General features: G+C 31.6%; 7 protein-coding genes and 1 non-coding gene across 14 annotated transcripts; 2 read left to right on the top strand and 6 right to left on the bottom strand.

The window, feature by feature from the left end:
- Nucleotides 1-23,608: 23,608 nt before the first annotated feature.
- On the bottom strand, nt 23,609-28,479 carry LOC114169484 (beta-glucuronosyltransferase GlcAT14A-like). Of its 3 annotated transcripts, none has more exons than XM_028054650.1 (5): nt 27,858-28,479; nt 26,875-27,704; nt 24,989-25,064; nt 24,775-24,890; nt 23,609-24,570 (listed from the first exon to the last, which is right to left on the bottom strand). In XM_028054650.1, the coding sequence occupies exons 2-5, from the start codon at nt 27,470-27,472 to the stop codon at nt 24,062-24,064; spliced, it is 1,299 nt and encodes a 432-aa protein (XP_027910451.1). In that variant the 5' UTR covers nt 27,473-27,704; nt 27,858-28,479; the 3' UTR covers nt 23,609-24,061. The 3 variants fall into 3 exon arrangements, with proteins under 3 accessions (XP_027910451.1, XP_027910452.1, XP_027910450.1); XM_028054651.1 differs by having other exon boundaries at nt 28,053-28,479; XM_028054649.1 differs by having other exon boundaries at nt 26,875-28,479.
- A 4,350-nt stretch (nt 28,480-32,829) lies between these two features.
- TRNAD-GUC lies at nt 32,830-32,901 on the bottom strand. Its single transcript has one exon. It is a non-coding gene; the product is annotated as a tRNA-Asp (tRNA).
- Nucleotides 32,902-55,463: 22,562 nt separating this feature from the next.
- On the top strand, nt 55,464-59,653 carry LOC114169686 (protein ULTRAPETALA 1-like). Its single transcript, XM_028054948.1, has 3 exons — nt 55,464-55,981; nt 57,253-57,577; nt 59,281-59,653. Exons 1-3 carry the CDS (start codon nt 55,771-55,773, stop codon nt 59,453-59,455), a joined length of 711 nt encoding a protein of 236 aa, XP_027910749.1. The 5' UTR covers nt 55,464-55,770; the 3' UTR covers nt 59,456-59,653.
- Nucleotides 59,654-60,878: 1,225 nt separating this feature from the next.
- On the bottom strand, nt 60,879-63,667 carry LOC114170057 (H/ACA ribonucleoprotein complex non-core subunit NAF1-like). The gene is made up of 3 exons (XM_028055535.1): nt 62,990-63,667; nt 62,288-62,365; nt 60,879-62,112 (listed from the first exon to the last, which is right to left on the bottom strand). Exons 1-3 carry the CDS (start codon nt 63,539-63,541, stop codon nt 61,105-61,107), a joined length of 1,638 nt encoding a protein of 545 aa, XP_027911336.1. The 5' UTR covers nt 63,542-63,667; the 3' UTR covers nt 60,879-61,104.
- Nucleotides 63,668-70,350: 6,683 nt separating this feature from the next.
- On the bottom strand, nt 70,351-70,806 carry LOC114170358 (uncharacterized mitochondrial protein AtMg00820-like). The gene has a single exon (XM_028055833.1). It carries the CDS (start codon nt 70,804-70,806, stop codon nt 70,351-70,353), a length of 456 nt encoding a protein of 151 aa, XP_027911634.1.
- Nucleotides 70,807-86,147: 15,341 nt separating this feature from the next.
- On the top strand, nt 86,148-87,107 carry LOC114170357. The gene is made up of 2 exons (XM_028055832.1): nt 86,148-86,628; nt 87,064-87,107. Exons 1-2 carry the CDS (start codon nt 86,148-86,150, stop codon nt 87,105-87,107), a joined length of 525 nt encoding a protein of 174 aa, XP_027911633.1.
- A 7,918-nt stretch (nt 87,108-95,025) lies between these two features.
- On the bottom strand, nt 95,026-102,343 carry LOC114170443 (secretory carrier-associated membrane protein 1-like). The gene is made up of 13 exons (XM_028055918.1): nt 102,077-102,343; nt 100,756-100,812; nt 99,124-99,225; nt 98,966-99,028; nt 98,569-98,602; nt 98,368-98,490; nt 96,923-96,985; nt 96,753-96,846; nt 96,320-96,365; nt 96,164-96,231; nt 95,832-95,880; nt 95,457-95,522; nt 95,026-95,363 (listed from the first exon to the last, which is right to left on the bottom strand). Exons 1-13 carry the CDS (start codon nt 102,134-102,136, stop codon nt 95,277-95,279), a joined length of 912 nt encoding a protein of 303 aa, XP_027911719.1. The 5' UTR covers nt 102,137-102,343; the 3' UTR covers nt 95,026-95,276.
- A 9,139-nt stretch (nt 102,344-111,482) lies between these two features.
- Nucleotides 111,483-118,385, bottom strand: LOC114169511 (protein STRUBBELIG-RECEPTOR FAMILY 3-like). 5 transcript variants are annotated; one of them, XM_028054686.1, is made up of 17 exons: nt 118,239-118,385; nt 117,558-117,815; nt 116,876-117,005; nt 116,703-116,774; nt 116,445-116,510; nt 116,293-116,364; nt 116,143-116,214; nt 115,979-116,050; nt 115,835-115,900; nt 115,610-115,675; nt 114,619-115,040; nt 114,008-114,504; nt 113,118-113,389; nt 112,702-112,840; nt 112,382-112,518; nt 112,140-112,296; nt 111,483-112,033 (listed from the first exon to the last, which is right to left on the bottom strand). In XM_028054686.1, exons 2-17 carry the CDS (start codon nt 117,676-117,678, stop codon nt 111,935-111,937), a joined length of 2,460 nt encoding a protein of 819 aa, XP_027910487.1. In that variant the 5' UTR covers nt 117,679-117,815; nt 118,239-118,385; the 3' UTR covers nt 111,483-111,934. The 5 variants fall into 5 exon arrangements, with proteins under 5 accessions (XP_027910487.1, XP_027910489.1, XP_027910488.1 ...); XM_028054688.1 differs by lacking the exon at nt 118,239-118,385 and adding an exon at nt 118,074-118,194; XM_028054687.1 differs by lacking the exon at nt 118,239-118,385 and adding an exon at nt 117,987-118,191.
- Between the last annotated feature and the right edge of the window lie 25,507 nt (nt 118,386-143,892).

Raw genomic sequence — 143,892 nt, 5'->3', positions numbered from 1 at the left:
AATAATCATATCAATATTTTTTTTTCATATTTAAAACTTTCTCTCTTCTTTTCATAATTGTGAGCAAAATTTACAGGAAATAATTTCTATTTATATTTTTATTTAAAAGTTTGACTACTTTTTACTCATAATTGTAAATCAACTTTAAAAAACAAACTATAAACAACTTTCAGCTTTTAATCTAGGGTGACTTTTAGTTCAGAAATCAGTTTTTCTTTCTTAAATTTTAGTTTTAGGCTAAATTAGTATAAATTTTGTAATCATGTTAACATCTATTTACATCATGTTTATAAACCCGTGCTTACTATAAAAGTTATACTAATGATGGTAATCTAGGTAATCTAGAGCAACAATAATTAAAATTGTGCTTACAACTATAAAACTTATACTAATGATGGTAATCTAGAGCAACAATAATTAAAATTGACAAACATGGATTACCACAATATTTTCGGTAATAATAATACTATTAAAAATGGTAATGTTATGAAAGTGGAAATAATAATCATTATGATAAGCAAAGTATAATAAGTATTATTTTTAAATTATAAGCTAATTTATAAATTATATTTCAAGATAAAAGTATAGAGTAAACTTTAGGTTTAATTCAATTCCTTAGTAATGAAGTCTTACACTCATTTAAATAATTTAAATAAAATGACAATACAGGTAGATGATGAGGATATATTCATTTGTTATGTAAAAAAATAAGGATGAATTAAGTATTTTAACCTACTAGTTCTCATTTATATAATGTAAATAAAAATGACAATACAGGTAGATGATGAGGATCGATTCATTTGTTATGTAAAAAATATAAGGATGAATTAAGTATTTTAACCTACTAGTTTGTAACATCTCTTTTTTTTAATAAACTGTATTATTTATTTTAAATAAAGCAATTAGAAATCTTATATTTTTACTAATGTTTCATATTTTATCTAAATGTAGTTTAAATATTAAAAATATATTTTATCATGATGTAGTTTTTACTTATTGAAAATATAAAAAAAAACAACAAAACTAATAATATATACATATATATATATATATAAATACTAGGTAAAAATATTTAATTAAATAGGTGTGTGTAAAATATATATATATATATATATATATATATATGAATTTTCTAAAAGAGATAAAAATATATATAAAAAAAGTAAAAGTAACGAGGAGTGAGGTTAAGCTTTTATATATTAATCTTAATAAGCTCATGGGTTTTATATTAATCTTTTATTTATTTTGACTCATATATTATTTTATTTACTTTCATTTAACTTATTTTCATTTATTATCCTCTTATATTTATTTTATTTCATCTCCAATTATACACTGATCCTGTTTATTTATTTATTTTATTTAATCTCCAAATATGTATTGATCTTGTTTATTTATTTTATTTAATCTTTAGTTACGCACTAATCTTATTTATTTATTTATTTTATTTTATTTATCTCCAGTTACGCAGTGGTCCTATTTATTTATTTTATTTTATTTATCTCCAGTTACGCACTGTTCCTATTTATTTATTTTATTTTATTTACCTCCAGTTATGTACTGGTCCTATTTATTTATTTTATTTTATTTATCTCCAGTTACGCACTGATCCTATTTATTTATTTATTTTATTTACCTCCAGTTATGCACTGGTCCTATTTATTTATTTTATTTTATTTATCTCCAGTTACGCACTGATCCTATTTATTTATTTTATTTTATTTATCTCTAGTTACACATTGATCCTGTTTATTTATTTTATTTTATCTCCAGTTATGCACTGGTCCCATTTATTTATTTCAATTAATATATCTCCAGTTATGCACGGGTCCCGTTTAATTTATATTTTTGTTATTTTATTTATTTATAATGTTATAATCCTTATCTAATTATTTATTTAAAGTTCTTGTTTTGATTCTTATTTTATCATTATTTTATGATTAAAAAAAATGTGAAGTGAAAGTAAATATTATTTTATTCAGTGAGCTTGAATATAAGAAAATTACATGTACATTTTATTTTATTTTATGTTTTTTGTGTATAGTTTATACAATGACATGATTTGATAGTCATCACATTTTATGACCCTTGAAAATATCCAAGAGTATGTCAGTTGAGTGAGAGTTAAGTTGGTTTCAATAAGTTGAGATTAAACCAGTGTCAAAGTGTTTGTATTTGGGAAGTCACAGTTTGGTACACTGCGGGATGAAAGGCAGGGACCATGGTGGGGTCTAAGGAAGTTTTACCAAGTAGGTGAATATCTGGATAGTTCAGAATAGCGCACTGGACTAGGATATTCATAGGCCAAACTTGGGACTATCCGATACCTGCTCGGCATCGCCAAGGTTAGGTAGTGAGTATATATCTCTTTTGTGAGCCGATGAATGACTAATATTCTCGAGAAAGAAATAATTATGATTGTACCAATATTTTACGAGAAATACTCAACTACCTAATCACTTCCCAAAGTAACTTTTGATGTTCATATTGGATCATCAGAAGTGGAATATGGATCCATATGTCTGGTAAAACAAGATCAAGTTTTGTGGTTGTAGGTCCAAATCTAGGCCCCCGGTGTCTGTATTGTTTGTTGAGTTTATTAAGATTGATATTTAAGGCTTATAAAGACCTCACTCCTTTCATATTTTTCTTTCATATGTACCTGTTGCATGAACAGAAGATGAACCTGCTCAGTGAGAGTTATTCGGGATATTGTTGGTGGATCTTCTGAAGATTAACTCATGGATAATTTCTATTAATATCTTTAGGAGATATTAAAAATATAGATAAATCTTCTATTTTGATGTAAGACTCTTAATATTATACAAATATATATTTTTGTAATATTTCATGAACAATTACAGAGATGTAAACCATATATATGAATATGATGTTATGTTATTATTAATGTTCTCTCAAGGATAATCTTATAAAAAAAAATTAATTCCATATCTTTTTATCAGATAATAATTATTTAGTATAATAGTCGGGGTGTCACATTTAGTGGTATCAGAGCAGTTCCTTCTGTCAAGACCTTGGGTATGGTGTCTTCCATGTTTGTAGTCTCTACTAGTAAGTAGAGGTGCAAGTTGTTTGTTCTTACATTTTTCTTGTAAAAGAGAAATGCAAGATAAGTAGACTAATAAAAGTAAGTAATAACAACAATTAATACTTGTAGTAAGGATAAGTTTTAACAATAGTTAAACAAAAATCTAAAGAAAACTAAGGAAATTGTTCATTCTTTCAGGAAAAGATGGATAACGGACCAAACTTTACCAATGAGTTGTTGAAAAGAATGACAATTGTCCTGGAAAATATGAGCCAAAAACAAAATGTTGAACCCATGGAAAATCAAGGATTAGAAACCTTTCGCAGGAATAATCCACAAAAATTTAAAGGGGGATTTAATCCTGAAGGTGCTCAGTCATGGATAGCAGAAATTGAGAAAATTTTCATCGCAATGACGTGTGCAGATGCAAATAGAGTCACATTTGCTACATTTATGCTCGTTGAAGAAGCTGAAAACTGGTGGAGATTTACAAAACAACAATTGGAGGATGAAGGGAGACAAATTACTTGGGAAGCCTTCAAACAAAAGTTTCTGGAAAAATATTTTCCAAAGGATCTTTGGAGGAGGAAAGAAGTTGAATTCCTTAATCTTCGTCAAGGAATCATGTCTGTAGGAGAATATGCAGCAAAGTTTGACGAGTTGTCAAAGTTTTATCCTTTCTTTCATGATAGAGTTGATGAACGTTCCCGTTGTTCCAAGTTTGAAAGTGGATTGAGACCTGATATTAAACAAGCAGTTGGTTATTTAGAGATTTCTTCCTTTCCCACTCTTGTAAACCGTTGTAGGATTTATGAGGATGATACTAAGGCAAGACAAACTCAATGGAGGCAAGGAGGGACTTTGAGGCACAAAAGAAATGATTTTAATAATAAGAAACCCTACCAACGTCCATCTCATACTTTGTGGAATTCTTCAGGACAAAGACATTCCTCTGCTGCCAATAATTCAGGCATAACCAACCTTATCAAATGTTTCCACTGTGGAGGACCTCATCTGTCAAGAAATTGCACCACAAGGACTATAACTTGCTTCAATTGTGGGAAGTTGGGTCATTATCGTAATGAATGCAAAGAGTTAATTAAGGAGCAAGGAAGTGGGGGAAGCAACAACAAAGGAAATAATCAACTTGGAAGACCAAAGACAACCGGGAGAGTCTTCACGATGAATGGTACTGAAGCTGTTCAATCTGAAGATCTAATCCAAGGTAAATGCATCATAAATGGTCACCTCGTTAATGTACTATCTGATTCAGGTGCTACTCATTCTTTCATATCACATGAATGTGTCAAACATTTAAAGTTACCTGTCTCTTTATTACCATATGATTTAACTGTGTCTACTCCTACCAATGTTCCAATCACGACTTCACTTGCATGTACAAATTGCAATATTTCTATAGGGAATAGAAAATTTTCTTTAAATCTTATATGTCTACCCTTGTCTCATTTGGATATTGTTCTTGGAATGGACTGGTTATCTTCCAACCATGTTCTCCTAAACTGTCACGATAAGACTTTAATTTTTGAATCACACATAGGTGAAGTTTTTGACTCAAAAGAATTAAAAGAGAGTACTACCAACCACAATGAAATCCCAAAAGGATCTCAAGTATACATGATCTTAACTTCTTTAAAAGTCAAGGAAATTCCAGACATTATTAAGTTTCCTGTTGTTTGTGAGTATCTTGATGTTTTCCCTGAGGATGTTCCTGGGTTACCTCCACAAAGAGAAATAGAATTCACTATAGACTTGGTACCAGGATCAAGACCTGTGTCTATAGCCCCTTATAGGATGTCACCTCTAGAGTTAGCAGAGTTGAAAAAACAAATAGAAGAATTGTTGGATAAACAATTCATCAGACCTAGTGTTTCTCCCTGGGGTGCGCCAGTATTGTTAGTTAAGAAAAAGGATGGCGCTATGAGGTTGTGTGTGGATTATCGTCAGCTTAACAAAATCACCATTAAGAACAAATACCCTCTACCAAGGATTGATAATTTGATGGATCAATTGAGAGGTGTTGTGGTATATTCCAAAATTGACTTAAAATCTGGCTATCATCAGATTCGAGTCAAGGCGGAAGATATTCAAAAGACAACTTTTAGGACAAGATACGTTCATTATGAGTACTTAGTAATGCCTTTTGGTGTGACCAATGCTCCTGCCATTTTTATGGATTATATGAACCGTATTTTTCATGAATTTTTGGATAAATTTGTGGTTGTTTTCATTGACGACATTTTAATTTATTCCAAAAATCATGAAGAACATGAGAGGCATTTGAGGATTGTGTTACAAATTCTAAGAGAGAGACAATTGTATGGAAAATGGTCAAAGTGTGAATTCTGGTTGAGAGAAGTTCAATTTTTGGATCATGTGATATCACAAAATGGCATTGCAGTTGACCCCTTAAAGGTTCAAGCGGTATTGCTTTGGGAACAACCAAAGAATATCACAGAAATACGTAGTTTCTTAGGATTAGCAGGCTACTATAGAAAATTCATTGAAGGATTTTCTAAATTAGCATTGCCTTTGACTAAGTTAACACGTAAGGGAAAACCTTTCGAATGGAATGAAGCATGTGAGTTTAGTTTTCAAGAATTGAAGAAAAAATTAACATCTGCACCTGTTTTAATCCTTCCTGACCCTACAAAATTTTTTGAGGTATATTGTGATGCATGTGGACAAGGATTAGGATGTGTGTTGATGCAAGAAAGAAAAGTTGCAGCTTATGCTTCACGGCAACTCAAGCAACATGAGCTTAATTATCCTACACATGATTTGGAATTAGCTGCAGTGGTGTTTGCATTGAAAGTATGGAGACATTACTTGTATGGAGCAAGGTTTGAAGTTTTCAGTGACCATAAAAGTTTAAAATACCTTTTTGATCAGAAAGAACTAAACATGAGACAACGTAGATGGATGGAATTTCTTAAGGATTATAACTTTGAGCTGCAATATCACCCTGGGAAAGCAAATGTTGTTGCTGATGCTTTGAGTCGAAAGTTTATACATGCATCCATGATGATGGTGAAGGAATTGGATTTGATAGAATCATTCAGAGACTTGAACTTAGCTGTAAAACTTAGACCCAATAGCATATGCTTAGGAATGTTAAAAATATCAAGTGAATTCTTAGAAGAAATAAAGAGAGCTCAAGAAAGAGATCAATTTTTGCAAGAAAAGTTGATAGCAAAAGTTGAAGGAAAGGAATCTGAATTCCACAAGGATTCAAATGGAATCATCAAGTTTAGAGATAGAATTTGCATACCTGCAAAAGAAGAGTTGATAATGGAGGAAGCTCATAAGAGTAGCTTAAGTATTCATCCGGGTACTACAAAGATGTATCAAGACTTGAAGAAAATGTTTTGGTGGTCTGGGATGAACAAAGAAGTGGTGGAGTTTGTTGCACGTTGTCTAGTGTGTCAGAAAACAAAAGTTGAACATAGAAAGCCTTATGGGGAACTACAGTCCTTAGATGTCCCAGAATGGAAATGGGAAAGCATATTCATGGATTTTGTGACAGGTTTACCAAAGACTGTGTCAGGTCATGATGCAATTTGGGTCATTGTGGATAGGTTAACAAAATCTGCTCACTTTCTACCTATTAATATTAGATTTTCTTTAGAAAAGTTAACTCATTTGTACATAAAAGAAATTATTAAGCTACATGGAGTACCTTCTAGTATAATTTCTGATAGAGACCCTCGTTTCACATCTAGATTTTGGGATAGCTTACAAAAAGCCTTGGGAACAAAAGTTAGGCTTAGTTCAGCTTATCACCCTCAAACTGATGGACAATCAGAAAGGACTATCCAATCTTTAGAAGACTTGTTGAGAGCCTGTGTTTTAGAACAAACTGAAAGTTGGGAGAAATTTCTACCACTTATAGAGTTCACTTATAACAACAGTTTCCACTCAAGCATAGGAATGGCCCCAAATGAGGCTTTATATGGGAGAAGATGTAGAACCCCGTTGTGTTGGTATGAGAATGGAAATTCCTTAGTTTTGGGTCCAGAGGTAATTCAACAAGCAATTGAGAAGATTAAAATGATCAGGGAAAAGATGAAAACTTCTCAAGATAGGCAGAAAAGTTACTATGACAAACGAAGAAAACCCTTTGAGTTTGAAGAAGGAGATCATGTTTTCTTGAAAGTTACACCTGTAACTGGGTCCTTATCAAATCTAGAAAGTTTCTAAGTTTTCTCAAATCTAGAAAACTTACACCCAAATTCATAGGTCCTTATCAAATTCTTAAAAGAATTGGTTCTATCGCATACCAAATTGCTTTACCTCCAAACCTTTCAAAACTTCACAATGTTTTTCATGTGTCTCAACTTCGTAAATATATTCATGACCCTTTTCATGTGATAGAACCTGATGTAGTACAAATACGAGAAAACCTTACTTATGATGTGCTTCCTGTAAGGATTGGAGATCGAAGGATTAAACAACTTCGGGAAAAGGACATACCTTTGGTAAAGGTATTGTGGAGTCAACAAGATGAAGGTGATGCAACTTGGGAATTAGAAAGTAATATGAGAGAGATGTATCCCCATCTTTTTGCAACCACGTGAATTTCGGGGACGAAATTCCTAAAAGGAAGGGAGAAATGTAACATCCCTTTTTTTTAATAAACTGTATTATTTATTTTAAATAAAGCAATTAGAAATCTTATATTTTTACTAATGTTTCATATTTTATCTAAATGTAGTTTAAACATTAAAAATATATTTTATCATGATGTAGTTTTTACTTATTGAAAATATAAAAAAAAAACAACAAAACTAATAATATATACATATATATATAAATACTAGGTAAAAATATTTAATTAAATAGGTGTGTGTAAAAAAAATATATATATATATGAATTTTCTAAAAGAGATAAAAATATATATAAAAAAAAGTAAAAGGAGAAGAAGGGATAAGAAGATAAGAAGAAAAGAAGAAAAGATAAGAAAAAAAAAGAAAACAAAGGATAAGATGAAGAGATAAACATTATCTCTTCATTAATGTTAGTAATGATGTGTATAGCACATGCTTAGCTTAGCTTATGTATATATATACATATGGAATAATGAAGGTTACGGGAGAAGTGAGAAAAAGTGAGAAAGAAAGAAAGGAGAGAGAAAGAAAAGAGAAAGAGAAAGAGAGAAAAAAAAAGTTTAGAGCAAAGATTCAAAGAGATCCTAGTCCTCTTCAAATATTATTAGTGTGCTCTTCAATCAATAAGGTAAGGGGGAGTGAGGTTAAGCTTTTATATATTAATCTTGATAAGCTCATGGGTTTTATATTAATCTTTTATTTATTTTGACTCATATATTATTCTATTTACTTTCATTTAACTTATTTTCATTTATTATCCTCTTATATTTATTTTATTTCATCTCCAATTATACATTGATCCTGTTTATTTATTTATTTTATTTAATCTCCACATATGTATTGATCATGTTTATTTATTTTATTTAATCTTTAGTTACGCACTAATCTTATTTATTTATTTATTTTATTTTATTTATCTCCAGTTACGCAGTGGTCCTATTTATTTATTTTATTTTATTTATCTCCAGTTACACACTGGTCCTATTTATTTATTTTATTTTATTTACCTCCAGTTATGTACTGGTCCTATTTATTTATTTTATTTTATTTATTTCCAGTTACGCACTGATCCTATTTATTTATTTATTTTATTTACCTCCAGTTATGCACTGGTCCTATTTATTTATTTTATTTTATTTATCTCCAGTTACGCACTGATCCTATTTATTTATTTTATTTTATTTATCTCCAGTTACACACTAATCCTGTTTATTTATTTTATTTTATCTCCAGTTATGCACTGGTCCCATTTATTTATTTCAATTAATATATCTCCAGTTACGCACTGGTCCCGTTTAATTTATATTTTTGTTATTTTATTTATTTATAATGTTATAATCCTTATCTAATTATTTATTTAAAGTTCTTGCTTTTATTCTTATTTTATCATTATTTTATGATTAAAAAAATGTGAAGTGAAAGTAAATATTATTTTATTCAGTGAGCTTGAATATAAGAAAATTACATGTACATTTTATTTTATTTTATGTTTTTTGTGTATAGTTTATACAATGACATGATTTGATAGTCATCACATTTTATGACCCTTGAAAATATCCAAGAGTATGTCAGTTGAGTGAGAGTTAAGTTGGTTTCAATAAATTGAGATTAAACCAGTGTCAAAGTGTTTGTATTTGGGAAGTCACAGTTTGGTACACTGCGGGATGAAAGGCAGGGACCATGGTGGGGTCTAAGGAAGTTTTACCAAGTAGGTGAATATCTGGATAGTTCAGAATAGCGCACTGGACTAGGATATTCATAGGCCAAACTTGGGACTATCCGATACCTGCTCGACATCGCCAAGGTTAGGTAGTGAGTATATATCTCTTTTGTGAGCCGATGAATGACTAATATTCTTGAGAAAGAAATAATTATGATTGTACCAATATTTTACGAGAAATACTCAACTACCTAATCACTTCCCAAAGTAACTTTTGATGTTCATATTGGATCATCAGAAGTGAAATATGGATCCATATGTCTGGTAAAACAAGATCAAGTTTTATGGTTGTAGGTCCAAATCTAGGCCCCCGGTGTCTGTATTGTTTGTTGAGTTTATTAAGATTGATATTTAAGGCTTATAAAGACCTCACTCCTTTCATATTTTTCTTTCATATGTACCTGTTGCATGAACAGAAGATGAACCTGCTCAGTGAGAGTTATTCGGGATATTGTTGGTGGATCTTCTGAAAATTAACTCATGGATAATTTCTATTAATATCTTTAGGAGATATTAAAAATATAGATAAATCTTCTATTTTGATGTAAGACTCTTAATATTATACAAATATATATTTTTGTAATATTTCATGAACAATTACAGAGATGTAAACCATATATATGAATATGATGTTATGTTATTATTAATGTTCTCTCAAAGATAATCTTATAAAAAAAATTAATTCCATATCTTTTTATCAGATAATAATTATTTAGTATAATAGTCGGGGTGTCACATAGTTCGCTTAGATCAGTCTCGCATTCACATTGTCAATGATTGGTGGAGTAGATTAGCCTACGTAGCAATAAAAAGTTCCACTATATTTTAAATCCTTAATTATTTTTTATTTTATTATCCTTCACTTCATATTTCAATTCTTAAGTCTCTTATATACATTTAACATTGGAACTCAAATCTTTAACAAATATAGAAATCATCTCTTACTTGAAAATATAAAAACAATTATCTGTAATTTTAATTGGAAATATGATTTTTTTAGGATAATAAAAATTTTAAATGATCCTATTTTTATTTTAAATTTATCATCTGTGATTATTGAAATGTATACAAATGATAATAGAGAAAATTGTAATTATGAAAAGTGAAAGATGAAAATTCTTTCAAGACCATGCCCAGTGTTATTGAAATGGAAAAATATCAATAATGCTTTTGGAGTCGCGACAAAACTGTGACATCCTATTTAAATAGGGAAAATCTACTAAATTAAAAAATCACAAAGTTATAATAATAGAGAGCAATCAGATGAACAACATACATAAGAACTCAACTATTACAGTCATCCAAGAGTGTACAGGAATGGAAACTTAGGCATACCGCAATGCCATAAACAAAACATAATCCAAAGGTTCAACAATTTTGCAAAAGAGCTACTCCTAGGAAAAGGAAATACAAAGTCACCAAGGCCTTAAGACTACTCTTAAGAGCCATAACCGATCTCCACTAAACAGCACCGCTACCACCACCAGATCTATCTTCAACGTTTCTCCCATCTGCTTCCACCAAAAGGTGATCATCGCAAAAGAGAAAACAAATCAAGAACATACACAAAATGAAAGGGTAAGCTAGTGTAAAAATAACTTTAACATATTACAGCAGGCAAGAACTTAAAACAATCCCAAAAATGCAACACAGAAGGCACAAATCATGTTATAGCAAACAAACAAGACACTGTGACTCAATTATCCGGATAAATATAATAAGATCGGATTCACTGGACGCTTGCACTTGTGGTGGCCTCTACTGCTCTACAGAGCCATTGCCAATGGGTTTCACCCTACCACACACAAGGTTAGCCTTCAAGCATCTAAGGTCATTATCCTGCCAAAGACTAGGGCCTCCCGCTACTCTCACCACTTGGATCAGTTTGCTCTACTTGAGATTCACTGATCCTTTAGAGTTTCAGGATGCGATCCTTACTTGAATCCCTATCTTAATTATATACACTACACACCACCATAAGATCTCCCCACGAGATTCATGGAATTACGCCTATCTCACACCAATTTCATGTTTCTCATACCATAACCACCATTTTTAGATCAGACATCCAATTCTCATTTCACCATACCACTATTCAACAATTCTATGCCATAACTCATACCAAACATACCAATTCCAGTGCATACAGATCAAGCAACCATGCATATTCAAGACACAACCAAACTATGGATAATTCAAGAAAACAGAATCAAATCTGCCCCATTCTCGCTCAGGCTAAAAGCCTTTGCTTAAGCTACAACAACTGTCTCGCTTAAGCTAGGTGTTGTCGCTTGAGCGAGTCCTACAACAGTGGCACTCTGCGAGCTCTCGCTTGGGCGAGACCATCTTGCCTGGGTGAGATCACCACTCGCCCAAAACCAAGGTTCCTCGCCTAAACGAGGACGCGAGCAGAGAACGTTAGGTTTTCCTCGAGGGCTCGCTTAGGCGAGCCACTCTCGCCTGAGCGAGATGACGCGTCGCTCAAAACAAGAGTTGGTCGCCTGAGCGAGATGCTCGAGCAGAACTAGGGCGAGTTCCAGCTACTCTCCCCTAGGCGAGACGAGCTCGCTTGGGCGAATGACAGTACTCACCACTGTTACGCGCATGCAGCAGAAACACAACACAAAAAGCCATCCAAGAATGCAAGCAAGCCAGTTTCATACAATCCAAAATATCATTCAAACATCGAGAAGCATTCAATCAGACCTAAAACATGGAAAAGTGACTTTAAATCATAAGAACCTAGCTTCCCTTACCCAACTTAGGTGCTATCAAATGCAACAGACTTGCAACTAAAAGTACCACAACTCCAAGAACTATAGTAGAGAGCTGAAACATGAAGACTTGGACAAATGGGGTTAGGAGATTGAACCCTAACTTGACCAACGTGCTCAAACAGTGAAAGAACAAGAGAAGAAACTGCCTAGAAGCTCTAAGGCTCAACTCACCTGGAAGTAGCATGGGTTTCGTTAGCTCGGAAATGGACGAACTTGGTGCCCTAGCAGAACACCTTGCAAGAGACTAAAGGGGAAGAGGAAGGAACTGTTTCTGAAAAAGAGACAAGTGACAATGAGAAAGCTGAACAGGATATTGGAGTCCTACAGTTGGGCTGATCTTGGGCCTACGAGAAGGGTCAGGCCCATACACATAAGGCTGAAAATGGGGCTTACAAAAATCATGGTTAATTATTATAGTTTTTGGATAGTATAAACAATATTTTTTTTTTATGTTTCCTTATTCATTAAAGATTTAACTATTAGACATATTTATTTTATTAAGTTATTAATTTTGTGTTTATTAGTTTATTTTAATTTTATTTCAATTGTAAAATCATGGGATGCAACAAAAATGTTAAAAATTAGAACAATGTTATTGTTGCAACATTTTGCGTGTAGTTTTTTTTTTTTCTTAAAATTTTGTTTATACTAGCTAATAAATATGCAGGAAGAACCAATGTGAAGTAAGTCTCTTAATTTGTATTGTCATCCTAATTGTAAATTGATATTATTATTACTCAAAATAAATCTCCAACATACCGGCTTACATAACAAATAATAAGGGTCTGATAAGTCTAAAAAGGACAAACATAACTGGAAATAAACTCTAAATGATTCTAATACTTTAAAATTAATTTAATTCTATAAAATTGATCAGTAAAATAAAATTTACATACTTATATAGTATAAATTATATAATGTAAATTTATTTTATCTTTAATAATATGGGATTGTAACAAAGTATAAATATTTAAAAGTTGTTTTTTAAAAATACATTTTATTTTGTGAATCAAATAATCGCAACGATATTTCTATATTTTTTTCCTAGTTAACAATGAATGCAAACACGTGGGTTGGATGATGGTATTCTGTGTTGTGAATTAAGTCCTCTCAGTTGCGTGAATGACTGTCAGATTAGTTTAGTTGAGTTGTTTGTTGCACACTTGCAACTTGCATTCATAACACAAGTTATGTCAAATTAATATTTACCATATCATTTTCAATATATTTTTCAGATAATATCATTTTGGAATTTTAAATTTGATTGAATTTGGTCCTTTTTATTTATTAATAATAGGGTATAATATAATTGGAGAAAAAAAAATCTTAGAAAATATAACAAATCGACCATAATTTTGTGGGGTTTTATTTGATAAAAAATATATCTTTCCAATTCGACAATACTATATATTATATATGGTAGAAAATTAATACTCGATTTTTATTTTGAATATAAATACCAATATTCAAACTTTTAATTTATAAACCAATCAAAAAACTAATACATTATTTTGAATTATATATTATTTTAACTTTAACTTTTAGTAAAAATTAAAATAAATTTCTCTCGAAACTTTGACCTAATTTAGTCCATTAATTTTCTAAATGTATAGATTTAATCATTTTACCCAACTTTTGTTAAATTTATTTGAAGTTTTAAATACGTTTCTTAGCTAACATTAAAGGAGAAAGAATTATGTTAAATTGTATAAACAACTAAAATGATTTCATAAAACACATCTAAAACATCAAATAAAGTTAACAAAATTTAGTTAAAATGATAAAATTCATGCATTTCTAAAATTAGAAGACTAATTTGGACCAAAATTTTAAAGAGAGACTAATTTTAATTTTCACTAAAAAGTTAAGGAACTAAAAAGATATTTAACCCTTTTATAATTACACGTCAATTAGTTACAGAAGTTTTTGATTGACCAACTCTTACCAGAATTTCACACAATTTATGTATTTTATATTTATTTATTATTTGATATCATTTCCATTTCTGATTTTTCTATTATATAAGGTCTTAAATAAGATTTTTCTTATTGATGAATAAATTAAAAAGCTTAAACTTAACTCACTCTTACTGAAAACAAATAGCATTTTATTGGTGATGCATTTTCATTATCTATAACTAAATAATCAATTTTGAGTTTTAATTTTTGTACTTACTATAATTTTGTTTCATTTAATTTGTTTTATTTGTAGCTCTTTTTTTGTTAAAACAATTGTAAGGCCCATTAAAATTGTTTCATTCTTTTATGCCCTAAAGTAAAGGGCTATCCCTTGTAATTGGGCCTAGGGCTGGCCCAAGTGATATAACCGAACCTCAAGTCTGCCCTAACTCACTTTTCTTGCTCATTCTCAAAAAAACCTTAGAGTCGCAGCCGTCTCTCGCTCCGTTAGGGTTTGGTGTCACCTTGGTCAAGCAAGTTCGAACCAGTGTTTCCCTCTTCACGTAAGTATTTCCCTTAATCGTGCTTGCAATTTCTGTTACTGTTGGTAGCTCATGTCTCTACCGCCTTTCCTTTTTCCAGCTCCTTAAGTCGTCCCTAAGCTAGCATCGGAGCTGCTGTGCTAATTAAGTTTGGTCTAGGAGTCTTCTACTAAACCCTTCCAGGTAAGGGAAGCTAGAACCCTTCTGTTTGTTGGTGTGATTGCAGTTGTTTGTGTTTGTTTCGTGATTGGTTGAGTTGTATGTTGATGTGGATGTATGGGCTAGTTGACATTTTGTTTGGGTATGAGATATGACTGTGGCAGGGAGAAACAGTGACGAGGTTCGACACACTCGCCCAAGCGAGCCTGTCTCGCCTAGGCGAGACTTGTAGGAACAAGTCAGGGCTGTACTCGAGCTCTCGCTCAAGCGAAAGCTCTTGTTTTGAGCTAGGCACCATCTCACTCAAGCGAGAGATGCTCACCCAAGCGAGCATGCGTGAGAGCCTTGGCATGTTGCTCCTATTTTAGCCCAGGCGAGGAACCTCACCTTTGGGCGAGGGGTTGCCTCACTCAGGCAAGAAGGGCTCGCCTAAGCGAGTCATGCGAGAGCCTCCCAGCGTCCCTGTCATGATCTCGCCTAAGCGAGAGTCCACTGCCTAAGCGAGGGCACTCCTCTCGCCTGAGCGAGGGCTCCTGGCTTGAGCGAGATTCACTGCGGGTTGTGCTGTTTTTCTTAGTTTGGCTAAATGAAATGTTTGATTTATGTTGTATTCTATATAATGTATGAGGCTTGCGAAATGAGATGCATGAGATAAACTGTGGTTACAAATTGGATTGTTGTGATTGTGTGATCTTGGCATGAGGAATAAATGAAATGGTTGGTATTAAAGTAGCATGGTATTGGCATGAGATGGAATTCACAACTATGGTTTGAAAATAACTTATGGGTATGGATTTACTCAGAAAATGAAAGAGGTGAAATTATAAAGGGCTGGTATAATATATAAATGTATATGCATGTTAATTACTTTTTGATTTATTGAGTATGATTGGTCCGTGTTAGTGCGTAATTCCTTGGGATCTCTAGGTGAGATCCTCAAGGTCGTGCTTCAGTGGTCGGGACGTAATTCCATGGCCCTTGTTAGTGGGTGTCCATGGTGGTGCCCCATCTATATAACTTGGTAAGGATTCAAGGTAAAGATTGCATCCTGACACTCTAAGGAGTCAGTTAGTCTCACTTAGAGCGGACTAACTCCTGTGGTGAGAGTAGTAGGAGGCCTGAAATTCATTAAGGGCTGACCTTGTGTGTGAGGGAAATTGATTAATTGTAACACTTGTAACACTTGTAACACATAGCTTGGGGGTGAGCAGAGGTATCCACCACAAGTGCAAGCATCCGCTGAATCCGACCAGGTTATATGTATCCGGATGAGTCGAGTCGAGTCGAGTCTTAGTGTATTGTTTTGAAAAGTCATAACATGATTGGATGATATATGTGTATTGGATTGTGAAGGTATATCTGATTGCATGATAAACATATTCTGGGCTCTAGCTTACCCTTATGTTTTGTTGTGTGTTCTGCTGTGTGGTTCTCTCTTTTGCGTTGATCATCAACTTGTTGATGTGAGCAGATGTGAGGAACACCCGGGGTCAACAGGGAGGTGATGGTTCCGCAGCTTAGTCAACTAGTCTTGGGCTTTTCCTTTATGTCTTTTGCTAGGGCTATGGCCCATGTATTATTTGGTTTGTACTGTGTTTCCTGGTTACTTTAGACCTCGTATTTTATCTTGTTCGACATCGTGGTGTGTCCTAGGGTTTCCTTTTTCATAACTCTTGGATATTTTTAAGGAATGAGTTCCTACTCCGCATCTTTACTCTTATTATCATTTTGTGTGACGTGTCATTGAAGTAAGTTATTTATTTAAATGGGACGCTACAACAATTTTCCTTATCTTTCAATTGTTCAACTATGCTAATATTTGAACATTTTTTTCAAATCTCTAACCTATTTTTTATCTTATCATATCCTTAATTATACATTTATTTTTTTTTGTGCAATTTCATTTAATGGTCTACCAAATTATTTCTAAAATACATTTGATCATTTTTTTTGTTTACTTTTATTTTTTGTTTATTTTTATCATATAGAATACTATTTTGATATTTTGATATAATTATTTTTATTTTCTAACTCATTACCATACATATAATTTTATCACTATAATTGTATAAATAAATTTTATTTACTATATATAATAATTTAATCTAATTGTCATGAATTTTTTTATTACCATCCAACATATATTGAAGTTCAAAAAATTAAAGATTTTTTTTAAATATCAATTATTATTAGTTTAATCTTTATTCTTTGTGTCATTTTGATGAAGTGATGTATTATAATTTTTATTAGTGCATAAAAAAGATATTTTTTTATAATTTAAAAACTTGAAGTAAACATGTATATAAAATATTTTCTAATTTGAATATTTCTTTATCTTTTATATATTTTTTAAATATTTTTAAATTTTATCAGTTAGGCATCATTAACATTTACAAATTTAATAAATTTTATTTCTAAATATTTGATATTGAAGAAACAAGAATACCAATATTTTAATATTGAATATTTTGATAATATTATGTTTCCTTTAGTCTAATTTTTTATTATTTTATAAAAATTAAATAATTGATATTGAAATAGTAAGAAAACAGGTACGGTACAGGTATGAGTATATATTCGTTACCCGATGATAGGGATAGGAAAAAAATTTGATACCCATTGAGTTTGGATATGAGTATGGGGATAGATTTTTTTCTCTAGGTATAGGTATGGATAGCGAAACTCGCCCATGCCCCGCCCCATCCTATTGTTATCCCTAATTGGAATATCTTCCAAGGTCAAGCCAAGTCAACTTGGGCAAAGTCGAGCAAAGGGTGTGGAGCAAGGTTGGGTTGAGTTGGCCCGAGGAGAGGTCTAGCCATGTTATCTCGAGACGTAGGTCGAGAAGAATCGATCCAGGCCGAAGTTTGAGTTGAGTCGGCCCCAGCCGAAGTCGAGCCGAGTCAACCTGGACCGAAAGTTAAGTCAAGTCGGCCTTGGCCTATGGTTGAGTTGAGTTTGCCCGAGCTGAAGGTTAAGCAGAGTCAACTCGGGTAAAGGTCGAGCAAAGTCAAGTCGGGTCGGAGGTCGAGTCGAGTCAGTCTGGGTCGAAAGTTATGCTGAGTTGGTTTGGGTTGAAGGTCGAGCTGAGTTGTCTTAAAATAGAAATTAAATTGCTTTATCCAAACAAAAATTTAAAATCTAAAATATTTTAATTATTTCATCCAAATAGACTATTTAAAAAAAAGAAATTAAATTACATTTATGCAGGGGCGGAACAACTTGGTGACAGGGGGAACCATGGCTCCCCCAACTTTTTTTTTTGAATTTTTTTATATATTTTTTAAAATTATATTTATATATTATTTATATTAAGTTTATATTATGAAAAAAATAATAATAAAAGATAAAATAAAAAAATTTAATGGAGACACTGATTTATAAAAGAAATTAGGGTTAGTATTTTATTATTATTTTTTCTTTTTAGGATGGTTTTTCTAAATTAATATAAAGGCTAATTATGATTTTAGGGATTCTTTTATGAAATTGATATGAACCCTAATTATAATTTTTCCCAAGTTATTATAACCCTTAATTAGGAAATTTAGGGATTTTATGTTTTTCGCTGCCTATGGTAATTTTATTTTTTTTTGTTTTGAATTTATACCGTGTTGATTATTTAGTTAAAGTGGTATGAGTTTTGTTATGTTTTGCACTGTGATAATTGTGATTTGTGAACATAATTTTTTTTTTCTAAATAGGTGAAAGGTGATAAATTTATATTAGAAAGATTATGATAAAAAGTAAAAAAATTGATTCCTTTTTTTAAAGAGGAAGGTTTGTGATAAAGATGAAAAAAATGCATTTACGTTAACTAAACTTGAGAAATTTCATGAGAACCAAGAATTCAAGACAATCAAAAATAAATCTCTAAAGTTCTTAGAGTTACATATAATGAATTTAAAAATTCATTAGAACGTGATACGGGAAAAAATTGCCTCAAATTTGACAATACCACTAAATCAAATTGATGAGATACGAAGGGCTTATCTAAAATAATATTCATGGTTTGATACCATGATATAATAGCGAATGATAGTAATATTTTTTTGAGTTCTACTATTATGTGTGCATTATATGTGCTTGTTTCAAATAGAGAAAATAAAGAGAAAAGATGAAGAGCTTTTTTTCTAACTAATATATATATATATATATATATATATATATATATATATATATATAAAATCTAATTTGACATCCTATATTTTTTTGTGCAAGTTCCGCCACTACATTTATGTATATCGATATTGAAATCCTTCTTCTAAACACAACATAAAAAACTATGAATTATTAGTCGGTAAGAGTCTATCTTAGTATCAAGGATAATATGTAATATTAATATTAATCCAACTTAAAAAGTATGTCCACTAAATTTTTTAGAGTTTGAGTGGTAATGGGTTTTAGATATCATGTTAAAAAAGCAACCAAAATTGTAGATAATGGGTAAGAGAAATAAAGAGAGATTGTGAGTACATCACTTTGTTTGTGACTAGCGATGAATGGAATGGAATGAGACTCACTCCATACATAATATTTTTAAAGTCAGATGGAGGACTCTCAATCGTGCCTTCGTGCATGGATGAAGAACATGTCGGAATATGATTCTATCATGGATCATTTTGTGGACCAACTCTAATTTCATATTGTGTTGGTGGATCTACGTGCTCAACACAAGACTTTCGACCATTTTTAAATATATATTTAGCAAAAATAATGATATGATATGGGACAACAAAGTCTCATGAATTGGTTAATGTTATAGATTTTTCTGGTGTACTGGAATTTAATATCGTTTTAAAAAAACAAATCTAAATTTTCTCTTAACTTTGTATAGAGAACAATATAGGTGGATTATCGGATGATACATATTGGTTGTATTTAATTTTTAATATTATTCTTATATAAATTAATTTGAAGATACGCAACGGATCTGAAAATTGATTTAAGAAGTAAAAATGACAATTTATAGATTCAAGAACTAAGCAAATAATATGTTCCTGAGTGGTCTTGCTGTATCCAGTTAAGCTCTTGGGACTCTAGTTGAATACTCTGGTCTTCAGGTCTTCACTTCTAGTGCTTCTTGTCCATAGATGAGAGATGTCTGCAAAAGACACTTCAATGTTTAAGTCAACACAAGTGTTGTTAGAAAATTTTAGGTATATTAATTGCGTAATGAATGCATTGAGTAACGTGTTATATATACTATTTTACTTGTGGACCTCACTAAGATGGGCTTTTGGGCCCAAAATACCTTTATGGTTGACTTTGGGATCCATTAGGGTTGGTAAAATTACCCTATAGCCCTTGCTGTTATAAGGTCTTCGAGAATTCGTACTCGGTACTCGATACTTAGTATTCATGGTATAATGTCGGCTAGGGGACACTGTAGGGTTCCTTAACTTGTTATTGAGGATAGTATTCGGTGTATGGCTTTGGTGAATGAGGCCGGATACAGATGTTGTTGGGTGCTTGGCCTATGGGGGTATGTTATGCCCGGTACTTAGTTATGATGGGTGAGGCCGAGTACTAGTGGGACATAATCTTATCATAATTCTTCAAATATTAATAATCTTATCATAATTCTTCAAATATTAAGACCGATGTTTGAACAATTAAATGATTTAATTAATCAATTAAATTAGTTATACAAATCAAATTAAAATATCACTCGATCTAATTATAAAATCAAAATTTCATAAGAAAATAAGAGAAGAAGATGAAGAGTTGGTACAAAAATTAAGAGAAAAAAAAATGAAAAGACATTCCTAAAATTAGAATTAAATAAATGAATTTTGTATACAAATTTATAGTTTTAATTACATCCATAACTTAATTACAAAAGGTCTAAGTTAAAACAAGCACAATTGAATTTGTATAAGCTCTTTTATAAAACTTTAGAAAATCTATCTCTATTTCGAAAACTCGTAGAAAAGTATAAAGAACTCTAAATCTAGTAAATAATATATCTATTTTAAAGCTTTATAAATTTAGAATTTAATTCAACTAAAATCAATAAAATAATAATGTGTATTGAACAAATTATAGGCATCGAAAAAAAAGTTAGATAAGCTAAAAACATAAAAAATAGCAAATGTATAGAACCCAATTTTTTATTTCTCAACAAAAATAGTTAAAAATAAAGAAAATATATAAAAAATATTTCCACTCTACAATAAAACTATAAATAAATATATCTACAAAAGATATATCATATATCACCAACGTAAGTTATTAAATAATCTAGTAAATTCAGCAACTTGGGAAAGTTAATCAATGCATTAGAAGCTCTTATTATTTCATAAACATGGTGTGTGGATTAACTGAATCTACTTTGTTACCCAAGTTATTCATTGCCACCCCTTTTTTTCCTTTATCATTATTGCCACTCTCTTTTACTTGGTAACTTCTTACATAATTATTATCTGTAAAGATTAAGTATATGATATTATTGCATACTAAAAGTTTTATACTGTTAGTAAGTTAAGTTTGTCATAAATACGATTTTCAAAATAATTATATATCATATATAACAATTTGTGATTGAAGGAGTAGAAAACTTTTAGTATGCCAATTTTCAATTTTTACACTTTGGATTCCAATTAAATTCATAATATATTTCTTTTTAGAGCTTGATGATTGGAGACAAGGATGAATGGGTTTGGAGATCCTCTGCAAACCCAAGAAAAGCACTGTGCTGTAAGACATTATGAGCCAACATAATTCTATGAGTATCAGCCTTTTGATCAAACAGTGTCTTCTCTGCTGTGTTTTCTTTTACACTGCAAATATCCATGCCCCAGTTGGGTTTGTGGTCCAAAATTACCAAGTTGAAGATGTGGCCCATTATAGATTTTATTACAGTACCCTTGTATATAGAAGAAAAATGTTCTCTCTAAAATTGTTTTCTATCCATTTAGATAATTACCCTTAAATATTGATTAGTCTCTCTTCACAATTAAGTCAAAACGTTTCATGCAGAGATTCTTTCGCCAGGGCCATTGTTTATTTGTTGACTGAACCCCACACTTAAAAAACATGTCAATCATTTTTCTAAATGTATACATTGTTCATACTAATGATCATTGTATTCCCTGAATGTCCTACTTTTTTTGTATGGAACATATCAGCAGAATATTTGGTTATTTCAAGTCAAGTTCAGGTGAAGACAAGCACATTGAGGGCAAAAACAGATAGTGGTCCAGCTCAAGTGACTCAGCAAAAGGTGCAGTGTTGTGGTTATTGGAGTGACCACTTTCTGCTGATAATAACTATACTATATCTCATTTGATATTGATGTTATTCATAAAATTGTAAAGCATGTAAATGGGAGGTTGTGACTCCCTTTTTGCAAGTGATATCACTTGTACATCAAAGTGCCATTGAGGTGGCTTGTAATTTGTTCAGTCCAAATGTTATTACATGATTGAGAGTGCAGCGGCCTTGTTGAATTTCATATTTAGTATTCCACCTAATGTGATAGTAATATGATGCTAATAGGAGTTTCATCAATTTTTTTATCAGTTCAGTTGTTAAGGAATTTAGTGTCCTTGTATGAACAGGTTAACTCTTTCCTAAAGAGTCTTGTGATGAACTTAATGTCTCGAGTTCTAACATCATGAATAATCCTATTCCTACAAAGGAGAAGCCCGAATTCACCATACTGCTAAGTGTCAGTCTCTGAAAGAGGAACGTTTGTTAAGAAATTTTGAGAAGTAGTGTCTTTTTACGAACAATTTAACCTTTTCATAATATGATATGACTCTTAACAAATGTAAAAAGAAATCGAATATTTTGGCATGAAAAGGAAGATGAAGGTTCTGCTAGGAGGATACTTCATTGGATGAAATAGTTCCAAGTTACTTGAAGCTAAATCACATTTCTTAAGGAGAGAATTTGATCCCACTGAACTGTTTTTTCCTATCTGGAAAATTTGCAAAGAAGATTGCTTTTTCATGCTTAGGAAAGTTTCATCCACCTAGTGAATTTTTATTTCCTTCCTCATCATCTATTTTTCTGCTATACTAAGAGCATTAAGCTTTGTTTGTTTCCAACACAGAATAATGTTAAATCGTGTTTTCTTGTACATGGACCCTTTCATTTACACTTTTCACCATCAGTAGGACCCACAAAACTATTTTGGTACCTGAATTTTATTGTGTTACCTGTACTGATACTGATACCATGTGAAGAGATGCTAAATGGTAGGTGTTTCTGTATGAAGCATTGTTCTTCCCGAAAAATCACTGCATAACTTTTCTAGGTACTGTTTTTCTATTGTTTAGGTTCAAATTGAATCATGACATTTTCCTTCACTTTTTCAAAATCATGGAAGTAATATACTTTTTAAGACATCTAAATATGTTAATTTATGAGGGTAAAACAACAGTTTTAAGTTTAATGCACATGCATTAAGTTGACAGCAGCAAAAAATTTCAAAAAGAAAAAAAAAAAGTACTTTATCTTAGTCTACATGTATCCAATGGTGGACCATGCTTGATGACTAATTGGCAAAGAATCCACACCAAGGAACTGTAGTGCTTGAGTTTGAACTAAAGGCAAGTCCTTGAGATGCGCTCTTATAGCATACTGATCATGTTCCATAATGAACAGCAGCACAAGGATTAGTGCTTGACGGTAGCCAATGGTGCAGACATTGGTGTTTGCAAATGTGAGAAATTCAACTAAAATAATCTGTATGTTGTTGACTTGTTGGAGCCACACCAGATTGGAGCATACAATTTGTCTCCAGAAACTAATAACAATAATAAAAAATCACTGTTCATAATAACAGATCATTATCACCATTTGTAAAGTTAGAATTATCTTCGACTTAAAGATTCCACATTACTAAGTATATTGCAGTATAAAAAGTGCATACGAGTGGAACATAACAAAACCTCATGAGTTAGCTTTTATAGTGCATTTCTATCTTATCTAAAGATCTTAACACATGCTTACATTAAATTGTACAAAATGTAAGTGATGCTGCTTGAATATTTATCCATAGCAAAATAGATAAGTGCCCGAAAGTCCAATGTGAATTTAATTGCCTTTTTGTAACTCGACAAAGAAGTGTTGTAATTGCATAAATGGTTGGTTGAAACAGCAACCAAAAGCGTGTTTAGGCCGAAACAAGCATCAAAACTGGTAGTGTGAGTGCTTGTTGATTGTGAATATGAACCTATATTGAGCACAAAATTTGGACCTTTTACATCAGATATATATGATCTATAGCAACACTTATGTACACTTGACATCATTCATCCTAATTGGGCTAGGGTACCCCTTTGTCACAAACACTGCTTGCTTAGAGATTCTTTAGATAACAGCCCCTGAAGCAGCTCACTCAGCCTATCAGCACCAGGGCCTGGCCTAAACATTGTACCATTGCCACGAACAGAACAAGGGTCAGCCCCACCTTCTGAGGTTCCAACACACCAAGCCCCAGGTGAAAATCTGTGGGTGCGCCCCAGAAGTTCCTTGTCGATCTTGTCCAGAACTGGATCATCCTTAGCAAATTTTCGTGCAAAAAGTGCCTTGCTTTTAACCATTTTGTCAAAGTCCTTCATGGTTAAGGAGATGGGGTGCTGCTTTGGGGGAGTGTCCCAAGCAATGTAGTGAAGATCATGGCTTATCGCGGTGTGATGGAATTCCTCAGTGTTACAAATGACAGTGTGAAAGTATCCCTCTGGAGAGGACACAAAATTTGTATAGTACATTAGCATAGTCCGTGGAAAGTTATCCCATCCCCATATACAGTACTCCACAAAGGACCGAGTCAGTACAACCCAAGCTGAACCTGCTCACAGGGCATAGAAGTATATAGGAATCCACCATGTTCATTGTTCATCTAATGGAAAAAAGGTTAAGTAATCATGTCATGCTAGCTAGCTAGTTATGTTGCAATCTTAGAACTGCTAAACCTTAAAAGGGCCTCCTATAATTTAAATTTGCAGTAGAAAATAGTTTTCTAAAATGTTATAGATAATAGATAGGGACATACCAGTAAACAGTTTAAAAGACGTGGGAAGGGTTCTTCGTTGAGTGGTCAATGCTAAATCAGATTTCTTTGATAAGTAAAGGGCAGGATCAATAATGATGGGTCTTGCTCTTTGGTTCCTGCATAGAATAAGTAATATAAGTAAATCAGGGGAGAAAAAACATGCAGAATATGGTCTACAGTAATTTTCAGATACATAATAATCAAATTCACTTACAATTTCCAACCAGCAATGCGTGTATGCTCAATGAAATTGAGATTTCTTGACAGATTCGAGAAAACATAAAGCAAATCTGCAAAAGCAGAAAACAAATATCAAATGGGTTCAAGGAGAAAACATCTTGCATGTTTGACTTGACAGATGCACAACTCAATGAAACTAAAACTATAAACAGCATGAAATGATCTATGCGAATCTTGATTTATGCCAAATGATAGAATATCAGACAGAAAGAAGATGCTGAAACCAGAAGACTCACGTTATTGAGTGCAAAATACCATGAAGCAAATTGTTACGCAGTTATGAAGGTACTAGAAACTTTACTTTGCCTTATAGGTCAAAATTAATATTTTGCATCTGAGTCTGACAACCACCCAAAACAGACTTCTATAAATTTATCTTGAATGTTTTACAATTATGTCCAGTTCATACTTCATTTTCCAGCAGCACAATAGTTCTGGTCATGCATAGAAAGAATAAACTATTTATAATATAAACCATGTCCCACATATATTCAGAATTGCAGTTATGAAGTTTGTCTACTGTGAGCAGAGGTAATTAATAATCAATCTTAATTTAAAGGACTAAGACTACAGTACAATTCAAAATTAATTAAACAGAGGATATACCTTTGTTCACTTCATAGAGAAATTCATGAGACAAATATGATTGCATATAAGTTCTGTGGAAAAGAATCAGATCTTTTGAAAAAACAATGGCTATTTATGGGAAAGAAGAACTATCTAACATCTGCTGTGGTAATGAAGATATTGAAAGACCTTGTTTAGCCCCTATGTGCTATAAGTTATAGATTATGAATGTAATCCAGCAGATATCAACTATGGTGACCTTCATAAGAATCCAAACAAATCTCTCAAATCTATGCATAAAATGCATATTGGGGTTGACAGGAGAAGTTCAAGGATGCAATGGTATTGGTGGCAAGGCATATGTCAAATCTTCAATACTAAGACCTCAAACTCTGACATCAAGTGGGATAAAGCTAGGTTGTTGTTTTCTTAAAGAGCTAGGCAAAGCTAATTTATGGAGACTTAATTTGGCATCCTTCACATTTATTAGGGAATAGAGCAACCACCAATCCATATTAGCAATGATTTCGATATCAAAACGGTCTGAATGGTACAATTAGAAATATATAAAATTTACACTACTTGTAGACTGTATTATAAGAGGCACATGAACTAACTAATTTCTGTCTTGCTTCACGAGGATGACTGTCCTTGAATTACTAAAGACAACTATTCTTTAGGCTAGAATGTCTGTGATGGAAGATTATAGCAACATAAAACAATAGAAATACAGAGAGAGAAAAAAAACACGAGGTAGTGAAAATGGCAAATGATTGTTTTTCAGGCCATAATTTACTTGCTAGCCTTTTACTATTTAAACACGTGTAACAAGAAAATGGAAGTGGTAGCTGTGTTTGATAGTATGTAATGTAACTCACTTATTTCAGCCATTAGTTGTTAAACAAACCTAATGATGTTACATAGAGATCCATCCTGAATAATTGGCAATGATCACAAGATTGATAAAGATGAACAAAAGTCGTTCCTGTTGCTAAAACATCACTGCATACTTTAATAATGGTTTCTGTCCACTAAACAATAGTGTAGTGCTCAAGGGAAATAAAGTAACAACGTGTCAAAAAGGAAAGGCAAACTACACATGATGTAGCAGCCTAACTATTACTATCCATTTGCCATACATCACACTGTGAAACCACTGTGAAACAGCATCATGTGTTCAAATCTAGATGAAAGTTTGTAAGGATCAGACGAAAAGGCCATAATTTATGCATGCATTTTGGGAGAAATTTTATGATATAATATGAAGTTGCTAATAAAGGCTCAGTTACTAACCATCCTGTGTCATAAGAGGATAATCTGAAGCACTGAGGTTAATAAACCAGTCCCATTCTGAACTTTCCTTCAATAGAATTGCAATAGCTTGGAGGGTGCAAGCAATCATCGTAGGACCCTTATAAGTTACCAAATTGGATTGAGACATAACACGCACATTCTCCACCTCACGAAAAACTGGATCAGCTTTCACTGCATTCGCCAATTCCAATCTTTCACGGGGCGGTGCCTCAAGATCTAAATGCAAGATGTATTGATTCCTTGGGTGGTACACTGCCTCTAATGTCCTCATCATCCTATGACTATCACCCTTTGTGCCTGATATAAGGTAGGCAAACCTTGGTGCCTCCCTTTTCACCACACTAACATTAGAAGCCCTTTCTATGTCTGATTCAACAAAATATCCATTGGAATTCTCTGATCTCTTGAAAGAAATGATTTCAAACGGTGATTGCTCTCCCCCACTATCAGAACTAAGTGCCCCAAAAATAGCTGTTAGAACCAGACTCATAGATATAATCAAACTTGCAAAAAAAGGGAGAATCCACTTCCTGTCACTAAACATCCTTCCTGAATGAGAACCTGCATTTTTCCTCATACTCTTGCGTGATACCGCTAAACCAGAATCAAACTTTAAAACCCCTTCACTTCAAGGGAAAACCAAGATCTCTACCTGTGTTCAGTTCCTGCAGATGAGTTTAAACACAAATCTCCAAGAACCCCACAAATCTTTGCAAGATAAGAAGAGAATACAATGATTCGGCAGCGGAACCAGAGCCACCTTCTTAACAAGTATATTTAGCATATAAGCACAAAAGCGTCCATGTTTTCTGCAGGATAAAACATGGTTTTCAAACAAAGATGCTTATCTTAATCGGCATCAATCCACACCCAATGCCAAAGATTTTGATTTGGGAGCTATATAAGTAACATGTGATACATGGCAAATTGACAATGGTTCGGTTAGGGGAATTGGGACCCACCTCTAGATAACAGGCTCAGATCTGATTACACCCTCTTCAGAAAGGAACAATGTTTTTTAAGGTGCAAAAGGTGGAGGAAACTTCACAATAAGTCAATGTTAAGTCTCTTTACAAGTAACCTACCTATATTGTAATTGTAACTCACAGAATCAAAACTACACCTCAGATTTCACCTGCAGGGACTTAAATGCAAACCTGTTCTTTCTGCTTTCTTTTACTCCTCTTCTGCAAACTGTTCCCGAGCCAGGATCTCTGTCACCCCAAAATTAAATACCCCAACATAGGACCAATATTGGGAACTGAACAAACTTGAAAGGCAAGTATTGGGTAACTTCAGATTCAAAAGATGTTTAGTTTAAAGAAACTGGTTCAAACTCATAACTCCAGAGGAAGGAGAACAAGAAAAAAAGATTCAATGAAGATTCAAAGTGATGTGTTTGAGTTGAGGGTTATGAGGACTATGCTGTGAGGAACAGGGTTTTCTAGAAAGAGGGGTGAGATTGTGTTGCTGTACTCTTGTTGTTTAGGCCATTTCTTAGTCTGGGTGGCAAAAGAGATTCAGGAGTGGTGACTTTGCTTTCAATGCTTTGTTGGGTGGCAAAATTTTCATTTTTTACGTTATGTTGCGGATTTTAATATTCATGTTTGGTCTTTTGATAATATTAATAATAGTAGTAATAATAACAATAACGCGCTTCTGTTTTCTCTTCGTGTGCTTTACACGTCAGTTTTCTGAAGCAGCTTGAGTTTCTTGTTGTGAGTTGTAACTCCAACATTCAATTTGCTGAACTCCATTTTCAAACTGCATTATTTCTCTTTCAAATCATTATTCTACAGCACTCAGATCCTATTAAATTTTTATTTTTCTTTTCATACAAACACAAATCCTTTTCCCTGATAAACCCAAATTTAGAAAGAAAATCGCAAAATGAATCTTATAACCAAATATTTAGTCAAATAAACTCTTTTAAGAGAAAACAGCAATTAAATAATGAATAGATACCTTTATTGTTTATAAAATTGTGAATTAAAAAAATTAACTTTTATTAATATAAGTAAGGCTTAAATACCTTTTTGTTCTCATTTCCGTAGTGTTTGTTGCAGATGGTCATCATTTTGACAGAATATTTAAAATGGTCCTCATTCTCACCGAATGTTTAAAATGATCCTCATTTTAGCAATTCATGTTTTATTTGATCCTTTTCTGTAACGTCGTTTAAATCATTAACGAAGCATTGTACAGGTGACACGATTTGTATCAGGGTGTGTTACGTGTACTGTACAGGTGGTTAATTAACGTTAATTTTTCAATTTAGGAGAAATTTTGCAATTAGGAAAATTTCTTCATCTTCGTCTTTCTTGAGCTCGAATTTGCATAGGAAGCAGCTAATACTTGTCATTTTATCATTGGATTGCAGTTGCGCTCTTCATTTCAATTTTCCAATTAATCATCATCAACGAGGTAAATGGATTTATGGTTTTCTGGGTTGTGTTTGCTTGTGGGTTAGGGTTTTCGTAATTCTATTTTGGGGTTTATTTGTGTTTCGATTGTTGTGATGTTCTGCATGGTTTCTAAATTACCTAGCTGAGACTGTACCAGATGCCCAAATTGTTGAGAATGCACCAACGGCTGAGAATGCTCCAACTACTGAAACTCAAACAACTCAACCACCAAGGAATGATGTGGAGAGTCAAGCAGCACCACTACCAACACCAGAAGAACTATCTCAGCAGGTTAGGATGAAATTACAGATTAGGAGGAGGTCATGATAGCAGCTACAAACGTCTTAGTTATTTTTTGGAATTTCTAATGTAGAATTCATTATTGATGTACTGCATTTTGACTTTCCTTAAACTTCGTTCAATTTCACTTTTGCCAAACATTGATGTAGTGCATTTTGATGAGGATGAATTAACGTTATGAATTTAACTTCTTCCAGACTTAGATCAATTTAATTTTTCCCAAGCTTAGATCAATATCACTTACTTCAATGCTCAGATTAGTATGTCATTTTGAACATGTTGGGACTAATATCAACATAATCAAACTAATTCATTTCTTCATTTAACAATAGTACAAAATAGATTGGACTTTAAAAGATTACACACGATAACAGTACGAATAATACAATAACAACACAAGTGAACCCTAATACTAATTGCAACCTCTTCTCAGCAACCTTCAATGACTTCTCCAAATCATTAATCTGCCTCATTTTATGTCATGATGATGACATTCTTTTCATCAACACCACCGTTTGAAAAAGTTGCAGCCCACATTATTGGAACCACCACTTTGTAAATCTATAAACCAAAAATTAAAACCAATTTATTATTAACACAAAAATAAAAACAGATTGTACCCAAAATTTTCTACTAATATTCTTTGGAGTTCTTGCCATCCTCAAAGTTGTCATCTCTCCGCAGCTACAACTTGGGGTTAATCCATTTCTCGTTGAACCACCAACAGTGCACGAAGATTGAGACTGTAACATACCTATATAATAGGATTGCAGGAAAAAGAAGATTGCAACAACACCAATTGGGAAAGGAGGAACAAGATTGCCAAAACTCACCAACTGTCCAAACATTCCTTACCAAAACCCTAGCTCACTTATTTATTCCCAAATATCTAATTACCACACCTGTACGATACACGTAACACACCCTAATACAAACCGTGCCACCTGTACAATGCTTCGTTAATGATTTAAACGACATTACAAAAAGGACCAAATAAAACACAAATTGCGAAAATAAGGACCATTTTAAACATCCAGTAAAAATGATGACCATTTTAAACATTCTGTCAAAATGAGGACCATCTACAACAAACATTACGAAAATGAAGACCAAAAAGGTATTTAAGCCTATCAGTAATTAGTAATGGCAAATAAATTTATTTGAATATAAATTATTAAGTTTAATAGTTTAATATTAAACCATTTCAATATAAATTAATATTACTGCTATTTTAAATTTCATTTGAAAAATAAAGGTTAGTACTAATAAAGATTCATATATAAATTTAATTTAGTATAAAATAAATTTAATTAATAAATATAATGTTCCATATAAAATATTGATATGATATGATGTGATAACTTTTAATTTATTTTATATTTTAACACTTTATCTCAAGACAACAATACGAGTTAGCCTAGCTTGTTTAGGTCCGTCCTGTATTTGGTCTACAAAATATTTATCGGGCTAGCCCGTCTTGTATATGAAAAATAATATCAATATCACGCTTGCCTAGGCCTACACAAAGCTCGCTAGCCCACATTTTGGGTACATGATTTAGTTTCCTGTGAACACATTTAGAAGCTTGAATTCAGGATATTTTTTCCTCCACGTACACAGTAACAAACAAGTTTTATCAAACATGTGTGACTTTTGGAGAAGGCGTGAGAAGCAAAAAAGAGAAAAGTGTTAGAAAGTGAACTTTAAGCCTAATTCAACCCCACAAAACCAGTTTGTAAGATAAGGTTTGCACCCCACTTATATACTTTGAAATTGTCTTATCTTTAGTCGATGTGGGACATCTAACACACCCTCCTCACGTCGAGGTATATACATCTCGTGCGTGGGACTAGAAATGAGTGGTCTGATAACGAGTTGAATAATATGTCCAATAAATATCGCTAGGATAGTCTTTTTAACTATGGCTCTGATACCATGTTAAGAAGTAGACTTTAAGCCTAACTCAATCTTACAAAATTGGCTTGTAAGGTGCGGTTTGCACCCCACTTATATAGTATGAAATTGACTTACCTCTAGTCAATTTGAGATATCCAATACACCTTCCTCACGCTGAGGTATATACATCTTAGGAGATTCAATGCGGGTAAGCGCCCCCCTCTAATGCGTGGGACTAGAAATGGGTGGTCTAATAGCAGGTGAAACAGTATGTTCAAGAAGTCTTACTAGGATAGGCTTTTTAACTATGGATCTAATACCATGTTAAGAAGTGGACTTTAAGTCTAACTCAACCCCACAAAATTGGCTTATAACGTGAGGTTTACACCCCACTTATAAAGTATGAATTTGCACCCCATGCATGATTGGAGGTAAATACAAATTAAAATAAGGTTAGGGACACATCACTTAATATATAAATGAAAATAATTCTGAATAGATAATAAATAATAAAATAAAATGATAAAATGATAGATGTTTCATTTCTTTACCTCAGAGATCGTAACAAATGTAAGTAAATGTATGTTTCCTTTCCTTTCTAATTTTGGTTTACTTTGCACTAAATTATCCTTTCTTTCTTTCTATTAACTTTGCCCCTTTTCTTTTTATTGATTCTCCCCCACCCAGTCTTTTTTCACCCTTTCACATTCACCTTACGTTGGTATTTGTTAAGACTTTGACAATTGTACCAAGTCATGCAAGTAATAAAAATGGTAAGTCCAAGTATCGTTTTTCCACGAGAATTGTGTTTGTTTAGTTAACTAGGCGTACTTGCTAATTTAAGCATTGAATGTAAACATAGATTAATTCGAAAGAAGTGAAAACATAGATATTTCTAAACTTGAAAGTGATAAAATAATCAAGGCAAAGACTCATAATCCCTTTGGGGCATGTTTTGAATTTTTATGTAAAAATACTAATCCCTTAGATGTTTAAACACAAAAGACGCAGCTTTGGTCTATGTCTAGAACCAAACCTCTAGGTTGTTCTATCCATGTCTAGGGTTCCAAAACACTTTCAAATGCTTAGAGAACACAAAAACGCATAGATATTAATTCGAAACAAGTGAAAGCATAGATATTTCTAAACTATAAAGTGATAAAATAATCAAGGAAAAGACTCATAATCCCTTCGGGGGCATGTTTTGAATTTTTATGTAAAAATACTGATCCTTTAGATGTTTAAACACAAAAGACACTTTCCCATGCTTAGAGAACACAAAGGACTCATAACCATTTTCTGTTTGTGAATATGTCACAAGTTAACAAAATGGCGCCGTTGCCGGGGATCGAACCCGGGTCACCCGCGTGACAGGCGGGAATACTTACCACTACACTACAACGACATTAGTATGTTAGGTTGTTGTGAAAAAATCAACAATAATATTTGTTGTAAATGGGTTTAGAACGTTCAGTGCTTCCATATTTAACGTGAGATTTTCAAATTTCATTTTTCACACACAAACAACAAAAGTAAATAAGACAAATATCATGTAAAAATACATCATGTCCAAACAAAATAAAATAGAGAAACTCTTTCAAACCTATGAACTTGATTTTTGTCATACTTTATAAAGACTTGAATTAATTTTGTAGTAACAAGTCAGGATACATGAGTTATACCAAGGCCAATAGAGTATCCTAAAAACATCTCATCTTGAGTAAAACTTACTCATTTAAATCTCCAAAGTCATACCTCCAACTACAATAATCAAATATTTATTTATCATAAATTTTATTGTTTTATAATAATAATAATTATTATTATTATATTTATTCGCTATAAATAATAAATGTCTGAATAAATAGGATGAGTGCATAACTGAACATAAATATAAATAAATAGTGTTATGAATTAATGGTCGTATATTGATTTGATACAGTTACTCATATCATTGCTATGATTGATACTCGTATGATTCATTACTTTTTATGTAAATATTTGTATTAACTGTTTGATTTGTATATTTTATGAGTTACATGTTGTATATATAAATAGGGTTATTCCTATCAGTAATAAGACACAGAAAAGTTGTTCCCTATTCTTTCATTATTTGTTCTTCCTTCTCTTATTTCCTCTATTATTAGCTTTATTTTTATAACACGTTATCAACACCTTGCTCCAACCAACTGAATGCTAGTGGAAGCTTTTTTCTCTTTAAAGACAATGCTTTGAATGTCTCAATCCAGGCTCTTTCTTATCTTTTCTTCATTTACAATTTTATCTTATATTCTTATTATTGTATAAGAATGGTTTGACTTTATCAATTTTCATCTTCGTCTTATTATTATTATGATGGATCCTGGATATATCGTGATGAGAAGAATAGTTGAAAACTCATGTGGACATTCACTTAAAAGTAAAAAAAAAAACTTCTTTAGACTAATGAGTTCTCATTTACTATACATTCACAAAGAAAATTTGATATTAAGACCATCACCAAAAAAATTAGAAATGAGTCAATCTCATTTTCATAACGAATACAAAGTGATATTTATGGTCCAATACACACACCATGTTGATGATTTAGATATTTCATGGTTATAATTGATAAATCAACTAGATGGTCATATATTTGTTTATTATCTATTCACAATCAAGTATTTGCAAAGTTATTAGTACGGTTAAGAACTCACTTCCCAAATTATCTGATTAAGAAAACATGTTTTGATAATACTAGTGTAATTACATCTCATGCTTTTCATGAGTATTCTATATCAATTGGAATTGAAGTTAAGCATCCAATAGCACATGTTCATACTCAAAATATACTTGTGGAATCATTACTAAAACGTCTAAAATTGGTTGTAAGACCATTACTTATGAGAGTTAATCTTCCAATGGCTACTTGGGGATATGCGACTTTGCATGTTACATTATTGATTCACATCAAGACAACAAGTTATCACAAATACTCTATTATGTAGTTGGTTTTTGGTAAGTGACCTAATACTCTCATGTAAGAATTTTTGGGTGTGGTGTATATGTTTCAATTTCCCACCAAAAGGGACTATGATGGGTCCTCAGAGACAATTGAGAATATATGTTGGATATGATTCTCCCTTAATAATAAAATATCTTGAACTACCAACTTGAGACTTATTTACAGTTCGACTTTTCAACTGTCACTTTGATGAATAAGTTTTTCCAACATTAGGAGGAGAAAGAAAACAATTGAAAAAAGATATTGGTTGTAATGAATTATCATTGTCTTGTCTTGATCCTCATACAAATGAATGTGAACTAAAAGTTCAAAGGATAATTTATTTACAAAATTAGTCAATCAATTACCTTATGTTTTACTAATATAAAAAGGGTAACTAATACTAGCTACTAATGCTCCAAAGGTAATTGATATTAATTCATAACACGCCTGAAGTGTGGTAATCCTGTTAGTTCCAAAGACATGCTTGAAACGTGGTAGGCCTATTGGTTCCAGAGATAAAAACTTTTTAATGAGAAAGGGATCCAAAATGCAAGATGACCTAATCGAAAATGTTGAAATCCCAGAAGATTCATTTCACACAATTAATCATTCAGTTCTAGAAGAACCTCAAGTACCTGAAATTGTTGAAAATGATGAGATCTCAGTAAATTATGTCATGAATCATATAATATGGAACCAAAATGAAGTCAACATTGATGAAACTTTTACATATAATATAACAATATATGATATGAATGACAATATGAATGACAATGAGGATCAATAACCAATGATCATTGAAAATTGTCGACAAAGAAATGATTGACCAAAATGAAAATATGCAAAGAAGCATAATTAGATTTGTTTGCTAAATGAAAGGTTTTTGGACCTATAGTTCATACACCTGAGGGTGTGAAACCTATTAGGTACATATGTATTTTTGCACAAAAATAAAATAAGAATGATGAAATTGTTAAATACAAAACACGGTTGGTTGCTCAAAGTTTTTCACAAAAACCTAATATTTATTTGTGAAAAGACATATTCAATAGTATTGGATGCAACAACATTGCAATATTTGATTATCCTAGTTGCACAACAAGGTCTGCATTTACATCCAATGGATGATGTTACAACATCTTTGTACGGTTCTCTTGAAAATGATATTTATATGAAAATCCCTAGAGGATTTAATTTGCCTAACAAGATAAATTCTAAAGAGGGTTATTCAATAAAATTGAACAAGTCCTTTTATTGATTAAAGCAATTAGGATGTGTGTGGTATAATCGTCTTGTTGAGTACTTGTTAAAAGAAGGATATAGAAATGATCATATTTGTCATTGTATTTATATGAAAATATTAGAAAATGAATTTGTCATAATTACTGTTTATGTAGATGACATAAACATCATTGGAACTCCTAATGAACTCACAAACGAAATTGATTGTATAATGAAAGAATTTGAGATGAATGATCTTTGAAGGGAAAAGTTTTGTTTGAGATTATAAATTGAGTATTTAAATAAATATGTTTTGATACATCAAGATGCTTATATAATTAAAGTGCTTAAAATGTTCTAAATGGACAAGTCACATCCATTATGTACTCCAATAGTTGTGAGGTTGTTAAAGGATATTCTTAGACCTCAAGAAAATGATGAAGATCTTCTTAGTCCAGAAGTACCATATCTCAGTGTAATTGGAACACTAATGTATATTGCTATTATAATCGACCTGATATTGCATTTGCTATAAATTTGTTAAACAAGATATAGTTCTTCAACTATAAGAAGAAAATGGATTGAAGTAAAACATATGTTTCGTTACCTTAAGGGTACTACGAATATGAGCTTATTTTATCCAAATAATTCAAAATTAGACGTAATGGGTTATGCAAATGCATGTTATTTTACATATTCTCACAATGTTATAATGGTTGATCACAAATAGTATATTTGTTCACATGTGGTAGCATAATACTTTCATGATGGTATGTGAAAAAGACCATAACAACAACATTGTCTAATCATACAGAAATTTTATTATTACATGAGGTAAGTTGTGAATGTGTTTGGTTAAGGTCTATAATTCAACATGTGCAAGAAACTTGTGGCTATCCCCGACAAAGATGGATTCAACAACCATATATGAAGACAATATTGTATTGTTCAATTGAAAGGATGATATAGATATCCAAAAGATTCATTCATGTGAAAATCTAGCAGGTCTATTTATAAAGTATTTTCCAAGAAGAACTTTTGAGCAAATTGATTCACAAGATTGACTTTGTTATCTTAATAATGTAAGTTTACAGGATCGGGAGAAATAGGATATGTAAAGAACAATATTATATAGAATGATGTACTATTTTTCCTTCACTAGAGTTTTATCCCAAAGGATTTTTCCTAATAAGGTTTTAACGAAACACATTCTCTTATCAATGGACACCCAAGAGGGAGTTTTATGAATTAATGGTCATCCATTGATTTGATACCGTTACTCATATGATTGATATGATTGATACTCATAAGATTCAATACTCTTTAGGTAAATATTTGTATTAACCATTTAATTTTGATTTGTATCATTTATGAGTTATATGTTGTATCTATAAATAGGACTCTTTTTATCAGTAACAAGACATGAAGAAAAGTTCTTCCAATTCTATCATTATATGTTCTTCCTTTAATCCTTATATCTATTATTAATTTTATTTTATAACAATCAGGACTAATGCATGATTAAAAATAAATATAATTAAATAAATAAAATTTAAAATAAATATAAATTAGTTAAATAGCACATGTACGTAATAAAAGATAAATATAAATTAGTTAAATAACACATGTATGTAGATAAATATAAATTAAATAAATAAAAATTTGAAGTCATATAAATTAATTAAATATAGAAATAAATATAAATTATAAAATGTTAAAGACACGCAGTTAATATATAAATTAAATAATTATGAATGAATAATAAATAATCAAATAAAAAGTAAAAATGATAAATATCTCTTGTCCGTACCTTAAAAATAATAATAAATATAAATAAATACATGTTTTCCTTCCTTTCTTTATATTAATTCTGCCCTTATTTTAACTAATTCTATCCCACCCACTCTTTTTCACCCTTTTCACATTCATCTGGCATTTATATTTTTCTAATATGATTTTTAATAATGGTTTTCAAAAATAAAAAGTTTAAGTGAGAAATGAGCTTCTTCAAAATCGATTTTCGACTTATTTTTTAATATTCAAACTTCAGATTGAAAAAAAAAAATTCTCATATTAAACCGATTTCTCAACAAGAAAAATAATATATATAAAGGAAAAAGTCACCATTTTTAATTCTTTTGCAATTTGGACTCACTGGAACTTTGTACAAAAATCTGAACAGAATATAAAGGAAAAAGTTTAATTTAGTCAAAACTGTCGGTCGGTTTTTTTTTTTTTTTTGTGTATTTTCTGTATTTTTGCTATTTTGTTGTTTGAAATTTGTCATTTAATTCTAACCTATTTAATGTTTTTAAATATTTGTATTAGAATATTAAACTAGTTCTATCTCCATTTCTTTTATGAATTTTGAAAATTGATGAAAAAAGAAACTAAGATAGTTTATATATATATATATATATATATATATATATATATATATATATATATATATAAAAGATAGTAATTTTATACTTAAAAGATAAAAAACGCTAAAGAAAAAACATTCCAAAACTTTCAATATTAGTTTTCCTTTGTCTTTCTAATTTTTGTCGGTGATTTTTTATTACAAGTTTATTATTTAATTTAATGTTTTTAAGTATTTGTATTAGAATATTAAACTAGTTCTATCTCCATTTCTTTTATGAATTTTGAAAATGAAGAAAAAAGAAACTGAGATAGCATATATATATATATATATATATATATATATATATATAATATATATATATATATATGTATATATATATATGGGCGACTCAACGGATTTGGAAAGTCTAAAACAAACTTAAAAAATGAAGTCTTTTATTTAAAATTTAATTTTTGAACTTTTTTTTTGATGCAAAATATAACTTCCCATTTAATCAATAATCCAAATTAAGGAAACGTCACACGAATAACATAATAGTGCGGTCTTGCAGTATAAACACTACTCCTTACAATATTCAAGGCACACAACGATGTCAAAGCAAAACAAGATACAAAGTTCAACAGTAAAATAATTGAAAATTTAAAGGACAAGCCAATACATGGGCCATAGCCCTATAATAAAGCCCAACACAGTAGCATCCAACCTAGGTGTGCTACGCAGCGAAACCATCACCTCCCTGTTGACCACGGGTGTTCCTCACATCTGCTCACATCAATAAATTGATGATCATCGCAAAAGAGAAAACCACACATACAATACATACAACAAACAACAGAAGGGTAAGCTAGAGTCGATAAATAGTTTTATCATGCAATCATATACACTTTCACAGTCAATTATACATACATCACCCAAACATGTTATGACCTTCCAAACAATACACTAAGACTCGACATGACTCATCCAGATACGTATAATTTAGTCGGATTCAGCGGATGCTTGCACTTGTGGTGGATTCCCTGCTCTACTGAGCTGCTAACCCTCGAGCTAAGTGTTACAATGTCTCAACCCCCACACACAAGGTTAGCCCTTAATGAACTTCGGGCCTTCTACTACTCTCACCACAAGAGTCAGTCCGCTCTATGTGAGACTAACTGACTCCTTAGAGCGTCAGGATGCAACATTACCTTAAATCCTTACTAAATTATAAAGATGGGGCACCACCATGAACTTCCACTAACAGGGGACATGGAATTACGTCCCGACCACTGAAGCACCACCATGAGGTCTCACCTAGAGGCTCATGGAATTACGTCCTGACCACAAACCAATCATATTCAACCAACCAAGTAATATTTATCATACATATAAATCTCATGCCAACCTTTATAATCAATCCTCATTCATATTCCACGTTGAACCCATTCCAACTCATGCTTCCCAATCCATGAATATAGAAGTGAATTTTATACCGACACCATGTCACTTTGATAACCAACCATCCCATTTAAATTACATGCCAAGGTCATACTAAACCTATCATTCATAATCCATGAACCATATCACTCATGCATAATCATTCATCTCATGCTTTTAACATATCAATTCAATTCAAGCAAGTGCCAACTATCCAAGAACAGAGGAGCAACAAAATAGTCAAGCACCCTCGCCCAACTCCTCACTCAGGCCGAAAGGTCTCGCTCAGGCGAGCTCCTTTCGCCTAGGCGAAAGCTCGACTTACAGGAACAGTGACCTTACGCGCATTCTCGCTTAGGCGAGACTCTTCTCGCCGGAGCGAGACGTTCGCTCGCTTAAAAAAGAGTTAGTCGCTTGAGCGATGACTCGCGTAACGTAGCCTGGGCGAGCCTCTGTTAATCTCGCCTAGCCGAGGCAGGCTCGCTTGGGCGAGAAAACCAGTGCTCATCACTGTTCTCTCGTGCAACAGTCACACACGCTCACCCAAGTAGTTCAAACATGCAATCCCAATAGCGCATATTCACACACAGCCCATTCAATCATGAAATAAACGAAATACAGGTAGATTTCATGGAACATATAGAAGGATCTAGCTTCTCTTACCTGGAAAGAGCTAGTACAAGACCAGCGGCGGATTATTATGAGTGTAAGGAGGGGCCTTGGCCCCCCTAAAAATTTTGAATTTTTTTTTACAATAGATATTTTAATTTTTTTTATTATAAATATAAGTTTTGATTTTATTTTGTTATAAATATTAAATCAAATATTTTATTTTTTTTATAAACATAACAATTAATACTAATAAATAATAAAATATAAAATCAAATATAATAAAGAGTAAAGATTAAAAAGATTTATCAAGATATTTCATTATAGATTGTGTTTTTCATAAATTGTTCTCATCTTTTGTGACATCCCATTTTTAATAGATTAAAACTATTAAATATAAAGCATCACAAACATTATAATAATGAGAAGCACTCAGATGAACATAAAACGTAGGAGAGGTAACTGTTATAGTCATCCAGAATTTTTACTGTGAAAACAAAATTGGGCATACCACCATGCCATAACAAAACGTAAAGTAAGTTAACAGTTTGGCAAAAGGGGTTGCCACTAAACAGCTATTACAAAAGGCCCCATGGCCATCAAGACAAGAGAATTTAAGACGCACCGCTGCTATCCCCAGATCCACCTCGCGCACCTCTCTTATCTACTCCCACTAGAAGGTGATCATCGCAAAAAGAGAAACATAACAGAACATACACAAAAATGCAAGGGTAAGCTAGTGCAGTTTAAAACTTATCATGGTATAAAAGAATAAGTACTTAAACAGTCTAAATATGCAACACAGAAGGCATAGAGCATCATGGTATAGCAAACAAACAGGACACTATGACTCAATTATCCGTATACATATACTAAGATCGGATTCACTGGACGCTTGCAGTTGTGGTGGCCTCTACTGCTCTGCAGAGCCATTGCCAATGGGTTTCACCCTACCACACACAAGGTTAGCCTTTAAGCGTCTAAGGCCATTATCCTGCCATAGACTAGGGCCTCCTGCTACTCTCACCACTTGGGCCAGTTTGCTCTACATGAGACTCACTGACCCCTTTAGAGTTTTGGGATGCGGTCCTTACTTGAATCCATATCTTAATATACACACTACACACCACCATAAAGTCTCCCCACGAGACTCATGGAATTACGCCTATCTCACACCAATTTCATGTTTCGTAACTCATAACCACCACTTGTTATCTCAACATAAATTTCTCATGCACATTCTCAACCAACCATACAAATTTCCATATATTACTCATGTTCACATACAGATTTCAATGCATACCACTCATACAGCTCATGCAATCAGACCTAAATCTTGCATGTTCGAGATAATTAGCCACACCCAAGGTAAACACGAATCCAAAAACATAAGACTGCACTATTCTCGCCTGGGCTAGAAGCCCTCGCCTAAGCTACAACGACTGTCTCGCTTAAGCTAGGCCTTCTCGCCTAGGCGAGGCCTGGAACAGTGGCACTCTGCGAGCCCTCGCTTGGGCGAGTCCAGCTCGCCTGGGCGAGATCGTCGTTCGCCCAAAAATATAAAACCCCTCACCTAAACGAGGAGGCAAAGAGAGTACACTGGCTTTCCTCGAGTACTCGCTTGGGCGAGCCATTCTCGCCTGAGCGAGACAACGCGTTGCTCAAAACAAGCTTTGGTCGCTTGAGCGAGATACTAGAGCAGCACCAGGGCGAGCTCTCTGCTATTCTCGCCTGAGCGAGACGAGCTCGTTTAGGCGAGAACACCAGTTCTCCCCCACTATTTTACACATGCAGCACCACAAATAGACAACATCCACCAAATAGTTCATTCACATACAAGCACCTCACTTTTAAACCATCCCATTCACGAAATAATGCACAAATATATGGAAAAGCACTAAAATTTTACAAACAGAAAAGACTAGCTCCCCTTACCTTTTCTAGACACGAGAAAAGAAGCAGCAACCCAAGGAACGCAACCAGGCACAACAGTTCTACGGACTACAATGGTGAGCTGAAACGGAAACCCCAAGACCCAAAACGAGAGTAAGAAATGGAACCTAACCACAACAAAACGCCAACTGGAAGAAGGTGGAAAGAGAAAAAAAAGAAAGGCTATAATAGATCCGGGGTACTTACCAAAGAAGAGCACTAAACCCTAAACCCTAAACCCTAAACGGAGCACAGTCGCTCCAGGATTAGATTTGCGAGTTGGAAACAGTGAGCAAAAGTGGGTTTATTACAGAAACCCTAACAATGACCACGAAACTAAACCTGAGATGGAAAAACTATGAGTTGGAGAACACTTACGTCAGCAGAAACGAGGTCGAGCTAAACTTGAATCTGATTAAACTTCGAAACCCTAACAGAGCACAGTTCTTGGGAGAGAGGAGTAAGGCGGCTGATTTCTGAAAATGAGAAGAGTTGGTAAGGTTAGGGCAGTTTAGGGTCTGGTTTCCCCTTTTGGGCCAACCCTAGACCCAACTGATTTGGGCATCTCCTTTAAATTAGGGTAGAATAAAGGGTCTTTCTTCCTACACCTCCAAGCATTTCTTTTGCACCTCCAAAATTTCTTTAAATTCCCAAAATACCCTTTGACCATTTAAGGAAACTCACAGACATTACACCCCCAAAAATACTTCCGAATGTCGACTTCCGAAAGTCAAAATATATGACTTCCGAAAGTCAAAATATATCACCGGAAGTTGACTTCTGAAAGTCAAAATATATCACCGAAAGTCGACTTATGAAAGTTAAAATATATCACCGGAAGTCGACTTCTGAAAGTCAAAATATATCACCGGAAGTCGACTTTCGAAAATCAAAAATCATTACTAGAAGTTGACTTCCAAAAGTCGACTTCCAGAAATCAAAAAACATTACCGGAAGTTGACTTCCGGAGATAAAAATATTAAGTCAATTTTAAATATTTTTAATTCTTTTTAAATTTATATTTTCTAATTTATATTTTATTTTATTTTTTAAAATACGTATTAAAAATTATAAAACATATAAATTTTAAAAAAAATTACTTTAAAAAAAATAAGTAATAAAAATGCTAAATAAAAAATTGAAAAATAAAATTAAAAAATAATTTAAATTAAAATAATAAAACATAAAATTTAGAAAAAATGAAAAAAATATAAATATATATACTAGAAGTCGATTTTATATATATATATATATATATATATATATATATATATATATATATATATATATATATTTTTTTTTTTTTTTGACTTCCTGAAGTCGACATAATTTTGGGGGTGTGGTGTCTACGGATTTCCTTAAATGGTCAAAGAGTGTTTTGGGAATTTAAAGAAATTTTGGAGGTGTAGAAGAAATTTTGGAGGTGTAGGAAGAAAGACCCTAGAATAAAAATTAGAGAAAATAGTGGGTCTTACACAAAATTATTTATTAAATTGTCATAATTAATTTCATTTAACATTTTTTTCTCAATGGATAATAGGACTAATCCGTTTAATTTTTCTTGAAATATTGTTGATCTTAAATAAGTTTTTATTATTTTTATATTTGAGAAACTCCTTTTGGCTGAAACAATTGACACTAAAATTGTTAACAGTATTCTATAAGTTATATATATGTATTTGGAAAAGAATTTATTCTTTATATATATATATATATATATATATTTAAGAATATTAACTAGTTTATCACTTTCCAAACATATAATTTTCTTAAGATATTTAATTATGAAATTAAATCAAATCCATAAATATCAAACAAATTATTATGTTTTAAAGATTTTTCAAGGTTTAAGCATGTATCTTTCAAAAATGAAATATCTACACTGTAATACACAAGACATTTGTTTTTTTTTTTGTCCATAGCTCCTTTTTATTATGCAATAAAGTTTCAATTCTTCTTTTCTTTTAAATTTTTGAATAGACTGATTCAAATTTTGTAGTTAAAATATTTATATATGAAGTAGAAAATCATAATATATAAAACACTACTAAAGATAAATATATAAAACAAATAAATTAAATCAATAAAACTTGGTTCTGGTTGTCAAGAAAATAAATTTGATAGTAGACTTGTAGTATTTTGGAGTTTTAAGTTTCTTTTTCGTTCTTAAGTTTCAACTTTTTTCACAAACTTTCAAAGTTGTTTATTTTAAAATTAATCATTAGTAAAAAGAATTAAAAAAATATTGTTCTTCTAAACTCGATAATAAGTCTTTTTTTTTCTTAAACTTAAATTATCTTTCTACAGAAAACTTAACTTTGAATTACGTTCAAATTAATCTATTGTTTATCAAAAGACTAAATCATAATCTAATTAATAGTTTTGTAAAAAAAATCAGTTTTTCCTCGATATATATGATAAAAAAAACTCTCGAAACCGTAAATCTAAAAGTACCGAAAAATAAAACTAGGCAAAAGAAACACATTTCTAATTATAATACAAATCCAAAACAAAATAAAAATGACAACAACACAAATAGAACGAAAAAACATACTAACCAAAAATGAAGATGAAAAAATTGGTACACACGGACAACATGAGATTCAAGAGATTTAAGGGATGTAAAGAAAAAGATATAATCCAAATTGATTATAAGAGAATAAAGATAGTTAATCATTCTCTTTATTGTAAACAAAATTATAATTTACTAAAAAAATGTTTTAACTCATTAATTATCAATTTTACTACCAATAAAAATTAACATACGCTAATAACAATTTAATTTCCAAACATAAACTTATAATTAATTTAATAGAGCAATATTACTAATAAAATATTTTTTGAGAAATTTAATAGAGCAATATTAGTAATAAAGTATGGGTATAAATATGAAAAATCACCGAATTTTAATTGGGTATGAGGATGTAAATATCCACCCTATTCTTGTCCTCATATCCGCCATAATATCCGTCTCTATCATATCCTCTTTCTCTTTTAAATTATTAAAATTTAATTAAGTAATCATATATATATATATAAATAAGATAGTAATTTTATAAAACTTTCAATATTAGTTTTTGTCTGTCTTTCTAATTTTTTTCGGTGATTTCTTATTACAAGTTTATTAGATTTTTCTTTTACATTTATTTCATTTAACCGATTGCTTTGCGGATGGGGCTTAATTAAAATTTATTATTATATTGTATTTTATTTTTAAATTGAAAATTAAATTATCTAACTAAAATATGATATTAAAATAAAATTATCTAATTAAAATTTATTAATATATTATAATAATATTATTATTAGACTTAATTAAGTTTCAAGTCTCTTCTAAATATAAATATTTTTGAAAGTCTTTATTACAAAAATTTCATAGTTGTAAAAATATTTATATTTTTCAATTAAATATTTATTATTTTTTTAATTCGGTAATATAATTATTATCTTGTACCATCATCTTGGACGAAAAAAGACATAAATGAAAAGCATGTTTTAAGGAAACACGTAACATTGATTATTGTATAAATAGACTAGTTTTGTCAATTTTCATAAAGGTTTCTCAACTTCAATTTTCCATTGGCTATGAATATAATCAATGTAATAAATATCAACGAGAATCATATTACATTAGTTTTATCAATAATCCATGCAAAAAGTGGATCCAATATTACGAAAAAGCCATCGCATCCCCTATTACGACAGTTATAAAGAAAATGATGAAAATTTTTGACGTAAAAACAACAATTGAAGATATGTGTTCGGTCTAATGTATTTTCAATATTAGTGATCATAAATACTTTTACACCAAACATTAAGAATCATGACATGAATTAAACCTTAATAAATTACATGATAAATATGGTCAAAATAAGACACCAAATGACATCTTAACACATAAAATAGAATAAAAACAGAATATAAAAGAAATGAAATTCAAAAGTTTATACTAATCTGAAGGTTAATGAAATGGTTTATCCAATCGTTAGGTAGAAAACATAGAAATTCTAAGAACATAATGTATTGTTTTGATTTGTATGACTTTTAAAAATATGAGAGATATGAGACATATGAAAGATATATGTGATATGTTATACGGAAGAACATGTTGTATTTTATTGATATATCCTGTATATAGAGCAAAATATATTAGAATACTAAGTATAAAATATTTAGAATATCTCACTCCTACTCTAAAATAATAACTAATTTCTAAAACTGAAATATTTTCTAAAAACTAATTTAAATAAAAGAAGATATGAAGTAATATTCTCAACCTTCCTCCTTGCTTAATATTTGTTTATTTAAATGTTATATCTTCATATTTTATTCTGTTAGAAATATTTTAATATAATTTAAAAAATAAATAATTAAAAATAAAATTTCTACTGTTATTGAAGTTTTTATAGACCTTTAATTTATGGGTTAATGCTTTTAATGGCTAACGGTTATATTCTTATTGCAATTTACTTCTTTGTCTCCTTTATCTACCTATAAATACCACCTAGGTGCATGGGAAAAAACACAACAAATAGAGACAACAAACACTAGAGTTTTTAAAAGTGTTATTCTTTATTCTCTATATTATCTTTAAGACAATGGTGTTCATAAAGTTCGGAGATCCTTCGCTGCACTCGATCGATCTGACGGGTTGTTGTATCTTGGGAGAGAAACGCATATGATAAGAAACACATATGATTGTGAATTGATATATTTGTTTAGCCCTGTGCAGTAGGGGTGTTTTCTCTCTAAGGATAGCGTTATGCGTGCCTCAACCTAGGATATTTCTATTCTTTTCCTTGTTTATTTTTATTTATTATTGTTATTATATTTGTTGATATCTGATTAATATTCATTATTTTATATATTGTCTTAATAATTATTATTATATCATTTTATATTCTTATTATTATTAGTATTATTTGAGTAATCATTTTTCTAACAGATTCTCCATCTTTTGATGCTTGATCTTCTTCTCTTGTTGTGCTTGTAATTTTTTGTTTTTTTCTTTCTTCCATGGCGTCACATCTTTCTTCAATTTGACATTATCCTTTATATTTCTTCTTATATCAGCATCATCTTCTTTTTCTTTGTCAGGTGTGGACTTCATTGTAGTGACATTGGACCTTTTGTGAATATTAGAATGTGAACCTCCGTCTACTTTCTTTACTTGGACATCTACTTTCTTCCAGAGGTATTTATCTTTTGATTTTGATCTTTCTTTCATACTCACTTTATTTGTAGCACATTCCTCCTTCATGAAATCCAACGCAAATCTTTTGTCTTTCGTGTAGACTATGAATACTTATATGTTGTTAGCATTTTTTATCACACAAAACAAACTTTATTTTCAAAGGAGACCTTGTAACCTTTCTCTAACATTTGAGCTACACTTAACAAATTTTGAGTAATCTTAGGAACATATAAGACATCAAAAATTAATTTGATACCTGAATGAATTTTAATTGAAATTGTTCTTGTACCTTTCACAACAAGTTGTTCTCCATTCCCAATTCTTACCTTGGAAATATTTGATTTATTGAGCTCCTTGAAAAGTTCTCTATGAGTCATGTGGTTTGTGCAACCACTATCTATAATCCAATCTTTTGTAGATTCATTGGTTGTGACACATGATGTTGTAAGAAGTAGTTCCTCCTCTGATTTATCCTCCACAATTTGAACATCTTCTTAAGAATTTGGAGATTTGCATACCTTTCCTACATGTCCCAATTGACCGTATTTGTGACCTTTGACGTCTGGCCTCCACCAACACTAGTTGGGTTGATGACCTTTTTTCTTGCAATGGGGACAAGATGGAAAAAATTGTGTGTTGTTATATTTGCTCCTTCTATTTTTCTTAACTATGAGAGCGTTCTCTTCAGTGTAATTTAAATTACCTTCCTAGGAGTCATAATCTATAATTTTGTTGTGGGTGAGTGGCCATGTAAAGCCAGGCCAGGAACCGTAATCTATTGTGATGGGGAAATTATTGTGTAGATGTTGTGAATGTAGTGACTCCTTGGAAAGGAGTACTCTGTTGATGTGATGTTAGGTAATGTATTGAAAGGGATTTTGTATAGAACCTATCATGACTATGCTAGTATTGGACTCACATAGAGGAGTATATCTAGTTGTTAGAGTTGAAAGAGGTTCCTACAATTTGGAACTTCGCTATGGAAAAGTATTGGACCTCACAGATATGAGAAATTTACCATGGTCATACTTAGGATGGATTGTGGATCCTAATATATGAATCTATAATTATAGCTCTTGAGAGGCGGAAGTGAGTTATGACAAGTGTAGTCTTTGAGTTTGCTCAATACACTAGTCTTCCGAAAGTATAATCAAATGTTTATGCGATGCTTGAGCCATAAGGGTTGTGTTGTAATGACTGAGCCATGAGGGTTAAACCATGAGGATTAAGGCATGAGCGTTGTGTTGTGATGTGATGATTAAGGTATGGGAGTAAAGCCATGAGGGTTGTGTTGTATGATAGATATTTGATTACTGATTGAGTTATTGGATTTTGAATTGGTGATGATATTGTCTTATGTAGTATTTCTAAATTTTCACTAACTTATTCTTTTCTTTTGTGGTGTTGTGCAGCCACCTATGATGATCATATATTATATTGAGCAAAAAATCTACAAATGAAAATGATACGTATTAGTGAGGCTGCAACTCTTTAAGGTGGTATAGTGAATAATTTGTATGTACATATTCTTATGTTTGTAGTTCCTCCGAGAAATGTGATGTTTATACTATCCTTTTGAAAAAAATTTAAAAACACTTCTTGGAAGATTGTAAATACATTGTACATATGTAAATATTTGCAAGCTCTTTGTTATTTGTTATAAACAATGTGATGATGTAATTAAGTAGTATATTATGTTTTAATTAGAAACGTTATACTTTCTAAAAATTATTTACAATTAAAATAAAATATTTTTTCTTTTGTATCAAATTTTCACCATAACATTAATTCATTTTCAAATTATTCAAACAAACTATAAATTAAATTAAATTAAAGTATACAAAATGTCATATCAAATATAAACCTTAATATATGTTGTAATAACATATTATTTACATGCATGCTTTTCCGTTCGAGCAAAAGTAATGACCATTCAATGGACAAAAAGTTTATGCTATACAATTGAAAGGTAAAATTATAATTTCATAAACTTTCATATCTTTTCTACTCAACAAACTCACATTCCACTTCTTTTTCACCTCTTCAAATTGATGCCAATATATAAATATAAACATCTTCAATCTACACCTTCCCCTTCTCTACAAATAGTACCTCACTTAATCCAAATACACTATAAAAATATAATTGTTGCAATACATTTTTTAGGCTGAAGTAGGTGTAGAAAAGCAAAGCAACCACAAAACATAATCATTTGAAACATCAACCTAAGATTACATGATCATTCAATTTGTCAAAGGGGAAGACAAGGTCATGGAAATTTGATCCTCATTTTGGCCTTATATACTACCTTCTGTGTGCATGACCATCATATCAAGGCACAATCACACCCCACTACAATCACTTGATGAAGTGAAACTTTTGAATTGCTATAAAAAAACATTGATTTTTTTCACGCAACATAGTACACTTAAATTTATAAACCAAATTCTAACTTGTTTTTTAATTAATTTTTTACATACTCTTCAATTAGTTTCTTCTCAAAGACATAACTCACAATTCGATTTTTGAAATTAAACTGACAAAAATAAAATACTATCTGAATAAATATTTAATACATTATATAATCTATATATACTATTTTGCTGAAAAAAAATCTAAAAAAGAACCCTAGGAAATTGATGGTGATGAGATTTTAGGACCAGCTATTTAGGGTGTCCTTTCGGCAGGAGGTAGTTGCCATAGGTCACGGCCCTTAGGTAGGTACCAACCATACGTGGCGTCTAACAACACTAGTCGTCACATCATACTATTTGTTTTTAACTCATATTCGGCAATTTTTCTTAATGAAATTTTTATATATTCAATTTTGAGTTTAACAAAATAATAGATTAACTATGTTTTTGTGTTGTTTTTTTTTTTCCTATTTGAAACTTAATTCTGTTAAGTTTTTATACCAGAAATTTATGAATGCAGCAAGACATTACTTATCTTTCGACCAAAAAAATATTTAACCAAAAGTAATTTGAATTTATATAACAGTAATTCAGTGGTAACGTGTTTTATTTAGAAAGAGAAAAAAAAAAGTATTCGTGGACGATCTTTCGCTGTCAATGGCTAACGCCGTTGGTAGCAGTAGCTGCATCCATCAGATTAAGTTGTTTGAGATGCAGAAATTTTCATTGGATTCTGTGGGGAGGGTTTAAAAAAGTGTCAACTCAATATACTAGATTGGTTAATGCTGGCGACCTAACAGTTTTTCTTAGGAAAATGTTTTCTTCACGTCTTAAAGGATCACCGTTCAAAAATGTTTTCTTTAATTTCAACAATCATGTCTGCATCATATTTACATCTACTCCTTTCACACTTGGTTTTTTTTTTTTATTACTATATTATCTCTTTTCTCACATTTTTATTTCTTTTATTCTATTTTCTTTCCTTTCTCGAGATGTTAAGTAACAACCTATGCATTGTTACTCATTGTCATGTTCAATTCACTATTAAGGGAACTTTTACATGTTAACATTTTTTGAAGGAAAATATTTAATGTTCACCGTAATCATGGTAGATAGGTGGAGGATGGAAAGATACAAATGGAAAAAAATTAAATCTAAAATATGAGATGAATGATATGATAAAAAAATAATATTTATAAGATTTCCTCATTTAATATTTATAAGATCAAACTAATCAAAATCAAATGAGTAAAATTAGGTACATATCCATGAAAAGTAAAACACGAGGATAAGAAATTTCAGAAAACTAATCTGAAACTAAATTCGAGAGAGGTTGAATGTTTCAGAAAGTCTTCATATAAGAGAAATGTGAAGAAAATTGATGGAGTAGTTATGAGTAAAAGGGATGGAGAAACACTTATATCTTGGAAATCAATTTTTTAACGTTAAGATGAGTATTACAATAATTTGGTCAAAATATGGAAACTATTTTAAATATATTTGTTTAATGATTGAAAGTGTTAAAACTCCTAATCATTGTCAATTATTGTTTAAACACAATTATTGTTTTCCATATATGAAATATACGTAACTGCTTTATTCAATTTATATTTTTTAAGATAAAAAAATAATTTAAAATATATTTTAAAAAATAATCTTCATATTACTTTTTAATTGTACTATTTATAGTAACTTATATTGTTTTTAAAAATTTTCAAATATACGAACACGCATGTTTGTGACGCGTGTTTTCGCTTATAAGAAAAAAAAGAAAAACAGAGAAAATATAAATATGAGAGCCTAGAATCGTTATGTATCCGTAGTTTATGTGACATGTACTTTACAGTATTTGGTAGAAACAAAATACTCTACATCATAAAGAGAGGGAATCATAGTGCATGGGTTAAGTAAAATGTGAGTTGTTTGCAATGTCAGATATGTGTAGAATTCTTTTCATAAATATAATAGTGTCATATTTATGTAACAGTATGAGTAGAGACGAAGTTAAATGATACTTTAACTTTTTTGTTTCTTTTTCTTTCTTTCGCAATCAAACAGGACTATAATTTTATTATTATTATTTTTTTTTAATCAAACTATTTATATTTTCACTTTTTTTTTTCTTTTAATTTTGTACTCACCTCCCAATTTTTTCCTCTTTAATTTTTTTTCTTTTAATTTTGTACTGCAAATCACAAAAGGATAATAGTATTTTAATTTATTTTTTGTATCTACTCTTAACTATCATTCCAACACTCTTCAGTTATTTATTTTAATATTTTTAATAGTATAATGCAATGATCTAAAACATATATTAAAATATCATTATCCGTCACAGAATTAGATGATTAGTCTCACATTTTTTTTGAAAGATTAGTGATGAGTAAAATTAGTGAAGGGGGGTGTGGATTCTTATCTTGGTGTCAAAATAATATATTGTAATTAAGTTGCATATTACAACTAAACAAAGATAAACAATAGTGGAGGTGACTTAAAAAAAAAAAAAAGGTAACTTCTTTTAATTTTTTGTGTTGAATTATCAACTTCAACTTTTCAAAAAACAAAAAAAATAACATTACTTTTTTTTTAAAAAAAAAAACATCATTAAATACGTCCTTATAAGTAACTTATCTTATCACATTATCTTTACTTTATATTTGAATAAACTATACATAATAAATGTACTTTTCTTAATTAACAACAACAATTACTTTAAAAACAATAAATATAATGCCAGAGTTGAAGAAAATCAAGACTATTCCATCCTTTATAATATATGTTAGAAAGTAAAATACCAATAAGCTTATGTAACCAAGATGAAACATTTTGAGTGAATACGAGTTTTTATCAAAGATATATCAACTAAAAATAGAATTAATTGATAATATATAACTAAAATAAACTTTACTTTAACAATCGATCTTAGTCATAAAATATTTTGAAAAGCAGTCTACAAAGTACTAAACATTTAAACTCCAATGGAATCTCTCATGTGAGGTTGCAAAAGTACTCTTAATGGAGCCACTCTCATACACAGTCCTAAGACTGTGTGATCATTAAAGTGGGAAAGTCTACCATCATTATAATCAGTACTTTGTCGTTGAAAAATACACACCACACATAATAATACTTTTCCACTCTCATAACTTATAAAACTCATCTCATCTACCACATTATCTACTACACTTCTTCCAACACTGCTTAATTGGGTTTATGGACTCAACAGCTTCAACAAAAAAACAGCAACAGTTTGGTGCCATCACAAATACCTTCGCCACGATTGCATGCCACAGTGAAACATACCTATTTTACCTTTTCTTTCCCAATATGCTCCATTTTACACACCTGATGAAATTTTTTGTCACAGTAAAAAAAATATACCTTTTGCAATTTCTTTCCTATTATGGACTGTTTCACATCCCATGATAAAAGATGAGACCATGGAATCAATACATATCTTGTGCACTTTGGTAAAATCATGATGGTATTATAGCAGCTTCGAGCACCAACACAAGTTCATGCGCCCCCCCTGCCCTATCTGAGGGCCCCAATCAAGTGGCTAAGTTGTGTAATTCAGAGTAAAAACCAAGTTCCTTTCCAAGATAAAGATGTCCCTTTGTAATCTCAACTTGATCAATCACTTTATGGATGGGGACACAAAACAAACAACAATTATAACACAGTAAAAATGTGGAGATTTTCCTCTACAAACTACACAGAAATAGTCTGTTAAAGTAAGAACTTTGTTAAAGTATATTATGTAAGATCAGGTCACAGAATTACTAGTTCTGATTAATCTGCAATTAATATTTAAACCACAACCCAGTAATTGTGGCGACCTGTGTGGGACTTAACTCAGAGAGTGCAAAATGTGATGATTTTAATGAAGTTGGAAGTACAGATAGATAAACATACAGTAGGAGGAGAACAAAATTGTGTGGTTGAGTTGAGACAAAATATGAAGAGTGAAATAATAACTGCTGGACCAGACATTGATTTCTTAATCAACGGCTTCTCTAATTGCTAAATATTCTCCAGAATCAAATCTATTGAATGGCACACTTTGCCTGCACTTTTAGTTGCAGAACAGACATGTATGAGATTAACTAGTAGAGTGATAGGAGACCAGATCAGCCACCTAGTATTTGCAATTTGTCTGCCTAAGTTGCGGCGTCAAAGTTGTGGTGTTGTTTGTTGCTTCTCTTAGGCTTAGGACGATAATATTAGGATGTCATGGATGAATATGAATTGGTTTTTTTGGCACTTTGGGCATCATCATGTGCATTACTGGACAATGGTGTGCATTTTAGGAAATTAAAGATGGTAACATGCTTCAGTCCTTAAAAATGCAACCGAGAGTTTAGAACCACCTCTGTTGATTAACAGGTTTTAAATCACAGGTTTGTTGCTGTTTTTTATGATACTGAGATGGTGTAGATTGTATTAGTTTCTGTCATGGAAACTCTAAAAATCTTGATCTTGTGGCTAAAATGGCAGACATTTTTTAAAACCTTTCTATCTACTACAATGGTGTAGATTTTCAAGGAATAATAGCACAAAAACTTGTTATTGGACTCCTACAAGAGAGTTTAGGCACATGAAAGCTGCCACACCATTAGCAATAGCAACTAAAACAAATTCAGAGCTTTAAAGTCCTGACAGTTTGCAGCAACTGAGATGCGTGCATATATATATATATATATATATATATATTTATATTTATTTATATTTATATATATATATATATATTAATTCTATAATATTGTAGTGAATAATAAATAAAATTTTTTTTTTTCTGGGGGAGATTTTTCGTGTTGTGCCTGATTAAGGGAAAGGTATATTCCTTTGATAAACTATGAGGGCATTTTGATCGAGTCCTGGTAAAGAGTTGAGAACTTTATTCAGTGTGTCTGTATCAAGTTATCAAATAAAGACTTTACCAATTTTGCTGAATGGATTTTTCACACATTAACTGTGGTGTTGGGATTCAGAAACTCTTCTGCCATATATGGAGATAGATATAAAATCAATTCTCCTCTCATCACCTTATGTTGTTACAAGTTTTAACGTATATATACCATATATTATCACCATGGTAGTTGCGGCTGGAGTAACGTCTGATATAATTGTAGTAATCAAAACAAAATCGAAAAAGTTACCATATATCTTTCGTGTTCAATGCTGTTCAATGCATATGAGTTAATGTAGTCACTGTCTTTGGTATATACGATCACTAAGTAATGTTATTAATTATATAGTTAATTATATAGAATATGACAAAACAACATAATAGAGGATTTAAATTCTGAATAAGGCATGTAATATAATATTATGGAACGTAAAAAAGATCTCCTTGTCACTATAAACGTGTAAATATTATACATAGGATCAAATTAGTCCAAGTAATAATAATATCAGAAGTTTAACATTAGTTTCTCTACTTCATCTCATTGCATTACCTTAAAAGTAAAAACTTTGAACTGAACCCTTTGACTCAGACCCATGATGTGGTAAAATGGCTTGCAGTTATGCAGAAGAGAATCAAATTCTCATTCCATATTGGCTTCATGTTTTTTATCTTTTTTTTTTTTTTTCTAAAAGGGTCTTTCTCTCTAAATTCGTTCCATTATTTAATGCAAAATCATAATATTAACAAACTACCCATAAAGAGTGGTTTCAGTTAAAATAAAAAAATAAAAATAAAAACAGAAACAGACTATCACACGAATATCAAAAACCTAGTCTGGTTTCATGAGAGGATTTCCCTATAAACTTTTGTTTTCTCTCTCTCTCTATCTCTCTTTATATATCAATATCCTCCCTCATCTCATGACATATCATATCATGCATAGCAAGTAGCACCCTAAGCCTTTTAACCCCTTCACCTCACTCACAACATTTGTTTGGCTACGCCAGCTCATTCATTTATTCATTCAACCCCATCACCAACCCCTCACTATCTCTCTCTATTCTTCTCTTTCTCTCTCTCTCTCTTCTCAAACATTTCAACGTTTCAGTGTCAGATCTCAAGGCTTAACGTGGTGTTGGGTCGTCTTCAGCATCGCGTTGCCTTTGGTATTTGATTCTACACCCACATCGTTTTCTGGTAAAAAACAGAGTCTTTTGAGGGAAAAATGGCTAACGGGTTAGAGAGAGAAAGTGGGTCGACGATATTCAGCGAGGAGGAGCTGAGAGAGGTGAGTGGGGTGAAGCGTGTTGGGGACTATGTGGAAGTCACGTGCGGGTGCACGAGCCATAGATATGGTGATGCTGTTGGAAGACTTAGGGTTTTCGTTAATGGGTACCTTGAAATCACTTGTGAATGCACCCCTGGTTGTCAAGAAGGTCTCTTTCTCTCTCCAAAGAAGAGGCTTTTGGTTTTTGTTTAGTTTTGTTTTGTGCGAGTGTTTTTGTGTTTTGCATGTCTGAAGTTTGTGTTGAGATGAGTTTTGTTGACGTTGATGGGTGTCATTATGGGGTTGTTTTGATCTGCTTTGGTGTGTGAGTTTGTGATGATTCCTTCATACAGTTGAACTGTATGTTGATTTGTCTCACTGAACTTATTGGTTTGGTATACTACACGATTGGGCTCGGAGGGTGTTTGTTTTTGTTGTGTGCAATTGTTGAAGATTTTTAAACAACACCTGTCTTTTTGTGTGTTTAGACGTGTCTCTCTTTCTTTATGAAGGAGACCTTTTTGTTGTTTGTATATAATAACGTGGCGTAGCCATTATGTTATATCGTTACTCCATGTTTGTTGAAAGTGATCGAAGTCTGAAATCTGTTTGACAGAGTAGACTGTTTGTGTGATCCTATGATATTATTATTAATCTATAAAAATGTAACGAGTTTTTCTCATGAGTTTGGTTCTTGTCCCTGATGACATATTCTCTTGTGTTAGGAATGAATGTGATTGATTGATATTTGTATCTGGCATGAACCATCCGTTCCACTTGAGTAGTTTTTAATTCTTGAGTAGTTTTTAATTGTTGGGTACTGAGCTGAACGAGAGTACCTTCGGCAGAGACTGAAAATAGAATCTAATTCTTTCAATCACTATGCATATGCTTTGTCTAGTTGTATTTGTTCCATATATCAGATGTCTGCGTTATTTTTGCTTCCACACGAATGTATTGAAGGATTAATAACTTGATGCATGCGCATTAAAGAAAAATGAAAATTATTAACTGTTACTTTGTGAATCTTGTTCGCCTCGCAGCATGGGATATATTAAAGTAATCGTTTCTACAAAATATACATGAAATACCGCCTTAAGAAAATGATTTTCATAGAGTAATGTAAAGCGATGCCAATATGATTTGAACTTGAAAGCACCTACAGATCTACAATTAGTGAAGTGATCACATGATTAGACGTGGATAAGAATTCTGAAAAATTCACTGATAAATAAATATAAGAAAGGATTTTACGGGCCCTCTGGTGAAGTTGAGAGGGGAAAGTACGCTCCAGTAGCCTAGTTCTTGAAAAAGAAAAATCTTTTTTCTGATTTTGATTCTAGACTTTGCTTTCTATTTTAGTATTACATTTTTTTTTTATCTTGGTGTTTCTCTCCCAAATGACCTTTTTTATTTGCATTAACGTTGCTTTATTGATAGCCAAGTTGACTCCTTCTGCATTTGAGAAACACTCTGGAAGAGAGACTGCTAGGAAATGGAAGAATAATGTCTGGGTAATTGTTAATGGTGAGAAGGTTCCACTGTGTAAAACAGTACTGCTCAAATACTACAATCAGGTGTCAAAAGCAGCAAATGGATCCCACAGATCCCAAAATGGCCGTGCTTGTCACCGTGATGAGTTTGTTCGCTGCTCCAGGTGCAATAAAGAGCGTAGGTTTCGTCTGAGAACTAAAGAGGAATGCCGCATTCACCATGATGCTTTGGCAGATGCAAATTGGAAATGTTCTGATCTTCCATATGACAAGTATGTTTTTTTCTCTTATATATGGTGCACTTTTACTGTTGTTGATGGCTTGTTGTTGTAATGTCCATCTAATTCACCTTGCTTTGAACGCTTTCATTGATGCCAATAGCACTGCCTATTGGAAGTGATATGGTCACTTTCCAAGCTGAGCCAATAGCTTTGATCTTTTCTTAATCTTGAGTAAGATTTGAATCTGTAGTAGCCAATAGTTGCTAATTTGCAGAGTGCTATTCAAGCTATAGTGTACAGTCTTGGTGATAGTATCTTGCATGTCACAATCTGGGAGAGCTTAAGCATGCCTGGTTCTAAGGAAAGTTTGGTAGCATCTTTAGTGATGAAATTAAATATTTGAACAATTTTTTCTGATTTTTATGTGTTTGGTTGTATGTGTTCATGTGTTAGTTGAATTACGATTGTACAAACTTAAATTGTGGCATCTGTTGTTGTTACAAGTACATAAGTACCAATATTTCAATTTGGCCAGAAGCTGTGCATTCTGGATTTAATGATTTAAACAGGGATTCAAAAATGGAAGAGGGGCAAAAATATGCTGAAGCTGGCATTTGGCAAGGTCTGATATCAAGGGAATGATGAGTGCAATTGCATTGTACGACAAAAGAGCTTGAAATAGAATGCCTAATGATTAAGTTTTCAAAATTGTGAAGTGATGCGTTTGCAGTAGATTGAATATATTTGTTTAGAAAAAATTCACATTTGGCAATAATTTAATGACTATTTCCTGAGGCAACTTGGGCACAATTTTGTTATAGGAATGTAGTAGAAAAATAGGTCTTAGTCTCGTTAATGACAGTTACGCTTGTATGGGTCTTACTGTTCCCATGATTTCCTTTTCTCCTGAATTTAGAATGGAAACTATTCATAACCGTAGGAGCTTATGGTTTGAGGTAACACTTTTTATTTACATTTTTAATTACAAAAAAGGATGCCTTGTTTCTACTTTGTTTTCTGTTTTCAGATGTTTCTACAAGAAGCAGTGATACATGAAAAAATAAAAACTTTTTCATTATTTCCCATTTGAATTTCTGAAAACAGAAGACAAAGTACAAAGAAGGTGACACTTTTTGTAATCAAAAGTAAAAAACAGAAAAGGAAAACAAAAATTGTTTTCTATCTATCCCAAAAATTATAATATAGTTTTTTAGAAGCGTTTTGCCTACATGTTCATCTTCCATCCACCACTGCTAATGCCTCTTACTGCTTTAGACTATTTTGCCCTCTACGGTTATACATACTGCTGTCTATGCTATTATTATATTTGAAACTAGATAGTTTCTAGAACTTCATTATTGTTAACTTAAATGTATACCATCGCTTTGATCAGCCATTGCACGTTATTTCCAGTTATCAGTCCACTATGTCCATTTTCTCCTTTCACCCCATGTCTGACTGATCACCACCCTTTTATTTAATAATAAAAGATTCTTTGCTTGAGATTTGCAACCAATGACAACGGATAGATTGTTACCCCCACTTTGGAGGCGAAGGACAAACTGGTGGATGGGTATCTTATATTCTTATCCGTTACAAACAGTTATCTGAAAGCATTTTGGTAAAAGTACAGAAGTAGATAAATGGTTTTATTTTATATTTTCTATTTAGACAGTATTGGATTGTTTATGTTATTTGCAGGTTTGTGATTACTGAAATTTTTGGAGCAACTAATAATGGTGATTATTTTTCAGAATTACGTGTGATGATGAAGAGGAAAGAGCAAGTCGTAGAGTTTACAGGGGATGCACTTGTTCACCAACATGCAAAGGTTGCACTTCTTGTGTCTGCTTTGGCTGTGATATCTGCCGCTTTTCAGATTGCAGCTGCCAGACTTGTGCTGACTTTACAAACAATGCCAAAGCTTGACTCTTTCATTCATATTATGCTATTTTCTATTTTCTCACGTGTTAATGTGACCTATTTATGCCTCACGATAAGAACAATACGTTTAATTTAATTTCCTAATTGCTCATTATTACCAGTCTGACTGAGTTCACCATTCCTTGTTCTCACTGTGACTGGATCATAAATTTCAATCTCAGCAATTTATTTTCACTCTTTCTATTTTTCTCTCTCTCTGTCTCCTTATGTTTGTTTATATATATTATCATGAGGGAAAAAAAGATGTTAATAAAAGAGGTGGCAGGGTGGTGATTTGGTTTGCAATGGATAGTGACCTAGCCATAATAATGCAGTACCCGACCAGCTCCGTGTTTTGGACAATTATTGCCTCTAGTCGATGCATTCTTATTTAGTCCTGAATAGTGCCTTTGGAGGGTTGGACATGAGTGTGCTTTCTTTATCTATGAGCCACATGATTTTGTTCAAGTATAAATGATTCCAAAGGAAAGTAAGTGGTTGCTTATTCTGTTTTCTTTTTTTAAAGAATACTTTTATCGTCTTTTTGTTGTCTCAGACGGCCAAGGGAGCGTTTATATCTTTCTGTGTGATCATAAAAATAACCGTTTCGGTTGGTTTTCATTTGTGAGAACGGTTAAGAGGTATTAAATTTTTAAATTAGTCCTACATTGTTAAACTTAAAACTTGAAAGTAGCTTGTATCTTACTAAAAGAGATAACATAAAGAATAAGAGATCTTTTAATGATAATCTATTATGTTTCAAAAAGAAGATAAATGTGAGATAAAAGCTCATTTCAAAATTTTACTTACAGGGAAGTCTTGCACATTATCGAACAATTAAACCATTATGCCTTTTGATTTCCGTAGGTTTGTAACTTTAACTCATTCCAGCTTCCTTGTAAAATGGTTTATGCCTGAAAAAGCTTCCAGGTTTACTGGCATTTTAGATTACAGAAATAAAATGGAGATGGTGTATAAATATTTGCCCTGAGCATAGAAGAGTAGGTTTTAGAAATTATTAAGACCAATTTTAGCATATAAATATTTCCAATTATTCTTCTGATCATTGCCTAGTGCAACACATTTTGTTTTGCCATTTTGGTTTATGTAATTCTTTGCATAGAAAGATTCTTAGCGATATTATATTGTTAACTTGATTGTTGCTAATAAGACATTCTACTTAGTTTAGGAAATCATACAATGAAAAGAAAGTCGTTAAATAAGACAATTATTTTAACTAATTAAAGAGTTTAAAAAAGTATTATTTATTAGTGATGCTAAGGTTCATTTCTCTCTGCACATACTGAAATTGTTTCTAGTTATTATGATAGATTCTTAAATACGGAATTTCTATCAGTGGCAGGAATAAATTGGACTTTCTAGGATGTGGTTAGATAAACATCCATTGGAATGATTCAGCCATTGGAAGTACACAAACAATAAAGAGCAGTCATCTATTCAAATTCATATAACTTTCAACCACAAATAAAATGCGATAATTTTATATTAGAAACTCGACTACTTCAAGAACTTGCCTAATTCATTTCAAAATTCAATAGGCTTACAAGAAATTTACATTTGCAATACATTCCTTGCAAAATAGCCCAACTCAATACATGAGTTCAGTTTACAATAGACCACACAATGAATGAACTTCACTTGGCTGGTCGCCACCCTTTCCTTCCTGCACCATGAAATGTTTTTCTACCACCACGATTACCAGATGGACGTGGATGAAACTGAGGGGGGGCAGCAGAAGAGGATGGAAATCCCTGTTGTGCAGGTGGCTGAAGCTGTGGGAAAGGTGATCCCATCCCAAATGCCATTTGGTTTTGACCAAGAAGCCCTGCTGCATACATGGATTGAGCAAACATATTTTGTTGCATTCCAGGTAGCATAGTTGTTGTAAGAGATCCCTGATTGCCATGTACTTGCTGTTGAAATGGAATTCCTGGCATTGGCATCTGAGGAGGAATTTGAGTGTTTTGTGGGAACCATGATACCCCATTTGCAGGAAAACCATTATGAAGCATAGCATTCTGTGGCTGCTGTGGAAATGTTCCGTTTGTCCAAATTCCATGAGTACCAAAGTTAGGGGGTGCGGCGTTTAAGTGGGGAAATGATGGAACTGTGGCAGTTCCACCCAACAGTGTTTGTCCAATGCCTTGAAAAGGAGGACAATTTCCCTGAGTAACCATTGGTGCAGCAGGTGCAGCAGGCATGGATTGTGCCGCAGGCTCTTTAGGTGAAAATTTCTTTCTGTTTTTCTTCTTGCCATGATTTTGATCATTTACACCTCTTTTTGTAGCTCTTTGCATTCTCCTGTATTCGGCCTCTTTCTCATCATCTGAGAACTCCATTTCATCAGATAACTCTTCATCATTCGCACCAGATGCATCGTACCCTTTCCTATAAAGATCTTTGTTATTAATCACATGCTCAGCAAATTCTGGAACAAACGAGATAAAGGTTCCCCCATTGATTCCTTCAGGAACTTCACTTGCAGAATTGTATCTCACAATATAAAAAGGGTTCTTGACTGGTCCAAAGATTTCATCAATTAAACCTAGTGGCTTCCGACTTTCAGTCAACCAAAGAATAGAACCCTCATTAAGAGGGTCATGCTTCTCCACTCCTTCAACAATGACTTGAGCACCAAGAATCTGAAAAATGAGAAACTTCATTAAGATGATTCCAACACTATTCGGCACCATTCCTATTCTATTCCCATTGCAATTTTAACAACACACACATTTAATTAAGCAACTAAAGAAACTATATTTGAAATCAATAATAGAATGAATATTTTTATTTGAGATAGGGCTATTGTAGACTTACAGAAGTAATGATTCCCACTGGCAACATTTGATGGTGTGGTTCCAAAGCAGCATTGACAGGAGGAACAAGGGGCAGATTCTGCATAAGTTGACAAAACCATTCAAAAGAATACCCAAAAGCACAATAAAATTGCAAATATCAATGATCCGAGTCATCATCAAGTTACTCACACTAGTTCCACTAATTAACTTTCTTCAGCACGTGTGTATTGTATTGATTATCACGACATTTTTCAAATTTCTTGTATTCTAATTCAAAATTCCTCATAAAACTCCTGTGTAAAAGGGTCAAACTTTGTCGTCTTTGGTTTGAGAAAAATGCTTTCTGTTTTCACTTAGTTTCTTAATTTTAGCAGTTTATACAGGTAATATAGAAAACAACTTTATCTTATTTCACATTTTCAATAATTACTGTGTAAACCCCCGGAAAACATGAAGCATTGCAAAAATAGAAAAAATAAATCTCAAACATAACTATCCTTGTGACAAACACTGGAACAAAAATATTCTCCCAGAAAAAAGCAAATTTAAATAAACATCTTACAATGAAATGAAAGGATCCAAACCTACCACACCGCATTTACTATAAACAAAAGTTAACACACAACACTTTACATCCTCACAGTAGACAACATTTTCTTTAAATGTTAATTTCAGGACAGCAATCAAATTAGCAATCTGACTCAAATAAATAAAATAAGACCTGAAGCTCGTTCTTTGACCTGATGGGTCCAACTCCAGCATCACCATCTTCATCATCATGAGCATCATCATCAACCATGCTCCAACTAGCCACCTTTTCTTCATCAGAACTAATCTCGCCTTCTTCAACTTCTACCTCGTTGTCGTCTTCGTCGTCATCATCACTCTCCTCTTCGCTATCACTACTGCTACTACCGTTACTACTACTGATTTCACTACCAGAATCAGAACTTTCAGACCCTGAATTTTCACTTCTGCTTTCGCTCTCACTTCCGCTTTCACTATCACTATCACTTCCGCTGTCATCCTTATCACCGTTCTCCTCAATCGGAAAACAAAGAGAGGAACCCAACAAATTGATCTTCTCCACACCTTCCTCAATAGGAGCAACACAACCCAAAGTCGCAAACTTTTCTGTCTGCGCTTCTTGAGTCTCCACCCCAACTGGATTCGGGTCGATATCCAACCGATTCTCCTGTTGCAAAGCCATTGTTGTGTCGACCTCAATAGGAATCGGGTCCACATTCAACCCGTTTTCGTGTTGGGAGGCCATTGTAATAAACTTTCGGCACGAAATGGAAACCAAAAGCAGGTAGCTTCGAAATCAATGGGAGAATTTGGGATAGTTTAGGTGTGGTCGCTTAAACCCTAGGCGCTAGGGGTTTTTGTATTGTATGCGACCTTTATATGGGAAAGAAACATGAGATGTTATATATAGAATTTTATTTTTCCAATTAAACCTTTTCTTCTGAAAAAAATACACAAACATTTTTAAAACCTTTTTTTTTCTAAATTACATAAAGAGATGATAAAATTATGAAGATAACAGGTTTTTAATTTAAGAGAGAAGTAGTAGAAAAATATAAAAGACATGACTAGGTTTGTTTAAATAAATAAAAACAAAAGTGAAATACGGAGAAGTTTAGTTTATTTCTTTGTTTCTTCTATTATTTCTATTTTCTTTATCAAACACATTCATTTTGTTTTTTTCTTTTCTCTTCTCTGCCACATAAAAGGTAAAGGAATCTTTTTCAATAAAAGAAAAAGTGATTTGGTTATAATCACGTAAATATGGGTATGAAGTTGAAAATTTTATTATGAATAAAAATATATTGAAAAATTAATATTAAATTAGTTTTGAACTGATTTTTGTTTGAATGTTCTTATTGTAAAAGTAACCTAATTGCAAATATTTTTTTAACATAAAAATTACTTAAGTTGCCGGAACTTAATTAAATATAGATAAAAATATTTTTTTTTAAATAAATAAAATTTTTGAATTGTATTTTATAATTATATTTAGTCTAATTTTTTTTTTTAATTTGTTTCAAAAACTTGATAAGATTTCCATGTTGTTCAATTAAGTTCATTTGTTTTTTCAAAAGCATCTTTGATCATAATAAATGATGACGTTAAAATCATAAAACAACAGAGTGGGTAGGACTGTTTATGTGACAAAGTTTTGGCAATATAGACTTTTGATGAAGAATTTTGGATTTTAGTTATAAGTGTAAAAGATTAAAAACGTGAGGGTTCTTCAACGAGGCATGGGGTTGCTGGTTGCAAGTTGGTGATTGGGGTTTGTGAGTACAAATGAGTGGAGTGATGGGGGTTTCTGATCCCCGATACAACAACATTACGCGAGTAGGAAGAAGTGATTTTGTTGATTGTGTGATTGGAGGTTGGTTTCTCGAAGGCCCAAGTGTCAAATGTGAGTTTTATTGTTTGTTGTTGGATTTGGGGTTTGTTCTTGGGGTTTATTTAAGTGGTTATGTATTGTAATATGTGTGTGGATTAATGTTGTTGTTGCTTTTGTATATGTTGGGTAGAACTTGTGGATTGTCGCGTTGTCCGATGAAAAAAAGGCCCATCTTGTGTTTCTTTGTTTGTTGGTTGTGGTAATCCATTAAAAATCGTGTTTCAAAGTTTTGGGGCATGGGTTGTAATATATGTTGTTTTGGTAGAAATGAGTACTAGACAAAGCAATTGTATTTTATTTATATATAGGTTGATATGTCAGATGATTTTTTTTAAGTGGTGGTCCACCATGGGGATTTTGTTAATAATGGGACAATGAAATATAGTAGGGGAAGCAAGTAAATAGTCTTATGATCTAGATGGATAGAGTTATTTTGAGGTATTAAGGATACTTAAGGAAATGAGATATGTTGCAATCAATGAGTTGTGGTATGCTATAAAAGGGACTACTGTGTTGGATAAAAGGTTGTCGTTGTTGTGAGATGAATGTGTTGCAATGCACATGATTAATATTGCCAAGCGATATGGTCATGTCAACTTTTTATGGTACGCACAATATCTGAACCTAAGGTTGTAGACAACGCTGAGTTTGTCATTGAGGGTGAGGATAATGCTCAATTTGATGATATGGGTGAGGAGAATGATGAGTTTGAGGGTGAAAATGAGGGTGAGGACAATATTGAGTTTAAGGGTGAAGGGAAGGTGATGGTCATGCTGAGTTTGATGATGAGGGTGAAGGTGAGGGTGATGAGAATGCTTATAGTGATGGTGATGGTGATGGTGAGGGTGAAGGTGAGGTTAGGAGTTGGATTGAGTCTGAGATGAGGACGTGAGTGATAAGGATGGAGGTGTTGACAATGTTGAAGGTTTAGTAGATGTCAATATTAATTTTGATTTAGATCAGTTATGGAAGGGTAGTGTGGAGGTGGTAGTCCATCATGAAGAAGAAAATGATGTTAGTGGAGCTTGTGGGAATGAGTCCCGAAAAAGCAAGAAAAAAGAACATATGGGAGTTGATGTTGACAAAGGGTTAAGAAATGATTAAGATGTCGAAGTCAACTTTGATGAGAGAGGATGGTCTGGTGGTGAGAGGGAATCAAAAGAGTTGGATAATGGTGAAGAGAGTGATGCAATGGTGGATGACAAACAAAATTATGGGCAGTTTAGCGCCTTTCCAATGCTCAAAAGCATGGTTGAATACAATGGGAAGTTGGAACTTATTTTGCAAATAAGACAAAATATATAGACACCATCAAAACATATGAAGTGCATTGTGAAAGAAGATTGAAGATACAAAACAATAATAAAGAAAAGTTAGAGTCATGTACTTCGGGATAAAGGAAAATGATAGTGGTTTGCTTATTGTGGGCATATGGCTCCAATGCAGACATGGCAATTAGGGAAAATTGATGACAACTATATATGCTCACAAGGTATATTGCCCGCTACACACACACTTTTACCTAAAGTTGCTCATAGGTTTTGTGTTAGCCATATGTACGCAAACTTTAGGAAGAGATTTCCTGGCAAAAATCTAAAGCAGTTGATGTGGAAGGCAACTTCAAGCACATACCCACAGGATGAAACATTCAAACACCTTATGCAAATTCCCTTAAGGTAATTTTCTCTAGACCTTTAACTGTTAGTTTTTATCCACCTTTCTCTTTTACTTTTTAAGAAACTTCTCTACAACTTTCTTTGCTTTTTCTGACACTTTCTTATTTTATATGTAAATTATGTGTTATTGGTGGTAAGATAATGTCAAATGGAAAACTTTATTTCCTAAAGTTTATGTGATGAAAAAATGACAATATATCTAAACTATATCTAAAATTGTGAGAAAGGAGTGACCATTACGGTGCCTAATCTCGTCATTACTAAGTCATGTCTTCAATGCATTGAGCATATTTGAGAGGGTTAAGCAATTACTAGATATAAGGTTTGGTAATTAAAAAAGGTTGAAAAGGAAGATTGGCATTGCAATTGTTTATAATAAGAATAAAGTTGATACTTTGCTATCATGTTTATGTTTTATTTCTCAATAGAATTTCATTAGTTTGAAGATATTATTGTGTTTGATCTCTTATTCAACCATGAAATCGCCATCTTTTACAAAAGGTCCTTAACAGGGAAATAATTGAAAAAAAGGATACATCTTAGTCATCAAATAAAAAAACCAAACACTTCACTCAAACTAACAATTAAGTAGTGGTAGATTAATTTGCTATGAATGTATAAAAGAATTCTCTATGTTCAAAGTATAAAAACAGATCATTAAAAAATGCTTGACTAAGGATTTTAATGGTTTTACATATGCAGTTGTACCAAGATGTTTACTGAAATATATTAAGGAAGAACATTAGAAATATTGTTTGGAGAATATGCTATTAAACCTACTGACAACCTTATCACTGATTAATAATTACTAATTTACCTTATAACTCTTATAAAACTATAGCTTAAATTAAGAAATACCAACATATAGAAACTTGAATTTAGAGGATCACCCAAAACTTATTGAGCATGCCTCAACTGATGTATGTGTGTAGGAAAAGATGAGTACAAGTATAATACAAGGAAAAGGCTATTACTTATGACTCTTAACACTTAAGCTAGATGCATCAAATTGGCAAGTTTATAAAAGTTAAAGAACTTAGTGAATGTATTTTATGTTTTTCGATTATTTTATGTTCTTCAATTAATTAACTTCTACATTATATACCTTGCTTTAATATATATATATATATATATATATATATATATATATATATATTTGGAAAATTTCATAATTTATACGTAAGTCAAAGTTATAATCAAACTTATAGTTATGATAAATATTTTATTTATCTCTTAATTAAAGTTATATGTTAAATGTTATACCTTAACAACCAATATTTTATATGTTGAATGTTGGATGTATCATATCTTTTAGGACTATGATAATTGTTTGTTAAGTATTCATATACTCAAACTTGAAACCATGTACACATCATAGTTAAATAAAATGGTATTTTAAAATAACATAATGAATAACAAATATTACTACAATATAACAGTTGTTGTTGTAATTCTTTTGCTTTCATTTGAGTCTATTACACAGTAAGATCTAAAACATAGGTTCTTTGCAGGTTTTGGTCAAGATCAGGGTTTAGTTCAACACTTATGTGTGAAACACTAGTTAATAACATGAGTGAGGCATTTAACAATTTTATTCTTACATCAAGGAGTAAGCCTATTATAACTATGATGGAAGATATTTGACTATACATGATGCAAAAATGAGCTAAGAATATATTGAAGATAAATACTTATGAAGGTTCAATTAGCCGCAAAATTTACAATAGATTGCAAAAGTAGTCTGAAAATTCAAAGTACTAGGTACCAAGGTACTTGCATTTTCATTTCAACCATTTTATTTTCATGATTAAGAAGTTCTCTCACTATCCCTCTATTTAATATCACAACAAGTCAGCAAACACGGTCTTTGAAGTTAAACACGTGTCAACCATTGGGGAGAAGTTTGTTGACAACATAGACAATCAAGAATGAAGTTGTAGGAAATGGATATTGACTAGGATACCTTGTTGTGACTCATTGACAACTATGAACTTTGTCAACTTGGATGGAGAAGATTACATCCCCCACTAGTTTAGAAGATCGACATATAAGGAAAAATCACTTATCTTGTCATTGGCCAACATCTATGGGATAAAACTGCTTTCCCTAACGTATTTCCTTCAAGTAAAAGGGTATTACCTAGAAAACCAAAGAAGAATATAAGACTTGAACCTTGGGAGATAAAAAGAATCATAAAGAGCTAAGTAAAAGTGGTCTTTAGAAAAAATGTGGATTTGTAAACAATTGGGACACAAAAGAAAATGCTGCCCTTAAAACAACCTTCTCATGCAGGTGAAGCAACAACTTCAATTGCACCTACACAAACTCACTTTAATGAAGCATCCCCTGCACCCCCACCACCACCAACACAAACTACTCAATCTTCTCACATATCCCAACAACCACCACCAACTACGCAGACTTCCCAAGCATCCTATCCACCACAACCAATTCATCCTCCACCTAACTCTTCACAAGTTAGTCCCAACATAAGACATAAATTGCAAAATAGGAGAGGACGTGTGTGGAAACCATGAATTTTGCATTATATATGTTTTGAAGCTGTAGAATTTCTTTCATAATGTGTCATGCAACTTTTTGTTGTTAGGCTTATGTATCTCTTTTTGTTGTTAAGGGACATGTATCTCTGTTGTTGTTAAACATCCAGACCAATGTTTCTCTTTAAATGGATGTCTTATGTAATGTAATTATAAACTACCATTGTGCTTGAAATCTTGCCAAGTATATAAAGCCTTTTAAAGGTATTTTCAATTCCTTGATGTTGTTAGTATGTCTGAATTATTCATGGGTTAAAAAATGTTTATCATAAGTCACACCTGATGCAATTAATAAAATGTGTAATATCGAATGCACTATTTTTTTTAAAGATTGATCAATTTAATTCAATTATGTTTATGACAAGTCACACTTGATGCTTACCAATATGAAATCAATTTTAATATTGTTCACTCCATACAATTTACTTTTTAGTTCTTTAACAAAGTTAATGAATATTAAGTGTCTATTTTAAAGTTCGTATTTGGAAAATATATTAATGGCAAATTTGTATAAACAAGTCAACCTTTCCATTGATTTAATTTCATAATGTTACCATCATAATACAAAACACAATACAGTCATAACTAAACTACATACCATCCTTCAACACCTAAATTACATATCATATTACTTACAACCCATTCTTTTACATCAAATCGTGGAATTTTCATCAACTAAGACACTAGGGTCATGTTAATTACAAAAAAATAAAATAAAATAAACCATTCATATCAACACATTCACCCACTTCTTCAAAACCTTAACATCTTTCTCTATATTATATATCTTCATCCTCTGTCTCAAAATAGTAAAATCCCTTTAGTCACCACCATCTTCAGTGCACCATTTAAAATAATTGCATCCCACCAAATCTTTACTTCCACTCCTTTCTTCAAAACAACCATAACAAAATATAACCTTGTAGTTAGGTCAAATGCTAAAAACAACAACTAAAAAAATGATTAATATAACTTTGTAGTTAGGCAACCCCAAAATTGTTTCCCACCATTCTTTGCAATTTTAATCGTTTTCAACACTGCAAACTCTCCACAATTCAATGGATGTTACACCCAAACCCTTGGACCCATCACTATGAGAGGAAATGTTATGATTTTGCATCCCAATGCATTGCATGAGCAAGATGAAGATGAAAGACACCTAGCCAAAATTGAGATGACCAACATACAAAGAAAACAAAACCTATGGATGGAGAGACAAACTATTCATTTGGAAAAATTTCACATGTCTCAACCCTAAAAAGAAAATATTTGCCATGTAAACTCCCCCATTTGCACTCAACATTTAACAAATGTGCCGCCACGTTTCCATTATAACATACCACCTCACCACTATCTTAACGGTGTTTACTCCAAAATAACGGTGAGGACCATGTAGAAATGCATTGTTAATGTTTACTCGGTGAGTCGGTCATCGATATATGATTTCAAGAGTGAGAATGATACGCATTATTGTATATTTAACAACGGGATTGAATGTCTCCATATAATCAAGGCCATAAGTTTGCTGAAAACCTTTAGCCACTAAGCGTGCTTTCCTACGTTGTAAAGTCCCATCAGTATTGAACTTGTTTTTGAAGACCCATTTGGAGCCAATGATTTTTACATCAGATGGAGGAGAAACAAAAGTCCATATGCCAGCTTTAACCAACGCATCATACTCGAGTTGCATAGCTTTGACAGTAGATGGTTCATTCATATTTAAATCAACAGATATATTGTAGAGCTTGGGGTTAGATATACCAGCCTTAGAGCGAGTTACCATAGGATGGAGATTTATTGGAGAAGGAGTTGATAGATCACGTTGAACAAGAGAAGGGTCATGAGCCGACAAATGAGAAGAATGAGGAGCATCCTCATGAGACATACCACAATCTTCAGGCGACAAAGTTGGAAGGGTGGTGGGTAGAGACTCATGAGATGATGTAATAATAGTAAGGGGTAAATGTGGAGAAGAATAGATTATATCATGGTTAAAATAAGTTATAAAGGGATTTGACGTTGATTTAAAAGGAAAATCATTTTCATTAAAAATAACATGTATAGAAATATAACGTTTACCAGTGGGTGACATGCATATATATCCCTTAAAGTGTGGATTATAACCAAGAAATAAACATAAAGATCACATAGTGAGTTTATTGGAGTTATATGCACGTAACATTGGATAACACGCGCAACCAAATGTTTTAAGAAATTGGTAATATGATGCTTTATTAAAAAGTAATTGATACGAGAAACATTATTAAGCACAACAGTGGGTAAAAGATTTATAATATAAACATCCGTAGTGAAAGCTTCACCCCAATATTGCATAGGTAGGGATGAGGTAGCAAGTAAAGATAAACCTACATCTACTATATGCCTGTGTTTTCTTTCAATGGACCCGTTTTGTTCATGGGTGTAAGCACATGTCAAATGATAGAAAATACCAAAATCACGTAAAGTAGGGGAAAAACATAAGAACTCTTGGCATTGTTAGTTTGAATACATTTGAGTTTATAACCCGTTTGTTTTTCAAAGAAGATTTTAAAAATTTTGAAAATAGATAAAGCTTGAGACTTATGTGTGATAAGGTACAACCATGTATAGCGAGTATAAGCATCTAAAAAGGATATGTAATATCGCTCACCACATGAAGCAGCCAAAGGAGTAGGACCCCAAATATCAATGAAAATTAATTGTAATGGTGCAATATAGACAATAGTAAATGATAAAAATGGCAACTGATGTGATTTAGCAAGAACACACGATTCACAAAAAAAACTTATGAGGTTTACAAGGTATATTGTTGATTTGTAGCACATGTTTAACAACATGTTGTTAAGCATGACCTAACCTAGAGTGCCAAATAGAAAAAAAATAGAATATTGTGAAGAACATTAAGTATTATTTGCAGAGTACAAAACATTCTTATGAAGAGGTGGAAAAACATATAAGCCATCTCTAACAATTCCTTGGAGAACAATCTTGTTGTCCTGAGTTTTCATGTAGCATTTGTCAGCATGGAACTCAAAAAAGACATTGTTGTCTTTTATAAACTTAGACACACTCAAAATATTTTTCACAATGTTAGGCACATGCAAAAGATGGCGTAAATAGATACGTGAATGTGTTTGAGGAACAACAAAGGAAGTAGAGCCTATGTCACAGATATTCATACATGTGTCATTGCCAAGTTTAACAATAACATTTTCTGTGTAAGGATGTTTCTTGGTTAAAAGATAAGAATCATTCGTCATATGATGTGTAGCTCCACTATCAGGATACCATAAAGGGTCCATCATCGTGGAAAGGGTTCCAAGAATAAAGGAGACATTATTATCTGGAGAAAATAATTGAGACGAATTAGAAAGAACAAGAGAGGAAGATTCTTTGTCATACCTGTGCCAACAGTACTTTGCATTATGTCCAGGTTTATCACAAATTTGGCATTGAAGACGTGACTGCAGAAAGGTGTTGGTCAAAGTAGATGATCTGTAAGAGTTTCGAGTAGATCTCCTTGAGTTCTTGGAGATTGACCGAAACTTATTATTATTGTGAGAACTTGTGCCAGATGGGTTGAACGGACTGCGTGAAGTCGTAACGGTGTTTACAGTCGAGCTGTGTTGATCAAGAATGCGAAACTTTTCATAGCGCTCTTCTTGAGCTAAAAGCAATGCCTCAATATCATCCACAATATAAGGATATAATCTTGAAGTGACTGAGGTGATGAAACCATGGTAGTCTTTAGGGAGACCATCAAGAATACATTCAATGTGATTCTCAGACGTAATGGGTGAGCCTATTACAACAAGAGTGTCAACTATCTTCTTGATATCAAGAAGATAGGTTGTGACAGACCTTTCTTTCTTTTGTTGACGTAATTTGATTTTGAGTTTTCTAACCTTGGTCTGAGTTTGGGTTGCATAATGAGTGCAGAGACGAGTCCAGATTTGGGCAGAGGTTCGGAGGCCAACCATTTTGATAAGAAGAGGAGTAGTCATTAACGCAAGAAGCCAAGATACGATCATCAAGTCTTGTTGCTTGTAGAGCGAAAGTTGTGAGTCAGGATCAGAGGTAGTGGTCAAGAAATCTTGGAGATTAAGGCTGTCAAGGGTTGCAAGAACCCATTGCTGCCAAATCAAGAAATTATCTTCATCAAGTTTAAGGGTGATAGGGGTTGTAAGAGTATGAAATTTGATGGAAGAGGATGCAAAAGATGTTGAATCAGTAGATGTCATTTTGCCAAAAAAATTGGTTCTAGATACCAAGAAAGGATTACAGGAGAGAGGGAAGGAGAGATGAAGCAAGAGTTATGTAGAAAGGAGAAAGAATATTATTGTGTATTTGAAAAAGAGAGTTACAAAGTTTATATAAGAGTGTATGCATAACAGTCAGCATAATTGTTTTCACGTAACACACTTTGAGCATATGGAGCATATGGTTAGAGGTGTAGGCGAATGAGTTGCATGAACAATGAAGAGGGGAGGGAAGTGAAGGAGAATGGAATGAAAGAAAGGGAAATTAGGGTGAGACTTCATATCCATTCTTGAAAATTATTTCTTCCGTAAACTCTTTTATCAATGTTTCTTGCTGCATGAAAATGGTGAAACCACAAATATGGTGACATCATAGAAAAAGAAAAGGTCATTATGTAAGTGAACGAAAATTTTGAAGAAAATAAAATATTCAAATAAATAAAGAAAAAGAAAATATATGCAAATGACATATATAAAAAAGTCACACAAGTGAAAAGTTTTAAACGGAAAATTATATAGATAAATACAAAGTTTATTTTCCAATTATTTTGTTACTTGAAAAGTTATTGGACTTTCTGGTCAGGTATCAAGGTGATGGGTAACTCTTGTTTATTTCATTATAATTTGTAATTCTAGAAAGTTAAGAAATAGTTGTATTGATGATGAAAATCTTATGCTCTGAAACTGCTAAAATAAAATTTTATTTTCACGTATGGAGATCTAATTCGACTAAATTTATATAGAGGACAAAACTTTGAAACTTAATATCTTCTAAAACTTTTATGATAGATCATTTGTAAGTAATTAATGTTTCGTTAGCTATATATATATTCAAAATATCTTTTTCTCGGGTTTAACGAGCCACCAATTAAGTTTTATAATTTCATGAACAACCTAATTTCTAATAGGTACTTTACAAAAAAAATATCACTACTTTATTAAAACAAATAAATAAAAATAAACAATATCTTGCCTTCACAATTTATTTGGTAAATTAACAATAAATTATAAATATATTTTATTATTTATTGATCTTGTCCCATATCCAACTTTTCTAAAATTAAAAATAAACTTTTCTCTCTAAGCTTCCTGGGTCTCCACCGATAGGAATAAAATATATATAAGATATAATCAGTGACGGAACTTGACCAAAAATTTTAGGGGCCAAATTATATTTGTCATATATAAAATATTTTTAATTAAAAAAAATTAATTTCTTTTAATTAAAAAAAATTAATTTCTTTACATCATTTTGTTATTCAAAATAAGCATTCATAAAAATAAAATCTAAACAATATAACAATAATATATATATGAAAGAGTAACATAAAGTTTATCATCAACAAAAATATATATAAAAACACAAAAGTTACCTTTATTCAGATGTTCCTTTATACTCTTTCAATGACTTAAAATCTTCAATAATTGAATCAGAGTTGAAGCTAGTTGCAATATCCCTTTCAATATAGATTATTAGTGCTTGCTAAAAATTTAGCCTCCATCTTATTTCTCAACTTGTTCTTGATTATTTTCATTACAGAAAAAAGATCTTTTAGTTGTAGCTATAGAAACTTGAAGAGTCATGATAAGACGAAGTAATCTATCTATCAAGTAGTAAACTTCAGACTTTTTTGTTGTTGCCAAACATGTACATAACTCTTGCATTGTTGATAAATTCTTCAAATTTGAATCTTCGACGAGCATCAATAATGAAATGTTGAAGTTGAAAATTCAAATTAATCTTCTCTTGCTCATTAAAATCCATGGGATAATATTTTTCCACAAGAGTGCAAATTTTATCAATATTAAAAGCTTTATAAGCATCCTTAGGATCCAAAGCAGAGCTTAGAATTAATAACTCCATTGCTTGGTCATTAAATCTACAATTTAACTATTGTAATTGCTTATCAACGGTAACAAAGAATATTTCAACTTTGAAATAATGCTCCACTGTAATATTTCAATTCTTTTACTCTTTGTTATAATTTTTCTAATATAAATTTTTCACCTCTCACCTATTTACAAAAAGATAAAATATGAATACCCAAAATTAAATCTTAAAAGCAAGACTTAATATTTTAAGAAAACTAATAACTTCTAAATGATTAGCTTCCCTTACCTTAGAGTAGATTCATAATCTTGTTCTTCCCTTACACAACTTCAAAGCCTAAAATAGCTCTATCTACACAAAGAAGAGTTTGATCAACAATTAAAGCATGATTTTATGATCTCTAACAGATAGAGATATGCCTAGAGCGTAGAAAAGCCACATACAAGAGGGAAACATATTGCTTAAAAAAAGAGAGGAAAAGATGAACTTACTCAAAAGAAGAAATTGTTCGCTCCAAAATGTTCCTTAACTCTTTAATTTTGTCGTAGTGCAATTTGATTTTGAAAATATTAAAGAATTGATGGTAAAAATTGAGATGAAAATAAAACGAGAAAAAAAGATGAAGGCATGGAAGAGAGAAACCAAATAAAAAGTATAAAAAATTATAATAGAGAAAAAACATGATTTTTAAATTTTAAAAAAGATTTTTCAAACTAAATTAATATATATAAGATAATAATATATAAATAAAGTAATAATATATAAATATATTTTTTAAATATATAGAAAATAAAATAAAATAAAAATTAATTAATATAAATAAAATAAAAAATATTTTTTAAATATATAGAAAATAAAATATAAAAAAATGTTGGGGGAGCCGTGGCTCCCCTCTGTCCCTTCATTCTTCCGCCTCTGGATACAATAATACAATATATTCAAAACATATTCAAGTATGAGTTAGAGTTAAAAATTGGTTTACCAGGAATTAATAAAGGATTCATGGAAGCACGTAGTATGAGGTGTTACTGTTCTCTTTCTTATGGGTATTCTAAAACGTAAGAGTGTTTTACGTTGTTACTCTTAAAATTGACTAATGGGATATCAGTTTTATAACCTTTCAGCAGAGACCAGGGACATCTCAAATAAATATATGATTATTCAAGTCCATCATACACGGTTTACTAAACAATCCTATCCATCACGGATCATTCATCAGAAATCCAAAATTATATATATTACCCATACAATAATAAATTACGTGCAATATAATTAACACTAACAAATAACTTAATTTATTTATTAATACTAATACATAATAATAACAAAATAGAGAATAATAATTTTATATAATAAAATTATATAAAATATAACATCCTCCCACTTGGATAACATTAATAAATAATTACTTATATCAATTGCAACATAAGTACAAATACCAATTAAGAAATATAAACATGAATCACAAAGATAATATTCTTTAGGCATACTTACCATATGCTTAGATTTCTTAAATAATGGATAATATATAAAATAAAATAAACATAATAAATATGTGATCCCAAATGGTTCATAAATTTTATATATAGAGGAGAAAGAGATGTAATGAAACTGACGTCATTGACAAATTTACATCTCATGAAAACCATAATAATAAAAAGTGTAAATCTCAAACTCTCACTAACCCAATACATCAAAAGACTTAACCACACCCATATGAGTTACATGATTTTGAAAAACTCCAGCAGATAAGCCTTTAGTTAGTGGGTCTGCTAACATATTTTTTGTAGCAGTATGCTCAATCTAAGTTTGATAATCCAAAAATTCTCTCTAACAAACATAAATTTTATATCAAAATGCTTTGAGCGAGTAAAACTTCTGTTGTTTTGAGATAAGTGGACGGCAGCAGTGTTGTCACAATATATCACAAATGGCCTAGAAATACTTTCAACAATTTAAAAGCCAAAAATCAAATTTTTAAACCACACAGCTTGACAAATAGCTTCATAACAAGCAACATACTCCTCCTGCCATCATAAAAATAAAGCTAGAAGTAGACTTTTGGTCGTTAGGGCAACCAGCAAAATCAGAATCAGAATAACCAATGACCTGAAGTTGATCGAACTTCTTAAAGGTCAACATATGATCCTTAGTTCCCTGCAAATATCTAAAGACCTCTTTAACAGCTTTCCAATGATTCAAACCTAGATCACTCAAGTATCTCCTTAAAGCATTAACAACAAAAGCAATATCGAGACGAGTACAAACTTGAGGAGCATACATTAAACTACCAACAGCGGAAGCATATGAGATTTTTTTCATTTCAACTCTGTCATTATCATTTTGAGGACACTGAGATTTGGAGAGTTTGTCACCTTTTTGAACAGGTGTTGCACATGAGGATTAATAATGCATATTAAACCTCTTGAGGACTTTATCAACGTATCCTCTTTGAGACAATCCAAGAATGCCACGTGACCTATCATGAGAGATCTGAATGCCCAAAACAACAAAAGCATCACGAAGGTCCTTCATATCAAAGTGGCATCTCTAAAAGAGTGTGATTCCTCCTTTCCGCAACTCCATTTTGCTGAGGAGTACCAGGCATAGTGAGCTTCAATATCCCATTCATAAAGAAATCTAGCGAAAGGTCTAGGATTTCTTCCAGTCTCATCATATATGCCATAATACACTCCACCTCTGTCAAACCTTACACATTTTATTTTCTTTCCTGTTTTTAACTCAATAGCAGCTTTGAAAGACTTAAAAGCATTCAAGGAATTTGATTTTTCATGTAGGAGATCTATCCATCCAAATCGGGAATAATCGTCTATAAACGTGATAAAATACCTATATCCCCCCATGGAAGTCGGTGTGATAGGTCCACATATATCAGTATGAATAAGCTCCAACACATTATCACTTTTGTTTGCTCCTGTATTTCTTACTTTTGCGGTAAGCTTGCCCTTAACGCAATCAACACAAGTATCAAAATCAGAAAAATCCAGATCATGCAGAATACCCTCTTTAATCAACCTCTCAATCCGAGGTCTAGAAATATGTTCAAGACGTCTATGCCACAACATAAAGGAATTTACATCAACTCTACTACGCTTATGTCCAATAACAGAATTAACAGACATGTCATTCAGATTCAGCATGTAAAGTCCATCATATAAAACTCTTGAGCCAACAATAATTGAATTGAAATAAAAAACAAGTTTACCATTGCCAAATTCAAAAGTGTAGCCATATTTATCCAAAATTGAAACTGAAATCAAATTCCTTCTCATAGAAGGTACATAAACAACGTCTTTCAATAGTGAAACATGTCCAGAAGGTAAATTTAAAGAAACTACTCTTATATCTTCAACTGGTGCTCTAGCTCCATCTCCCATGATAATCTTGGACTCGACATCACTTGGTTTTCTCAGACTTGTGAACCCCTATAAAGAATTCACAACATGAATAATGGCACTCGAGTCTAACCACCAAGAGTTAGTAGGAACATTAACAATATTAGATTCAAAACAAGCTAGAGCATATAGGAGTATACCTTCCTTATCAGCATTCTTCTTCTTAAGAATATAATAGTCAGCTATCTTTTGCCCAAATTTCTTACAATAGGCACAATTGCCCTTGAAGTAATTCTTCTTAGGCTCCAAAACCACTGATGTTTTCCCTGTGTTCCCCTTTTCAGGACGAGATTTACTTTTGAATCCCTTTTTCACAGGTTTAGTGTCAGAAGTAGTAGCTTTGAACTGCACATTATGCGACTTGGTCTTTTTAATCAATGCTTCCTCTTGAGAAATAATAGCTATCATTTCATCAATTGTCCATTCCTCCTTCTAAGTGTTGTAAGAAGTCTTCAACATATCAAACTAAGAAGGAAGAGATTTCATAACCTGCCATAATAGTGCACAAGCTTCATCATATGCTCACGAACGCCACTGACACCATCATATTTGGTCTTCTCAAGAAGTGACAGATATTGACCCTTTTGAGCTTTGTCAAAAGTCTTAAACTTCTCACCAACTGATATCATAAAATCCTTAGGATTGTCATTATCCGGAATGCTCTGTCGAATAGTCTCCATGGTGTATCTCATCACCATCAGGCACACCTTGTTTGAGTGTTCCCATTTTTCACTAGAAATTATCTGGACACTAGTGGACTCAAGCGTAAGAGCTGAAGGTTCTACTTCTCTCAAGGAAAAATCCATGTTGGTAATTGCCAAATACAAATCCAAAAATTCTTTCCAGTCCTCAAAATTTATCCTATTTAAAGTTTTGACCGAAGTCAATAGCATAGGCAAAAAAAACTAGTATCAAAATAACAAAGAAACATTTAATACACACTTATTGTGTAAATAAACAAAATAAATGTTTCTGAATACACAACAAAATATGCCTATAATACCAAATTATTTCTCATTCACTATGATCTTGCCTAAGGGTCCCAAATCATAATAAATAAGAAATATAATTAGAATAAAAAATAAAATGCACATCTCATGTCAAAAGAAATCTAATACTGATAGGGTACAAGACAAATAATTGACATAATAAAATTCAAAAAATACATTGTAACAAGAAAAATAAAATACATTAATAATAAAATACCGATAGGATATAATTAATATTAATGTAATATCAAATTAATTAATAAAATAATTAAATTATATCATTACCACAAAATTTCATACAACTGTACCCACGATAGGTAAGCTAACAATTATATAAAATTATATCATGTTTAACAAAAAATATAATAAAATTATATAATGCATGAAATCATAATAATAATAATAATAATATTTTATTTTTATTTTTATTTATTATTATTATTATATATATATATATATATATATATTTCACGTGAAACTTGCATAGTTTATGGCTTCTAACCTACTTCACCACACTTCATCATTGTTTTAAAGATATTATATATAAATAAATTTATTTAAGAAAAATAAAAATAAAATGTGATATGAATGGGCTCGCTCATGTTTTCCGCTTAGTCTTTTTGTGTCCTTTGGGCCCAATAGGTTGAGACACATGTGGAGCCTGCTTCACTTGTCGTCGTCGCTCGTCTTCTCGACTAACAGAATGCAAATGCACCGTGTAAGCCACTGGAAACCACTCAGATCGGAGCAGTAGAACCAGAAGCATTTTGTAAGACCCAAGAAAATTAATTAATTAAATAATTAATTAATTAATAAATGCGGGTAGAGGGCGCCTTTATGGCATTAATTGTTGTTTATTGTGATGTGGAAAAGTACTAGCTCATGTGGTTGAGAGTACTTGGTTTGTGTGAGAGGACTTGGGTTTGAGTCCTAAGTATGCCAATTATGTGTGATTGTTTTGTTATTGATTTTTTTTAGAATATGAATGAGTAGGTGATTGGTATTGTAAACTATTGTTGATTTGTGAGTATCACCAAATGTGGTTTGGTATAGTGGTTGTGCTTTGGCCTTATGAGTGGAAGGTTATGGGTTCAAACCTTAGTGGGCAAAGAATAAGCTTTATTTTTGCTAACTAATAGTTGTGGTATGAATGTGAAGGGGTAAAGAAAAGCCTAGCAGAATGGGACAGCCAACCAGGGCGCGGAAATTTTGGGTGTGCAAGGGCTGAAGCAAGAGGGAGGTTGGACGTTGTCTTGATAATGATTGGTTGATGTTTTGGTATGATTTTAACGAAGTGGGTGCGTGAACAGACACGAAACCCTGCAAGTCTCGCCCAAGCGGGTCCATCTCGCCTAAGCGAGAGTTGCAGAGTTCCATGTAGAGTTCTGATTTGTGGTTCTCGCCTAGGCGACCAAGGAGGGGTTTGAGCGACATGGTCTCTCGCTCAAGCGAGAGGCACTCGCCTAAACGAGTGAGTGAGGAGAACTTGGAGGTTTGAGCGCAATTTCTCGCCCAGACGAGAGGCTTTGGAGTTTTGAGCGACTGACACTCTCGCCTAGGCGAGAGTGGTTCGCCTAAGCGAGTTCTCGAAGTGTGTTCATGTTGGTTTTGTCGTTTTCTCGTCTAGGCGAGGTTTGTTTGTTGTTGGGCGAAAGTGTGACTCACCCAGGCGAGGGGATCTCGCCTAAGCGAGATAACGTGTTGTGGTCACTGTTATAAGCTCGCTCAAGCGAGGTGAGCTAGCCTAAGCGAGGCTAGAGGCTTAGCTTGGGCGGGTGTCCCTGGCTTAAGCGAGTTTATGTGAGTTGCTATGTTTTACATGTGCTTGTGAGTGCGTTTTGGCTGTTTATACCAAGTTTAGATTGTATATGCATGTGGTGTGATGTCTGGGCTTGAAGGACTAAGTCCAATAGGGGTCTGGGATGTGCTCGGTGGTTGGACACATGATGAACATGGAACTGGTTAAGTTCCCGTCGGCTACTATTGGGCGAGGAGTCCTTAGTATGGTGATTGCATGTGTCGGGCGCACGATGGGCAAGGAACTGTGATGTTCCTGTCGGCTACTATTGGGCGAGGAGTCCATAGTATGGTGATTGCGTGCGTGCCAGGGTCCAAGTGTGAGACTTGGATGTTTATACTACAAGTGAGGAGTCTGTACGGCAGGACTATGAGCGGGATAGGCTCATAGGGTTGGACCACAAATGAGTTAGTTTCGTGGGAGCACAGGGAAGTCCCAAGACCTAGTTCATGCATATGACTCATGAAGGACTATGAGGTCATGGTTTGGGTAATTTGGAAATTATGAAGTTAATTATGTTATTTTGGGTTGGGAAATATACTCATAAGCATGTTTATTTCACATACACCTGTTATATTTTAATGTGCATAGCTCACCCTATCTGTGTGTGTGTGGCGATGATCGGATATCTTGTTATCCGGGAGCAGATGATGTGACAGGTGGGCCAGGAGATGCATAGGCTTGGAGCGAGGGCTAGCAGGGGATATTTTGTATACACATATAGTATATGTTGATGTTTTTGTTTTGAGAACCTCATGTAAATTTGGAGGGAGCCACTGTTTTTAATTCCATTTCATTAAATATGGATTCTTGGTTTACGACTTTATATCTATTAAAGTTTTAAATTTCCCGTGTTTTTGGGAAATAATTTATATTAAATGTGGACTTTATTGTAATTCCGTTTTAAATTATTTATTATCAAGTAATATTCCTTAGGGATGTTACAATTGGTATCAGAGCAAAAGTTTTGAAAATATTTTGGGGCTAGCGGGGAGTGAGCTTATCGATGTGCTTGTTGTGATATGTGGTGTGTTCAATGTGAAAATTGTGTGGTTTTGTTTGACTAAACGACTAATTTTTAGCAGTTGTAATGTGGCGTATCTAGGCTATGGCTGCTAACAGGAGGAGGAGGAGTAGTGGCGCTGATGACATCGAGGAGGCGATTCACCGCATGGTGGATGCGATGCAGCCACCCGTAGCAGCGCAGCCTAGGACGGCGATTGCACCAGTTAGGGTGCTGACAATGGAAGATTTCTTGCGCCACAAGCCAGCTGAGTTCACTGGCAAGGCTTCCCCCGATGAAGCGGATGCATGGCTCCGCAAGTGTGAGAAAATCTTCAAAGTGATGAACTGCGAAGATGAACAAAAATTGTTGTTTGCTGCGTATCTGCTGAATGGGGATGCAGAATACTGGTGGGCTGGCATGCAACAACAGATGGAGAACAGTGAGGAGCCAATGACTTGGGCCAACTTTAGAGCCCGTTTCCTGGAGAAGTACTTTCAAGATACGGCGAGATAGGACAGAGAGGCTGAATTCCTAGCACTGCAGCAGGGAGACATGACAGTGCAGGAATATGTGAATAGGTTCGAACACTTGGCGAGGTATTCTTCCCAGAACATTACAGAAGAGTGGAAGTGTCTAAAGTTTGAGCGAGGTCTCAGACTGGAGCTTAAGAGGGTGGTAACCCCTCTGAGAGGGAGGAGATTTCCTATCTTGGTGGAGCAGGCCAAGAGTGCTGAGAGTCTTGAGAAGGGCCATGGCTCTATTGTGAGCCGACATCAGAAGAATGTCGCGGAGGCTAGGCAGATGAAAAAGTTGTACAGCCGGCCACAGGCATCTCAGGGTCCCAGTTGCTATTAGTGTGGCGGATCCCACCTGAAGAGAAATTGTCCACAGCTGGCAGGTGGAGTAGGAGGGTCAGGAGACCGTTGCAAGTGTTTTATATGCGACAAACCTGGACACTTCGCCAACAATTGTCCAGAGAAGAAAAGCCTTAGTACGAAGAAACCAGTCGCATCGCCAGTAGAGCGAGCGAGAGCAGCGGGCAGAGTCTTTGCCCTGACCACCACAGAGGCTACACAGTTGGGTAATCTTATTCTTGAACCTTGTGTATTGTTTGGTAATTTAGTGTTGGTGTTGTTTGATTTCGGGGCAACCCATTCTTTTATTTCTAATGTGTGCGTGGGGAGATTGCAATTGGTGACACGTGATTTGGGATGTGAGTTGCTTGTTTCAACTCCCTCCTCAAGTCAAGTGGCTACCAGTTCAGTCTGCGTTGGGTGTTCTATGGAGGTGGCAAGTCGTAGATTCAAGGTGAACTTGGTGTGCTTGCCTTTGGAGGGACTGGACGTAATTTTGGGGATGGACTGGCTGTCTAACAATCATGTCATAATTGATTATGGACGGCGCAGTTTGGTATTCCCAGAACATGTAGGACTGGAGTTAATCTCGGCTCAAAGGGCGATAAACGAAGTAGAAGTCGGAGCCACCTGCTTTATGATAGTGGCTCATGCCGAAAAGAATAGTACCGTCGAGAAGATCAGTGTGATTCCAGTTGTGGAGGAGTATGCCGACGTATTTCCGGATGAAATACCCAAGTTGCCACCGAGTAGGGATGTGGATTTCTCCATTGATCTCATCCCTGGGGCTGGCCCAATATCCATGGCGCCGTATAGAATTGCACCCGCATAGTTGGCAAAGCTGAAGAAGCAAATAGAAGATTTGCTTGAGAAGAAGTTCATTCGGCCGAGCGCATCACCTTGGGGAGCACCGGTACTGCTAGTAAAGAAAAAGGATGGCAGTTCGAGGTTGTGTGTTGATTGTCGTCAGTTGAATAAGCTGCCGAGGATAGATGATCTGTTGGATCAACTGAGGGGAGCCACAATGTTCTCTAAGATTGACTTGAGGTTTGGATACCATCAGATCATAGTCAAACCGGAGGATGTGCAGAAGACGGCGTTCAGGTCACGATACGGCCATTACGAGTATGTAGTGATGTCGTTCGGGGTGACAAATGCTCATGCTATTTTCATGGACTACATGAACAGAATATTCCGATCGTACCTTGATCAGTTTATTGTCGTGTTTATTGACGACATATTGATATACTCGGAGGATCGGGATGTACATGCAGATCATCTGAGAGTGGTGCTAGGAATTCTCAGAGAGCATAAACTGTATGGGAAGCTGTCAAAGTCTGAGTTTTGATTGGATGAGGTACAGTTCTTGGGCCATGTAATCTCAGCCCAAGTTATATCGGTGGATCCAGCGAAGATTAAAACAGTGGTGAAGTGGGAAAGGCCACAGACGGTTACTGAGGTAAGGAGCTTTTTGGGTCTGGCGGGTTATTACAGGCGGTTTGTGGAGGGGTTCTCTAAGCCGGTGAGTCCTTTAACTCAAATCACTAGGAAGGACTAGCATTTCTCTTGGACAGACGAGTGTGAGGTCTGGTTTGAGGATATGAAGAGGAGGTTGACTACTGCACCCATAATAGCTATTCTTGACACCGCCAAGACGTTTGAGGTATATTATGATGCTTCATACCAGGGTCTGGGTTGTGTGTTGATGCAGGAGAGACGACCCATTGCTTATGCATCTCGTCAGCTGAAGGTGCATGAGAAAAACTATCCTACACATGACTTAGGGTTGGCGGTGGTGGTTTTTGCTCTCAAAACTTGGAGGCAATACTTGTATGGGGCACAGTTTCAGGTATTCAGTGATCACAAGAGCTTGAAATACTTGTTTGATCAGAAGGAATTGAATATGAGGCAGAGACGCTGGATGGAATTCCTGAAGGACTACGATTTTGAGCTATTATACCATCCTGGTAAGGCTAATGTTGTAGCAGATGCTTTGAGCAGGAAGAAATCTCATGTGTCGGCCATGATGATTAAGGAGTTGGAGTTAATCGAGAAGCTGCGAGATATGAATCTAGGATTGGATATGGAGACAGATCACATACGGTGCAGCATGTTGAGGATCACTAATGAATTCTTGGATGAGGTTCGGGTGAGACAGGGTAAGGACCAGGAATTGCAGCATATCATTAGTGAGTTGGGCATAAAGAAGAGGAAAGACTTCAGGATGGGTAGAGATGGCATCCTGCGATTCAGAGAGAGGGTGTGTATACCCAGCAGTCGGGTACTGAGGAAAATGCTCTTGGATGAAGGGCATAAGAGTCGTCTTAGCATACACCCAGGTTTGACTAAGATGTACAAGGACTTGAAGGCGACTTTCTGGTGGACTGGTATGAAAACTGATGTGGCAGACTATGTGGCATCTTGTTTAGTGTGTCAGAAAGCGAAAATAGAGCATCAGAGGTCAGGTGGTACGTTAGAGCCTCTTGAGATTCCTCAGTGGAAATGGGACAGCATTTCCATGGATTTTGTTACTCATCCACCGAGGTTAGTGAGGGGGCATGATTCTATATGGGTAATAGTGGATCAATTGACGAAGTGCGCTCACTTTCTACCTATTAATCAGAAAATGTCCCTAGATAAGCTAGCAGAGTTGTACGTCAGGGAGATAGTCCGATTACATGGTGTGCCTGATAGTATCATATCAGATAGAGATCCGAGGTTTACCTCGAGGTTCTGGCAGTCGTTGCAGAACACTTTGGGTACTCAGTTGAGGATGAGCTCGGCATATCATCCTCAGACGGATGGCCAGTCTGAGAGAACCATACAGTCTCTGGAGGACTTATTGAGAACGTGTGTTTTGGACCACCTCGGGACTTGGAGTGATGTGTTACCACTAGTGGAGTTCACTTATAATAACAGCTACCATTCCAGCATCGGGATGGCACCGTACGAGGCCTTGTATGGCAGGAGGTGTCGAACACCTTTGTGTTGGCAGCAGGATAGGGAAGCTATGGTACTTGGTCCATAGTTCTTACAACAGACCACGGAGAAGGTCAGGGTAATACAGGAACGGATGCGTGCAACTCAGAGTCGGCATAAATCCTACGCAGATAAGAGGAGGAGGCCACTCGAGTTTGAGGCGGGTGACCACGTATTTCTCAGAGTTACACCTACAGCAGGTATTGGGAGAGCATTGAAGTCGAGGAAGTTGACCCCTCCATTCATCGATCCATACCAGATTACGAGGCGAATTGGACTGGTGGCGTATGAGATTGCATTGCCACCTCACTTGGGAAACCTGTATAATGTTTTCCACGTATCACAATTGAGGAAGTACGTGGCGGATCCTACTCATGTGCTGGAGCAGGATGATGTTCAGGTGCGTGAGAACCTGACTCTAGGAGTTGGACCGGTGAGGATTCTAGATTCTCAAGTCAAACAGCTCAGAGGGAAGGAGATTCGGACAGTGAAGGTTCTCTGGGACGAGGCAACCCAAGAGATGACTTGGGAGATGGAAGATCTCATGAGGAAGTCCTATCCTCACCTCTTTACTGGTAAGTTCTATTTTCGAGGACGAAAACTTTTAAAGGTGGGGGAATTGTAAGACTCGGGAAAATTAATTAATTAAATAATTAATTAATTAATAAATGCGGGTAGAGGGCACCTTTATGGCATTAATTGTTGTTTATTGTGATGTGGAAAAGTACTAGCTCATGTGGTTGAGAGTACTTGGTTTGTGTGAGAGGACTTGGGTTCGAGTCCTAAGTATGCCAATTATGTGTGATTGTTTTGTTATTGATTTTTTTTAGAGTATGAATGAGTAGGTGATTGGTATTGTAAACTATTGTTGATTTGTGAGTATCACCAAATGTGGTTTGGTATAGTGGTTGTGCTTTGGCCTTATGAGTGGAAGGTTATGGGTTCAAACCTTAGTGGGCAAAGAATAAGCTTTATTTTTGCTAACTAATAGTTGTGGTATGAATGTGAAGGGGTAAAGAAAAGCCTAGCAGAATGGGGCAGCCAAGGGGGCTGAGAAATTACCAAATAAGTAACATTGAAGAGGGAGGTTGGAAATCAAGGTGTTGTCTTCTCAAGGAGTCCTTAGTATGGTGATTGCATGTGTCGGGGCGCACGATGGGCAAGGAACTGTGATGTTCCCGTCGGCTACTATTGGGCGAGGAGTCCATAGTATGGTTATTACGTGTGTGCTAGGGTCCAAGTGTGAGACTTGGATGTTTATACTACAGGCGAGGAGTCTGTAGGGCAGGACTATGAGCGGGATGGGCTCATAGGGTTGGACCACAAATGAGTTAGTTTCGTGGGAGCACAGAGAAGTCCAAAGACCTAGTTCATGCATATGACTCTTGAAGGACTATGAGGTCATGGTTTGGGTAATTTGGAAATTATGAAGTTAATTATGTTATTTTGGGTTGGGAAATATACTCATAAGCATGTTTATTTCACATACACCTGTTATATTTTAATGTGCATAGCTCACCCTATCTGTGTGTGTGGCGATGATCGGATATCTTATTATCCGGGAGCAGATGATGTGACAGGTGGGTCAGGAGATGCATAGGCTCGGAGCGAGGGCTAGCAGGGGATATTTTGTATACACATATAGTATATGTTGATGTTTTTGTTTTGAGAACCTCATGTAAATTTGGCGGGAGCCACTGTTTTTAATTCCATTTCATGAAATATTGGATTCTTGGTTTACGACTTTATATCTATTAAAGTTTTAAATTTCCCGTGTTTTTGGGAAATAGTTTATATTAAATGTGGACTTTATTGTAATTCCATTTTTAATTATTTATTATCAAGTAATATTCCTTAGGGATGTTACACGTTCAACGAGCAACAAAAAACAGCGTAACGCAGACCACCACCACGCAGATCCAACACTGTGAAAAACCCATCACTGTGTCGCGTGACCATTAACTGATCGATGTCGTCGGCAACAACTATGACTCCCAACTGTCAGCGGGATCGCATCCCATCACCAGAGAACAAAACTGCAAGCCACCGTGAAGTGAACAGGACCACCAATGCAAGCAAACGACCATTGTTCGCGCTGCTGTGAGCCTCCACGATGAAACCATCGCTGCGATTGCTGCAAACTACTCGCCAAAGGGGTGATGAAACCTTGTGAAACCACCATGACTAGGAACCTCCGCGATATCAGCATCGCACTCCATCGCACCAGTGATGGATATCGAACAAACCAAACGCGCCGTAGCTCCCCGCTAGTGACAGGTCGTTCGATTTCCAAGCAAAATGAAGAAAGGTTCAAAAGGTATTTTAGTTAGGGTTAGGATTTCTTTAATTTGGGGTTTCAATAATTTTAATCCCCTATAAAAATTCATTAATTTTCAATATCACCATGGAGCAGCATCTAGAACACGAAAACGAGAAAGAGAATGGGAACAGATAGCAATTAATGTTCGTGACAATCGAGAACAAAACGTAAACATAAATAATCAATTAAAACCCTTCATCAATTTTCTAATTGAAACGAGAATGTTAATATCTCCATATAATATTTCATGCCTCAGTGAATAGTTATGGAAATTAAAATACACTTTCAAAAGAATAATTATATTTTGTATCTTATAAGCTCTGATACCATTTGATGGAATAAAATATATATAAGATACAATAATACAATATATTCAAAACATATTCAAGTATGATTTAAAAATTGTGTACCCAAAATTAATGAAGGATCCATGAAAGCACGTAGTATGAGATGCTATTATTCTCTTTCTGATAGGTATTCTAAAACATAAGAGTGTTTTTCGTTGTTACTCTTAAAACTGACTAACGGGGTATCAGTTTTATAACCTCTCAGTAGAGACCAGGGACCTCTCAAATAAGTATATGATTATTCAAGCCTATCACAGACCGTTTACTACACAATCCAACCTATCACGGATCGTTCATCATAAATCCAAAATTAAATATATTACCCATACAATAATAAATTATGTGCAATATAATTAACTTTAACAAATAACTTAATTTATTAATTAATGCTAATCCATAATAATAACAAAATAGAGAATAATAATTTTATATAATAAAATTATATAAAATATAACATGCACCGGATTTGGATGGATATCCAACTGATTCTCCTATTTCTAAATTATACAAATAGATGATAAATATTACGAAAGTAACATGTTTTAAATTTAAGAGAAAAGTAGCACAAAAATATAAAAGGCATAACTAGGTTAATATAAATAAATGAAAACAAAATTGAAATAAGGAGTAGTTTTAGTTTATTTCTTTGTTTCTTCTATTATTTTTATTTTCTTTATCAAACACACTCATTTTCGTTTTCTCTTTTATCAATTTTCTTTTTTCTTCTACTACATAAAAGGTAAATGAATCTTTTTCAATAAAAAAATAATTTGGTTATCAAATTTAATATTTTAATTATTAATTGAAATAAAAAATTATAATATATTTGATATAAAAAATTTAATATTTTAATTTTCAAATATGAAAACTAAAAACATTACATATTTGTTATCATACAATTACTAAAGTCAACTTAAAATATGACATAATATCTATTCCATAACATGAGAACATAAATATCATATATGATCAACCAAAGTCAAGCTCTTCCATTCGTATAAGTTTGCAACCTCTTCCAACAATATTTTGTTGGCATCCCCATAATACATCTCGTATGGAATGGGTGTGAACAAAGAAAGTCGTAGCACTATCTGAATAAGTTGTCATTGAAATGTTCATGCTTCTTAATAACTCAGAAGTTTGCTCTCTTGTATATTGAGATGAAGGAGTTCTAGGAATTGGGTTGTATCTATCATTTAGAATGGTGTTGTGACGTTCAACAATTGCAACTTGACAGTTAATAATTGCATTCACTCATCTTTAAAGAGCATTTGCTTCCTCCTCAGTCCATTTCGTGAACTCTCGAGGAACCATAGCAGAAGTGACAACTACTCCCTTTTTCCTGTATTCATATGATAATACTTAGGGCAAACAAAGGTTCATGACATGATAGTAATTTAATAGTTGATAAAAATACAAATTTTTATTTAATGAAGGCATTGTAAACATGCTTAATTAAGTACATATAGCTAATTGTTTTGGTAATCAAACCACATCTAATTTACCATATCATCCCTAATATTACAATCAACCCTATAATCACCATCACGGTCCACTTGAGAATTTCCTGTTTCATCTAGATGTTTCCTCAACTCACGATCAACCTCATCGATCGAAGATTCATCATTGTCAAAACCTCATAGGAAATTGTGGAGGATACAACATGCTAAAACTATATTTGTCATTGTCTCACAAGTGTAACGAGGCCTAGTTCCACTTGCTATAATAGAAAATCGTTTCTTCAAAACACTAAATGTACATTTCTCAAAGATGAATGTCAATGATTAAATAGTTCATGAGGATTTTGTAGCCCTCTTCATGCATACTCTTTAAAGTGATATATGAAACCTTTGTATGAAGTCATTATTGATTTTTTTAGAATAAAAGCAACATCCCTAAGATAGTATTTTTCTACAATAGTGATAACATTTAGGTTATCAGTGACCGATAACCTAAACATAATAAAATAAACCATATAAAAAACTAACTTTCGGGTATGACCAAAGGATCATCTCTAAATATTGCATCTTTCAATATTCTTGAATCAGATGTTGTCCCCTCCCATCCGTCCAGCACATAAGTGAATTCATATCAATATCACATGCGGCGAAGACATTTTGAGTTAGCCAGTCCTTCCTACCTCAATACCTGGGAGCCTTAGATCTTGGAACCCTTACTTGAGCATGAGTTCCATCCATGACCCCTAGACAATCCTATTTGAGCCAAATTAAAAGTGTAAATGAAAAGAAAAAAAAAATATTATGGTCACTATTAGCTTGAAATACAGAAAGAATCAACTATTGTTGAGGACACAATCTTGTACTTTTGTCCCTGAAGACTAAATTAAAAACTCTGACTCCAAAGTTAAAATTGCATCCAACATATTATGGAAATGTTTACTAACAGTCGAGCCAAAATGATAAAAGAAAAATGGCACACTACGATTCTTGACATCATGCCCAATGATGTGTAGAAACTTTGCAACTTGTTCATCCAATGTGCATCATACAAATCTTTCACTAACCCAGTTGCCCTTAACCGCTGACATAGGTTAATAAATGCCTCTGGTCCCATCCGAATAATGTCATGGCATCAATTTCTATGTATTAGCTAAGAAATCAACTACTCTTTGCGACGGCCTCTATCTGGGACAAAATCCCTAACACTATTTCTTGAACTAGAATATATATTCAATATATTCAATGCATGCGCAACAATGCATAAAATTGTCAATGCAGTTATCGTTGTGTGCAATTGTAATTGTTCAGGCAAGTGTTCAACTATATTGAAGTCAACACTGACATCATCTACTACATCTTCAGCATCAAAAAATGACACATTTAAGTTCTCTTTCATTTAAATTACCCATATAAACAATATAAGCATCTTACATCAAAATAAATACAAATAAAGATGAACCTAAAAATGTACATGTTTTATACCATATCAAAAGCACAAAAATTTATGATCAAACTAATTCAAAACGTATACAACTATCTTACATAGAATACATATTTAGCATACACAATGAATAACATAGAACTTGTAGAACTTATCACCTATTTGTATAAACGTCTACAGAGGTTGAAAACGAAGTGGATAAAGAAGTCAGATACCACGAACAAATGACAACTACACAACATATCCTTCTAGGATACTACCTACAACCGTAAACAACCACAGCGAGGGTATCACCTAAAATACCAAACAACAACAACATTGGGTTTAAATCACATTCAAATCATAGCAATATCATATATTTTCTTCAAAATGAATATATGTCAAGTTCATCACCTCCACGCCAAGCTCATGGGACCAAATGGCCTTGCCTAACCACGCATCACCATATACTAGCCACAACAATGAACTAGTGCACCATGTCCACAACAACAAACAACCCCAACCTTTTAAATATCACATACAACAACCAACAACCATAACAACTCCAGCACCTCCTTCCAGGAAATCACCTATAATACCAAACACCAACAATCTAGGTTTAAATGACATTGAAATCAGAAGCAATATGAACCATTGCACCACCATATAGCACCCAAAAGAACCAACCACTGCACCACACCCACCAGTTCACGCTGAAGAGACTGAAAACAACAACCACCCCCAACGTCCAACAAGTAGACACATCCTTGAACTCTCTAGTGAAGTCCTTCAACGAGCTCACCACTTCCTGCCACAGAAATGGACTTTCAGAACTTTGGAATAGGTTCCACGAAAACGGAACCAGTTAAAACCACCGGCATGAAGTTTGGAATCAAATCCAACAAAAATGGAACCGATTTCATTTACTTCTTCAAACCACATATTTGATTCCAATATCCATATCAAGTTCCAACGATGTGGTCTTCGATCTTCGTGAGCCTGCATCTCCCTTGACGACCAACAATGGTGGAAAGGTAATGGACGGAAGGAGAGTGGTAGGGAATATCACAAAAATAAGAAGAACATATCTCTTGTTTGTGCTTTAGGAATCTATAGTCCTCGAGCTCCAAATGAGAATGTAGTGTATTGGTTTATTTTAATCAAACAACAGCGTTATTTTAGTAAAATAGCTCAAATCACTCGTAAATCTCATGTTGAAGTGGGATGCCATAATGAGACAGTTCTCCTAAATCGGCATTTTGTCTCACTTTCCATTCAATAGAAAAGAATATTAAAGATTCCTCAAATTAGCACTACCTATTACTTATGAATAATAATTCTTTCCAAAAGAACACAGTCTTAATGTGTTTTCTGTTTTAAAATTTATAAAGCGAGTAGTAAATTTATTTTGTATACAATTTAAAAAAATTATTAAAAGAGATCGCTATTTATATGTAATGAAATATAACATTAATGTTTTTTATTATTGCATATTTTTAACATTGATTTTTTTTTTTAATTTTAGAAACAAAAATAATTAGTCACTGTAATAATCAGTTTATAAAATTATAAATTATTGGTTACTAAAATAGTCACTTTTATAAATAAAAATTATAATATCTTAAATTTACAACAATTGTATTCTTTAAGTGTTTTTTTTTTTAAATTAAAATAATGATCTATAATAAAAAAATCATCTTTAAAATAAATAAATCTATCTATAATAAAATTGTAAAAATAATTTATATATTTTATTATTTTTATTACCATACACATATATTTCCACTAATTAATCTGAATAGTTTATTTTTATTTTTTTACTTTTTAAATATAAGTACGAGTAAAATAGAAATATTGAATATAATCTTTTAAATCTTACTAGAAAAAATATATGTACTATATCACTTTTATCCTATGATAATAAAAAATAAAATTAATTTTTATTATTAAATTTATCAAAAATATAAATGGGGAAGTAAGAATAAAATGAATCGTTTTTATAATTTTAAAAGTGAAAACACATGTGCTATATGTGTATACGTCTGTTTCCTTTTTTTTGATAACAAAAAGTTAAAAAAAATATATATTTTTATTGTTACGGTAAAAATAAATTGAATAACTTTTACAATTTTATTATAGATAATTTTTTTAAAATAATTTTTAAATGTTTTATAAATCTTTAAAGGAGAATGAAATTTGTATATATTTGAAATTTTGGTACATTTTAATTTCAAACTTTAATAGTTAATGAATATAATTTTTTTTATTTTATTATATTAATTTTATTTAACGTGTCGAATACCTTTTATATTAATATTTGAATATTTATATTACTTCATACGTTTTCGTGTTGTTGTCAACAGGAAAATAACATACATATTTAATCCTAACTTTTTATCTATTTTGAAAGAGTAGTTAAATTTAAAAGTTGTTGAAAGTAAAAAAATAAATTATTTAAAAGATAAAATTAGTAAAATAATTATCATAATTTAAAAAAAATACCTAAAGGTAAAACTGAAAACAACGTGTATACCAAAAGAAACTATCTCTTTTATATAATAGCATAAATAAATTAAAAATAGGTAGTTTTTTTTTTTTGGAAATAGTTACTGATTAAGAAATTCAATTCGAAAATTAGAAGGGTAAAATAATAAAATTAACGTTTATAAAAATGAATCTTCTTTTTTATATTAGTTATAGATTATAAAAATATATAAAAGTGAAGGCAAGTATAAAATGAATAATTTTATTATAAGTAGATAAATTTTTTGCAGGTAGTTATTGAATTTTAAAAAACAAGTTTCAAAATTAAAAGGATAACATTTGTATTAATAAATACACGAAAATAGCAATAAATTTCTTGATAACAGTTATAAATTCTAACCTTGTTTCCTTTTTTTATTTTTAAAATATAATTAAAGATAAATAGAAATACTGAATATATATATATATATATATATATATATATATTTAAATATTTTTATATATTCTTTCTCTTTTTATTTTTAAAATATGATTACAGATAAAATAGAAACATAAAATGTGTAGAAGAGAATCTACATATTGTCATAAAAAACATATAATTAAAAAATGTTCACTTTATAGAAAATAAAAAACATTCAAATTCATAAAATAACTACTAATTGATTGTGTTTAAAATCAGAATCCAACACAAGCATGAAAAACCATTTCCATAAAAACAGCTATTCAAAACATCTTATTTTAATTGGGTTATTGTTCACATTACTTTGAAGTGTTGAAACAAGCAAATAAAAAACTAAATGGAAGCAATTATGTTTTTAACAAATGTACGAACCCTAAAAGTCGCAATTTGTTCTTATATCTGTACTGGATGAGCTTTTACATAAGTTGATTCAATTATTGATGGTTTAGTGAAAGCGAACGCAAGAAGAAAGACGCAGGAATAGATCGAGTATTTTGTTAATAAAAATATAAGCAAAGCTGAAATAACTAACATGTAAAGGTACTTATCTCAAACAATGTTTTTCTATATATGCACAACTAACCTTCTTCTATCTTAATGATTTGGTTTGACTCAAAACTAGTCAAAAGCCTAGAAAAACAAATCCAGTATTAAACAAAGCGCGAAAAGTGTGTAATGATATGGTAACTTATGAAATAATCTTTCTGGAAGAAAACATTTGCAGGTGCCATGTTATAGAGCTGCCATCATTGTCCCTCTCGCAGCATCACGTTTCAAAACTTCAGCCTTGCCACTGCCGCGGAAATACATGTATACTTGCTGCAATGCAAATATCAAATCAAACAGTCAAACAAATAATATCTCAAGTAACTTCAACGCAATACCAAGTTGACGTCATAATATGATAAAAACCTGTATAACCCAGATGCTCAGCACCGACTCAAGACAGAAAAATCCGAACCCAATAAAGTAGAATATCTGCAATTCACCACCACAAGTAAACATCATTTCCATTTCCATGTAAATTTGTCATTCTGGTACGGAGACAAACATCTTCATAAACACTTTTAGAATAGAAAATGAATTTCTCCGCAAACTTAAATTAATTTTTGCATGAATAAAATTGTAGAACCTCTACATAATTTTTCTAAATTCTTATTTTAAATTTATGCATAAACTAATTTTAGTTTATTGAGAAGTTCATTTCATCTTTTTCTTCTTATTTTTTTTCCTTGTAAAAATATTTCTGCAAAAGTTTGTCCAAATATGTATACAAATGAAACGTACCCCAACCAATGCATTATCGCCCAAGACGTCAATCGCAGCCAAAATACCCCTGCCCACATCATAAAATGTAACCATTAGTATGAGTAGAAGTGGAATAAGAATAATAAATGTATTTGTCACACTAATGATCCACAACAAGGTCATCAGAATTTATTGATGATTAAGATATAGTATATGGATGAAACACCACACGGGAAATTAATAAGCTCGAGACGCTAAAGTCATCCTTAGCGATTCCCTTGCTTCCAGAAGATCATATCAGTAAAACACTAGTTACAGAAGAAAATCTGTTTGAAAAAATTATCCCGTAGATTGAAAATTAGGACACTAACGTCAGAGATTTTCCTTTGAAGATAATTGGTGGAGCAACTGCAGCGAGAATGCAGAAGCCAATGTGAATCTGTTAGAGGGAAAGGGAAAAAATGAGCGCGTAACGAAATTAGAATAGAACTAGCGAGACTAAAGAAGGAAAACACATAAAGACTTGCCATGTAAATCAAGAAAAACCAGCCAAATTTCAGAGCACTGTCAGTCCTGTAACACAAGATGGCACACAATTATAACAGCAACAAATTGTAACAAAACAAAAAATCACTAATAAACTAACAGAAATTAGAAAATAGAGTGATTTCTGTTCATGATAAGCATTTGCATATCCATAATTTTCATGTGATTTGGAAGATGTTATGCATCAACAGACTCCACCCGCCTCATCCATCCATCTCACCATTTCCCCCACACATTACCTAGGCGCAAACTAGCAATAAAAAATTTATGCTCGTAATTCAGCTATAGTTTAGCTTCATAGATATCTTCTGCCTCCTTTTTATTTTTTCAGTTTAGCCAATAGGCTCAAAAACTTCTTTAACACACATCCCTACTTTAAACTGCAGAAATTGCATAAATATAATCTAACACTACCTCATAGCACGATAAAGAGGGCGATACCACAACACATAGGATCCTGGAACACCAGAAATACAATATATAATCGCAAGAAACCAGATGGTTGGACCTACAAGGAGAGACAAGTTGTAAATTAAGCATGACTAAACAAGATTGATGCATCAATATCCAGTTGCAGTACAAACCTTCTCCTTTGATCCAAGCAGTAGTAACTGCCACAATATTCCATACAAGACACAGAACCAAACCTGCAGATATTACAAAGTTGAAAAAGCTAAGCCTCACGAAGTAAATACATATAGATAATTAAAAATGCAGAAATACAACTGTAAAGCAAAAATAATGGAAGACATTACCATATAATTAATAACAATAGCAAGTCTAAAAATTCAAATAACAATAAAATCAAATCAAAACACCACTAAGTTCAGTTCAAGAGATTAAATAATGACAAAACATACAGCTTAAAATAACAGTTGTCATTGAGATTGCTGGAAAATAGGTGATCAAGTGTCCCAGATGTACAGAGAATAAGCATGAGTAGAATAGAAAAAGAAATAAAGAAAATGGAGAAGGGTGATGCCACTAAACAAAGAAGAAATAGAAGATAGAGAAACAAGATGACCTTGTAGTGGATGGCGGCAGTGTGTTGGCAGCATAGGGTGTCATAGGGGTAGGTTATGTTTCTACTTTTTCATTTGGCAACCCAAACTTTTTCAAATAATAAAAAGAAACTGGGCGGACTAATGCATTGGGTCAGGTGTATAACCCAGAATAAACCAAAGAGAAGAGAAAATCAGGGTTTACACACCCTGAGACAGGTCGTGCTGACCAAAGGCTTCTTTCTATGTAGCACAGGATTGCCATGGCCGCTCTGAACCCAAGATGGGGACTAAGTGCCATCACAGAAAACACAATCCACAGTCATGTTGTGACAGCCTATGAAAAGTCTGCCCATCAAATCTGCCATGGCCATTTTTCAATAACACTGATTCTAATTAAAAAAATTATGAAACCTGTGGAAACCACTTCTAAGAGATTATCTAAAATATCATAGTGATATACATTTCAAGTGAAATGGTGGAGGGACACTTTCGAGGTTTTATAGGTTGAACAGGGGAAGATAGAAGCGTACATCTCCCCACTAAAAGAAAAAGAAAGAAATGAAATGTTAGTGGACATAAACCATATCTTGTACTTTATTTATATATTATTGCAACATTAACCATGAGTTTCCAAAGGGTCTTTAATTTTGTTGTGAATCATTGGAACAAATTATTAACCGAGTTAAAAAAACAACAAATTAACTGAATAAAAAGAAACAAAATATACACAAGACTATAGTATTTTGAGAAGACAAAATCTACTAAAGTAAAACTCCTTTCAAGATGAAATATATATGAATTTTAAACCATACTGATCTCTTGAAATGTCCATCAGTGCGGCAGACAAGGAATGCTTAACAATTTCAATAATTTCTGTGATAAGATAATTCATTTAGAAATTGATGCAATTGATTGCACTAGCTATATGCCAATGCCTATTTTACCTAGAACTGAATTACATGTCATCAAGTGAGTAGCAATATGACTTCACACATTCTAGAAGACAGTTCTGGAATTCAACATACCCAACCATGTCGAAAATGCAATGTATTGGGTCCTTTGAAGATGTATTGGTATTTCCTTTCCAATGTCATGATGAATGATGGGGAAAAAAGGTGGCCAATTTTTCTCCTCTATAACTATTCCAGCTGCAAGTAAAAGAAGAAGTTAAAACACTAAAATAAACACTCCAACTGATTTTAATAAGAATAGATGAACCAAAGTACCTCGTGCTATGGCATCTTCCCTTCGTTTTAGTTCCTACAGAGCATTACAAGAGAATCAATTTCTAGATTACAGCAAAAACTATTATAGCATAATGGCTAAGTCAAATTCATAACAAGGTTAATTAATGTACTGAATAAGATTCTCAACAGAAGGTCGACAAACAAATACTAACACTAAAAATAAGAAAAAATGGCCACTGATAACATAATTGACCTAAGTTGCCCTTCCTATCAATTAAGTCCCTGATGCTAACTTAGAGTCTATAGATTCATCATATATTTTTGCATGTATATAATATAACAAATATAATATTGAATCTGACAAACCAAGTTTTTAACTCAAGTACGTTGTGTACTTGGTCTTAAAGATATCAGATGAGAAAACAAGATGAATCACCTGTTCCCTTCTTTTCAAGTCAGCTTCTCTAGCTTGAAGTTCCTTCTCCTTTGATTTGATGTCCTAAAGTTAGGAAGTGCAAATTAAATCTATAGTCTACAATAACATTGAGGAACATGGTTTTGATATATATTTCAAAATTTTCATAATCACCCTACCTTGGAGCTATCAAGGGGGATGTCAATATTTGCTCCACGATCATAAGGCTCTGGAGGAAGGGGAGAGAGCTTTGAGTTTGCAGCGGGAACACTTCCAGAATTCTGTAAATTTAGAAAAAGAATGTACAAAGTTAATACAAAGACTTTTTTTCCTCTTCCTTTTACATATTATGTTTAAACGGAAACACAGAATTTTTAGAAAATGAGCCTCAAAGAGACCGTAGGAATAAAAAGGACACAAAATAATCCTGCTGACAAATTATCAGAAAAGAACATCATATAATAGTTTTGCATCAATCTACATTAAGTGATCCCCCCAAATGGAAAAGGAAAAGATACAGACAAAATACCAAAAATGAAAACCATAATATAATAGCAGTGTACTACCACAAACTGGTTCCCAAATTTCATAACAAAAAACACCATAACATATTCTATTAGTAAGTCCGCCCAAAATTTAACACTTGATCATTTGGTTGTAGACTTGTATGACCTACTTTGCAATCAAAACAGGGAAAAAGTCTAGGCCAACCAAGAACACTTTAAGATACCTTCCAAGGAAGCCGGGAAAACTTTGCTTCTTAGCCCCTAATGCAAACTTTGTACGGAACAAATTCTTTCCCGTCTCCACCTCAACAAAACCCTCACTCAACTACTACATTAAATAAGCAATGGACTACAGAGAGTGACCTGAGAAGCTGTGTTTTGACTTCTCTGCTACCCAAAATGTATCAGGGGATCCTAACAGAAGAAATAGGGCCATTATGGTTATCCACAAACTCTAGCTATTTCATAGTCCTCATCATAGGCTATAAAAAGATTAGCAAATCTCAATTCAAATCAAGAAATTCCATAGATATCACATCTGCCCTTCCAAGTTAGTAAACCCTGTCCTCAATTCCTACTTCATTGCTGATGACTGAACATGACTCTTCAGCCTCCTGACTATCTTCAAATGCCCCCCATTCAGTGGACTCTTATACCTTACATACTATTGATACACCTATTCCTCACAAAAACGAAAACCCATCCTTAAATCTAGAACCTTCATCCACAAATCATCACTTTCATGCAACAAGGCGAATATCTCCGTGCCCTTTCCCCGAGAAGTTCAACACTAAGATCTCAAAATTTTCACGTCCTAGTTTCCCCACTTTAAATGGAAGAGTCATCTTGACAGACAACTAACCAAATGAGGCTGAATATTTCTTTCCCTCTCCCACACGAAATTAGTTCCTATCATCATACCCCTAAAAAGCTCCATAGAAACAGAGTTGCCATTAGTGTATAACTTTACAACCTATTGCACAGAAGTGTCTTCAAATCCCATTGTTTTAGCCGATAATAACATTCTTTTAAGTGAGAAATCATAAACACTTGAAAACATTGTACATTATGAAAGAGACTTATCACTGAATTCTAGAGTCCATTTCAACTTTTTAGTATTCTACAACATGTAAATCTTCAGTAAGTCAACAGTGACAGTTATCACCCTTGCACTGTTGCACAATTAAAATACAGAGGATACATATCAAAAGTTAACAAACATTGATTCATTTATTTGTTTAAAAAATATTTAATAAAACAGTGTATAAATGCATCAGTCACGTTTACAGGAAAAGGCAAACTTACAGTGGTATAAAATGCACCTCCACCATAACTTGACCCTTTTCCTTTAGCATGTCCATCCTAATACCAATAATAAAAAGGCAAAATGCTTCAGTTCTAAATTAATAATCAAATAAGCAAGACTACAAGAACTCAGTATATGAGGTAGCACTTTTGCAAGTTCAAACCAACAAAAGCAACAATCATGGCATAGTTAGAAGAACATGTTTCATTTAACAATCACTAAACAAATCATCAATAATTCAATAATATAGAAAAAAATTATGAGAATACTTAATAAATACTTAATAACAGCATGTTTCCTCCCAAGAAGACAGAATCAGCCCAAAACGTGAGTTTAGCCTTTCTGGATATCAAGAGATTTACATATCCTTTATCTTGTGCGAGGGAGAACTACTAGTGTAATTGGTAAAATGCTTTTTTTTTTCTTAGTTAGATTCATGACTTTCTCACATTAAGCTGTGAGGGCAAGCCTTGACGCAGCAGTGAAGTTGCCCTTTGTGACTAGTCAATCACGTTTGAACCCGAAAATAGCATTTTTCCAAGGCTAGGGAAAAAAACGGCGTACAATGACTCTTCCACATCTTCCTAAAGCGAAGAGTCTTCAAACCATCAGGGTACGCTAATTTTTTAGCACGAATTTTCCTTTTATACAAATCTAGCTGTTGGCCCGATATACTCGGTTTTTTTCTGACCGAAAAGATATTTAACATCATATGAATACATTTCAAAACTGTTTTTTATTTCGAAAGATAACAGTAAAGTTCAAATAAAAAACAATTGTTAGATTTTTCAACGGAGAAACATCAGCAGGAAGGAAAACGATACAGTTTCACATAAGCAAACATAATTACAAATCAATTACATTATTTAGCCGGCCAAAAATTAATCCCGACAGAACCACTGTTAGCGACGGTTCGATCTCTCAAATCCCCAAACCAAACAAATTCAACAGCATTCCAAAAAAGAATCCACCGTTAAGAAAAAAAATCAAGTCGTTCAGCCTAAGACAGGTCCATCAACCAGATCGTAAAATGGAAACGAAAACCGCTAAAATTAAAACTAAATAAAAATCACGATCCGCATGCTTCGCAAAACTAAGATCTTATCCACTCAACCCTCGCTCTCTCACTGGATATCTCCGCAGTTCAGTTATCAGTAGTAACACATCCGAAAATTTCCGAACGATACATAAGGCGTTCGTTGAATTGAGGAACGATCTGGAGCAACGAAACGGATCTAGGTATAGCGAAGAGCGACTGCGAAGAAAGAATTAGGCAGTGGAAAAGCGAATGAAAGGAGGTTAGGGAAAATGAATACTAACCGCAAAGGGATTAACCTCGACCTCTTCTTCCTCGAAGGGATTGGGATCGTAGCGACTCATGAATCGGAGCGAAAGAGAGAAATGGATGCGATTGTTAGTGCAATGTGCGTGAGAGAGTGAGAGAGTGACAGACAGAGAAGAAAGCCTTGTAATCTACGGCTTCCTCTCTTTCCGATTCTGTTTGTTTCTGACAAACTCCACAAACGAAAAGAAAAATCTGCATGCGTTCTTTTAAAACCATCTTCTTCTTCATCACCTTTTAATTTTTAATTTTTTTTTTTGGTACAAAACTTTACTTTAATATTCTTTTCAGGGAATCCGTTATTTTATTCTTACGAATAGGTATTTTAGAAAACACCTTTGTCTTTTATTTCCTTTTAAAAAATGATTTTAAATATTTTATCAAAAACAAGCTTTTATTAAAAATTGTGGTTATGTGGCATCATTATCATATACGGTAGTGTTTCTTAAACTTTACTTTGTTGTTGGAACATACACGTTGAACTTTAATTTATTTAAATTATACTTTTTTTTTAAATTAATATTTTATACTTTAATTAAGTTTTAAATTTATCTTTTGTACAAATAAATAGACTTCTTTATAATTTTATCTTAAATTAACATTTTTTTCACGTACTTTTTTTTGTTAGTTTAAATTTTATTTTACCTTAAAATTAAGGTAAAATACTAAGAAAAGGAAAAATTAATAGCTTATTCAACTTTAATGTTAATTGGTTATTATCATTTTTCTTGCATTTCATTCTTTCATATAATTAATAAAATATTAATTTAAAAAATTATATGAAAACAAAAAAGTAAGTATCTTTTAATCTTTACTTTCGGAAAAGGGCTTATAAAATTAAATAAAATCACTGAACGATTGAGAATTATATATATATATATATATATATATATATATATATATTTATTGTGTTTAATCTTAATCTATTATAGGATATTATTATAAAAAAAATAAAATTTAAGGATTAATTGGATGGAATTAACAGTTAGGTGTGCATATGTTAAATTTAAGAATTAATTGAGACAAAATTTAAGATATTTATTTATAAAAGTGACACAAGGTTTAAGAATTAATTGGATGAACTAGAGGATTGAATCTGTTTGTTTCGAATTTATACTTGATCTCATGAAAGAAAATATTTTATTGTAAGAATTTGTTTAAACTAATTCGTGTTTTACTCTAAAGAAAAGAAAAAGAAATAGGTATATATCATATGGCGGATCTCAAGTCTTAAAATTTGGAGGGATCAAAATAATATATCTAAAATTTATATATCTCTTAAATAGTTGTTGTAAAACTTCTCTCTTACAATTATAATTATTTAAATTCTAAAAAAGGTTTTCTCTATCCTAAATTAAAATTCATATATCTCCCAAATGGTTAATACTAAACACTTCTCTTACAACTATAATTCTTTGAATTCTAACAAATGTTCTCTTTAATTCAAAAATTGAATTTTTAGTATTATCTTTTAAAGTATGTGAAATATTCAAAATATGTGAAGTAAAATCTATCTTGTTTTCTCTCCCAAAGAGTTAATATGAAACTCCTATCTTACACTATAATTTTTTGAATTCTAGAAAATGTTCCTTCTAATTCAAAATTAAAATTCATATATCTCCCAAGGGGTTAATACTAAACTCCTCTCTTACAAATATAATTATTTGAATTCTAAAAAAGGTTCTCCATAATTCAAAAATTGAATCATTAGTATTATCTTTTTAAAGTATGTGAAGAATTCAAAATGTGTGAAGTAAAATGTATTTTGTTTTCATCTTTATTGTATCTTCTCTTATCATTCCTAAACAATAATCTATTTTTTATTGTTCATCTATATACCTATTAAAAACAATAAAAAAATAATTTATCAAAATTTAATATAAAATTAAGAGATGTAATTATTAAAAGAAAAAAATCTATAATAATCACGTCACAAAACGGTTGTGAAAAAATATATAATACATATAAAAAACTCATAAGATAAAAAAAATACTGAACTAAAATTTCTCTACAAGAGAAAGTTATATTTTTATTATAATATATGAGAAATTAGAATAAAAAAAATAATTTATGTCTATCTAACTTAATTTTTTTTACAAACAAAAAAATCACATACAAAAATAGAAGATAAATATAATATATAATCAAATCATAATAAAAAAAACATACAAAATATTTTTATAAATTTGTTTATTCTTTATTACTTAATTTTATATTTTATTATTTATTAACATTAAATATTATAATTTATAAAAAAATAAAAAAAATTATAATTTAATTTTCATAAATAAAATATATTACATCTTAATTTAAAAAATAATATTTTTTTGGGGGGTCATAGTCCCTGCAGATCAAGATCCGCTTCTGGTATATATAATATAAACTCGACATAATTACATAAAACTATTTTCAAGGTTAAAAAAGATTTAAGAATAATTCAAAAATAAAACAAAAAAAGTATGAGTATTAAAATATACTAATATATTGTTAGTGCAAATAATATTGGACTCGTTAAGGTTGAACATAATTAGTCCTAAAAAATTTATTCACGAATTTTGATTTTTAAAATCAGTTCTAATAGTCTTCATTTAAAATTCATGATTATTTTAGTTTGAATGACTTACATTTTTTGTTATAAAAAGTCATGTTTAATTTAGACATATCTTTATTAATGTTAGGATTTTAAGGGTAAATTGGTTTCATATTAAGAATGAATGAGTATCAAGAAGACTATATAAGAAATAAGATTCACACAGTGTTATTTTAAATTTTAAGATTTTGAATTAAAAGTGTTGTTTATGATTCAATGATACTAAATTTCTAGATTTTTTTTCACTGAAAAATTTAATAAAATAGTACTATGAACATGTATCGAACACAATGAGTGATTGAATCCAGTATTAAGATTTTTTTTTTGTTGAAAAATTTTCTGACAAATGTTTTAAGTAACCTGAGATTGTTAGGATTTAAAGTGAAATTTGATATTACATTAAGTAGAATGAACACGAAGAATACGAAATAGAAAAGAAGAGTGGTAGAATTATTTTGTCTCAATGTATTTTGAAAGTAATTTCTTTACTTTATTATATAAAATATTTATGATTTATTACTATGGAATTTTCATAATAAAAAAAACTTAATTATTAATATATTTTTTATAGTATTTAGCAAATTCACATAATTTATATCTAAATTTAATATTATTACTTTAAGTTAGAATGTGTAATATTTTATAGTTTGGTAAAGTTGTCATTTTTTTTATTATTAATATATTATACTTAAACTTTTTGTATTGACATGTTAGACTTAATTTCATACAAGATATTGTCCCATATAAATTTTATTTATTAGGGTCAAAAGCCAAACCATGAAAGATGTATAATTTGTCAAAAACGGAAATTTTGGGTGCAAAATGTTCTAAAAAAAAGCATTGAAAATGAAATGCATATACTTCACCTGAGATTTGTTTAACTAAGGTTAACTTTTTGGCTTGTATGGTGATGAATTAGCCACTAAAAAATAAAAAATGAAAACTCTTGCATTTCATCAGAAAGTGATGAACACAAATAGTAAGATTTCTCTTTGGGTGCATTAGGACCTGTCAATTCGATTTAACACGATACGTCACGTAGTTCAAATTATTTATCTCAATATTTAATCATCCAACACATTGCAGCAACCATCAGCCAAATTTGCTTTTGATAGTGAAATCTAGGTTAAACTTTAATCAATGTGATGTCCTTCAAATTACTCACTTAAATATAACATCTAATAACTGTTTCTATATAATAATAATAATATCATTAATTATATTTACAAGTGTTTCCGTTCAACCAATTCATTCAAATATTTCAATTTTTTATTATTGTTTTCTTGTTTATTTATTTCATCAAGTGTGATTTTCACATAGACCTCATATATTTTCACCTTTCATATGTGAAAAAAAAGTATTTAAAATAACTAACTTAAATGTGGATTACGACTCTTGATTCAATTTAACCTAGTAAACAAACATTCGAGTTAAATTGGTCTATGAGTAAAAATAGTTTAAATAAAATAAAATATGAATGTTTTAATCATGTTAAAAAAATTATAAACAAAAAAATAAAGTTATTTAAATTGTTAAGGATTTGATTCGTCCTAGTCACATTAGCATAAAAGAGAATGCTACTTATTAATTTTATTTTTAGAGTAAATTTTTCTTTGTTCTTCTTTCTTTCGAGTTGATTGTCTATAAGGTGGTTTATATGTCTAGAAATGTGCATTTGTATATATAATTTGATGAATAGAGATGGGTTATATATATTTCATCATATATATGGTTATGGTTATAGACATGGTTATTGAGAGATTGTGATTTTATATGCTTATATAACATTAGTCTTACACATATAAGACCTTAGGCACCACTTTTACACCAAAATCTTAACGCAATGTTGTTATGGGTCTTTATTCTTATATAGTGTTTAACTTTGTCTTTTCTATCCAATGTGGGACTTTTGACTCACACTTGGACTATTCCCAACATCTTTGTTAATTTATTAATTTAGTATTATAATAATTTATTTTTTTAACGATTAAATTTTTTAATAAACAAGGTTAAGTTTCTTGTATTAAGTCGTGCATTGTTGGAGCTTTATTTAGAATTATAATTTCAACTAAGTTGAGTTAACTTAATTAACTTCATTTTAGTTGAGTTGGAATTGTTTGTAGGAGTGTGAATGAGAATTTGCTAATATTGTTTGTTGTTAAAAAGGAAAAGTATAACATTGAGTTAGAAAATAAAGGCATGCATGATGTATTTATTTTTGTTTGAACTTGAGTTTTGGAGTGATCAATTGGAAATAGAAGTTGTGTATCCATAATGTCATGTAAAACAAGTGTATATGAGAATCAATATTATGTCATTTTGGTTTAGACATTTTCAGTTTGATGACATTGTATGATTGTACATGTATGGGTTGAGATGAATATAGAATATTACTTTTGTTCTGATCTTGATTATGGAAGTAACCATTTTGGAACTAGAGTATCGAATTAGAAATCTTGTATTAGTGTTATTATAATATGCTAAACAAGTATACTATATCTTTGGAATGATGCTCGTTGAATATATGTTAAACAAATTATACTTGGTTAAATATTGATTTTTAGTTTTGGTGGTGCTATGAGTTATTGGTATTTTTTGTAAAAATAAGAGATTTATATTTAAGCTAAATATTTTCATTTAAGCAAGAGATTTTTACTCAAACAAATCTAACATTTTCTCTCATGCTTATTTTCGTTTAAAGAAGATATTCCCGACAACACAAAAATAAGACAAAATAAATCTAATATACTCTTGCTTAAGCTACATTATAACTCAAGTTATAGCTCAAGTTAGAAATCTTACTAATGAATCAAATTCCTTTTTTAATTTGACATTTATATGATGAAATTAAGTTATTTTTAAATTAATAAATGTTATGTATAAGTGTATAACACATTTGTTTGTGTATCATACTCGTCTGAATCTTGGTAACTCAAGCCTATTTATACTTAACACTCATGATCAAAGTGAGCACCACATCGGCTTGATCAAATTCATGTCGGTCAACCAAGATCGACATATGGAAAACATTGACTAAGTCGATTGGCTTAAAATTATGAATAAATAGATTAATCAGCTAAAAACTAATCCAAGTAATTAGTCATGTGGACTAGGCTAACACAATCTATGAGGTAACTATTACGTTCATTAATGACAACATTGATTACCTGCTAACACACTTAGCTAACTTGAGCGTCAAAACTTCTTTTGTAGTTCTACAAGCACAATTCCTATTCGACTATGAGAGGACAAGTACCATTGGAGATGACGAGTACCTTGTGCTTGGAGTTGAAATTTTTACAGATATATTTAGCTATATAAGAACAATTTGTTCCATTGATTGTCATCTAGACTATGATTTTAGATGAGAAGTTGATGAAAAGTTCTTGTAGGTCACAAGATATTAGTGTTTATGAATCGCTTAAGATTACATAGACAAGACATGTTATGTCAAAACATTCCATTACCAACAATTTAATTGTTCCATTTTTTATTTTTTTATATAAATTTCATTCATTATATAAGGCATTAATGTTAAGGGTTTTCAACATATTTGTTCAAAGAAATATCAAAATAAGAGAGGCAAACTGAATTAAAATAATCCAAATGAGATTTTTAAGATTTTAAAAGGAAAAAGTTTTTAAAAAATGTTAAAAGAGAGCTAAGCAAATGCAAGTATATTGATTAAGATTCAAAATGGCAAAAAAACTAGAAGAATAGATTGTAGTAATAGTAAATGGCAGAGAAATAAATGGCCAAAAGAGTAAATGAAAAGAAATTATTAAAGGAGAAAGAAAAGACTGCATACAGAAAAATAAATTTTAGTTAACCCTAATTTTCTCCGTCAATTTGTGGCTCTCTATATATCTCTTCCATACAATTTTCCACCAAATAATAATAAAGGTATAACGTATTTGTCACGTTGCTCTTTTAACGGTTTAATACACTTAACTAAGCTTAATTGTCATGTTAAGTAACAGTTCATTTTCCACGTAGTCTCTCATGTGGGTGTCAACCTATAAATAATTAATTTGAAAAATTCAATATTTACTGTGTTTTGATTAAGAACTTTCTAATTTTCATGTTTAAATACATTGGATTTAAATTGACACAATTTTAAATTATTTAATTTTTTAAAATATTTTGCATAGGTTAATTCAAATTTATCAAATTTTAATTTTTCTCGTTTGTATTAAGTATTTTAGTTACTCCTAAATGCATAAAGTTATTTAAATATCAAGCAATCTCAATTAGTATTAGTTTAGGGTTCAGGATATATGATTATATTTCGTCGTTTCATGGCCTGAATAACGTTATGATACAATAAATCATTAACATTGTTTCTTAAGTATTTTCAATAATGCAAGCAACTTATTTCATTTGATTAAATATCTATAACCAATCCATTTATTCTCATAATTAATTTTCAATAAACTTTAGCCTCTGATCTTCTTCAGTAGACAAAAGCTCTGAAAAACTCTTCTTAGTAGAAAAATAAAAAATAATCACATAATTAGTTTCAACCACTTTTGTTGAAGAATTTGAAGAACAAATGTAGAAGGCTAGATCAATAAAAGATAAAAGTGCAACAAAAGAATATGGAGAAAGCACATCATAGTCAAATCCTTATCATGATAATGAAGATATGTTAGAATGACGGAAACTGCCAATAAGACAATATGGATGAACCAATAAGAAGTGTTAGGCATAAAATGGACAAGAATATAGTAAAGATTATAAAGCAAAAACTCTTAAATTTGTGGGTCACACTGAATAGTAAAGATTTAAAAGCCGAAGTCATACAATTTTGTCGGTCACAACCAAAGATCAAGAAGTTAATTGTAATAGTATATCAAATTTGTGGGTGGAGGCAAGCCTGAACTTGTAAGAAAATTATTTGAAAGATCTTTCTCTCTTTAATAAAAGTTTGAAGTTTGATGTATTCAACAATATTTATTGATTAGCTTTCATCTATCCAAGAATTAAGGTGTCAATGATTCGTGTTTTTAAGAAGTAATTTTAATTTTGATATTTTTAGAGGCCAAACAAGAAGCATTACACACTTAAATGTATCATAGAAGGGAAAATGACTTAGTTTTATATTAGTGATTAACTTTAAAAGTTAATATCTTTAATCATGTTTATGTTACTTAACACATACAAAGTATAGTTAATTCTAGGTTTAATAAAGTTTTAAGTCTTAGATACTTTTAATTTAACCTCTATTATTTTTTTTATTGAGGATTAAAATTTTTTATATTCTTTAACGTGAGAGTAAATTTCACATTGGGTAGAAATAAAAAAAATTTAACGTCAAAGAAAAATATTTATATAGTCATTGTGTTAAGGTGTTGAATTGATGCAGTGTTATTATGTTTCATCAATACTTCTCTTGAAACACAAATCATCTATAATCTATAACAATATATAAAGATGATTCCCTCTTTTGTGTTCACATTTCATAATACCAATTATACCCTTTATAATATAATTATTTATTAAATCTTTTAAAATTAATGGTTACTTTTACCTATTTTTTATAAAACGGTTTTTCTTTTTTCTTTTTTTTATTCATCAATAATTATTCTCTATTCATTTCATTTTATTTTTAATAAATATACATTTATTTTATATATTAACTTAATAATATTATACTGTTATCATCTACTAATATAATATCATTCATATTTCAAAAATATGTACACACAAGCGCGATAACGTATGTGTTTATGCTAGTTATTAATTATTAATTAATATATTAAGAATATAAAGAAGATTCTCTCTTTTGTGTCCACATTTTATAATATCAATTCTATCCTTCACAATATAATTATTTATTAAATTTTTAAAATTAACGGTTAATTTTATCTATTTTCTATAAAATTGTTTATCTTTTTTTTTATTCATCAATAATTAATTTCTCTGTTTATTTCACTTTATTTTTAATAAATATAAATTTACTTTATATATTAACTTAATATCATTACACTATTATCACTTACTAACATACTATTATTCATAAACATTTTTAATACTCAGCCTAAAGAGTATACACTTAACATGAGCCACATATAAAACTTGCCCGATTAGACAAATAACTTTGTATGAGGTGTAATGTTGTGGACCTTTTAAGTAGGATATAGAAGCATTTCATCTAATTTCCTACAAGTACATGGTTTTTCTTTTTCTTCTCTTATTTGTTGATTTGAGTGGCCATGATTTGAATTAATATCCATGCATACCTAATACCCATTTGAGTCTAAGTATTTATAATGATAACTTTGAAAATGACCTATATCAAATCTTAGGTACGAGAAAGAATATGTGTTGACCGAGACGAAAAAACACTCTTGATTAATCCAATTGGCTAATAATTATCCTACATGGAATTCTAGATTCAAATCCCATTGCTTCTGTTGTATAGAAAATGTTAGATCTGTAATTAATATTTTATTTAATGATTAAATCTTATAATATCCAAACTTTAATTAATCAATATTTTATTTCATTTTTAATGTTTTTAAGCCAGAAAAATAATTTCTTATTTTCATGATCTGGAATTTTAAATTATATATCATATCAGCATACTCTAATACCCTAATAGAAAACTACAGAACTTGAAACTTATGACTTATATATAATCCCTGAAAACAAAGATATCCTAACGATATCTAAGAAATAAAATTCAAAGAACTTGAAAACAATTATTTTGCACCTAAAATTAATAAACTGTGATCTTTGAAAGAGAAAATGTAACAATTCATCTATCAATAGATCAAACGGGCACAAGCACAAGCACAACTAAACAATAGATATAATTTTGAAGTGTACAAAGAACAATAAATATCAAGTTACAATGCCTATCTGATTTGGTACAAATGATCAACAATTTTTATTGTGAAGGATGAAAACCTAAAAACCACAATTTGGAAACAATTATGAAATAAATGGGTTAGTTAGCACACCTCTACAATACTAACATGGCAATGGTCTAATCAACTATGAAATTATGAGATACGATGGCTACAGATACAAGTGTTGATCACAACAATTCAATTCTCTTATGTTGATAGGACAAAAACTCCTGCTAGAACTTGGCATTGAATGTTGAATAGGTTAGTAGGAAATAATGAAGCATGGAGACAACTAATTGGGCTCCTCAGACATGAAATTTCTACTAGTTGAAATTCATCAAGTGATTCTCTGCACATTATGATTAATTCACAAACAAATGTCATCACCATTCTCATTTTTCATTTGATTCACCTTGCTGAGACTCCTTCTTTATCATATTTAGTAAGTATAAGACAACCTCGGACATTGCTGGCCTAAATTCTGGCTCGGACTGCATTACATTACATTCAAGGAAAAAAATTAATTCCATAGAATAAAGATGAAATAAATAAGCTAACAATAACTGGAACTTAAACTTCACGTAGATAATCAATCACCTGAAGGCATCTAGAGATAATGTCTGCAAAATTTGACAATGATTTTGCTGGGTAATTTCCATTCAAAGCAGGATCAACCATGTTCGATAAGGCTTCAATATCATGAAGTTGGGGAACTGCCCATCTGGCCAGAAATTGCTCACCCCGGGGACGTGTCCTGTGGAGGATGTTCCAAACAATAACTGAGCAAGAAAGTTAAACATATGACTGAAGTACTTTGATTACGATGTCGTCATTCTAACCTGTCGTGGGACCGACGGCCAGTCAAAAGTTCTAACATGATCACTCCAAAGCTGTACACGTCACTTTGATATGTGTATATTCCAGACTCAAATTCAGGAGCTCCATAGCCATAAGCAGTTAACAGGTTCCCCGAGAGCTAACAATACACAGAATACGAACACACTTATATCATGCAAACGGCATTGACATGCTTATTTAATGACAAGCTATTTAAGAAGAAATCTTCCTTCAGTAGCATGAAGTACATCAACCTAGTAAAATGTTTATCATGTCCCTCGTTGTGTTGAAAAAACTTTTACAATATCAAATGCTATCTTACCTGACTGACTGCTCCTGACGCTATTAATGGAGCTAAACCACAATCAGAGACCCGCACGGATAGATCATCATCAAGTAGAATATTGGCAGACTTCAAATTTCTGTGTACTACAGGTGGCTGACATAACTCATGCAGATATCTTGTTGAAGGACAAGAAAAATATTATATTCAGAACATCAAATTTTGTATCATAAAACATAAGTTTAAAAAATAAGTTCCCACCACACAGCATCCAAATACGTTTTTGCATAAATTATAGAAAATCCTATAGCTCTCTAAAGAGACTGAATATGAGATTTCTAAGTTTGACAAACAATGATTTGGTCAGCTACAAACAAAAACCTTTGAACCTATCATAAGCTAAAATAACAAGCTTGAGCAAATATTTTCTTCACGATAATAGCTACTTGACTTACTCTAAGGCTCTGGCTGCCCCAAGAGCTATTCGAATTCGAGTATTCCATGAGAGTGTTGTTTTGAAGTCATCGTCTGAGTGGAGCGCATCATACAGTGACCCATTACTGCAGTACTCATATATAAGAAGCCTCTGACCATGCTCGGAACAGTATCCAACAAGCTCAACAACATTTGCATGCCTAATTCTGTCAATACTATTAATCAATTCAAGAAATTCCTCATCCTTCTGGTTATCTGAAGCTCTCTTGTCCAGTTTCTTTACAGCAAGAAACTAACAATTTATAAAGGAAGTCAAGTGTCAGATATGCATGCAATGAAGTGATAACACAAAGATTATTTTATTGAGTAAGGAAAACAGATATCAGTAGTTAAAACTATGATTGATCAATATATGCATTTAGCCATTTACCATGTCATCCAAGAAAAAACTTCAAAAAATATTGAATAAACAATCTTATACCGTTGAACGTAGTTCAAGAATCATGGATGTAACAGAAACAAGTAATTGCGTTAGCAAGAGAGGGAGCCGTCAATACATATACCGCAATTGCATCTCCAGGAAGAGTAGTGCTTGTTTAAGATTTTTAAAATAAGAAAGTCTAAGTGTGTAAAATTCACATCACCATGCAAGAACAACCATCAGAAAAGAAACCACAAACAGCATTAATAAAAATTGCATACTACACTATATTTTGACATCAGGCTAGAAATGTTGAAACAAGAACAAACGCGAAGACAATGTCTGTTCAACTACAAAACCATTCGAGAAACTGCTAATGAAAAGGACAAAGTATCAACAAGAGAAACGTAGCATTATTGCAAATTCAAAGGTGATAAAAGTCAAGAAACATATGACATATTCAATGTAATTGATAAGCAACAATGCTACCTTGCCATTAGGAAGCTCAGCTCTATACACATTACCAAGCATGCCTCCTCCTATAAGATTTTCTTGAGAAAAGCTATTTGTATACTGTTGAAGGGATGCAATACCAAAAAACTTTGTAAAAGTAGGAACTGAACTTTTTTTGTGCGTAGTGACATTTGTTGCTCTGCGCGATGTGGCTGGCTCAACAGTCACCTTCTCAGTAGTAGGAGGTGGAGGTGGAGGTGGTGGTGGAGGAGGTGGTGGGGGTGGAGGGGGAGGAGGCATTGAATATACTTCTAGTGTACTAATATCTATCTCATGATCGCCTGGGTTTGGTATTGTTGCCATTCTTTGCACATCCTTCTCTTGCTCACTCCGTGGATTTGTATGTGGATTTGGAATAGCCGAGACTGTCCTGATCTCTGCCTGACGACCTTCTTTTGGCCTTGGATTAGCCCAGACTGTCCTATTCTCTACCTGACGTTCCTCTTTTGGCCTGGGAACATCCCCTACTGGTACTGATTTAATAAATGATAATTGTTTAAAATTAAAAGGTTTGAATTGGATAATCATTCCAATGAGTAATTAAAAGTTAGATAAAAAAAAATGAAGGACTGGATATATTTATTTACCTTTTTCAATTTGACTAGGTGGTTGGACTGAACTCCCATTACCCCTGGGCATTTCCCTTTCAGCCCCATACGCACCAATTTGATGCTTGGACCTTCTGCCATCCCGTTCTCTTCTGCTGCATCTTGGAATAAAGAGAATGAATCCTAGTAACAAAATAATGAACCCCAACACACTACCAATAGATATCCAAACCACCCTTTTTGTGGAATTTTTGGATTTCCCAGTGTGCGATTCATTTGCTGCAGCTGGTCCATCGGCCTGTTTAGTAGGTACACGGCCAGAAGATGGTGGTGACCCAGAGATGGGAGTTCCCGGTGGTGTCCCAGAAATAGGAGTTCCTGGTGGTGCTATTGCTGGGGAGCGAGGTGAAGAAGCCGGAGTTGTTGTTGTACCATTAACATTAAATGGGTTTCCAGCTTGCCTAAATAACAAATATATCACCTTTAAAATCTAAAGCTACAAAATAAATATATATACTTCAAAATCCAAATTCTGAGGGGACCAAAATCAATAAATAATAGAATAAATATCAAGCAAGAAACAAACACCTCACAGTCAAAGAAAAAATAGCAAGCTACAGGATAGCCGGATATGATAAGCCAAAACAAAACGTTAAGTCCTGCTATTGCTAACCCCCAAGTATTACTTTCAGTACAACTTAAACTACTCACATCTTATGTCATTTAAATGATCCAGAATCACAAACAGTATACCCCACTCAAGGTAATGCCCCCATAATAACCAATCTGAGCGCAACACAAGTGCATCTTACTTAATGCACAGTAACTATTACAAATTGGAAATGGTGTGTAACATTGACTCTTGAGACTAATCATAGATAATGTGTTTACTTTTCCTGGCCACTTAACTAGAGAAAAGCTGAACCACCTACTTCCATCTTCATCTTCCCATTTACTAATTCAAGGTATCATCCCATTTAAGCATAAAGAAGCAAAATACATAAAGTTCTTGATTTTTTAAGACTTTCACCTGAAGGCTGGGATGCTTAGCAACTTTGGAGGTATTGGGCCAGCAAACTGGTTGTTCTCAATATTCCTGCTCAAAAAGGGTAGAAAAGCATAAATTTCAGAGAATCAAGTAGTACTAAAATCAGAAAGATAGCATCTAACCCTATACACATTTTAAAAGGAATCAAATCCAAAATTAAAACAACTTTATAAACTAAATAGCAAGAGACATGGTTAAGAGAAGTACAAATCTTTCAGAGGAAGGTCTTGTAAGACATCAAGTGTCCCAGATAATTGATTGTTTTGTAAGCGTCTGCCAACAAGGAAATAGTGAGTTTGCTTGGCACAAAAAATAAGTCATAATTTGATCTTGCTAAGACAAAATACTAACAGGGTGGTCAGAGATGACAAGTTATCCATAGAAGAAGGCAATGCCCCACTCAAATTATTATGAGATAAATCACTGCACAATAGGTAATGCCTCAATCAAATATTTTAATATATAAGGAAGCAAAGAATCTTCATCCAAAAGAGCTAAATTAAATGGGGTCATACAGATTGATCAATTGCGTAAGTGACTGAAAAGCATCTGGTATTTCTCCAGTTAAGAAATTGTTGTTAAGAGACCTGAAAGGAGATAACTCAATATAAATTGAATGAACTTGCATAAAACTTAATATAAAACAGGAGAAGCAACAAACTCACATGTCTGTCAGTCCAGCCAAAGTGGATAAAGAGGTTGGAATACTTCCAGTAAACTGGTTGGCTGAAAGAAAACTGAAAATACAATCCATCACGCCTTTTTGCACAAATTGTTGGTAATAGCTAGTATCAGAGTTGGGTTATTTATTACATACAAGTTTCTCATGGTAACTGGCAAACTGGATGGAATATTTCCTCCAATGTTGTTGTTGCTTAGATCACTACCTCCAAAATACATAGCAAAAAGTAAAGAGGATGCAAAAGAAATTTATATGTACTACAAGAAGAATGACCACAGAAATACATGAGCAGGAAAAAGCAATAGATGCGCAAACATGTACACGTTCATGCATATGTGCATCTACACAGATAAATGAAGAACGAGAGAGAGAGAGAGAGAGAGTTATGTTTACATTACTGAGATTGAAACAAAAGTTGATAGTTTATCTCCCAGTTCTCCTCCCAAATTTGCACCATTTAGAACTCTGTGATATATAAGATGATAAGAAAACTTGTGATTATCTATTTTGTTCAGATTCTAATCAACATATCAACATGAAGCCAGAGTGATAACAATATAACATACATTTTTTGTATGAATGACCCATTACACAGAATGCCTTGCCACCCTTCTCCACATGGATCTCCTCCACTAGCAACCCACCCAGGAAGAACAGGGGATCCCAGTGCAGCATATAAGCTATTAATTGCAGCAACTGATACAATCAGAAAACTTTAGAACTCCTAAAGACTTCAGATATATGACATGACAAATCAAAAATATGTTGAAACAATAATTCATAAATATTCTGTTTGGCTACACGAATCACACTTCACCATTCAGCTCATTTAAAGACGAAAAGACCAATTATTAAACATTAATATTACAATCATCGTGTTCATTATTAAACATAATGCTAATTATTAAACATTAAATTAGGGACATTCAAACATAGCAATTAACTATACACTGAATAGCCACGGGAACACAAAGTGTAATTACTTCAGTTTTAAAGGGGAAGAAGGATATCAACCCCAAAGAATCATCTAAGAACACATGAAATCCAATTTGATCGTCATCATAGCAGAGAAGAAGATAGACTTCAACCACCATTGAAAAACACAATATTCAAAACAAAAAGAAGTCCCAGAAGCCTGCACTATCAACGGTCCACTACACCAGTGTGACCACCGAATCTACAGTCATTCACTAGGGAGACCATGCAAAATGCCAAATCTCAATATACCAAAAGAGTAAGAATCCTTACCATCAGTGGGATCGGTGACAGCACTTGAAGTGTGAATTGTGCAGATCAACAAGAATCCCAACAGAACTTGTCCACAGATCTTTACTCTCTGGCACTCCAAAGCAGATCTCTTCCAATCCATTGATCTCCACCACACCCTTAATCTTCAGCACACTCCTCTCAGTGAACCCAATCACAGAACCATCCTCTTAACTGAAGAAGAACCCGGTCAACTCCTTGAAGCTATTATCACCACTTCAACAAATCCAAAAATCAAACCTACCAAAAAGGTCCACATCCCATCCATTCACGCCGTAAATAAGCAAAACACACCACGAGATCAAAAGAAAAAACAATGCATACTTTGACACGAAGCATTAAACATGAAACAAAAATTAAAACCTGACAAATAAATAAAATAAAATAAAATAGTGAATTAGGCGAACTCACTAGTAAAAAGTAAATAAATGAAGAGCAAAAGAAGGTTGGCAAATGCAGAGAATTTGTTTTTTAGATTGTGCTATAAGAAGTAGTTACAATTGTTGGAGGAGTGGTGAAGAGAAACAAACTTGGCGTGTAAGAGTGATGAAAAGGAAGGGAACGTAAGCACACACAAGGCATTGCATCAAAAAGGGGAATTTGGCGTATAATAATAAACTGATAATTATTGTTAAGTAGTTGAAACTTGCGTAAAACCCTAACCTTTGTAAAAGAAGGAGCTGGGAACAAGGAAAAAGGCAAAGGCAAATTTGGAAAGGTACAATGACGAAGCTAAGAGCTTGGTCTGAAACTCTCTCTCTCTTCTCTGTCTCACTGTTCTGTTTTTCTCACTTCTATAAAACAAAGGAAAAGGTTGTGCTAAAAATGAAGTCAAGTCATATATATCCACTCTGTAAAGTTTTCAGAAAGCCAGAGTTATCTTTCCACGCTCTACGCCTTGGCGCGTGCACTCTCTTTTCTCTCTCTCCATTTTCTGAATAATTAAAATTTAAGATTATTGTAATTTCAATTTTCATTTCTTGCAAAAACCATGGAATATATCAATTCTTTTGAAGAAAAGTAATTTGATTCCAACCTTTTTATCTGCTTTGAAAGACCAGGGTCAGTTGCTTCTTCAAATTAGCATATATTCTCCCAATAAATAAAATAATAAATTATTGTCACAATTATAAATATCTTTTATTATTGTCGTTCCCAAGAGATATAGTTTTTTATTGTAATTTGTGTCTATGAAAGTTTGTTTAAAATATTTAATTCAGTTCTTGAAAACAATTTATTTAATTCAGTGATATATTTAGGATTAAATTTAAAAGCAGTTAATTAAATTAAAACAACCATTTATTACATGTTCAATGAATAATTTAATTTGATATGTGATTTACTTATGCAACGATGAATGTTGTCCAACATTATTTTAGAATAACTTTAAAAAGTATAAAATGGAAAACAAAAACAAAATTCTGTTTCACCTGTTGCAGCTGCACGTGATGTTAGAATTTATCAAGGTTCTTTGGAACATAATTTGCTACCTGTAATTACTTTCTACTTATTTGTTTATGGAAAGTTTACTTTAATTAATAAAATGCTAAAAATGTTAAATTTTACTATAAACAAATTAAAAAGTATGATAGAGTATATTAGTATTATTTTGAATATAGTTTACATTTCCAATCAACTCCTTTAAATAAATCTTTAACATTACTTTAAAATTATGGTTAAATAAGAATATTATGTTTCAAATGTCCACACACATCAGTATTAGGTACACTTAAATGTAATTTTATAATATTTTTATTGTTTTGGTTTAATTTTGTATAATTTGATGTTATAAAGACTCGCGTAAACATAGACGTATCTTTTAAATCATATTATATTTATAAACCATAATATTATAATGTTATTAAATTTATATGTGAAATAAATTTATATTTATTAAAAATAAAGTAAAATAAATAAAAAATATTAAAACATAATTATGGATGAGTAGGATAAAAAAAGAGAAAATATATAATTTTATAGAAAACATGAAAAAAAAGTCTTTAATATTACTCTAAAATTATGGTTAAATAAGAATATTATGTTTCAAACGTCCACACACATTAGTATTAGGTACACTTAAATGTAATTTTAAACTGTAACATTTAACTATAATAATATTTCTATGTAATAAATTTAAAATGTAGTTTGAAAATTAAAAATTTAAAACAAGGTACTATTAAAATAAAGTATACAGTACTGGTATAGAAATAAATGCAATAATAACAACAACCAATGAATGTTTAATAATGCATTGTCTTTGTTCAATGTTAAACTGTGTAAGAGAGCCATTGGTTTCAAAAAGATGACCTCACACGTGCTTTTACATGAATATCCACTTATATAATTGGTTGGATGCTGATTTTAATAATTGTATACAGCATTAAATTAGTTCTTTTCTACTTCTAAAATTGATGCATGATAATATTAATATATTTAAACTTATTTTAAACTTAAAATAAATAAGAAAAAACTTAGATACAAATCAATTTTAAGATATCAATAACTTATTTTATGAATAAGATGTCAAAAAGTTATTTTAGATAACATATTTTTTATTTTTGTTAATGAATTGTATAAAATGATTGGTAATCGAGTAGAACAAATCGTATAAGCAACTGTGCTTTATCTTTCAACACAAAACTCAAAAGGCTTTCAATAACCATCGATTTTCTTGAAACAATGATTGGTTTTGAGAATAGAAAAGAAAGAACAGGGTAGAAAACATGGTGGAAAGGGACAGGGACGAAATTAATCAACATAGTATATGATGATTTTTAAATGATGAGAACGTTATAACCAAATTTATATTAATCATGATCTTATACGAGAATATAAATAATCAAATACAAAATCTATGGACTGTACATTTCATCATCCGCGTGATTTTGCATGTATTTAATGTAAAACAATAACCTAAGCTTGTTCTTAATCAACCTAGTAATGTCATTGTTTAGCAAAAAACAATGTTATGTTTGTTGTCGTTTTCTTGTTTGTTTATTGGAATAAGAGTGTGCATGGCTTCAAAGAGTTGAAGCATGGGAAGAAGGATAAGTACTGAGAGAATTTCCAGGTCATGATTACGTGGGAAGAATAATTTCCACGTCGGAAATGAATAAAAAAAAAGAGAGAAGGAAAAAAAGAAAGAAGAAGGGAAAGTCAATTCCATAGCCATCAAGAACAGAAGTGACTGTTATATGATGAAAAGGAGAGAGAAAAAAAAAAAACTTAAAAGGTTGGCCATCTTTATCTCTTTTATGAGAACCAAGATGTCATTAATCACTAAAAAGAACAGTAAATTGGATTCTATGTGATGGACACTCTTTCGAAAACCCTACTCTCATGGCTTAATTACTTTCGTGTCCACTTTATAAAAAACAAATAAAATAAACTTTGGAGTTAAGGGTGTAAAATGCATAAAATTTAATTTAAAAATTGTAATAATTTAAATAAACTGTATTATATTTTGAGCAAATTCAATTATCATTATAAGAAAATGTTTTATAAACAATTAATTTTAGTGACTATAAATTATTATACCAATTTAGATACCAATTTATAAAATAAAAAAATTATTGGTTAATAAAATAGTCTCTATTATGAATAAAAAATTATAATTGGTCTCTAAATTGGTTTTTAATATTTAGTTACTAAGGTTTTACCTACTAAAGGAAATTGGTCACTAAATATTAGTTAGTATTTGTTACTAAAGGAATTTGTTTATAAATTAATATCTTAAATTGGTCACTATAGTGAGTAACAAATTTTGATCATTAAAATTGGTTGTTAATGAGACATTTTCTTGTAGTGTATGATTTACATTTGAATCGTATAAACCATTGAAATGTATTATATTTAAGAGTAATTTCATTTTAAAAAGTTATATTAAAATAATAATTCAATTTAGTTTTTAAAAATAATTTTTGTTAATGTTAGAAGGTTTGAGAAAATAGTACAGGTAGTATATATATGACAAAATAGAGTAGATTAAGAGATCAATTTATGAAAAAATCAAATAATGTTTACATTTAACTTAGTTGTAAACAAGTTAATTCTATCTTCTTCCTGAGCGGACTCAACTCGAACTTCGTTCTAGACTGACTCGACTCGATCTTTTGCCTGTGCTGAATCATCTCGACATTTAATCCAACCGACCCCGTTCGGGACAACATGTCTCAACCTTTGGCTCATACCAATTCTTCTAAAACTCCAACCTAGTTCGAATCGATTTGATTTTCAGCTTGAGTCGACTTTGTTGAGTCTTTAGTTCGAATTGACCCAACTGAGTTTTCAGTCATGCTTATTGAATTGTTAGCCTAAACCCATTTGGATCGACCTTTGTGAGTAGAGTGAAAAGGAGAGAAATTTTAAACATTTTAGATTTTTTGGTGTATTTGAATTTTTTCTGTTTTATTTATTTTAAATATCTTCCAAATTTTCTTAAATTTCAATTTCTTTCTAACTATTTTATCCAAACAAATCATTTTAATATAAAATTTTTTAATTTTTCAAATAAATAAATTACATTTATAAATTATCTTATCCAAACACACAAAAAGGATTTCAAATATCTCTTCCTAATCTCCTGTAATATCATTATATTATTTTCGTTAATGTTATTCTTTTACTTGTTGTGTGCTAGTTGGTTTGAAATTTATTTAAACAAAAGTACATGAGTGATAATTTGATCTATTCAATCATTGTTGACCGACCATATACAATTAGAGGAAATCAATTTTTATGTTTGTTAAAATCTTGACAAATCATAGATTCTTTGCTACCATTTATCCTTTTGAATGTTCTTTTGAATGTTGCAAATAATATTGTAGATAGACCCTCCGTCAACTTTAGTATAAGTTATTTTTTCAAATTGAATAAAATTTGAAATGAGCATTGACTATCACAATCACTTAATCAACCGTAGAATGTTCACACATGTATGATGCAATATTTTTTTAGCACACTTGACCCTTTTGAGGGTAGTTGTAGAAATTATGTATGTCAATGTAAATATGCATTTACTAAGTGTTTTGTTTAGTAAACAATATATAAATATAGGAAAATGAAAATAAAAAAAAATGAAAATGTGCACAAATATAAATTAAACGTGTTTGGTAAAAAAAAAATTAAGATGAAGATAAATGAAAAGAAATAAGTAAAAACGCTTTGGAAATTTTACTATTGATGTAGTACCACCATTTTAAAACTGTTTTCTTTCTCTCTTGCCGCACAATAAAAACTAATTATATCATTTCTCATCCTTTCAATTTCTTACAAGAAATCAAACAATAAAAAAATTAAAATAAGTAACAAACATGTAATATTTTTTTTAAAAATTCACATTAGCATTAATTGTGAAAAACATATTTTATTAAGAAATTTGTAATTAATACATTAATTTTGTGTAAAGGTAATTTTTGAATATAATAAAGAAAAAGATATATTAATTTACTTAAAAATAATAATTTTAAGATAGTTAAATTCTAAATTCTGTTTGTTTTAAATTTTATCCACAAATTTGATTTCTTTAATTTCGGTCACTAAATTTTATAATTTTAATCCAAAATCAATAATAGAAATGACTAAATTTATTTTAACAAATGTAGTCTCTTAACAAACTCTGCGTGACTTTTCTCGTTACAACGATTAAAGGTATGTGGTTGTGAAAATGACACTGTCGAGTGTTCTTTCACTAAGTGATAACTTAAGATATACATTTTGCATATAATAGTCACATGTGGGCATTTAGTGAAACTCACTGACATAATCACCAAATTGACTATACTTTATCCAACCACAACTCTATAATATGTTTACATATGTGGTAGTTGCTTTTTCACAAAGTGGTCACTTGGTATATAATTTTGAAACATTACCTTTTTGTTGCAGCATAGGAATTCATCCCAAACGAGTATCCCACTAGCAGAATTAAGATTGTACCACCACTATATTCACCAATAAGTATTCACTTGTCCTTGGAAGACAAAGGCAACAATTACACCTATGTGGCAAGTTCTTTTTCATTAAGTGGTTACATGCGATAAACATTTTGAACACAATGGACATCTATGATTTTTTACATCTGTTATTTTAGGCTTTTCATGTTTGTTTAGGTTAGATATAATTGTGGGAGACGTAAATATACGTCAGTTAAAATCTCCAACATAAATTCATGTTTGTTGGTTGAATAACAAACATAAATTTACACATGTTGGTTGAATAATATACGTGAATTTGCGTTAATTGATTGAATAACATGCGTAAAAAAGGTTAAGTGCAATTGTTTCAAAACAATGAACCAACCTAGAAATTCAAAAAAAAAAATGAACGTCACTAACCAACTCAAAACCACTAATTTTGACTCTACACACTGAGTTGTCAAAATAGGATTTTCAAACACTCAAAAGTGCAACATCCACAAAAGATGAAAAAAATGAAAGTACCTTCAACGCATGAGGGTAAGAGGTCTCCCTTGGATATCTCGTCTTTGTGTATGATTATGTTAATGACATCACTAAGGCGATCCCAAAGCATATCAATGTTCAAGTACTTTGCCTAAAACATTACAATCATAATAGGTTAAGAAAGAAGGACTTTATCCAACATAGTGAAAGATCTAATAATTTTCGAGCATTTGAGAAACTAGGAAAACCTCAGAATTGGCTTTGGAATACATGATTTCTTGATTTCTTTGGCCCTTAGAACAACTACAAGGAGGTTCTCCTGACATTCCTTGTTCTTCATTTGTCTATTTTAATAAAACAATAAATTGACTATATATATATATATATATATGTGTGTGTGTGTGTGTGTGTGTGTGTGTGTGCGTGTGTGATTGTGTGTGTGTGTGTGTGTGTATGTATATCACACTTGATGTAACATCTCGTTCGGATATTACAAATTTCAAATAATAAAATAAAAACATAATAAATATACCTCATGTATTTCACTTCATTTCCCAAAAACGCGGGAAATTTAAAACATTTATTACATTCGAAATTATTCCAAAGTCCATAATTATAAACTCGAATAAAATATAAGAGTCGATCACATAGGTGTTTACAAATTTATTTAAAAACCATAAATCATAAAAAATCTGATAAATCTTTCTCAAAGACTAGCCCCGCTCCGGCTCTCGGCCTCACCAGATCCATCTGCAACATCCTCTGCTCCCGTATACCGCGTACACGATCATCACCAAACACAAGCAAATAGGGTGAGCTAACACTTTAAACAACATATACATAAAACATATATACATACAAACACACCAAAGGAATTACATCCTTTGATTCCATATCACATGGCCACCACCATGTCATCCATGGTCTACGTCTTTAGACGAATATCTCAAGATGCCTTACTGCCACACCTACAAGCCACAACTTGTAGAGCACATGCGGGAAACCTGCTACAGACCATACTCTGTAACGCCAAGTGGAGTTCACAATACGAACATAATTCGTACATCCCAAGACTACCAAACTCGTCAGCTTAATACCGAGGATGACAATCTATATAGACTCATCCGTACGAGCCACAACTTGCACACTCACACCAGCAACACTCGCCATCTCGAGTCACAACTCAAGAGTTCCTCGTGTTCATCCATCATCCCAAGCCACAACTCAAAAGATGTCATTCTGAGCCATAACTCAAGGAATGCTACATACTTAACCCCTATCCCGAGCCACAACTCAAGGGATACGTTCCAAGCCACAACTCAAGAAACACCAGCAAGCCGACCTTCGAGATATCGCCAAAACCTTGTAGACTACACCCATCTAAAGCAAGCAAAACACAAGCCCTACCTATGCATTATCGACTGACACTGCTTTTGAGACACCAGGCGAAATTCGCTTCCAGACCGCCTGGCGGGGGACACGTGCTGCTAGGCACCACTCGCCTCGAAGCCCACTGACGTTGCAGACATCGCCTGGCAAGACCACCCTCACTGTCAGGCGCCACACGTTCCAGTAGCCACTATGAGTGTAGCTATCACCTGGCGATCTAGCCTTGCCGCCAAGCACTACACCAGTACAACGAGTGGTACTGGTTGGTCACAGTCCTGTACAATTTTCAACAAACCTCTTCTACCTCAACACTTACCCAGAATTCATAGACTTAGTTGAATATTATCAACATGGCTTCCCATTATCCTATCTGGTCTCATATATAATTAATTAGCTCCATGTGGTCCCATATATGAATTCATTCTTATACTGCCAAGTGCACATTATTGTACTCTTATGTAATCCTTAATCCAGCCTTGGTTTAAAACTCCTCTTTTTAATTCACTACTACAATATACCCATTTTACCACATTGATTCTACTCTTGGTTAAATAGGCACTCCATATCAATCACAAGGTCTACATCCTTTTTCCACAACCAACATTATTCATAATCATAGTTGATAAACTAACTATATTGTATTTACTACTAAACCACTTCTCCTCACACTCCAACCCTTACATTAAATCGTGCCAATATTCATTCCCTTTTCTTTCTTGAGCCATATAAAAAAGATCCAAGTTCTCTCACATAAAGTAATTTCTACTCAACATAAACCCAAACTCAGCGTCTGCCATCACAGCCACGCAATGCAGACTCCATTACGCTGGCACTTGGCGAAAATGCAAGTGCCGCCAAGCGATGCATGAAAGTCGGGGTAAATTCTAGAATTTCATTGCACCTGCGAATGCCCAAAAATCCAAAACACCTACATTGATCATTTACCCAATCTCAGCAATCAATCATGCTACCAATGGTACCTATTCTCCAACCAGAGTCAAATTTACAGATTATCAACACAATTCCAGCATCAGTAATTATTAACACTCAAAATCCCCAATTTGCCAAACCCTAAAAGCTATTCATATAACTTCATCCAATTTAACCTCCAATCACACGTAATTCAACTATATATGACATCTAATTATTTATAAACAGATAGAACTTTCTTTCTCCTCGATCAGAATCATCCTAGAAACCTCAAAACACCAAAATTGAACCAATTTAGCTTGTGTCGCTTGGCGTATGTTCATAACCGCCAGGCCTTTCATCTAGAAACCCAGAAACTGGGTGGCAGATATGCGTCGCCTAGCGGTCAAGATCATGCCGCCAGGCGGTTCCTCTTCAGGAACCTAGAAACAAACATAAAGGGATGAGTCGCTTGGCGACAGTTCATCGCCCGCTAAGCGGTTTCTGAAAAAATTGCAAAAACACAAAGTTCAAGCGAAGTAAGGGAACGATCATGCATATACATGCTATAATTTATACAGTTATGCAAAAAAAAAAATAAAGAGAACGTAGTCCAGCTCCCCTAACCTGGATTTCCTTGCTAAAACTTGAAGGTTCTTGGCTTCTTCCTTGATTAAAAATGGTTGCCTCGTGCTTGTCCACTTTAGCACTCCTTCTCACTTCATTAGCACAGTCCACTCTCTGAATTTTCTCTCCTCACAGTGCTCACTAACAACAACAACAACTCTAATCCTCTCTCTCACAGTGCTCACTAACAACAACCTCTAATCCTCTCTCTTTTTCCTCTTAATTGGCCAATTACCAAGTCTTAATGGTGGTTAGTGGCAAGGAAACGAAAATCACCTTAATGGTGATGGTAATGACTATTCAAGGATCATTAAGAGTTGTTTTCCAACCCTCTTGGCTAGCTAGGGTTCCTCTGCCCTTTCGCATTCATGCCAAAGAAAATTTTGGCAAAAGGAAAGTTTAATTTGGATCTACCAAGGTTCAAATCCAAAACCATGCCAATGTCAAATCAATGCACCACCATTCAACCAATTCATGTTTCGTGATAATTCCTATAATTCTAGGATTATATTATTACTCATTATGATTAAGCATATTATTAAAATAATAATCAATTAAATAACTTATAAATGACATACATAAGACTTAAACTCAAGTCCCCTTACACAAACAAGTACTCTCTACCATTTGAACTAGTATTTTTTCACGTCACAACAATCAACATTTAATGCCATAAAGGCTCCCAATACCTACATTTATTAATTATTTATTTATTTAATTAATTAAATTTAGCAAATCTTACACTTGACATGTTTAATAATTTGCCATGTCACGTTTATGTTATATAATTCTTTAGAATTCCATCGTACAAAAGATGCTTTCTAAGTTTGGAAACATCCAATGTTCTTTTGTTCAAACAATTCACGCAAGGGCAACTCATCCTTAATTTGTTTTCTACATTACGAACATTATGTTGAGGAAACTATATAAATTCTTTCACTCCTATCTTGTAATTGTTGTTGATTAAATGTATTTGAAATGTTTTTGATGATGTCCATAATAGCATGACAATGGTTAACATGACATAGCATGACAATGGTTAACATGACATGTGTATAAAATATTGAATCTGTTAATCTGCTGCCTCGATAGTCGACTAGCCAACTAATGTAGTCGACTATGTGTGTAAAATCCTGAATCTGTTAATCTGTTGCCCCGATAATCGACTAGCCAACTAATGTAGTCGACTAGGCTCGTGCTGACAGCAACTGGTTTTATAAAATGGACTCTGCACCTGCTGTTAAAAAAAAGTTGTGCAATCAAAAGAAAGAAAGAAAAGTGTGGAACAGGTTCTTGGAGCTATCTTGGAAGATCTTCTTGAGAATTTCATCAAGACACATCAAATTTGGCTTGACAAGAAGAAGAAAATTCAGATTTGGAAAAGGTGTACTCAATCTAATCTTTGGGTTGTGTTCTTGTGTTCTAAATATAGTTTGAAACTCTCTGATTTACTATTTTCTGGTTAAGGCAAGTGTGTGTGATAGCCTTGCTGTTTTTGGTTGTTAAAGCAAGTGTGTGTGATAGCCTTGCTGTTGTGTGGTTGTGCAAGTGTGTGGATGCCTTGCATTTGTATTCCTTTATCTTAGAATTTAGATTTATCAAGTGTATTTGTAAATCTTGAAATTCTTGTGATATAATGAATATCTCTAGCTGTGGTTTGCTAGATGAACTGGATGTAGATTCTTAAGAATCGAACCAGTATAAAAATTTTGTGTGCTTTATCTCTTTCTCTCTATATCTTGTCATAGTATAAATGCTCCATACATTAAGCATCAAACCATACTATTTCAATTGATTCAAAAGAAAAGGTTTTTATCAAAACAATTTCAAAAGTGCTAAAACTGGGCAAAATTTGTTAATACCAATTCACCCCCCTCTTGGTTGTGAAATATTGCTGCATCAATTCTAACAGTAATCATCACTTATAAGTGGTGAATTAATCCAACTCTGGTCCATTTCTATGTTCTATAGATACGTGATTGAAATTAGTTTTCTATCCATGCATGCAAAGCTCATTTTTTTATCATAGGTATGACATTATCCTATTCTAGAAGATTCACTTTTATTATAGTTGAATAGTACATAAATTGTAATTGTCATCCTTTATATTTCACAAATTTTTTACAACATGAAATGAAAGTGATGACACAAAATCTCAATAGTCAAATATGTACATGAAGATCAACATAAAGTGTAATAAACCAAAATTAAATAAAATATATGAATTGTAGATTATAATTTAAATATTAATCAATTGATAAAATGTGACTACTCTTCTCAAACTGTCCAACCGGACAATTCAAAATTTAATACAATGATTATCGATACAAACTTCATTAGTTTTCATATAAAGTTTAAATTAACATACGAAGATGTATAAAATTGGATGAGTACTACACAACTCAATGCATTAAATTTCAAACGATAAACTAAGGATCGCTCAATAAACAAGTACAAAAAAAATTAGTATAAAAAAAATAAATAATAATTGTAGAGAGTTAGACACCCTTAGACTCAATACCAAACGTTCAACTAAACAAATATAACAATGTTTGTTAGGGTCAAAAAAATATAGTAGCATAACAAATATAATTTAAATTTAAATTATCCAAGGTCTAACACAAATATAATAATACATTAAAAAAATATATATCTAATAACACATAAGATACAATTTAAATTTAAATCATATCTAATTTGTAGATAATAAACATTAATCAAATTAAAAAAAAATACTTGGAATGGAGAGTGGCATTGTGGGGAGCAAAAGGAATAGAGAAAGTGGCAATGGTGACACAAAGCAATTGTAATGGAGACCCATAGAAACTAAGATGTGACAAACAAGGAGGGAGGATGGTTGTAAACGTGTGTAGACCCAAGACGAGAAACTACGAACAATTATAGTAATGATGTTAGTAAACAATGGTGGCACGACTAGAGCCGATTGTAGTGACAACGATGTCAACAAACGACAATAGTAGCAATGATGTGAGTGAACGATGATGGCAGCAACACAAGCAAACAACGACGATAATGATACGAGTGAACGACAATGGTGGCTACGGTAGCAATGATACAAGTGAATGATAGTGGCAGCAAAGCGAACAACGACAACAATGATGTGAGCAAACGATGACAACGACATTGACGAATGGTGGTAGGATCAACGATAATAGTGACGAAGAATTTAAGAGTTGTGAAGATTTAGTGAAGGAAGGAGAAAAGTCCCGTTTTTTTTTTTTTTATAAAGAAGACATTTATGAGAGTTTTGCATCCAACCATAATCGATTCTCCTCCATTCAACTTTTAATGAAAGTTCAAAGGATGGTCTTCTTTCAAATTTTTAGTTTTAGGTACAACTATAAAACACAATTTTGAATCGTTGGCTCCAAAAAACACCATCATATAATTATATAAATTATAATTATGTCTAATATTTATACTTATATATAAAAAAATATCTCTTAAACTACCCAATTTTTATTTTTATTTATCTTTTATAATATAACTATTAACTATTTCACAGAAATAATTGTTATTTTAAAATATTTTATACAAAAAATATTACAAATTTAATTTTTTATTATTATATTTTCAATTTTTACCATTAATATTCAATTACTTTTTATTATTTTTTATATATATTAACTTAATAAATTTACATGTATTATTTAACTTATAATACAAATATAAATATTTAAATGATATAGATACATAGGCTCTACATTAGTGGATTTTTTTTCTCCGAATGGTGCAATTTGAAACCTTATTTCCCAAACTAGTGCACCTTTTTTTTTTTAAATTCTGAATAGAGGTAAGTCGTGTGAAAATGGGATGACTTCATCGGAAAGAAGTCGTGCCAAAATGGGACGATTTCAGTTAAGAGGAACTGAAGTCGTGCCAAATTAAAGAGACTTTAATATATTTGGTAGAAGTCGTAAGAGATTAAGACAACTTCACTTAAGTTAATTACGAAAATAATCAAAGTCGTGCTTGATCGAAACGACTTCAAGGAAGCAAAGTCTTTCCAAAATGGGACAACTTCATTTACAAAGAAGGTCTTGCCATAATGGCACGACTTCAGTGTATTGGGCTGTAATGCTATGTTGTGTTTGGATTAGGGTGTGGATTTGGAGGAGTGGATTTGCATTGATTTGAGTTGATTTGCAGGTAAAGACAAGGTTGTTTGGATTAAATAAAAGATGATATGATTTAAGTGGATATGAGTGGAAAGTTTATAAAAATTTGTGTATGACGTGATTGATAAAATTTAATAAATTATAATTTTTAATAGAATAAATTGTATGATTACCATCTTACCCTTCAATGTAAATAAAAGAAATGGCATTCAAATAAAATTAAAAATATTATTTAAAATTACAAAAATATAATTTATTCATATTATAATTAATAACTTAAAATAATTATTATTATTCTCAATTATAAGAGAAGTCTCGCAATAATAGCATGACTTCAGTGTGGGATGTAAGAGAAGTCTTGCCATAATGACACGACTTCAGTGTGAATTCGTAGCAAAGTCTTTTCATAATGGCAAGACTTTAGTTGAATGGTATTATTGTAAAAAAGTTATTTGGTTATGATAATATTAAATTGAATAAAGAAGTTAAAATTTTATTATATATAATAAATTATAGAAGAATAAAATAGATATAAAAATGTAAAGAAAAGAAAAAGTGTTTTTAATAACAAATATATGAAATCAAATAATTTTTTGATAATATAACTACAAGAAAATGTCTCATTAGTAACCAATTTTAGTGATTTAAAGTTGTTAGTCACTATAGTGACCAATTTAGATACCAATTTAATAAATTAAAATTTATTGGTTACTAAAATAGTCACTAATATAAATAAAAAATTATAATTGGTCACTAAATTTGTCACTAATTAATTAGAGACCAATTTAGTAACTAAGTTATTTTGGTGACCAAAACTTAGGTAGCTAATTTTTAGTAACTAGTTTCCTTTGGTAGCAAAAACTATGGTAGCTAATTTTAAAAACCAATTTAGTGACCAATTATAATTTTTTATTCATAATAGTAACTATTTTAGTAACCGATAATTTTTTGTACTTTGTAAACTTGTATCTAAATTAGTCATTATAGTAATTAACAACTTTTGGTCACTAAAATTGGATAGTAATAAAACATTTTCTTGTAGTGATATTAAAATAAAAGTGAACAACAAAGTCGATAAACTGAAGTTACGAGAATTTCATAAAATAAAATTTCAATGTCTATTTGGGCAGTTGGTTTTGTTATGACCAATACTTCTTCTGCAAAATGAACATTTCTTTGGTTTATTTTCTTTGTGGATATAGTTGTAGTTCGTCTTCCTGGTTTATTGTATCGCATGTGAGAGTCAGTTAAATTTGGACCAGTTTAAGTAGACCAATAATCTTCATTTTGAACAGGTTGAAATAAGATCTCAAATAAGACCTAGACGACAAAGAAGAAGACCTCCTTGTGGCACAGGCTCTCATAAATAACTTTCACGTCCTATTATAATGAAAAAAATCATCATGAAATTTTTAACTACTTATATGCATTATTATTTAACTAATTAATATCACTAAAAAATATTTAATTTTTCTTCTGCCCAACTGAAGTCGTCCGAATATGATACAACTTCTTCATTACCAATATAATACTGAAGTCTCTCTAATATGACACGACTTTTTCATTAAAAATTTAATACTGAAGTCTTCTCATATTGCACGACTTTGCTTAGACAATTAACTAAAATCGTCTCAATTTGACACGACTTCTTAGCAACAAGGAAGTCTTTCCATACTGACGTATCTTTAGATCATTTAAATTAAAATTATTTTATATTGACACGACTTCTTTATTGCTAAATCGTACCATCTTGGTACAACTTACCCAGAATTTTTAAAATTTCTAAACTTGATAATTACAAAAATAAATTATACCATTATGATAAAGAAAACCACATTAGTGGGAATAAAGACACAGATATAGCATGACGTGATAGTATAATGATAATAGTGACATCAAGATTATAATAATAAAATATAGATTTTAATTTAAGAGTGCTTATTGTAACGGTAATAAAATTAGTCCGCTAAAAAATAATTATTTAGAATGTGTAACCTTTGGATTCCAATCATCATTCCATTATTTTGAACAAGTTGCATTACTTTACGACTCAAAAGAGTTATTGTGTCGATTATTTAATCTATGTTAATTGCTGTACACATTCTTTTTTCTTGTTGTCAAATTTCTTTCCAACAATTTATATTTTTTTATACATGAGTCTTATTTAAACAAATCACACACTTTACCGTAAAGGTGATACGTAAAAGTCACACACTTTGTGAAAAAATAATTATATCTTTATCATTTAACTATTATTAGATTATAAGTTTCACTACATATTTTTTTTTACATATTTATTTATCTTGTATGTTTTAATATTGACAATTTTAACAAAACAATGTTAATAGTGATAAAAGTATGCAATCAATTTTAAACTTGCCTCCAAATTAGGTATAAAGTAAAGGTGTTAAATGACACGATGACCATAAAATTGATGGCATGGAAAAATTGAATTGAATTGAATAACACAAAAGTTGACTAAATTGGACTCCAAAATTGAATTTGAATCTGTATAAGTAGATGCTAACTGATGACAACATGAATGGAGTTTGCAAATGTTTGATGGATTAATTTAATTTTTCTATTTTATTATGTTGTTTATTAATTTATTGCTTACTTTTTAACTTGAATTATTTTAATAAGTTATGAACCTAATACTTTATTAGTTGATGATAAGTCTCTCCATGTTAAACATGAAACTCATTTATCTCCACTAAAATTATTAAATAGTACCAATATTAATATTAGGATAATGATATTTTGACTCCCTTAATTTGACTTTCATCTTATACTTCCTGATGTGATTTAGCATTAGAATTGATTATTTCAAAGGAATAGATACTGGTACATTAATCAATGTTCCACACTAAATCACATCAAATAATACAAAATGAGAGTCAAAATATAATTTTCCTTAATATTATTAGATAACAAATGATAATACATGTTTTTCCATATATATAAAAAGTCAGTTTGAGGATAAAGCAAGTAAAGCATTTACTTTAGGACTCAAGTAAAAGAAGCTCTCAAAAAAATTATTACTAATATTTTTCTATTAAATTAATTATAAAATTATGTTTAAGAAAAAAATCTCAATTTTTTTTACTAATATAACCCTATTAAATTAATTATAAACTTATGTTGAAGAAAAGAAGAAGGCCTCAAAAAATATATTTCATTACTAATATAGCTCTATCAAAGTAATTGTAAGTTTATGTTTGAGAATAAAATTCAATTAAATTATTATTGGTATTAAAAATGTTAATTAAAGAGTTAAAAACTTTATTTAGTGAGTTATAATTTTGTTTAAGAAAAAGAAAAGATTATTTATCTTTGTTCTCTTATAGAAAGATAATTCAAAGTTAGGTTTTTTTGAAGAAACATAATTCAAGTTTAGAAAAAAAACTTACTATCAAGTTTAGAAGAACCTAAGTTTGGTTAAAAACGTATTAGACGCAGAAAGAAACAATTGGATTAAAACGTGAGAATAAAATTGTAAAATCTTTTCAAGAATCATTTAGAAATGATTACTTTTTATATATTGTAGATAAAGTAATTACCACACTTCAAAGTAAATTTGAACAATTTAAAATATATAAGGATATTTTTGTTTTTTATTTAGTGTTAAAAAATTAAAGTCACTAGATTGTACATTTTTTAAAGAAAAATGTTGAAACCTTAAAATCTTTAAAATATGATAATTTGTTGGATATTGATGAATTTAATTTATTTTTAGAATTAGATTTCTTAAGAAAAATTATAGGTTTAAAAAATGATAAATCATTTGACATTCTTAATTATATAAAAAGAATGAATTCTTTTCCAAATGCACGTATAAATTATAAAATAATATTAACAATTAATTTAGTCGAAAGGATTATATAAATGGATTAGTCATATTATCTTATTTAAATTGCGTATATTATCTTATTTAAATTGCGTTTAATTCGATTCCTAAGAAATTTATTAAATGTACCAATATATATATATATATAATTGTATAGAAAGAAGTGAGAATTAAATAAATATTTTTAATGTACCCAGTTGTGTAGAAATAGTAGTGTATTATTCTAAAAGTATAGAAAAAATATATTTTAAAATTAATTTGTTTTTATAAGAAAGTTAAGATCTATGACCAATTCAATCCTATATTGGATTAACTTAATTAATTCTAAAAGAAATTTTTTTTGGACTGAGTGATAAACCTATCCCATTTGCACCCTACATTGTATAGTAAATATATGATGAATGAAAATGATGCAAATAATAATAGTTATGTTGATAATGTTACATTACATTATTGAAGAGCCATCACAAAACAAAGATTGAACATGAGGTGGGGTTTGTGGTTCAATAGAGGAATCAAATATGGAACCTAACAAAGACAAAAATTGCTGACAAAGAAGAAAATTATATAATCTTATATAGTCCAAACAAAACGGTATCAAAGTGTTTAACATTTAAAGAATTATTCTAAATCATTTCACCACATTTACTTTTAAATATTCAATTATTTCAATAATTGATTGTATGTACAATAAATCACCGCTAGAACTAATTTATATTTAAATAATTTGATGATAAATAAATTTAAATTGATTTACGAAAAATGTATGGAGCCATTGGAAAACAATTAACAGGAAAAATTGTCAAGAAATTCTTTTTTCATAGATATATGAAAATAACTTATTTTTGAAGATTTTTTTTATTCGCACATTTTACCTAGTACTGAACACATTAACTATTTTTCCAAGCACTTTTTTTTTTCTCAAAAAATAAATCTAAAACCTAATTGTTGCATATCAAGAATACTAAATATGTTTTATGATTTCATGACATTCAAATGTTTTGTTTTATTTTCTTATAAAACTCATACCAAATATAAATAGGTACTATGCCATTTTAGTCAAACTGCACACCAAAAATTTATTATTATATGAAAAATCCTTGTTTCATAAAAAAGAATATGACGGCCATTTTGGAGGCTTCCTAATATTGTTTTAATAAAAGTTTCATATGTATATATGGTGGCTAAAATTTGTAAAACTATGATTAAAGTACACAAATGGAAAATGTTAAAAAAATTCCGTAGTTCATCAATAATTTGTAAGATATGATAAAATATCTTGAAAATAATGTTTTTTTTTTTCTTTGAGAAGCTAGTATTGATGCCAAATTACCACAAACATTGGCCAAATTAATATATGAAAATATCATTAACTGGTTGAATATAACCATTTTTTGTTTGTTTCCATTTTTAAATAATTCATCATGTTAAATTAATATAAGTGGTTAAATATTAGAAGTCTCACATCGACTAAAGATAAAGTAATTTCATAATATATATAACTGAGGTGCAAATCTCACCTTACAAGTCAGTTTTGTAGGGTTGAGTTAGGCTTTAAACCTACTTCTAACATGGTATTAGAGTCATTGTTTAAAAAAAAAAAACTATTCTGGTGAAATTTCTTGAATATTTTGTTTCACCTCCTATTGGACCGTTAACGAACCATTCGTTCATTTCTAGTCTCACACACTTTTATAAAAATATTAAAATTATAATTGATTTATAAGTAAAAAAATTTGCACTACAAATGTTTTATCTATTTTCTATAAATTAATAAGACAAAATAAAGTTGAATGAGATACATGTTGCAAAAAATGGTAAAAAGAAACTCTTCTTTTAGCACTATAAGTAAAAATAATAAGATGGGTCAGGTCCAAACCTAAGAGCATTTCCTTCATGCACCCCAATAATTTCTCACTGCACACCCTTAATTTCAAAATGATCATTTTCTTCTTTGTAAAAATTGCTCTCTCTATTACTTGTTCTACAAATCTCAACTTTTATGAAATTTCCAGTATAGAATTCCCAGAAAATGTAACTATATTCTAAAACAATATTTTCAAAATATAACTTTTGGAATAAACTTTCAGATCATATATAATAATACTATTTGAAACAAATTTTCTACAATAAACTTTCTAGAGCATATATGTTTTCAAATGAGTTTTTTTTTTTTTCAAAATTGAACTCTTTTTCTTTTTCTTCTCCCTCTAGTGAGAACCGAGTGGTAGCAGCTATGGTTCAGCGACAGAATATAATTTAATATTTTTGGTTGGTAAGAGAAGCAGTCAGTAACAATGGAGGTGCAGCGAGAAAAAACCATTATAAGGTATTTCAAAGATAATCCATTTTGTAGAATGGTCCATGGGCTTTAACCCACGATGTCAAATAATAAAAACAAAAGTTTTTTCGAGAAGGTTTGAAACAGAGTTGTCGTGAACTTTGAACAATATTTGAAATACAGAATAAATAATCGAACCAGTAAAGGTTAATAATGAATAATATACCAATATCATGTCTAAATCGATATTCTTTTATTGAATTGGAATAAAGGTATGCTGGACAATTTTTTTTTTATATATAAACATCTACAACAAACAACAATGTATATTAGTTTTTTTATCTGCTTTTTACACATTTCCTTTATTTTTTAATCTTTATATTTGTTAATCAACATTTTAATTTTCATATCTTATTATTTTTATTGTCATAAAAAGTATGGACATATATACAGCTGTATTTCCACTAATTTATAGGAAAGAAGAATAATAAAACTAAACTAAACAATTCTTTTATAAGTTAAAATTAAGTTATAAGTATTTAAAAAAATTAAATAAACTACATAATATAAATTTTATAAATTAACTTATGCATAACCAATTTTTAGTTTTTTTATAAGTTAATTTTAGCTTAAGGTAAAATAAATTTATTTTTTACATTTTTTTTATTAAAAGTACTTTAAAAAATCCAAATAAAGTTAAATTATACAATAGAATCTTAGTTTGTGTTTTCTTTGGATGAATTTGAAAAAGTGGACTTAATTAAATTTCAAGGGAAAGAGAGATGAATGTAAGGTATTTTTTTGGGTTAAAGAAAATATGTTGAGAAATAAAGAAAAAATGAGATGAATGTTTATGTAAGTTAGTGATTAATGTAATGAGTTTAATAGATTTAAAAAGAAATATTTTAATTAAAAAAATTAAATGATTACCATTGGTCATACAAGTAATTTAAAATAAAATGTAATTAGTGTAATGAGATTTAAATTATTATTTTAAATAAAAAAATTGATGAAATTATTTTGAAATAAAATGGAATTAGTAGAAATAAAATTAAAATAAATTGTGGATGATTAATTTAAGGGTTAAATATGTTTTTGGTCCCTCATTTTTTAGTGAAAATTAAATTAGTTCCTCTCTAAAACTTTAGTCCCCTAATTTTAAAACTGTGTGAATTTAGTTCTTTCTACCAAATTTTGTTAAGTTTATTTAACGTTTCAAATGCATTTTATGATAGCATTTGAATTGTTTAAAATACATTTTTCTTCAATGTGATCTAAGAAACAATCATAAAACGCATTTGAAATGTAAAATAAACTTAACAAAATTTGGTTATAAGGACTAAATTCACGCAGTTATAAAGTTGGAAGACTAAATTAGACCAAAGTTTTTTAGAGAGACTAATTTCAATTTTCACTAAAACTTAAGGGACCAAAAACGTATTTAACCCTTAATTTAAATACAATTAAGTAATAATTTCTACATTATTATTATTATTATTATTATTATTATTATTATTATTATTATTATTATTATTATCTTATTCATCTTCTTGGGTAGAGGAATTGCAATACAAATCTTTAGTAGCTTCTTCTTCTTTAACACGGTTTGTAACATAGATCTTCAACACCAATTAGGTATGACGAAAAATTCGTACTTGCATATATTTGTAGGTAAAATTTGTGATAGATATTAAATGAAAATCCTTAATAGATATTCAGAGATAATGGGTATGGGTATTTAATTACCCATTTGATGAGATGAGTGTGAGTATCATGTTATCTGACTCGTAAATAATCGCTCAAAATTTTTTCTTTTTTAATATATTTTTTATAATAACTATTAGTGATTTTTATTTTAGTATTTTTTTTTTAAATCAAGGGTCAATTATTAAATAATTATTTAAAAATTGACATATATATTTTAATATTTTATGCAGGCTTAGAATTGAAGTTATTTTTAAAAAGATTAATTTTTAAATTTATATTTTGGTAAAACTCATTCAAATTTGTATTGCATTAATATTTTAGTTAATAAGTTAATTTGAGTTGTACTTTAATATATATATATATATATATATATATATAAGTATTTATGGGTATTTTTTCACGGATACTCAACAAATAACGAGTTAATAAAGGGGTTGTTGTTTTTTGAACGAGGCCGATAACGAATAAACACTACTCGTATCTGACTTGATCTGTTATTATCGCAAACACCAAACCACATCAATAGGAACAACAACAAGCCACACCACTAGGTACCCAAAACTACACTTCCACCACTATCACCAGACCAACACCATTACCAACACATCATCACCACCACGAGAGTCTCACCTAGACAACCTCTTTAATAACACCTCCATCACAACATTAGAACACTCATCGCGAGACCACAATAACATCATAAAACAATCTCCAACACCAAACACCACACAAGCCACTACCAAACTATCAACAACCACACAATGATTATCGAGCACCACCTATAACATAATAATTCGAAAATCACAAATGAAACACAAAAAAACTAAATGGAAAATTGATTCTCATCACAATAGAATCGATTCTCGGTGCAACTATACTCTTCAAAATAACACAAAAATTGATTTCTAGGAATTGATTCTCTGGGTCTAGAATTGATTCCCTTGTGTGTCTGTGCCATGAATCCTTTCCCTTACCACACTCTCGGTCCATTCTTACAACACCAACACAAGTTTGATTCCAACCACAATCCTCGCCATCCTTCATGCAACACACCAATTTTGTGTAACTCAAATTCAAAACTTTAGAAACCAAGAACTAACATTTTCAAATGTACAATGTTACTCGACTTTTGCAACATATATACACAACCCAACCACTCATTCACAAGTCGTTAATGATGAATTCAAATCTTCATCTACTATAACAATGGTTTATGCATGCACATGAATCTCTATTGTTGAGCCTTATGAATTTGTTCAATAAGAAATCTCTACATGCATGCCATGCATAGTAAAAAAAAACACATAATAAAAAGAATAAAAGCATATAACTAAATCTATAATTTCTTCTACGATAATGTATTTTTATCGACTCTTCTATTCACTTGGACAAGAACCCTCTTATCCTATAACCTCTCAATTTTACGGTTCCGTCGGTAAAAACAAACATTTGCCACACTCACTTTCCCTCTTAGGGGAAAATAAACACAACTTTCATTTTTTCTAATAAGATAAACAGTTTCTTCTACGGAGAAAAACAAATTCATATTTGAACTTACTGAATTTGTAATTCAAACACACACACTCAGAAATTAGAATGCAAGTGTTATTTTGTAAGGATATGTGGAAGTTTGTTATTAAAGGACAAAGAAAGGAACAAATAGGGGATAAGTGATTGGAGTGTAGCATTGGTGTTATTGTATAAGATGTTTTTGTATTTTGTAGGGTTTTGTTTGGATGTGGACAACTCACAGGAAAATTAAACAACTACGCCCTGTTGGACACTGTTAGGGAAAAATGAATGAAAACAAACAAACTTCAACATCATTTCTCTACCTTCCGTTCACCACCATATAGGGCAGAGAAGGTATTAAAGAATTGTTTTTAGTATCATCACAAAACACAAAAGTATCCTATATATATATATATATATATATATATATATATATATATATATATATATATATATATATATATATATATCATAAGGGTCATTTTCTTACTTTGAAATAATTAGAAGTTAAATATAAAAGAAAAAAAAAACACCTTATTATACCCAAACAACTATTTTAATATGTTTGAAATAAATTATATATACTTTGAAATAACATTGAATGGCAGTATACACTATATTCAGATATAATATACTTTATGAACTATTTATCACAAAGGCATGGTGCCCATCCCTTTCAGCAAAAATAAGCATAAACTATTAATCACAAAATTAAAATACAATTTACATATTAATAAATATTTTTTTTAATATGTTTATAAGTGGAGGTATTTATTTATTACAATTTTCTTTTATGTAACGTAAACATTTATTTTATATATTAATACTAGGCATTGTATAATACATAGTACATTCAAACGCTTGTGAAAATACTGCTTCAGTGTATTATTAAGGTGATCTTCCTTTTAATCAATCATCCCCATGTTTTAACATTCACTTTTTGCTAAATCTTTCTCTACAAAATACACTCTTGTTTTGCTTCTTTAAAAATGAAAACTGGTTGGAAAGAATATGGATAAATAAATAAAAATATATATAAAATCAAACTATCAATAATTTTTTATTATTAATATTATTCATAACTTTATTTTAGTCATTTAGGTCTAAAAACTTTAAACAAAAAATATTAACAGTATCATAATTATCATATTTATTCCACTAATGATTAAGAAGTTTGTATTTATTAATAGCAAATATCATTAAAAGTATTTTTTAATATTCATTAAAAAAAATCATTTCATTTGAAGGCAATCACAAGCTTGGATTTGTTTACATGTCTACTCTTGTTTTCTCTTTGTCACATTTTTCATACTATTTATTTTTTCTTAAATAATACATTTTTTTAAAAATATTTTTCTAATGGACCAATTGACAACTAATTCTCCAAATGAACCTATTTATTGTACATGTTGGGAATTCGGTCTCGGAGAACTAAATCCATGTTCAATTTGCATCTCTGACCGGAAAAAAAGGTCCTCTAGAATTTGATAATACATGAATTTTGAGTGAGTTTTTGACTTTTTAACAAAAAAAAAGTAAGAAAACATAAAATGGAATTAATTTCAGAGAAAAATAAATTAAAATAATTAATTATACATTTGTACACTATTTTGAGATAGTATACCACCAATATAAATAGATAAAACTATATATCACTGGGATTGATAAAACGAATTATTTAAATGAATGGAAACAATAATTGTATAAAGGGTCTTGCAAATCGATGTTCTTAACATTAATTAAGAATAATTGAGGTATTAGTTAAATATAACTAATGTTATTTTATTGATGAGTATTGTTAACCCGTGTCCTAAGTACATGGGTTTAAAATAATTAATATGTATTTACAAAAGTTCAAAGTGAAATGTGACATTAAATAAATTTTAACTTTAATCATTAATATAATTTTACTTTATTGGATTATGCTAACCAGTGTCATAAGAACATTGTTTAAAATGTAATTAATGAACATTAAATTCTATAAAAGTTCATAAATAATTGTAATATCAAATGAATTATGACCTTAACAATTAGGAGTAAGTAGAAATATTCAAAATTGTCCAAACCCGTAAAACCCAAAAAATAATAAATAAGGATTCAGTTTGATGCATTTTCATTCGATTTAAATGAGTAATATTAATTAAATGTGGATATATATGGTCGGATTCAATATCCAATAAAATTTTTGTAGATACCTGACCCTTTCCGGAATATTAAGTAAAATTTGTTCATAAACCCTACTCTACTGCTATCGCTGATTTTCTGAGCCTTTTGCACATGCCAATCACCTTTTAAACCCAAGACAACAATCTTCCAAAATCAAGTGGTTGTATAGGAACATCAGAAAACACAAACCATCTTCGTCTTTCTCTAACCTTTCTCGCAAGCACCTCTTCCAGCTCAACTTTGAAATGATTTTGCCTTTGGAGGAGTGGGTGCCATAGAAGGCAGTGGAATTACCTACCAAGCTTGCAACGTCTCAAGCAAGTGTGCACAGTGGTTTGATCTACTATGATATGCTCTGATGTGCTTGGATCTACTCTGATATGCTCTGATGTGCTTCGATCTACTCAGATATGCCTCGATCTGCTCATATATGCCTAGATCTACTCATATTTGTTTTGATATGTGTTGTAGGTGGCAGCGTGGTGGTGTTTGATGATGTGGTGACAAAAAGAAGCTAGAATGATGGAGAAGTTAGAGAAACCATGGCTAGAAACTAGATTTCACCCTGTTCGTCACATTTTTAATCTTTTGTTCGGGTAAACTGACATCCATCCGCATTTAACCGACCTAAATTAACCTGAACTCATTTAACCTGAAGAATAAAACAATTGGATATGGATTATAAATATTAAATTCAAACTGGTTGGATTGGTCTTGCTGAACCAGAATCTAGCCAAACCCGACCGTTGCTCACCCCATTAACAATTGTTAGTGGACTTTTACTTTATTTAAAGAACAAAAATACCTATAAATATAATGCATTTGTAATTAATAATTTATTTGATGAAAAAAAATAGTTAAAAAATAATAAAACAATATAATAATTATATTTTAATGTTACTAAAAATTAAAATATAATTAAACATAAAAAATTAATTAACATAAAATAAAATAATGTTTGTTTTTTTAATACAAATATTATGTTAATTATTTTTATCTTATTTATTAAAAAAACAAATAATATTTAATTTTTTGTTAATTTAATTTTTTATTTATTTTTAATTGTATTTTAATTTTTAGCAACATTAAAATATAATTATTTTTTGATTTATTTAATGTGTAAAAAATAAATTATCAAATATATATATAATATATATATATATATATTTATATATATATATATATATATTTTATATATAATATATATATATATATTTATATATATATATATATATATATATTTATATATATAGATGACAAATAAACTCGTCCCCGTGGGTATTGTCCGAACCCGTTCCCGTTTTGACGGAGAATTCCCGTATTGACTGGGTATGAGTAT

This window comes from Vigna unguiculata, chromosome 11 (genome assembly GCF_004118075.2).
Source record: "Vigna unguiculata cultivar IT97K-499-35 chromosome 11, ASM411807v1, whole genome shotgun sequence".
NCBI lineage: Eukaryota > Viridiplantae > Streptophyta > Magnoliopsida > Fabales > Fabaceae > Vigna > Vigna unguiculata.
This window is presented reverse-complemented; position numbering and strand designations above follow the sequence as displayed.

Excerpts from the sequence above, each read along its gene's own strand:
- LOC114169484 (XM_028054649.1), bottom strand. The coding sequence starts at position 27,472 with ATGAGGAAAAATGCAGGTTCTCATTCAGGAAGGATGTTTAGTGACAGG. Across the intron at positions 25,065-26,874 it reads TCCTCTTATGACACAGGATG|ATTTGCTTTATGTTTTCTCG; the intron begins GTTAGTAACTGA and ends CTGCTTTTGCAG. Across the intron at positions 24,891-24,988 it reads CGCATTGCTGGTTGGAAATT|GAACCAAAGAGCAAGACCCA; the intron begins GTAAGTGAATTT and ends TATTCTATGCAG.
- LOC114169686 (XM_028054948.1), top strand. The coding sequence starts at position 55,771 with ATGGCTAACGGGTTAGAGAGAGAAAGTGGGTCGACGATATTCAGCGAG. Across the intron at positions 55,982-57,252 it reads CACCCCTGGTTGTCAAGAAG|CCAAGTTGACTCCTTCTGCA; the intron begins GTCTCTTTCTCT and ends CTTTATTGATAG. Across the intron at positions 57,578-59,280 it reads TCTGATCTTCCATATGACAA|AATTACGTGTGATGATGAAG; the intron begins GTATGTTTTTTT and ends ATTATTTTTCAG.
- LOC114170057 (XM_028055535.1), bottom strand. The coding sequence starts at position 63,541 with ATGGCCTCCCAACACGAAAACGGGTTGAATGTGGACCCGATTCCTATT. Across the intron at positions 62,366-62,989 it reads GGTCAAAGAACGAGCTTCAG|AATCTGCCCCTTGTTCCTCC; the intron begins GTCTTATTTTAT and ends CAACTTATGCAG. Across the intron at positions 62,113-62,287 it reads CAGTGGGAATCATTACTTCT|ATTCTTGGTGCTCAAGTCAT; the intron begins GTAAGTCTACAA and ends CTCATTTTTCAG.
- LOC114170358 (XM_028055833.1), bottom strand. The coding sequence starts at position 70,806 with ATGTCTCATGAGGATGCTCCTCATTCTTCTCATTTGTCGGCTCATGAC.
- LOC114170357 (XM_028055832.1), top strand. The coding sequence starts at position 86,148 with ATGCGTGCAACTCAGAGTCGGCATAAATCCTACGCAGATAAGAGGAGG. Across the intron at positions 86,629-87,063 it reads CTATCCTCACCTCTTTACTG|GGGTAAAGAAAAGCCTAGCA; the intron begins GTAAGTTCTATT and ends ATGAATGTGAAG.
- LOC114170443 (XM_028055918.1), bottom strand. The coding sequence starts at position 102,136 with ATGAGTCGCTACGATCCCAATCCCTTCGAGGAAGAAGAGGTCGAGGTT. Across the intron at positions 98,603-98,965 it reads ACTTGAAAAGAAGGGAACAG|GAACTAAAACGAAGGGAAGA; the intron begins GTGATTCATCTT and ends AATGCTCTGTAG. Across the intron at positions 98,491-98,568 it reads GGAAGATGCCATAGCACGAG|CTGGAATAGTTATAGAGGAG; the intron begins GTACTTTGGTTC and ends TTTTACTTGCAG.
- LOC114169511 (XM_028054686.1), bottom strand. The coding sequence starts at position 117,678 with ATGGATTGGAAGAGATCTGCTTTGGAGTGCCAGAGAGTAAAGATCTGT. Across the intron at positions 115,041-115,609 it reads CTAAGCATCCCAGCCTTCAG|GCAAGCTGGAAACCCATTTA; the intron begins GTGAAAGTCTTA and ends TTTGTTATTTAG. Across the intron at positions 112,841-113,117 it reads GGGGCAGCCAGAGCCTTAGA|ATATCTGCATGAGTTATGTC; the intron begins GTAAGTCAAGTA and ends TCCTTCAACAAG.